Genomic DNA, 144179 nt, shown 5'->3' on the forward strand with positions numbered 1-144179 from the left:
AATTTAATGAATTAATCAGAGATTTTGTGGATGCTAAATGTAGAAAGAAAGAGTGTTTTTAGATATTTTGCAGGTGCAGTAAAATGGGATGTGTGACAGAATTCCTAATTTCACTTGCTTAGTAGGCTACATTGCACAGTAATTGCAGTAGCCTAGTTGTTTCAGATTATAAAAATTATATGCAGCAAACAATTTTATTGAGTTTCACTGATTTCAGAAAGCTGTGTTTTATTGTTGTTTGCTTTTTATAGTTGTGAAGTTTCATAATACAAATAACTTGATTGTGATTTATTTTCCCCTTTGCACAGTGTTCATTAGTAGTAAACTGTGTAAAGTGCAAGTTAAATCTGCCTTAACGTAATGCATCTTAGCCTATATCTAGTGATACTGTCTCTAGTCTACAGTAACTGAACAGTGAACACTTGACTGGTTTCATAGTTTGATTGTTTTGTTTACTTTGACCAACATCACTCACTGCTTTAAAAAGCTTATCTTTTTTGTACTGTATAATGGACACCAATTCCATCCTACATAGGCTACTAAGTTTCTGAAACTAATGTGCGCTCTCTTATCCATGGATGCATTTTTGTTGATTAGTTGGACATAGATGTAGCGTTCTCGTCAGCTGTGTGTTAACCTACGCCTACTAGTTAGATTATGTAGATATTCTTTGGTTTGTCGACTTCATTGCTTTATTCGTGTTATTGTAGGCTATACTGTTTATGATTAATATGACTTAATTTGCCTTGTATGACCTCAAATTCATAATTGTTTAGCGTAGCACACAATTTATGAACTGCAGACGTAGTAACGGTTTTTCGCGCCGTAGGCGCGAAAATTTTTTTCACGGGGCCTCCCGATCTAAAAGTGCCCCGGGCCCCCCATCAGCTAAATCCGGCCCTGCTTCTTGCTATGAGCTAAACGCATCAAGACGTGTTCCCCTAAAGACCATCAGCACTCTTGATAACGCACCATGGCCGATCTTCATAGCAACTGTCCATACAAATCTTAAATATATCAGCTAAAGCTATGTGGGCTAATAAAGCTATAGCCTAAATTTATTTGTTTTTTAACATTTTCTTTTTTTTTCTTTTCTTTTTATATCTTAAATTTTTCTGAAGGTGTTGCGACCGTGCCAAATTTTTTTTCAACTCAATAACATACTTCGGTCACAAGCACGTTTTTAACGTTCGCGTTTTGTCGCTTCTACCTTTTTCTCGATCTTTGCTATGTTGACGTGTATTGTTTTGATATGATGGTCAGAAATAAAAAAACAACTGAACTGAACTGAACTGACCCTTTACAAATTTTAGTTTTTGAGATTTTATTTCATAGTATCACCAAACGGAAATAAATATTTCATGCAGTGGAACAAAATTTATAATCTTGCCCTTTATAATCACAGTACCTAGTTGCGTTCTCATACAATTATTTATTTTACACGTTGCAATGCTGTAGCTCGACGTTGATAAGACGGTTACAAAATCATTTTGTGATGACAATATAAAGAGTGATTGAGGCCTTTCACAACAGACTTCTACAATGTCATAATAGCTTCCTCTTTGAGAAGTATGTTCTGTATTGTCACATCACAACAGGTAACTAAGCAAACATTCGGACCTATTACACAAATTTAACCACAAGCAATGTTGGATCGTGGTAATTTATCAATCATGTTGCAAATTTGAAAAGTTTTACGGAACACTTGGGGGTTCTTAAAAATGGAAAATCTTTTGAAATATTTTATAACTAGTAAAACATCCCGCACAGGAGTGGTCAGAACTTGTCGATTGCATTACCGGTTGGCAAAAGTCACATATGATGGAAAACCAAGCAAATGACTTTCTGTGATGCTGGAACAGCTCTTCGGATTTGTTTGAACATTCAACTTTATTACGACAGAATGCTCTTGGTTTCAACATAGGCCACTCATTGTAGCACGTTCAAATCATAAATATTTTAATCTGGTAAGCCAAACTACAACCCACTATATATAGTCCGGCTGGAATAACAATATGAAACATACGCAATTGTCAACAATCGTCAACGGCGTATCTGAATAAGCGCTACGAAGTGGTGAGTAAGGTTGATAGGTAGGTTATTGAATAATCGTCGCAATAAGTTTAAGCTTATATATGTCAAACAGTGCAGACTCTGTCGCGTCTTTGCAGCGTCCATACAATCGCCGTCGACGCCGCTATGCGGTGTCGACAACAGCAACGCGTCAGATTTTTATCCAATTATTTTGTTTGATTAACATTTCCTATTTTGCAGTAATATTTCACAAAATTTAAGTTATTTTGGCAGCCGATTATAGCATCGAATAGACAGCGATAGACACGTGTTTCGCCCATGAGGCTGGGCTCATCAGTATCGCACCGTATTCTTGCCACTTGAGTAATCGACCGCCGCTTTACCAGTCAGTTTAACTCTTATCCTTGTGGAAAGAAAGAGCCAACAAAACCAGCAGGTGCCAGGGGTAGGTCAATGTGAAGAAAGGCGTTCTTCCCGGCTATCAGCACAAGGCTGATTACTCACTAGCACAGCGAGCTGCAGTGACGCTTCGCTAACCAGAACGGTGTAGCTTCCACGCCAGCCATTGAGACCTCCAATTAAACGTTTAAGTTCCACAAAGATAAGAGTTAAACTGACTGGTAAAGCGGCGGTCGATTACTCAAGTGGCAAGAATACGGTGCGATACTGATGAGCCCAGCCTCATGGGCGAAACACGTGTCTATCGCTGTCTATTCGATGCTACAATCGGCTGCCAAAATAACTTAAACGTTTAATTGGAGGTCTCAATGGCTGGCGTGGAAGCTACACCGTTCTGGTTAGCGAAGCGTCACTGCAGCTCGCTGTGCTAGTGAGTAATCAGCCTTGTGCTGATAGCCGGGAAGAACGCCTTTCTTCACATTTCACAAAATGTTAACAAATTAAATTACAAACTTTGGTCATCTTCAAATGATTAATTTCAATTCTTGCGTGCAGAGGCGTATGCAAAAGTTTCTCAAGGGAGGGGGAAGCATTCGAAATAATTTTCGAAACGAAATGAACATGAATTAAAAACGTCCATTTGCTAGTAATAACCAGTAAGTTGTAATTGTATAGGATTGGCCTACCGTAGCTACATATTCAGTTTGCATTGATGATATTTTTTTAGATTGCAGCAGCGAGGTTACTCAATTGGATAGATCTTGCATCGAAAACAAACAACTTGATGTAACACTCTTGACGACGCATATAATGTTTAACGTAGACGACGTTGTTGACTTACAACACTCCTGACGTCGCATATAATGTTTAACGTAGACGACGTTGTTGGCTTACAACACTCCTGACGTCGCATATAATGTTTAACGTAGACAACGTTGTTGGCTTACAACACTCCTGACGTCGCATATAATGTTCAACGTAGACGACGTTGTTGACTTACAACACTCCTGACGTCGCATATAATGTTTAACGTAGACGACGTTGTTGACTTACAACACTCCTAACGTCGCATATAATGTTTAACGTAGACGACGTTGTTGGCTTACAACACTCCTGACGTCGCATATAATGTTTAACGTAGACGACGTTGTTGGCTTACAACACTCCTGACGTCGCATATAATGTTCAATGTAGACGACGTTGTTGGCTTACAACACTCCTGACGTCGCATATAATGTTTAACGTAGACGACGTTGTTGGCTTACAACACTCCTGACGTCGCATATAATGTTTAACGTAGACGACGTTGTTGGCTTACAACACTCCTGACGTTGCATATAATGTTTAACGTAGACGACGTTGTTGGCTTACAACACTCCTGACGTCGCATATAATGTTCAACGTAGACGACGTTGTTGACTTACAACACTCCTGACGTCGCATATAATGTTTAACGTAGACGACGTTGTTGGCTTACAACACTCCTGACGTCGCATATAATGTTTAACATAGATGACGTTGTTGGCTTACAACACTCCTGACGTCGCATATAATGTTTAACGTAGACGACGTTGTTGACTTACAACACTCTTGACGTCGCATATAATGTTTAAGGTAGACGACGTTGTTGACTTACAACACTCCTGACGTCGCATATAATGTTTAACGTAGACGACGTTGTGAAGAAAGAGGCGTTCTTCCCGGCTATCAGCACAAGGCTGAGCACGCACTAGTACAGCGAGCAACTGCGATTCGCCAACCATAACGGTGTAGCTTCCACGCAAGCCATTCAGACCATCCAATCAACAATATGTTTCTCGGCAGCTGATTTGTAGCAAGAATTGACAGCGATAGACACGTGTTTCGCCCATGAGGCTGGGCTCATTAGTATCGCACCGTATTCTGCCACAAATTTATTCGACCACCGCTTTACCAGTCAGTTTAACTCTTATCTTTGTGGAAACAAAGAAAGAGCCAACAAAACCAGCAGGCGCCAGGGCAGAGGACATTGTGAAGAAAGAGGCGTTCTTCCCGGCTATCAGCACAAGGCTGAGCACTCACTAGTACAGCGAGCAACTGCGATTCGCCAACCATAACGGTGTAGCTTCCACGCTAGCCATTCAGACCATCCAATCAACAATATGTTTCTCGGCAGCCGATTTGTAGCAAGAATTGACAGCGATAGACACGTGTTTCGCCCATAAGGCTGTTTTTTTTTTTTTTATTGAAAAGTAAAAACAGTTGTACAGTAAACAATACAAAGGAAGCAATTGGTGAATGCAATCATATTATTGATACCAATCTGTTGCACAGTATAAGTTATACCTGTATTAAGAGATCAAAGGCATGCGATAGATTTGGAAATTCATTGTAGCTATGATATCACTTTTATGTTTGAGGCTAGTGTTTTATCTCCACAATAACGGTCATCTAACAAGTACGTTCATACAATAGTAGCCCAAAAGATATTCTTATCATGCATATGCCAAAAGGCGTTGTTGTGTTCGACATTAAATCAGATGCATTGCGCAGGCAGGTAGGTAACACATTACCAGTCACTATAAAAGTGTCTATGTTACTGTGCGTCCCACAACGCACATTTGTAGTCAAAAAATAAACAAATCAATAAGTAGGAATATAATGTAATGCATGCAATTGCATAAACGAAGAAGGATCTGCATGTTGCCTCATTGCTCTCTTGTAGTGCAATGATGCTACATGCAGATGGTATGTGTGAATAAGTATCATTCACTATGGCGCATTTCATAAAATTCACAAGTCAGGTAGGCTACATACACTGCAAATAATAACAATTAATAGCAGAATTCTTTCAAGAACAGTGGGTTCTTGGTTGTCATGTTCGACTTATGCTACAGTGTGGGGAGTTTGTAAGGGGCGTCGGTATTACAGAGGTGTCATTTTGAAGATATTCTTTAATTTTTGTTTTAATAACCCAGAGGGTTGTTTTGGTAAATTTTTTGTTGTCCCACATATATTTATCTCCAATGTCTAGTGAAATTTTCTTTTTAATTATGGTACTCTTAACTGTATTTAGGATCAGCAGAATCAGTAGGTTGTCTGCCTGTCTGCTTGGAAAATGGTTGTATAGGATTATATCAGTTGTAAGTTTAATCTTTTGTTTTGTTATTGAATGATATAGCTTTTCTATTTTTTTCCAAATTGATTTCGTGAAGGTACATTCAGTTAACAGGTGTTTTATATTGTCAACAGCCATTTTGCAGAATTTGCACTGAGTAATTTTGTTCTGGCTGCAACGCCACGAGTTAGATTGTTTGTAAAAATCGCCCCATTTAAAAGCTGAATGTGCTATTCGATAGCAGATCGATATGTCAGAGTTTGAAAAGTATGGTTTGATATTTTTCTTTATAAGAAGCATTTCTGACCAGCTTATTGGTTCATTGTTTTGGCTCTTAATTTCAGTTTTAGTTTCTTTTTGTGTTTTTAGGGTTGTGTATATTGTATTATATGATATATCAGTCCAGTCAAGATTGTGTTTTCGGAGTTGGAGAAAAGTGCGGAAAATATCAGAATAAAACGAATTTGGGCAATCAGAGTGTGGTTCACTTAGGTTATATAATTTTTGGTTGATGTGCCTTATTTTATAGTTTAGATTGTACTTTGCCCATTCATGCCATAGTTCTGTAGCTTTATCGAGTGTGGACAGGTGTCTAATTCTGTCAGCTCTACTGGTTTGAAATTTTGTTTCTATGTCAATCATTTTTAATCCTCCGTTTTTAACTTCTGCTATGATTTTAGTTCTGCTTAATTGCTCAATTGGAGATGGATACCATAGAAAATTGTATAAGATTTTGTTTAAGGATTGGATATGCTTTTTTTGTGGGTAAAGAACCCTTCCCATGTGAAGAGATATAGGCACGAGGAGGGTATTTATTATGGTGATTTTTCCTAGAAGGGAGAGTGGTCGAAATTTATGAATGTTGGCAGTCGTTTCAGTTTGTTTTATCACTTTTTCCCAGTTAAGAGTGTCTAGTTTTTTGTTGTTGTTTCCTAACCAGATTCCAAGGATTTTTATTTCATTTTGAATTTGAATATGTGGGTAATGTTGCTGTACTTCACTTTGTAACTCAGGTTGTGATACAAGCATTTGTGTTTTATTTTCGTTAATTTTTTGTCCTGACATTTGTTGGTAAAGTTTTAATTCTTTAAGTATTTCAGTAATAGAATTAAGGTTATTTGTGATAAAAGTTGTGTCGTCTGCGTATTGTTTGATTTTTACTGCTTTTTTATTTATGGAGAAGCCTTTTATTGATGCATTGCTCTCTATGCGGCGTGTGAGTACATCGGCGCATATTATAAAAAAGAGCATGCTCAGAGGGCATCCTTGTCGGATGCCTCGCCTAATGTCGATTTTTTTTGTCAGTGCTCCATTCATTTCAACTCGACTAGAAATGTTTGAGTATATAAGAGTTAAGTATGAAATCATCACTGGCTTAAATCCAATTTTTTGGAGTATTTTGTACAGAAAAGATTGTTCCACTTTGTCAAAGGCTTTTTCAAAGTCTGTTACCATTATATATAATTTCCTGTTTTTTAGTTTTGCTGCTTCGATGGCTGCTTGAATATTCATTGTAGCGTGTTCAATTCGTCTGTTCGGTAGACCACATTTTTGGTTGGGTTGAATCAGTGTTTTCATTAAGGGGGTGATTCTATTGGCTAGGATTTTGCTTAAAATTTTGTAATCCGTGTTCAATAATGAGATTGGTCTCCAATTTTTCAGCGATGATTTATCTCCTTTTTTGTGAAAAAGTTTAACTATGGCTTCTCTCATCGTTACTGTCATAGTGTTTTTTAGAAAACAGTTAGTATACATTTCAAGCAAATCATATTTCAAAATGTGCCAACATTTTTGATAAAAGATTGCGCTGAGGCCATCCGAGCCGGGGGCTGAGTTTTTATTTAATGTATCAATTGCGATCTTAATTTCATCTTTTGTTATTAGTCTTTCATTTTCTTGTGCTTCATCTGCATGTATTGTGGTGTGGTTCAAAATGTTTAGATATTCATCTTGTTCAGTTGGATCAATTTTTCCATCAATTCCCCATAACTTATGGTAAAAATTGTGTGTTTCTGTTAAGATGTCATTTTTGTTGGTTACAACTTTATTGTCCTCTGTATGGAGTTCGGTGATAGTATTATTTTTACCTCTTTTCGTTTCAAGATGAAAGAATCCTTTGCTTGTTTTCTCTGAATCGTTTTGAGGTTTTTGCAGCGAATTTGTGCTCCTCTTTGCGTGTTATTGTGAAATTGTTCAATAACATCGGTAAATTTTGCTCGATCAGATACTAGGTTTGGATCAAATTCGTCTTCAATCTTAGAGTTTAAGATCTGGAGTTGTTGGTTTGCTGTGTCATATGCTTCTCGTTGCATCGTTGCAAGTTGCTGTTAGAGCTCTATCAGCTTATTTTTAAGTATTTCTTTTCCTTTATCCCACCATTCAAGAGTATTTTGAAAGTTTGGTTTTCTTATTGTCCAGTTGGTCCATGTTGTTTCTATTTCGGATATTACATGTTGATGTTGAAAGATGGAATTATTTACTTTATATGTGTGTTGATCCCATTTTATGTGTGTGTGATAGCTTAATGATAAGGTTGGTGCATTATTATGGTCTGAGTACAAATTTGTGTGATGTGTAATGTTTTCAAAGTGCTTCAAGGTATTGTTGTTTATATATATTCTATCTATTCTTGTTTTTTCTTTTGGATGTGAATATGTATAGATTGCTTTGTGTGGATGTTTGTATCGAAATATGTCTATTAGTTGAAAATTATTAACTAGTGTTTTAAATGTCTTTTTGTCGTAGGTGTTTGAGAAGGATTGAGGGTTTGCAGTATCTAGAGGGTCTGTGATGAGGTTAAAGTCACCAAGTAGTATTATTTTGTCATCATTCCATTTTTGTAAGTTTGTGGATAGTATTTTTGATAGTGATGTTTTGTCTTTATGATTTTGTGGAAAGTATGCATTGATAATATACATATTTTCACCATTAATATTGATATGTAGTTGGTGAAGGTGGTTGTTCTTTAAAATAGTATGTCTGGGTTGACCCTTTTGATATATTTCATTTTTTAGTATTATCATAGTTCCTGCACGAAAGCTTGGAGAATCAAGGAATATGTTTGAGAAAAGTTTTATGTTATAAAATTTTTCCCAATTTTCTAATTGTTTAGGTAAAAGTCGATGAGTTTCTTGAATAGCTAAGGCAGAGAGTCTATGAAGCTTAAAGAATTTTATAATGTTGGTAAATTTTTTGGAGATTCCATTTATATTTATTGAGCAAATTTTAAGCTTTTTAACTTGCATGTGACAAGTTTGACTCTCTGCCTCAGAAAGCATTTCACTAGGTGTAAAAAGTATGATACACAATCACATTAGGCTATATTATAGGCTATTTAACACTATGAGTATTAGTACTTTTTTTTTTCGGTTTTTAAGCGATAAAGGGATTCAATAAAAATTCGTTTTAAATATTATAGTTAGTAGGTATTTTCGTTGTCTCTTGGCAGCTCTTCATCTTTGTTTGGTTCAAGGATAGATTTTTCATCATTTTCTGATGGTGTAAGAGGGTTTTCATCTGTCTGATTCTGGGATGATGTGTCAATCATCAGTGGCATTAAGTTTTGTTCTGAATCGGAGGATGATTCTTTTGAGTAGTTTGGATCTATTTTTTGGGTCTTGTTTTCTAAGGGCGGACTATCTTCAAGAGGTCGCTTGTTAGGTCTGATGTAGGTGGGTGTTGGTGAATGGTGACTTTCAGGTGCATTTCTTGTTTTAGATATCGGATGTCCTTGTTGATTGTGTGTTGTTTTCTTTTTCGTTTTCTTTTTCTTCCTTCGTGTGCTTTTCTTTTCCCATGGGTTTGATGCTATGTCAGTGGACTCTATATCTGATGATAGTCCTTCAGTGTTAAGGCTTGTAGTACCACTTTCAGTTTCGGCGTTTCTTTGTTGAGTTAGGAGGGCACGTTTTGGGCATTCCGTACCTTGATGTCCTCGGTGTTGGCAATACCCACACAATATTCTCATGGGACATGTTGCATCGAGGTGGCCCAGTCCTTTGCAGAAGCGACAAAGATGACGTTGGGGTGTATTGTTCATTTTTTGTGTCGTTCGGCATTGTTGGGTTGTGTGCCCCTTCTTTTTGCATATATCGCACTGGGCGCAATCTGCTGCCCAATGACCTCGCTTTTTGCATATTCTACACAGGGGGGAGATGCTCCTCTCCTGGCTTTGTTATATATATCCATATACCGTGTACTTTGATTTTGTCTGGGATGTTTTCCAGGTTTATATCCCTCAGGTGGATATGAACATATTCGTTTTTTATGTTTGGGAACTTTTTAAATCTCCCAAAGAAGATTTTTTCTGGTTTTCCCCACTTACAGTCGTTCGCAATGTCTCTTGAAAGTTCTACCGGCCACTCTACTGGAACTGGATACAGTGTGATAATGTCACAGGGTGGTTTTGGCTTCCACGCTGTGATTGTTATTGTAGTTCCTTGGGATTGGTAAGCAGTGGGAGTTTGGTGGTCTTTTGCTAGTTGTTCCAGGTTTTCTTTTTCCTCTTTAGTGTGTGTAATCACAAATTGGTGTTCTTTTAGGTTCAACGTGCGCACTCCTTCAAGTCCTTTAGAATATTTGCTTAGAAAGCCATCTTCCATGAAGAAGCTAATAAAATTGTCTATGCTCAGCCAACCTTGGCATTCAGCTTTCACTATCAGTCTTCTTTGGAAGTTGTATGGCTCGCTTGGTATCATTGTTTCGAGCTACTATAGCCTACTGCTTTAATTCTCAGATCACAATTGTGTGTACGAGTATTTGTTAAAATTCTTAAAGCAAAAGTTAAACAGTTTGTAGTATTATAAACTAGCACTTGCAGGTTTTGCCACGTTGGCAGTGAGAACGCTGCTGGCGCTCTAATTAGTTACAAAAAAAAAACTGCCAACCTTTTCGAAAGAAACCGCTTAAGGCGTCTCTTTCCTTTTCACAACAACAAAATAAAAGTTTTTCCTTTTTGAAGAAATCAGCAGAAAGCCTCAGGGAAAAGAAGCCAGCTGATTGCCTCAAAAAGGAAATAAAAGCAAAATATAAGTAAACACTCTAGATCAGTGGAGCCTAAGGCAGAGTCCACTGATCCAGCTGAGGTAGGCTACTCTCTTCACTTCTGTATATTTACTATCCTAGGCTAAAGTATACTAGACACAAAAGATCATATATATATATCTCCTTTTACTATACCAAATTCTTTAAACACGAGTTTCGCCCATGAGGCTGGGTTCATCAGTAGCGCACCGTATTCTGCCACAAATTTATTCGACCACCGCTTTACCAGTCAGTTTAACTCTTATCTTTGTGGAAACAAAGAAAGAGCCAACAAAACCAGCAGGCGCCAGGGCAGAGGACATTGTGAAGAAAGAGGCGTTCTTCCCGGCTATCAGCACAAGGCTGAGCACTCACTAGTACAGCGAGCAACTGCGATTCGCCAACCATAACGGTGTAGCTTCCACGCTAGCCATTCAGACCATCCAATCAACAATATGTTTCTCGGCAGCCGATTTGTAGCAAGAATTGACACCGATAGACACGTGTTTCGCCCATGAGGCTGGGCTCATTAGTATCGCACCGTATTCTGCCACAAATTTATTCGACCACCGCTTTACCAGTCAGTTTAACTCTTATCTTTGTGGAAACAAAGAAAGAGCCAACAAAACCAGCAGGCGCCAGGGCAGAGGACATTGTGAAGAAAGAGGCGTTCTTCCCGGCTATCAGCACAAGGCTGAGCACTCACTAGTACAGCGAGCAACTGCGATTCGCCAACCATAACGGTGTAGCTTCCACGCTAGCCATTCAGACCATCCAATCAACAATATGTTTCTCGGCAGCCGATTTGTAGCAAGAATTGACAGCGATAGACACGTGTTTCGCCCATGAGGCTGAGCTCATTAGTATCGCACCGTATTCTACCACAAATTTATTCGACCACCGTTTACCAGTCAGTTTAACTCTTATCTTTGTGGAAACAAAGAAGGAGCCAACAAAACCAGCAGGCACCAAGGCAGAGGACATTGTGAAGAAAGAGGCGTTCTTCCCGGCTATCAGCACAAGGCTGAGCACTCACTAGTACAGCGAGCAATACGGTGCGATACTGATGAGCCCAGCCTCATGGGCGAAACACGTGTCTATCGCTGTCAATTCTTGCTACAAATCGGCTGCCGAGAAACATATTGTTGATTGGATGGTCTGAATGGCTAGCGTGGAAGCTGCACCGTTATGGTTGGCGAATCGCAGTTGCTCGCTGTACTAGTGAGTGCTCAGCCTTGTGCTGATAGCCGGGAAGAACGCCTCTTTCTTCACAATGTCCTCTGCCCTGGCGCCTGCTGGTTTTGTTGGCTCTTTCTTTGTTTCCACAAAGATAAGAGTTAAACTGACTGGTAAAGCGGTGGTCGAATAAATTTGTGGTAGAATACGCTGCGATACTGATGAGCCCAGCCTCATGGGCGAAACACGTGTCTATCGCTGTCAATTCTTGCTACAAATCGGCTGCCGAGAAACATATTGTTGATTGGATGGTCTGAATGGCTAGCGTGGAAGCTACACCGTTATGGTTGGCGAATCGCAGTTGCTCGCTGTACTAGTGAGTGCTCAGCCATGTGCTGATAGCCGGGAAGAACGCCTCTTTCTTCACAATGTCCTCTGCCCTGGCGCCTGCTGGTTTTGTTGGCTCTTTCTTTGTTTCCACAAAGATAAGAGTTAAACTGACTGGTAAAGCGGTGGTTGAATAAATTTGTGGCAGAATACGGTGTGATACTGTTGAGCCCAGCCTCATGGGCGAAACACGTGTCTATCGCTGTCAATTCTTGCTACAAATCGGCTGCCGAGAAACGTAGACGACGTTGTTGGCTTACAACATTCCTGACGTCGCATATAATGTTTAACGTAGACGACGTTGTTGGCTTACTACACTCCTGACGTCGCATATAATGTTCAACGTAGACGACGTTGTTGACTTACAACACTCTTGACGTCGCATATAATGTTTAACGTAGACGACGTTGTTGACTTACAACACTCCTGACGTCGCATATAATGTTTAACGTAGACGACGTTGTTGGCTTACAACACTCCTGACGTCGCATATAATGTTTAACGTAGACGACGTTGTTGACTTACTACACTCTTGACGTCGCATATAATGTTTAACGTAGACGACGTTGTTGACTTACAACACTCCTGACGTCGCATATAATGTTTAACGTAGACGACGTTGTTGGCTTACAACACTCCTGACGTCGCATATAATGTTTAACGTAGACGACGTTTTTGGCTTACTACACTCCTGACGTCGCATATAATGTTTAACGTAGACGACGTTGTTGGCTTACAACACTCCTGACGTCGCATATAATGTTTAACGTAGACGACGTTGTTGGCTTACAACACTCCTGACATCGCATATAATGTTTAACTTAGACGACGTTGTTGGCTTACAACACTCCTGACGTCGCATATAATGTTCAACGTAGACGACGTTGTTGGCTTACAACACTCCTGACGTCGCATATAATGTTTAACGTAGACGACGTTGTTGGCTTACAACACTCTTGACGTCGCATATAATGTTCAACGTAGACGACGTTGTTGACTTACAACACTCTTGACGTCGCATATAATGTTTAACGTAGACGACGTTGTTGACTTACAACACTCCTGACGTCGCATATAATGTTTAACGTAGACGACGTTGTTGACTTACAACACTCCTGACGTCGCATATAATGTTTAACGTAGACGACGTTGTTGGCTTACAACACTCCTGACGTCGCATATAATGTTTAACGTAGACGACGTTGTTGGCTTACAACACTCCTGACGTTGCATATACTGTTTAACGTAGACGACGTTGTTGGCTTACAACACTCCTGACGTCGCATATAATGTTCAACGTAGACGACGTTGTTGACTTACAACACTCCTGACGTCGCATATAATGTTTAACGTAGACGACGTTGTTGACTTACAACACTCCTGACGTCGCATATAATGTTTAATGTAGACGACGTTGTTGACTTACAACACTCCTGACGTCGCATATAATGTTTAACGTAGACGACGTTGTTGACTTACAACACTCCTGACGTCGCATATAATGTTCAACGTAGACGACGTTGTTGACTTACAACACTCCTGACGTCGCATATAATGTTCAACGTAGACGACGTTGTTGACTTACAACACTCCTGACGTCGCATATAATGTTTAACGTAGACGACGTTGTTGGCTAACAACACTCCTGACGTCGCATATAATGTTTAACGTAGACGACGTTGTTGGCTTACAACACTCTTGACGTCGTATATAATTGATTGAGTTTCGCTTTTAGCAGCATGATCGTTGCTTACTTCACAAGGTAGATTTATCATAGCATCATAGCACATGACTAGGGAACTGTGTTCCGAAAGCTAGCGCAACTTACTATTGCCACAGCAAACTCGCAGCATCAGGCTAAGACAGATAAATCTACCTTGTGAAGTCGTATATAATGTTTAACGTAGACGACGTTGTTGGCTTACAACACTCCTGACGTCGCATATAATGTTTAACGTAGACGACGATGTCGGCTTATTTGACCCAATGAATCACTCGTATTGAGGATAAGTTCCGTGCCGTATGGCGGATTTTATTATTGGATAAAGGGATGCCTTAATACTCTTTGCAATAAAACTCTGAAGTATTAAATGGCTACCACCAACGATTGCCGCATAATCCTCAACTAATACATCTCTAAAAAAAACTAGACTAATGCGTTTAAATAACAACAAAGTCCAAATATATGGAAGTATTTGCGACATGGTCATCATTGTTTATGTTGCAGTTCATGGTCTGTGCTGCCTTGTACTAACGTTGTGGCTTAACTAAAGTTTGTTGCTACTGCCACCTCGTGGAAGACTGTACACACGTTTGTTTAATGAAGTATTTTGTTGAATTCAATATCTGGTGCATTCACAATTGTTTGAGAGTTTTTTATCAAATATTCTTTATAAGAATAAACTTCAATTATATCAAAGGTAGCCAGAACTTCGTTATGCTCGAGCCGCATATAAGCAAGTAACAAAACGTGAACGTTAAAACGTGCTTGACCGAAATAAGTTACATGTTAAGTTGAAAGAAATTTGGCACGGTCGCAACACCGTCAAAGCAAACGCTGGATAATCTCTGCTAACGTCACTAGCTGCCTAGTTCAATCATCTTCGACATTTTATCAACATTTGATGTTGGACAAGTCTTATTGTACCAAACTTTGAATTCATGGTCCTTCCCAATATCAATGCTCCACCAGGAGCAGAACTAACTCTGAAGGAATGGGTGAAGCTCAATCGCCTGCGGACTGGAGTGGGCCGTTTCAACAGCAACATGTTTCAATGGGGCCTCGCCGATTCACCATCTTGTGCATGTGGCTCAGATTTTCAGACTGCACACCACGTTCTCTACCAATGTCCTGTATAACAACCCAAGAATAGACATGTAGATTGTTGACCTAACAACGCTCGATGAAACACAGTCCATCGGCTGCAGCGCCTGGGTAAAACAACGCAGTGCCGGTCTTGGGGGTATTTCGGGCCCTGTGCGGAATATGCTTTGCGAGCCCCAATGAAAATGATCCAATTTAGTAGCGTAGCTAGGTATTTTGAAAAGGGAGGGGGGTTGACGGCCGGCGGGCCACACCTAGCGACGAGGGGTTTGGGGGGGCTTCCCCAGAAAATTTTTGAATAATTACATCGAATTTGGTGCATTCTGAGAGCATTTGATTGGAAATGAAAAACATTACTGCATTTTCTGAGTAAATTGCGGGCCCCCTAATTTGGGGGACCTGCGGCGGCCTCAGATGCAAGAAGAAGAAAAACAAAATTTACCTGTATTTGATGTTGGACAATTCTTATTGTATAAACCGTTGAATAACGTTTTCCAAGAAAGCGAGAGAAGGGAACATTAGGCTATTTCTTCTTCCATATGTGTCAAACTCCCAGCCCTCGGGCCAAATCTGGCCCGCGATGCAACATTTTTTGGCCCAACATTTTTTGGCCCGCAACATTTTTTAGCCCTCAGGATGGTATTAAAATCCTTTTAAACCTGCCCGCCGATATGCTGCATCACATACAACTTCAAGTTATAATCAATAATAAACTTACATAAGGTAACTAAAATAAACAATAATGAAGTTATACGTGATTAAAACCTAATAAATGTTTAGTTTATAAGTACTGTACAGTGCATATTTGCACGAGCCAAAGTCCTCAATATGCTTCATCAAAGAACATTCTGGGTAGGCTATATTGACGAATTTATTGTCAAAATCAAGAAATCTGGCGATTTTTGAAGAAAATAAACAAAAAGTCACACAGGAGTCGCCTTACTGATGAACACCTGTCTTCAATCATGAGGATTTCTTCAGCTGAGAGCTTGACTCGAAACATTGATAAACTTGCATCCAAAATGAGAAACCAAGTATCAGGGTTGGGGTTAAAGTAGTAGGCTATGCGTTAAAAATCCGCAAAGTAAACTTTCGTGTAGGTTTTTCCTTGCTTTTTAGAGACATGTTTGTGTTTTTCGGTTTTAGTTTGAATATTGTTTTCTTTCCCTGCTCTGATGCTCTGAAAAGACTGTAGTGACAGCCATAAGCAAGGAATACAACTGATATTTTTCTTTATTTAATAGCCCTACCTTGACTATAGATATGACTTGACCTGAATTTACTTTTTTTAAACTTTAATCATGTTTCGGCAAATGCGCAACCATGGACTTCTGAATAGTAGGATCTGGACAGGAAACAGTGCGATAAGTGCAATTACTGCCGACCAAACAGAGGCCAGGCAAATCGTATTGCGTGAAAGCGAGTTTTCGTTTCGACAAAAGATTAAGACGGCAAACGCCACAGACAAAGCGAAATCACCTGGAACAAATTCAGTAGGACAATATTGAATGAAGATTTGGGCATATACAGGGGCGCCGGAAGCGGGGGAAGGGGGGTGGATGCTCCCTACCCTCAATTTTTCTGTGGATGGAGGGCAGAGGGGAAAGGATGCCCTTTTATGGTCATATAAGCTACTGCAAATTTTGCAATAAAATAATTTCTGCTATTCGCTTTTAGCCTATTTGTAATCTTTCATTATTGCCTCAAAAAATATTCATGACACAAAAGTCTGTATCACAGTACTTTACATCATTATAACATAGAATGATGCCCTTTCGTGCCATTGTTCTTTGTATACCGGACACTTATTAAGTCATTACTTGGTAATGAGCTGATAGATGAGCATTATCGCTATATCTTATTGTCACGATTTCTTTCTATCTCTTACCAGGAAAAAGACTTGGAAAGGTTCAATGACGTAGTTTTATGGGTTAAACCGAAAAACAGTCAATTAAATGTCGAATAATTCTACTAGTGAAATGATAATCTGACTTCTTGAAAGACTTTAACGAACGGCTTCTCAAATAACTCTAATTTCGAATACAATTTATATCAGCACCAATTCTCATCTACTTGTATTCGATTACTTCAACTTTCAATCAACAATAACTTCTGCACCAACTACCAATCCACAACTCATAACACAACTCTCATAATCAACTCATAATAATCTCATAATAATAATATTACACAAACTACACCACTATTTATAGTTGGTTGTTCAGTCCAGTAACTTCGAGAAGGTTACGTAAGGTTACATCATAAAGAACCATTGTTCTATCAAGCAGCATTTAAATGTAAACAACAGAAGTCTCTAGAAGGTCACGTAGGGAAAATGATTCCAGAAAACACGTTTTACATAAAACAGATTTCGTAATCAGAGGTTACTTCAGGTCATAACCGATAATAACACATCGCACCAGAATTCTACTACCAAAACAACACGCTCGTTAAAAATACAAAGCAAGCCATCGCGAGGCATTGCACCTTGATTGTGACACTTATCTTAAAACTTAAAAAAAATATAGCCTTTCAGCAACAAAAATGCCCTTTTTCATAATCCTGCCCCCCGCCCCCAGTCAAAAATCTCTCCAGCGCCCCTGGGCATATACGAAAGCTTAAAAATTTGACGTATGGAAATGAAAAAATCCAGCACTGCACAGCATTTTGCAGAAACTTCGAAGATTGAAAGAAAAAAAACACAAAATCATATTTTTTCCACGTAAGGGGCCCTTTAAAAGTCGGGGCCCCAGGCACCTGCACCCCCTGCCCCCCCCTAAATCCAGGCCTGGCGAGATTAGCAGCTGCGGGCCGGATGCAAATTGCGAAAAGATATACAACTTTTAAGAATTTCCATTAACTTGAATTGAGCACAATACATAACAAAGTCAGCGGTGGAATAGCAAAGTTGTGATGAAAATCGAAAGGTTGCTGGAAAAGTTATCCCCTGCTGCGATACACTATGTAGCGCCCTGCGTTTCACCTTAGGTCTTTTCAACTTTCCTTAGGTTTGTTACCGTCGTGAAATTTACAATTGTGCTTCGGGATTTTCACCTTAGATCTTTTCAACTTTTCTTAAACGCCTGTTACCGCCTTGAAATTATCGTTCTGTTGCATATATGTAATGTTACCCAGTACAAGTCAAGTAATTCATGTAGTTTGGCAAGTGTGCTTTGGGCTTCCTGAAGTATGATTAGGAAACTGCTTGCCTCTTAACCCTATCTTAATACGAGCTGTTTTCGTACGCGGAAAGTTCGACACGGGCTATTTTAGCCCCGTGCTAATTAATCGCTAATAACGGGAGCTATGAAAATCACAGAGCCAAAATATTTTGCAAGATAATAGCCATGTGTATTGTGCGTATAGAAATTAAAATTTTACCCAACAACTTTGTTGGAATAAAGTGTTTGAGATGAAAAAACGATAGAAAGTCGGTTTTTATTCTACTTTCACGAAAATAGCTTCAAAATTGACCGTTCGAACGCATATTTTTGAATTATAACATGGAGTAATGCCAAACTAAGCAAAAATGTACTTTTCCTAATAAATATAAGGCATTTTTGGACGTTTTTACACTACAAAGAAATTGCACTAATATTTATAATCTACCATATAATTCGTTTGCTCAAATATCAAGCAGCGAAAGGTCAACTCTGGTTTGCCGCTCTTGTCCTGACCTAATTCTCATCCCAGAGAAATAAGCACAGCTTGATATGTCCTATAGTGTTATTGCGAGTGCTAACAGCTTATAGATACTTTGCTTATGTCGATACAACGTTCAGCGGTGTTGCGATACAACCTAAGAAAGTCATGCGTTTGTTTCAAATTGCATTCCTCTTGAATGAATGCTTTTTTGTTACGCAAAACTTTCGCAGGAAATATCGGCCGCTTTACAGCGGTTCACCGTCGTCAGACGTTGAAACAGTATAAACCTTTGATCTGTGAAAGTAATGCCTATCAGCGAAAATGGAAACACATAATGTCATCCAGGCACTGTTTATTGAAAATGAAGACATGCAGTTCGTCATTGCATTGAGAAAAACTGACTTATCAAAATTCTTCGAAGACAAGAAATTCAAGTCACAAAAAAATATGACTTGTGCGAAATATTGTACAAAACAGACTTGTGCTTGTAATATCACCATGGTATTGTGTGCATTTCTACATTATACCAAAGACAGGCAAGACACAACAATAACACAGGGTTGAGCATTACAACAGTATATTACATATTTACAAATAGTTCAACATTCAAACGTTTTCGACTTAACTTAAGTCCTCATCAGGAATCTGTAAATAATTATAAACTACAATAAATTTCACTTCTTGACAGTGACTACCGTAACTAACTGACTAACTAAAAGCATCGAGAAACACGCACGATTAAAAGCACTGGAGTGGAAAACATACAGACAGACGAAAAATTACATTAAGAAAAGGCAACTGCATGACTGAGTTACAAACGAATTTGCACCACGGAGTACGTGATACAACTAGGCTAATAAATATTGAGGAGAATGGAGGCGCCACCGGCAAATAATTGTTTGTTTAGATTTGGATTGTAGCGTTTGATTAACAACGCTTCCTGAATTTTTGTGTCAAATTGGGATTTGCCTTTGCGTAAAATTTTAAATGATTCAGCAGAGAATTTTTGATCAGTGCAAAAAGAACAATCCATGATATGGTCCTTGATGGCACTTTTCTTTAAGTCTCTAAAGTTCAGATGCTCCCGTACTCTCGTGGTCAAATGTCTGGTGGACATACCGATGTACGTCAATGCCGAATCACACGGACATGTAAAACAATATACGACATTTGAGCAGAGAGACGAAGGCGTCTGGGACTTTAGTTGAAAATACGAACTAATTTTAAATGTTTTATAAACAGGAAAAACGTCCACATCAAATTTATTTTTCATAAACTGTCCGATTTTACGAGCAAACGTTTTGGATTCTTTTCCCACAAACGGAATGGACAAGCAATGCTTCACATTTAACTCATTTTCAGCCTTTTCTTTTTGGTTGGAATTCTCAGAGATAAAACGATTCAATATTTTCTCAAAGTACAATTTTGGATAACCATTATTATAAAACATTTGTTTCAATTTCTCTATTTCAATATTAAAAAGAGCATCATTGCAGCAAATCATTTTAGCCCGAGCTAATAGGCACAAGATCAAACCAGACTTCCATTTCAATGGGCATAATGCATCAAAGTTCAAAAACAAACCAGTATGAGTTGGTTTGCGCCAAACCCAAGTATCAAATCCAGTGGCATTAATTTTAATTTCAACGTCCAAAAAAGGAAGGGTTTCACGTGCTTTTTCGATTGTAAATTTAATGTTTTTATGTTGAGAGTTCAGCATATCTAAAAAGGTTTCACATGAGGTTTCTTTATTGAATACCGCAAAAATGTCATCAATGTAACGTAAGAACAACTTCGGGTGAAATGCTAGATGTTTTTCAAATAATTTTGTTTCCAAATGTGCCAGAAAAAAATTAGCAATAGTAGGGCCCAATGGAGATCCCATGGCCACACCGTCAATTTGTTTAAACAATTGGTTTTTATACATAAATATGCCTTCATAGACAGACAATCGATAACAACTTAATAACATTGAATTGCATAATTCAAAATTAATACAGAAATGAAATAGATACATAATTTCGAACGTTTTCGGCAAAACTTTCTGCCCTCTTCAGGAAAATATCTGATGATCTAAATATCTGATGGTCTAATGTCTATGGTTTTTAAAAAGTACCTCTCTACCAAAGCTATAAATATGCCTTCGGTAGCTAAATTCATCAACTTGACAAATACGTCACGCTTGAAAGGTAATTGAGTTGGTTTTGTTTCCGAATAAATGTAGTCAGCAATGATGTTAACAGTCTCTTTCAAAGGTACGTTCGTAAACAGAGATTTAACATCAAAACTGACCATCATCTGTCCAGAAGACGGAGAATAATCTTTTAGTTTTTCTAAAAAATGACTTGTGGAGTTAAGCATATACGAATTAGGAATGTACGGTTTAATCATGCTATCTAAGAATTTTGCCAGTTCATATTCCGGAGAGCCTATCATAGAAACAACAGGCCGAAGAGGGTTACCTTCCTTGTGCACTTTTACCAAGCCGTATAATTTACCGGGGTTACTGCCCGATGGAATCAGTTTTGTTATCAATTGTTTGTCGAAGTCTTTAAAGTACTTACGGATGTAGTACGCAATTGACTTTTCTTTTGAAATGATGGGATGTGATTTGCCGCTGTCTGAAATACGTTCAAACTTCGATTTATCATTGACTATAGAGTCCAGTTTCAGATAGTAATCCGAGGTGTTTAAAATTGCTGTCCCTTTTCCTTTATCAAATTTACAGATGTTGATGTCTTTGTTTTTTGATAGAGTGTTCAGAGTTCGGTGTATTATTTGATTTCGTTTTGACGAGCAAGCACGTTTTGCATCAGACATGAATCGTTTAACCATAAACTTAATTTCATCCTTAGATTCATCGTCAAGCGTGATTTCTTTTTCTTTCCTTGCCGAGTAAATTAATTGTTCCATGTTCGTTTTTATGCTGTCAATTTGAACTTTTTTCGGCAAAATGTGATGGTCTAATCCAAACCGCAAAGCGTCTTCTTCCAATAGACTGAGTTTCTTGCTACTCAAATTTATAATACAATTAGGAGATTTGTTTCGCTGTCGTCGCCAGAGGTTGGTGAGCTTTTTTTGGTGAACATCAAGAGTTTGTTTTGCAAAGACTTTAAATTGTTCTGACAACAAACGAACATGGAACAATTAATTTACTCGGCAAGGAAAGAAAAAGAAATCACGCTTGACGATGAATCTAAGGATGAAGTTAAGTTTATGGTTAAACGATTCATGTCTGATGCAAAACGTGCTTGCTCGTCAAAACGAAATCAAATAATACACCGAACTCTGAACACTCTATCAAAAAACAAAGACATCAAGATCTGTAAATTTGATAAAGGAAAAGGGACAGCAATTTTAAACACCTCGGATTACTATCTGAAACTGGACTCTATAGTCAATGATAAATCGAAGTTTGAACGTATTTCAGACAGCGGCAAATCACATCCCATCATTTCAAAAGAAAAGTCAATTGCGTACTACATCCGTAAGTACTTTAAAGACTTCGACAAACAATTGATAACAAAACTGATTCCATCGGGCAGTAACCCCGGTAAATTATACGGCTTGGTAAAAGTGCACAAGGAAGGTAACCCTCTTCGGCCTGTTGTTTCTATGATAGGCTCTCCGGAATATGAACTGGCAAAATTCTTAGATAGCATGATTAAACCGTACATTCCTAATTCGTATATGCTTAACTCCACAAGTCATTTTTTAGAAAAACTAAAAGATTATTCTCCGTCTTCTGGACAGATGATGGTCAGTTTTGATGTTAAATCTCTGTTTACGAACGTACCTTTGAAAGAGACTGTTAACATCATTGCTGACTACATTTATTCGGAAACAAAACCAACTCAATTACCTTTCAAGCGTGACGTATTTGTCAAGTTGATGAATTTAGCTACCGAAGGCATATTTATGTATAAAAACCAATTGTTTAAACAAATTGACGGTGTGGCCATGGGATCTCCATTGGGCCCTACTATTGCTAATTTTTTTCTGGCACATTTGGAAACAAAATTATTTGAAAAACATCTAGCATTTCACCCGAAGTTGTTCTTACGTTACATTGATGACATTTTTGCGGTATTCAATAAAGAAACCTCATGTGAAACCTTTTTAGATATGCTGAACTCTCAACATAAAAACATTAAATTTACAATCGAAAAAGCACGTGAAACCCTTCCTTTTTTGGACGTTGAAATTAAAATTAATGCCACTGGATTTGATACTTGGGTTTGGCGCAAACCAACTCATACTGGTTTGTTTTTGAACTTTGATGCATTATGCCCATTGAAATGGAAGTCTGGTTTGATCTTGTGCCTATTAGCTCGGGCTAAAATGATTTGCTGCAATGATGCTCTTTTTAATATTGAAATAGAGAAATTGAAACAAATGTTTTATAATAATGGTTATCCAAAATTGTACTTTGAGAAAATATTGAATCGTTTTATCTCTGAGAATTCCAACCAAAAAGAAAAGGCTGAAAATGAGTTAAATGTGAAGCATTGCTTGTCCATTCCGTTTGTGGGAAAAGAATCCAAAACGTTTGCTCGTAAAATCGAACAGTTTATGAAAAATAAATTTGATGTGGACGTTTTTCCTGTTTATAAAACATTTAAAATTAGTTCGTATTTTCAACTAAAGTCCCAGACGCCTTCGTCTCTCTGCTCAAATGTCGTATATTGTTTTACATGTCCGTGTGTTTCGGCATTGACGTACATCGGTATGTCCACCAGACATTTGACCACGAGAGTACGGGAGCATCTGAACTTTAGAGACTTAAAGAAAAGTGCCATCAAGGACCATATCATGGATTGTTCTTTTTGCACTGATCAAAAATTCTCTGCTGAATCATTTAAAATTTTACGCAAAGGCAAATCCCAATTTGACACAAAAATTCAGGAAGCGTTGTTAATCAAACGCTACAATCCAAATCTAAACAAACAATTATTTGCCGGTGGCGCCTCCATTCTCCTCAATATTTATTAGCCTAGTTGTATCACGTACTCCGTGGTGCAAATTCGTTTGTAACTCAGTCATGCAGTTGCCTTTTCTTAATGTAATTTTTCGTCTGTCTGTATGTTTTCCACTCCAGTGCTTTTAATCGTGCGTGTTTCTCGATGCTTTTAGTTAGTCAGTTAGTTACGGTAGTCACTGTCAAGAAGTGAAATTTATTGTAGTTTATAATTATTTACAGATTCCTGATGAGGACTTAAGTTAAGTCGAAAACGTTTGAATGTTGAACTATTTGTAAATATGTAATATACTGTTGTAATGCTCAACCCTGTGTTATTGTTGTGTCTTGCCTGTCTTTGGTATAAAAAAGCAAACTCTCTCCCGAAACTATATTATCATATCAGCAACAAGAGAGGTATTCCTGTAAACCAGCTCAGAAACATAGAGCGCTGCGGAAGAAAATTAGTCAAATTGAGATTGGACAAACGATATTTTGAAACATGCTTAAATTTAAAAATATGCCCAGAATTTTTGAAATTTAAACCGCCACGATTAAGTGTTTATAAAAAACCGGATGAACTCTATCAAATCATTGTAACCAGAAAGTTAAAAGAAATTAGCCGGGAATTGCGCATTGTGGAAAGCAAATATGAGGAAAACAAGAGACAGACGCTAGCAGCACTCAGTTTCTTTCAGAAAACATGTTTAATATCTTTGTTGTCAGAACAATTTAAAGTCTTTGCAAAACAAACTCTTGATGTTCACCAAAAAAAGCTCACCAACCTCTGGCGACGACAGCGAAACAAATCTCCTAATTGTATTATAAATTTGAGTAGCAAGAAACTCAGTCTATTGGAAGAAGACGCTTTGCGGTTTGGATTAGACCATCACATTTTGCCGAAAAAAGTTCAAATTGACAGCATAAAAACGAACATGGAACAATTAATTTACTCGGCAAGGAAAGAAAAAGAAATCACGCTTGACGATGAATCTAAGGATGAAATTAAGTTTATGGTTAAACGATTCATGTCTGATGCAAAACGTGCTTGCTCGTCAAAACGAAATCAAATAATACACCGAACTCTGAACACTCTATCAAAAAACAAAGACATCAAGATCTGTAAATTTGATAAAGGAAAAGGGACAGCAATTTTAAACACCTCGGATTACTATCTGAAACTGGACTCTATAGTCAATGATAAATCGAAGTTTGAACGTATTTCAGACAGCGGCAAATCACATCCCATCATTTCAAAAGAAAAGTCAATTGCGTACTACATCCGTAAGTACTTTAAAGACTTCGACAAACAATTGATAACAAAACTGATTCCATCGGGCAGTAACCCCGGTAAATTATACGGCTTGGTAAAAGTGCACAAGGAAGGTAACCCTCTTCGGCCTGTTGTTTCTATGATAGGCTCTCCGGAATATGAACTGGCAAAATTCTTAGATAGCATGATTAAACCGTACATTCCTAATTCGTATATGCTTAACTCCACAAGTCATTTTTTAGAAAAACTAAAAGATTATTCTCCGTCTTCTGGACAGATGATGGTCAGTTTTGATGTTAAATCTCTGTTTACGAACGTACCTTTGAAAGAGACTGTTAACATCATTGCTGACTACATTTATTCGGAAACAAAACCAACTCAATTACCTTTCAAGCGTGACGTATTTGTCAAGTTGATGAATTTAGCTACCGAAGGCATATTTATGTATAAAAACCAATTGTTTAAACAAATTGACGGTGTGGCCATGGGATCTCCATTGGGCCCTACTATTGCTAATTTTTTTCTGGCACATTTGGAAACAAAATTATTTGAAAAACATCTAGCATTTCACCCGAAGTTGTTCTTACGTTACATTGATGACATTTTTGCGGTATTCAATAAAGAAACCTCATGTGAAACCTTTTTAGATATGCTGAACTCTCAACATAAAAACATTAAATTTACAATCGAAAAAGCACGTGAAACCCTTCCTTTTTTGGACGTTGAAATTAAAATTAATGCCACTGGATTTGATACTTGGGTTTGGCGCAAACCAACTCATACTGGTTTGTTTTTGAACTTTGATGCATTATGCCCATTGAAATGGAAGTCTGGTTTGATCTTGTGCCTATTAGCTCGGGCTAAAATGATTTGCTGCAATGATGCTCTTTTTAATATTGAAATAGAGAAATTGAAACAAATGTTTTATAATAATGGTTATCCAAAATTGTACTTTGAGAAAATATTGAATCGTTTTATCTCTGAGAATTCCAACCAAAAAGAAAAGGCTGAAAATGAGTTAAATGTGAAGCATTGCTTGTCCATTCCGTTTGTGGGAAAAGAATCCAAAACGTTTGCTCGTAAAATCGGACAGTTTATGAAAAATAAATTTGATGTGGACGTTTTTCCTGTTTATAAAACATTTAAAATTAGTTCGTATTTTCAACTAAAGTCCCAGACGCCTTCGTCTCTCTGCTCAAATGTCGTATATTGTTTTACATGTCCGTGTGTTTCGGCATTGACGTACATCGGTATGTCCACCAGACATTTGACCACGAGAGTACGGGAGCATCTGAACTTTAGAGACTTAAAGAAAAGTGCCATCAAGGACCATATCATGGATTGTTCTTTTTGCACTGATCAAAAATTCTCTGCTGAATCATTTAAAATTTTACGCAAAGGCAAATCCCAATTTGACACAAAAATTCAGGAAGCGTTGTTAATCAAACGCTACAATCCAAATCTAAACAAACAATTATTTGCCGGTGGCGCCTCCATTCTCCTCAATATTTATTAGCCTAGTTGTATCACGTACTCCGTGGTGCAAATTCGTTTGTAACTCAGTCATGCAGTTGCCTTTTCTTAATGTAATTTTTCGTCTGTCTGTATGTTTTCCACTCCAGTGCTTTTAATCGTGCGTGTTTCTCGATGCTTTTAGTTAGTCAGTTAGTTACGGTAGTCACTGTCAAGAAGTGAAATTTATTGTAGTTTATAATTATTTACAGATTCCTGATGAGGACTTAAGTTAAGTCGAAAACGTTTGAATGTTGAACTATTTGTAAATATGTAATATACTGTTGTAATGCTCAACCCTGTGTTATTGTTGTGTCTTGCCTGTCTTTGGTATAAAAAAGCAAACTCTCTCCCGAAACTATATTATCATATCAGCAACAAGAGAGGTATTCCTGTAAACCAGCTCAGAAACATAGAGCGCTGCGGAAGAAAATTAGTCAAATTGAGATTGGACAAACGATATTTTGAAACATGCTTAAATTTAAAAATATGCCCAGAATTTTTGAAATTTAAACCGCCACGATTAAGTGTTTATAAAAAACCGGATGAACTCTATCAAATCATTGTAACCAGAAAGTTAAAAGAAATTAGCCGGGAATTGCGCATTGTGGAAAGCAAATATGAGGAAAACAAGAGACAGACGCTAGCAGCACTCAGTTTCTTTCAGAAAACATGTTTAATATCTTTGTTGTCAGAACAATTTAAAGTCTTTGCAAAACAAACTCTTGATGTTCACCAAAAAAAGCTCACCAACCTCTGGCGACGACAGCGAAACAAATCTCCTAATTGTATTATAAATTTGAGTAGCAAGAAACTCAGTCTATTGGAAGAAGACGCTTTGCGGTTTGGATTAGACCATCACATTTTGCCGAAAAAAGTTCAAATTGACAGCATAAAAACGAACATGGAACAATTAATTTACTCGGCAAGGAAAGAATAAGAAATCACGCTTGACGATGAATCTAAGAATGAAATTAAGTTTATGGTTAAACGATTCATGTCTGATGCAAAACGTGCTTGCTCGTCAAAACGAAATCAAATAATACACCGAACTCTGAACACTCTATCAAAAAACAAAGACATCAAGATCTGTAAATTTGATAAAGGAAAAGGGACAGCAATTTTAAACACCTCGGATTACTATCTGAAACTGGACTCTATAGTCAATGATAAATCGAAGTTTGAACGTATTTCAGACAGCGGCAAATCACATCCCATCATTTCAAAAGAAAAGTCAATTGCGTACTACATCCGTAAGTACTTTAAAGACTTCGACAAACAATTGATAACAAAACTGATTCCATCGGGCAGTAACCCCGGTAAATTATACGGCTTGGTAAAAGTGCACAAGGAAGGTAACCCTCTTCGGCCTGTTGTTTCTATGATAGGCTCTCCGGAATATGAACTGGCAAAATTCTTAGATAGCATGATTAAACCGTACATTCCTAATTCGTATATGCTTAACTCCACAAGTCATTTTTTAGAAAAACTAAAAGATTATTCTCCGTCTTCTGGACAGATGATGGTCAGTTTTGATGTTAAATCTCTGTTTACGAACGTACCTTTGAAAGAGACTGTTAACATCATTGCTGACTACATTTATTCGGAAACAAAACCAACTCAATTACCTTTCAAGCGTGACGTATTTGTCAAGTTGATGAATTTAGCTACCGAAGGCATATTTATGTATAAAAACCAATTGTTTAAACAAATTGACGGTGTGGCCATGGGATCTCCATTGGGCCCTACTATTGCTAATTTTTTTCTGGCACATTTGGAAACAAAATTATTTGAAAAACATCTAGCATTTCACCCGAAGTTGTTCTTACGTTACATTGATGACATTTTTGCGGTATTCAATAAAGAAACCTCATGTGAAACCTTTTTAGATATGCTGAACTCTCAACATAAAAACATTAAATTTACAATCGAAAAAGCACGTGAAACCCTTCCTTTTTTGGACGTTGAAATTAAAATTAATGCCACTGGATTTGATACTTGGGTTTGGCGCAAACCAACTCATACTGGTTTGTTTTTGAACTTTGATGCATTATGCCCATTGAAATGGAAGTCTGGTTTGATCTTGTGCCTATTAGCTCGGGCTAAAATGATTTGCTGCAATGATGCTCTTTTTAATATTGAAATAGAGAAATTGAAACAAATGTTTTATAATAATGGTTATCCAAAATTGTACTTTGAGAAAATATTGAATCGTTTTATCTCTGAGAATTCCAACCAAAAAGAAAAGGCTGAAAATGAGTTAAATGTGAAGCATTGCTTGTCCATTCCGTTTGTGGGAAAAGAATCCAAAACGTTTGCTCGTAAAATCGAACAGTTTATGAAAAATAAATTTGATGTGGACGTTTTTCCTGTTTATAAAACATTTAAAATTAGTTCGTATTTTCAACTAAAGTCCCAGACGCCTTCGTCTCTCTGCTCAAATGTCGTATATTGTTTTACATGTCCGTGTGTTTCGGCATTGACGTACATCGGTATGTCCACCAGACATTTGACCACGAGAGTACGGGAGCATCTGAACTTTAGAGACTTAAAGAAAAGTGCCATCAAGGACCATATCATGGATTGTTCTTTTTGCACTGATCAAAAATTCTCTGCTGAATCATTTAAAATTTTACGCAAAGGCAAATCCCAATTTGACACAAAAATTCAGGAAGCGTTGTTAATCAAACGCTACAATCCAAATCTAAACAAACAATTATTTGCCGGTGGCGCCTCCATTCTCCTCAATATTTATTAGCCTAGTTGTATCACGTACTCCGTGGTGCAAATTCGTTTGTAACTCAGTCATGCAGTTGCCTTTTCTTAATGTAATTTTTCGTCTGTCTGTATGTTTTCCACTCCAGTGCTTTTAATCGTGCGTGTTTCTCGATGCTTTTAGTTAGTCAGTTAGTTACGGTAGTCACTGTCAAGAAGTGAAATTTATTGTAGTTTATAATTATTTACAGATTCCTGATGAGGACTTAAGTTAAGTCGAAAACGTTTGAATGTTGAACTATTTGTAAATATGTAATATACTGTTGTAATGCTCAACCCTGTGTTATTGTTGTGTCTTGCCTGTCTTTGGTATAAAAAAGCAAACTCTCTCCCGAAACTATATTATCATATCAGCAACAAGAGAGGTATTCCTGTAAACCAGCTCAGAAACATAGAGCGCTGCGGAAGAAAATTAGTCAAATTGAGATTGGACAAACGATATTTTGAAACATGCTTAACACTTTGCTCCTCAAAGGGAGGCCAGATTTGGCCCCCCCCTCATATTTCCTTTGATTATTTGAAGCACAGTAACACCATGCACTTGGTTTTTCTTGACTTTTCCTAAAATTGCCAGGCGGATCTGATGATATTAAATTTGATGCTAAAAGTTGTGTAGTTTTCTTGTAAATTCAAGATTTTGGTGAATTTTTGCTATTTCTAGCTCACTTCCAGCAAAGCGTGAAATGGATTACATTGCGATAACAAGCCATAAGCTCATAATTGCTTCGTGCATCGATATGCGCGAGCAGAGAGAAACATCCTCTTGGTTTCCTTTGTTTGGTTTGACCTCAATAATACAAAGCGCGTTATTTCTTATGCCACAAAAGAAAAGCCAGTGATCACAAAGCTGTTAATTAGAAACAATAATAGCAAACGTTTTTTGCGTTATCAGCTCTACAAAGAAGAATAGCAATCCACGATCAAAATAGTAGGCTATGTAGGCCACAAACTATTCAAAACAGTTGTTTCAAGCAGATAATATTCATTGACGAATAAAAAACGTTACAATAAGAAATCTTCTCTTGGGTAAATGCACGAAAACCTGGTTTCGAAATAAACGTTCTATGGAAATGCTCTCATTGACAAAACTTGCAATTGAGGAAATGTATCACTGCAAATGCTTTTGGGAGAGGACGAAGAAATGGCGTTTTTGCAAACAGTAATTGTGAGATACATTCAAAATTATGAGATAGGCTCCATTTACACGTAGCAGCTAACTCGATGGCTACAATATGTCCCTTCCCTGCTTTATGTCGCCTACTTGTTGTTATGTCCTGCATTTTTGTTTCACAGTGCACTGTGTGTTGTTCCAAAGAGCGCAAAATGAAGATGATAATGCCTCATCTACATTACTAAATACTTTGTAATGTAGAAGAAGCATAAAGCTAGGCGTCACATCAGACAAACAACAAATCAGCTTTTTTCATCATTGATTCAACATCTGAATACGTTGCGCCAATGTATAAGAGGCCGGCTATTGTGAAGACCCGCCATTTATAAACGATCCGATTATACCAAAAGTGGGACAAATTAGTGGATCAAAGAATGAATAAACAATGCTGAGAAAACTAAATCTTAGTGACGAACAATACCGATGTCTTCATTTATCTTTGAAAAATGCTGCCTTTGAAAAATGCTGCCTCAACAAAAAATACCGTAAATAACGGCAAGGATCCCGAAAGCAGAATTTGCTCGACTTTGGCATGAATGTAGTCAGACATCTTCAGTAATAATTCCACACATACAATAACGGGCTCTCAACGGCTGTAAGATACATAATAATCAACCTGGTTCTGGGCGGTTTGTGTAACAGCTTAGGGGAAGACACTACTTGAAATGATGCACCACACAAAAGATTTTCAATGAAGACTGAGTCTAAAAACCGATGTGGATTGTGCTGCACAATGACTTCAAGTTTAGAACAGAAAAGGCACAAAAATGTCACGATAAAAATAAAGACCTTGTGGGAAATTTTCGAGAATCATAACACGATGCAAATACCATAAACGCGTAGTTTGCATGCTGCTCTAAGCTGGCCGGCAACCACAAAGGTAGACAATACAGGCAGTTTATAATTCGAACAGGGCAATAAACATTATAAATACGTAAACCGACAATTTTCTTTTACAAACGTTTTACGTCTAATGGTAAATTTTCCCCCAACAATTTTTTGTGAAGCGCTTGCAAACCACGGTTTTGTAAAATAATTCATCATTATTATTTTTTACTTCTCGGATATTGTAAAACGTCATCAGCAAAATCACAAAAAAAAATTTCATTACTTCAATGTAGTAGGCCTAAGAATTTTTTATAGAATTGTAGCCACGTTGTTTCAACAAAGAAGCCATTTTTTGGCAATATAAAGTTATAAAAAATAATTTGCAATCCTGCAAATGTTTGGAAAGAATCTAGGAAGTCTTCTCACAATCTGGCACAAAATGATTATGTTTATTGTATCTCTGCAATATTTTTTACGACAAACTTTGAAGCTTCGTTATAATCATTTTTATCTTTGAATTCAAAAGTTAATTTTTTTTTGGCCAGAAACATAATCGCTGCCTTGCTGATGTTGTCGCATTTACGCGTATTTTTTGTGCTTCAAGCAATGACGACCCAGTCAGCAATCCATTCCTTTTACATTGATTCAACATTTGTAAACGTTAAATTTATGTAGCTTTGCTGACTGTGGGTTATTTCACATTTCTTTTGTTTACGCATGTTCCTCAATTCGCTGTTGCATTGTTTCGACGCTGGCGGACTAAAAATGTTATTTCAAATTGATTGACACAATCTTCAATAAAAAGTTTAGCTTCGAACTTAGCTTTGTTGATGTAAATGCTGTATTGTTGGTGGATGTAATTTATGAGTCATGTTTATAAACACCCGTAAGCGAAATGACTTATGATGTAGCTTGCATGATATTTGTGATGCGACTTGACACAAATCCACTATTTCAAAAGCACCTAATTTGAACTTAGAAATTTCAGATAATTTCAACAACTTGTTCAATTGTCTTCTCTCTACTAAAAATATTCATACTACAAACTCAATTGTAGACCTAAAATACACAAACGAAGATGTAAACAGCTATTCAAGCAGGCTAAGGTGTTACTTATGAGAAATTTGGTTCCATAAACTAGAAGCTAGCCATGAGTTTGGGAATGCATTAGTTTAGGACGAAAATGTAAGACAACAAACGCAGTTTTGTTTTTTTTCAAATTCGTGTAACAATATTACTCTGATTGTAACTATTTTAGAATCAATGAGTAGCTTACAATAAGATTTGCTCGCAAGTCGTAAGTAAATCTTTATCAATGCAATGATTTGGCACACCGCACACACACTTCGTGCCTTCGATCGAGCTCATTGTTTTTCAGAACTTTGCATGAAATCGGATTAGCACGGTAATTAAATAGCGGCAAGATAAATCAAAATTGTCGTTTTTGGGTACCTTTGCAAAAATTGAAATATCAAGTTTAACATACAAAATTTTAAAATAATGACTTTTCAAACTTATAGACAAATGATTTTTTTTCACACCAGTGCAACTTTTGTTGAAATAGCATCAGCAGATAACACGTAACAGCTGATTGAATTTGATCCAAAAAAGGCCCCCCCTTGAGCAGTTAACTTCCAAAAAAACGGTAGTAAAAACAGAGAGAGACTGTTCACCAGGCATTTTATAATAAAAGTAATTTGCGTTCTTCTGGTGACTATTTACTAGGTTACCTCCTGATGTTAAAGATGATAACTAGCTTTTGTATTTCCGACGTTTCGTCAGTCAGCACGACTGACTTTATCAAGGTGGCTAAAACAGGTTAACACAACCTGTTCAGCAACGATGGCACAACACAAAAACGTACTGATAAAATGAATAAAGTAAGCAGCAAGAATCAGAATTAAAACACGCAACAAGACACCTAGAGGTTAAACTGAATGCAGTGAATGCCTAAAACCAGTAGGCTGCTTTCCAACAGCGTAAATTTATCTATCTATTGGGCCACCGTCAAGAAACATTGAAAAGTCATCAGACAAGACAGAAACCAAGGGAATTGGCAATAACAATGATAGAGAAGACGCACTGAGAATGGAAAAGGTGAAGTTAAAGTTAAAGTAATTTTTTGTACACAGAGGGAAAATTCTGACCATCTTTCTGGTTGAGAGCATGTTGTGCTTTCTGGTTTATGTACCACTTTTCTGTAAATAATCTTTTTGTGTAATCCTTTTCAGTTTTAAGAATGGTAGCGTTGGTCCAAGTAATTTTATGGTCTGAATTTATAGAATGTTTGCAAAGAGCGGAATGCTCCGGACGTTGAAATTTAATAGCTCTTTGGTGCTCGTTGATTCTAGATTTAAGGTCACGTTTTGTCTGTCCAATGTAGATTAAATCACAGTCATGACACGGAACTTGGTAGATCAATCCAGAAACTTCACCTTCTTTCATGGGGTCTTTAGCCGAGGGAAGGTATTTACCTATTGTCAGATAGGGTTTCATCGCAACTTTGATTCCTATGCCATAAAGGATACGCTGAATTTTGTCGGTTACCCCCCTTATGTAAGGAAGACAAGTAAAAGATTTATAAGGAGGAAGCGAAGGTTTCGGTTTGGGTCGCTGTATGCAAGCAAGTTTTCGTGGAAATCCGTTGAGCATTAAAGTATTGTGAATGTTTTTCTTGTGGTGTGAACGTTCAGAATCATCCGTTATGTGATATAAGTTATCCTCTTCACTTCTGTCCCTCTGACAGAAGCCTTGGACCTAATATCTAACCTGTTATCGGCAGACGATTCACTTGAAAGTCGTACAAAATTATGTGCAGATGACGTGATTCAAGCTTTAAAAGTGTGTTTTCAATCTACTGTTTTTTGTTATAAAGATGTGTTGTATCGCCAAATTTATGGTACGCCGATGGGCTCCTGCATCTCTCCAGTTGTTGCTAACATCTTCATGGAATTTGTTGAACGCAAAGCCATCAGCACCTTTCACACTCCTCCACAATTATGGGTTAGATATGTTGACGACACGTTTTGCATCATCAAAAAAACTGCAGTTAATGATTTTCACAAGCACCTTAACAGCATTTCATCATCCATTCAATTTACCATAGAACATGAGGTCAACGGCAAAATTTCATTTTTGGATGTTAAAGTGGTTCGCCATAGCAACAACAAAAAACTAACCACTACCATACACAAAAAACCAACACATACAGACAGATACCTGCAGTTCAACTCACATCACCCCAAGCATCAAAAACTCACAGTGGCCAAAACATTGTACAACAGACTGGACACTCACATAACGGATGATTCTGAACGTTCACACCACAAGAAAAACATTCACAATACTTTAATGCTCAACGGATTTCCACGAAAACTTGCTTGCATACAGCGACCCAAACCGAAACCTTCGCTTCCTCCTTATAAATCTTTTACTTGTCTTCCTTACATAAGGGGGGTAACCGACAAAATTCAGCGTATCCTTTATGGCATAGGAATCAAAGTTGCGATGAAACCCTATCTGACAATAGGTAAATACCTTCCCTCGGCTAAAGACCCCATGAAAGAAGGTGAAGTTTCTGGATTGATCTACCAAGTTCCGTGTCATGACTGTGATTTAATCTACATTGGACAGACAAAACGTGACCTTAAATCTAGAATCAACGAGCACCAAAGAGCTATTAAATTTCAACGTCCGGAGCATTCCGCTCTTTGCAAACATTCTATAAATTCAGACCATAAAATTACTTGGACCAACGCTACCATTCTTAAAACTGAAAAGGATTACACAAAAAGATTATTTACAGAAAAGTGGTACATAAACCAGAAAGCACAACATGCTCTCAACCAGAAAGATGGTCAGAATTTTCCCTCTGTGTACAAAAAATTACTTTAACTTTAACTTCACCTTTTCCATTCTCAGTGCGTCTTCTCTATCATTGTTATTGCCAATTCCCTTGGTTTCTGTCTTGTCTGATGACTTTTCAATGTTTCTTGACGGTGGCCCAATAGATAGATAAATTTACGCTGTTGGAAAGCAGCCTACTGGTTTTAGGCATTCACTGCATTCAGTTTAACCTCTAGGTGTCTTGTTGCGTGTTTTAATTCTGATTCTTGCTGCTTACTTTATTCATTTTATCAGTACGTTTTTGTGTTGTGCCATCGTTGCTGAACAGGTTGTGTTAACCTGTTTTAGCCACCTTGATAAAGTCAGTCGTGCTGACTGACGAAACGTCGGAAATACAAAAGCTAGTTATCATCTTTAACATCAGGAGGTAACCTAGTAAATAGTCACCAGAAGAACGCAAATTACTTTTATTCCAAAAAAACGTTGAAAAGCAAAGGGTTAAATTTAAAAATATGCCCAGAATTTTTGAAATTTAAACCGCCACGATTAAGTGTTTATAAAAAACCGGATGAACTCTATCAAATCATTGTAACCAGAAAGTTAAAAGAAATTAGCCGGGAATTGCGCATTGTGGAAAGCAAATATGAGGAAAACAAGAGACAGACGCTAGCAGCACTCAGTTTCTTTCAGAAAACATGTTTAATATCTTTGTTGTCAGAACAATTTAAAGTCTTTGCAAAACAAACTCTTGATGTTCACCAAAAAAAGCTCACCAACCTCTGGCGACGACAGCGAAACAAATCTCCTAATTGTATTATAAATTTGAGTAGCAAGAAACTCAGTCTATTGGAAGAAGACGCTTTGCGGTTTGGATTAGACCATCACATTTTGCCGAAAAAAGTTCAAATTGACAGCATAAAAACGAACATGGAACAATTAATTTACTCGGCAAGGAAAGAAAAAGAAATCACGCTTGACGATGAATCTAAGGATGAAATTAAGTTTATGGTTAAACGATTCATGTCTGATGCAAAACGTGCTTGCTCGTCAAAACGAAATCAAATAATACACCGAACTCTGAACACTCTATCAAAAAACAAAGACATCAACATCTGTAAATTTGATAAAGGAAAAGGGACAGCAATTTTAAACACCTCGGATTACTATCTGAAACTGGACTCTATAGTCAATGATAAATCGAAGTTTGAACGTATTTCAGACAGCGGCAAATCACATCCCATCATTTCAAAAGAAAAGTCAATTGCGTACTACATCCGTAAGTACTTTAAAGACTTCGACAAACAATTGATAACAAAACTGATTCCATCGGGCAGTAACCCCGGTAAATTATACGGCTTGGTAAAAGTGCACAAGGAAGGTAACCCTCTTCGGCCTGTTGTTTCTATGATAGGCTCTCCGGAATATGAACTGGCAAAATTCTTAGATAGCATGATTAAACCGTACATTCCTAATTCGTATATGCTTAACTCCACAAGTCATTTTTTAGAAAAACTAAAAGATTATTCTCCGTCTTCTGGACAGATGATGGTCAGTTTTGATGTTAAATCTCTGTTTACGAACGTACCTTTGAAAGAGACTGTTAACATCATTGCTGACTACATTTATTCGGAAACAAAACCAACTCAATTACCTTTCAAGCGTGACGTATTTGTCAAGTTGATGAATTTAGCTACCGAAGGCATATTTATGTATAAAAACCAATTGTTTAAACAAATTGACGGTGTGGCCATGGGATCTCCATTGGGCCCTACTATTGCTAATTTTTTTCTGGCACATTTGGAAACAAAATTATTTGAAAAACATCTAGCATTTCACCCGAAGTTGTTCTTACGTTACATTGATGACATTTTTGCGGTATTCAATAAAGAAACCTCATGTGAAACCTTTTTAGATATGCTGAACTCTCAACATAAAAACATTAAATTTACAATCGAAAAAGCACGTGAAACCCTTCCTTTTTTGGACGTTGAAATTAAAATTAATGCCACTGGATTTGATACTTGGGTTTGGCGCAAACCAACTCATACTGGTTTGTTTTTGAACTTTGATGCATTATGCCCATTGAAATGGAAGTCTGGTTTGATCTTGTGCCTATTAGCTCGGGCTAAAATGATTTGCTGCAATGATGCTCTTTTTAATATTGAAATAGAGAAATTGAAACAAATGTTTTATAATAATGGTTATCCAAAATTGTACTTTGAGAAAATATTGAATCGTTTTATCTCTGAGAATTCCAACCAAAAAGAAAAGGCTGAAAATGAGTTAAATGTGAAGCATTGCTTGTCCATTCCGTTTGTGGGAAAAGAATCCAAAACGTTTGCTCGTAAAATCGGACAGTTTATGAAAAATAAATTTGATGTGGACGTTTTTCCTGTTTATAAAACATTTAAAATTAGTTCGTATTTTCAACTAAAGTCCCAGACGCCTTCGTCTCTCTGCTCAAATGTCGTATATTGTTTTACATGTCCGTGTGTTTCGGCATTGACGTACATCGGTATGTCCACCAGACATTTGACCACGAGAGTACGGGAGCATCTGAACTTTAGAGACTTAAAGAAAAGTGCCATCAAGGACCATATCATGGATTGTTCTTTTTGCACTGATCAAAAATTCTCTGCTGAATCATTTAAAATTTTACGCAAAGGCAAATCCCAATTTGACACAAAAATTCAGGAAGCGTTGTTAATCAAACGCTACAATCCAAATCTAAACAAACAATTATTTGCCGGTGGCGCCTCCATTCTCCTCAATATTTATTAGCCTAGTTGTATCACGTACTCCGTGGTGCAAATTCGTTTGTAACTCAGTCATGCAGTTGCCTTTTCTTAATGTAATTTTTCGTCTGTCTGTATGTTTTCCACTCCAGTGCTTTTAATCGTGCGTGTTTCTCGATGCTTTTAGTTAGTCAGTTAGTTACGGTAGTCACTGTCAAGAAGTGAAATTTATTGTAGTTTATAATTATTTACAGATTCCTGATGAGGACTTAAGTTAAGTCGAAAACGTTTGAATGTTGAACTATTTGTAAATATGTAATATACTGTTGTAATGCTCAACCCTGTGTTATTGTTGTGTCTTGCCTGTCTTTGGTATAAAAAAGCAAACTCTCTCCCGAAACTATATTATCATATCAGCAACAAGAGAGGTATTCCTGTAAACCAGCTCAGAAACATAGAGCGCTGCGGAAGAAAATTAGTCAAATTGAGATTGGACAAACGATATTTTGAAACATGCTTAAATTTAAAAATATGCCCAGAATTTTTGAAATTTAAACCGCCACGATTAAGTGTTTATAAAAAACCGGATGAACTCTATCAAATCATTGTAACCAGAAAGTTAAAAGAAATTAGCCGGGAATTGCGCATTGTGGAAAGCAAATATGAGGAAAACAAGAGACAGACGCTAGCAGCACTCAGTTTCTTTCAGAAAACATGTTTAATATCTTTGTTGTCAGAACAATTTAAAGTCTTTGCAAAACAAACTCTTGATGTTCACCAAAAAAAGCTCACCAACCTCTGGCGACGACAGCGAAACAAATCTCCTAATTGTATTATAAATTTGAGTAGCAAGAAACTCAGTCTATTGGAAGAAGACGCTTTGCGGTTTGGATTAGACCATCACATTTTGCCGAAAAAAGTTCAAATTGACAGCATAAAAACGAACATGGAACAATTAATTTACTCGGCAAGGAAAGAAAAAGAAATCACGCTTGACGATGAATCTAAGAATGAAATTAAGTTTATGGTTAAACGATTCATGTCTGATGCAAAACGTGCTTGCTCGTCAAAACGAAATCAAATAATACACCGAACTCTGAACACTCTATCAAAAAACAAAGACATCAAGATCTGTAAATTTGATAAAGGAAAAGGGACAGCAATTTTAAACACCTCGGATTACTATCTGAAACTGGACTCTATAGTCAATGATAAATCGAAGTTTGAACGTATTTCAGACAGCGGCAAATCACATCCCATCATTTCAAAAGAAAAGTCAATTGCGTACTACATCCGTAAGTACTTTAAAGACTTCGACAAACAATTGATAACAAAACTGATTCCATCGGGCAGTAACCCCGGTAAATTATACGGCTTGGTAAAAGTGCACAAGGAAGGTAACCCTCTTCGGCCTGTTGTTTCTATGATAGGCTCTCCGGAATATGAACTGGCAAAATTCTTAGATAGCATGATTAAACCGTACATTCCTAATTCGTATATGCTTAACTCCACAAGTCATTTTTTAGAAAAACTAAAAGATTATTCTCCGTCTTCTGGACAGATGATGGTCAGTTTTGATGTTAAATCTCTGTTTACGAACGTACCTTTGAAAGAGACTGTTAACATCATTGCTGACTACATTTATTCGGAAACAAAACCAACTCAATTACCTTTCAAGCGTGACGTATTTGTCAAGTTGATGAATTTAGCTACCGAAGGCATATTTATGTATAAAAACCAATTGTTTAAACAAATTGACGGTGTGGCCATGGGATCTCCATTGGGCCCTACTATTGCTAATTTTTTTCTGGCACATTTGGAAACAAAATTATTTGAAAAACATCTAGCATTTCACCCGAAGTTGTTCTTACGTTACATTGATGACATTTTTGCGGTATTCAATAAAGAAACCTCATGTGAAACCTTTTTAGATATGCTGAACTCTCAACATAAAAACATTAAATTTACAATCGAAAAAGCACGTGAAACCCTTCCTTTTTTGGACGTTGAAATTAAAATTAATGCCACTGGATTTGATACTTGGGTTTGGCGCAAACCAACTCATACTGGTTTGTTTTTGAACTTTGATGCATTATGCCCATTGAAATGGAAGTCTGGTTTGATCTTGTGCCTATTAGCTCGGGCTAAAATGATTTGCTGCAATGATGCTCTTTTTAATATTGAAATAGAGAAATTGAAACAAATGTTTTATAATAATGGTTATCCAAAATTGTACTTTGAGAAAATATTGAATCGTTTTATCTCTGAGAATTCCAACCAAAAAGAAAAGGCTGAAAATGAGTTAAATGTGAAGCATTGCTTGTCCATTCCGTTTGTGGGAAAAGAATCCAAAACGTTTGCTCGTAAAATCGGACAGTTTATGAAAAATAAATTTGATGTGGACGTTTTTCCTGTTTATAAAACATTTAAAATTAGTTCGTATTTTCAACTAAAGTCCCAGACGCCTTCGTCTCTCTGCTCAAATGTCGTATATTGTTTTACATGTCCGTGTGATTCGGCATTGACGTACATCGGTATGTCCACCAGACATTTGACCACGAGAGTACGGGAGCATCTGAACTTTAGAGACTTAAAGAAAATTGCCATCAAGGACCATATCATGGATTGTTCTTTTTGCACTGATCAAAAATTCTCTGCTGAATCATTTAAAATTTTACGCAAAGGCAAATCCCAATTTGACACAAAAATTCAGGAAGCGTTGTTAATCAAACGCTACAATCCAAATCTAAACAAACAATTATTTGCCGGTGGCGCCTCCATTCTCCTCAATATTTATTAGCCTAGTTGTATCACGTACTCCGTGGTGCAAATTCGTTTGTAACTCAGTCATGCAGTTGCCTTTTCTTAATGTAATTTTTCGTCTGTCTGTATGTTTTCCACTCCAGTGCTTTTAATCGTGCGTGTTTCTCGATGCTTTTAGTTAGTCAGTTAGTTACGGTAGTCACTGTCAAGAAGTGAAATTTATTGTAGTTTATAATTATTTACAGATTCCTGATGAGGACTTAAGTTAAGTCGAAAACGTTTGAATGTTGAACTATTTGTAAATATGTAATATACTGTTGTAATGCTCAACCCTGTGTTATTGTTGTGTCTTGCCTGTCTTTGGTATAAAAAAGCAAACTCTCTCCCGAAACTATATTTCTACATTACTCCTGTACGCTACGTTGGTATTTAGCATACTAACATATCGTAGATGTTGTTTTATTTGGACAGTTGCTCATAGTACTCCCAGAGCTAAATATACTGCAAACGTGTTGCAGATAATAATCTATATCGCACCTTTAGAGGAATTCATCATTACGATTTTACATAATTCAAGAGTTTGCCGCAATAATCAGGAACGCTTTGTGTCTTATTCAAAGTATTCTTTATCTCATAAATAACAAAGCGCCATGAGACATCAAAATGACGTAGAATTGCTGTAAAGTTTATAAGTTTTGTGCAAAAAAATTAAAATGAACCAGGATACTTTGTTTTTTGTCCGATATAAACTCATCTATATTTGTCTAAATAGGTTGAATGACAGTAAATTGGCATAATTTGACGGTTACAACCGATTACACAAATATGTGAAACGTATAATGGATTTTTAGCAATGATGGGACCGCTTGAAGTACCTCTCATTCTTCATTATAGGGACGCTATGAACTCATAACGAAAATCAATGACCTAGAATTCATTACACCGTGGTGCTGACAAAACACGTTATGTATGTAGCATGACAGGTGTTATATTATATTGTATCGACGCTCTACGAGATAAATACAAGTGAATATAGGCTACTTACAAGAATCTAAGGTACGATAAGGCGTTGTGAAATAAATAATCGAGCAATTTTGTTATGATTATGGGGATACAACATGTATAAAAAAGAATCAAATCAAAAATAATTAAATTTGGGCTTCAGCATCTTCTAAGAAACAAGCGTATTTATGACTTCGGCAATGTCGTCGAACAAGGGTAGAGCACATAAAAAGATAAAATCGTAATGTTTGATTTGTAGTTTGTGCGATAGGCTACAATCAAAGTAAGCAACATATTGTTACAATAATAATCAAGCATTTTACGTTGATTCAACGTAGAAATGCATCGACGAAATATCAGGAACAGACTTTCTGTAACGGAATAAAACTTGTTTATTCTATCTGGAAAGCAGCGAAATGTGGAAAGCAGTCGCAATTCTAAGGGCATTGTTCGAACACACACAAGATTGTAATTAGAACCCCACAATCCTATTTTACGCTTTTGCGGCGAAGCAACGCCTCGGGGTAGGATTAGAACGAATGTCCTAAAACGATATATTGGATAATTGGATCACACAGCGGGAGAAAAACTTCCCACGACAATTAACTGCTGTAATGTAGGCAGTTTCATGAAAATGTCTAGCCACCTGGGACAAAATGCTTATTGTGAAGGACAGGAAGGTAGAAAAAAGACTAGGTTAGGTTTAAAAAATTCGCAAAGAATAAAAACTAAAAGTCAAGAAATTTCACATTTCTAGCACATTTCCTTCTGTGAAATATTTCACTACTAGAGTGGGGCGTCCTCATTTGACCCCGTGTCGTATTAAGATAGGGTTAAGAAATCGTATGCCAATCAGCTAAACGCATTCTTGCAACCGGCACCTTTCAATCACATATGCGTAATTTTTCGTCTTTTCAACGTTTTAGCTTACAGATGCTTCATTCCTCAGCGACTATGTATATCGCGTTTTGGCCGACCATTCGACAGACAGAGAATTTTAGTTTTGGTGTAAGGAGTATGTCAGAGTATGGCATAATTTTGGTGCAGCTCACTATAATATGATTTTGGTACAGTAGTGATATTACTTCTGGCTCCGTCAGTCAACGTTCAGTGTGCAGTTTCCTGGGTTGGACTTATGATTTGGATTATGTTCTGTTGTGGAAAGACGATTGCAATCTTTTAAGTTATGTGGTGATAATAAAATCATACTTGTAATAAAGAAGCACAGACCTCGTTCTCGGATCATTTTTGCCACATTGTTGTGCCCGAAATGTCGCTGTAGACTAGTATTACAGCTAGGTATGGGCGGATAAGTTAAGTTACCCGTTGTCCGCTACACACTACAGCGACTACAGTCCCGGATTTAAGGGGGGCAGAGGGTGCAGGTACCCCGGGCCCCCCGACTTTTAAAGGGCCCTCCTACGTGGAAAAAATGTGATTTTGTGTTATTTTTTTTCTTTTAGCCTTTGAACTTTCTGCAAAATGCTGTGCAGTGGTGGATTAATGCTACTGTAGACGTAGAGGTGTTTTTTCGCGCCGTAGGCGCAAAAATTTTTTTTGCTCGGCGGTGCCCAGATCTAAAAGTTCCCCTGGCCCCCCATTAGCTAAATCTGGTCCTGAGCCTCTACAGGGCATCGTGCTCTTAAACATCATTACATCTTTCTAAATTTGACCTAGGCTGTCCCCATTTGTAAAGGTGCAATGTGATGATAGCTCAACAGCAACGTCAGTCCTTTACAAAAAGTTTGGCAACTTTTTTCCTTAACAGTTGTAGTGCAGCTGTTATTTCCGCAGCACGTGATGGGCAGGATGAAGTCAATTCGCGGGCCGGTTCCGGCCAGCGGGCCGTAGTTTGGTGACCTCTGGTTTAAACTAACGAGAAATATTTAAAAAGCATGTTTTATTAACTTTTTATGAAGAAACTCTTGTGCTACCTTTGTGCAACAGTAATCATAACATTATTGAAGGAATCGCCACACGATTTTATAATTGCATGTGCAAAAATTTATGTCGAAAAATCACTGAAAAAGATGCGAATACTTTCAAAAGAAAATAAAAAAGCTTTCGGCTAAGTAAACATTGACTTTCTGTACCCAAAAGTATTATTTCGGCGGTTATAGGTGAATTGTTTGTAAACAGTTGTTCGTAAAGCAATGGTTCGTAAACAACTGTTCGTAAAATCAATTCTTCGTAAAGCAATTCTTCGTATACATCAATTCTTCGTATAGGTGAATTGTTCGTAAACAGGTGATAGGTGAATTGTTCGTGAACAATTGTCACGGAGAGAATGTGGGATTGCTGGGCCTGCATTTTCCTTCAATCGCACTTGGGTGACTGCCCTTTTCATGCTCTGCACACTTGGCAGTTTTGCTGCCGTGGCTTGACTGAGTCCAATAGTTTTTGCTGATACGAGGTAACTTGGGGCATCACGACTGTCTTTTGTTGCACAACGAATATTTTCCATAACCTTTGCTGCTTCGGCATGACCAGCATCTCCAGCATGATTGTGCTCACCTCTAGATTGTACAATGGCTGCCATAGCAGTTGTTACTCGTGCAGGACATTTCTTATTAAAATACTCACATTTCCAATAAGTAGTTTCTTGCCCTTGTGCGTTAAGTGCACTATAATCTTTGTAATAAAGCTGGCCACTATACAAAAGTTTGGCTTTCCTTTTTCGCCGCTCACAAACTGTAATGCCATTCAGAATCAGGGACTCTACAGTACACTCTGTCTGCTCGTCTACACTCTACAGGTACAGCACGTCTTTAAGCACACTTAGCACATCTCTAGCATATAGGCTAGGCTACCCTAATTGATTGTTTGTAAACAACTGTAACTGTTCTTTTTTTTTAAAGCTGTAGCCTAACTTTTATGAACATTTGTTTACGAACAATTAGTAACTTATTACCAGTGTTGTACGTTGACGGCGTCAACTTTTTGTTGACGCTGAGGCTAGCGCCGTCAATTTATTTTTCAGTTGACGGAAGTGATAGCGACGTCAACTATTTTGCCGATTTTAAGCGTCAAGCGCTAAGCGTCATTTTTTGTTTTCATGGAAGATCTCGTTTCACAATAAGAGTTTCACAATGTATTCTGGCCAGCGCGACTCATCCGAATTACCAGTTTTTGCGTTGGTTGGAATGGCTCCCTGGAATACACGCGGAAGACGTTCGCCAAATGGTGATCACCCATGTATTGAGAACGAGGGATCAGAGACAGAAAGCGAAAAATCCATAAATGGCATCGCGGACGTTGAATATACTTCATTTCAAGAGCTCTATGCCCCTGAAAAGAGCGATGTTGGTGCAGTGGACCTCGTTAAAAGATTTATACATGCTAAACTATCACAGCACGCTTGGAACAGTGATACCTTTCCGACTAAACGTTTTCAACTTGTTTTTGAAATACAACACACCAATACCAACCAGCGCTGTTGTGGAACGCATGTTTTCACTTGGAAAGGACAATATGCGCAGGGGCGCCGGAAGCGGGGGGGAGCAGGGAGAGCGGATGCCCCCCTGCCCTCAAATTTCTGTGGATGGGGAGGGAAGAGGGGGCAATGGTGCCCTTTTAAGGTCATGTAAGCTACTGCACACTTTGCAATACACAATTTATGCTATTCGCTTTTAGCCTAATTATAATGTTCTATTCTTGCCTCAAAATAATATTCACGACACAAAATTCTCCATCACAGTAAGTTATATTACATCATTATAAAATAGCATGATGCCCTTCCGTGCCATTGTTCTTTGTATAGCGGACGCTTGTATCATTACTCGATAATGAGCTGATAGATGAGCATTATCGCTATATCTTATCTTAAAACTTAAAAAAATTGGCCTTTCAGCAACAAAAGTGCCCTTTTTTCATACTCCTGTCCATCCAGTCAAAAATCGCTCCGGCGCCCCTGAATATGCGTCCCAAACGCAGCAGATTGTCAGACAAACGTTTTGAAATGCTTGTTTTTTTGCAAGGAAATAACTAATTATATAGGCTGAGCAGCTAATTATAATACAGTCTCAAAACATAAAACCTGCTCTTTATTTATAGCTATTGTTAGCCTGAACTTGGTTGAAATATTTCCGTTTTATGAGACGCTGGCAAAAAATAGCGCTAGAAATTAGCGCTGACGCTGACGCCGTCAATTTCTTTAAGAGCTTACGCAGTCCTTTACGCCGTAAAGTTTTTAGGCAATTCGCGCTGACGCTGACGCCGTCAAATTATTTCAATGACGCGTACAACACTGCTTATTACGGTCAATTGCATGCCCGAAGAATTGCTTTACGGAGAATTGCTTTACGAAGAATTGATTTTACGAACAATTGATTTTACGAACAATTGCTTTACGAAAAACTGTTTACGAAGAAAACGTCGGACACCATTTCGGCTAAGTAAAAAATGACAATCCGTACCAAAAGTGTTATTTTGCAGCAGACTTGAAAGTTATTAATCAATTTGTCGTGGAAAATGTTTTCCGCTCTTTGCATGTCCACGTTTATTTTCATGCATCTTGTCTTCGAATCGAACCCAGTGCTACTGTTAATTAATGTAAAAATTCTCTTCCTCTAAAAGTCTTAAACTCTAATGCAAACATCTGTATGCTAAATTTATTGAATTATTTAAGCTTACAGTTACCAATAACACAACATTGTACTATTTGACTTCCCAGGAAATCGAACCTAATTCACTAAATTTGAAACCAGCATTTCGATAATCCATAGAATGTCATCTTACTTTTCTTATATTACATTATTTCTATCGCATATGAATATTTGACTCTGCATTTCAACTTAAGGTGCAATAAACCTTTTGCCTCTGTTTGGTCACATCAGAAATTCAGTTTCCAGTCCAGATCCTAGTATTAAGAAGTCCATGGCGCAATACATATGCTCAAAATCGCTGGCAAAACCACCTATTGTTGTTGCAAAGTCGGAAGTTCCTTGAAAAATATTTTGATATAAATAATGAACTAGTCTGGACCGCGACTTGTACTGCTTTTGTAATTTTGGCCCGGGGTGCATTTGAGTTTGACACCCCTGGCCTAAAATCTAACAAAATAGCACAGATCTACTGGTTTCGTTTATAAATGGTTATTCCAATTGATGATCGACAATACAAAACCTGATTGATGCTGCCGAAGATATAAAATGTCGAGTTTTTGAGCAGTATTGTCATATTTCCACTACAAATAGCCGAAAAGCGCTGGACTACTTAAATATAGGCGGGCTTTAAACAGAAGTGAACCCCACGACCTGATATTTTGGAAGAAATAACTACAGCCTATCGTGATTTAAGCTATTTTTAATCGAGCTATTGTAGCAGGATTTACATAATTTTAATTTTAACTGCAGACAGTGCACACCGTTTCGACCTTCCATAGCTAAAAACATTAAACAAACTGAAATGAGTGGCTCATTATATAGCAGTGCCTTCTTCTAAACCAGAAGGCACAGGTGGGGGTGGGGTAGGGTGGGAAACAGTTAATGCGGCCCTGAAGTAGAGGCTTTGAACCCTTGACGCAGGCCACCTAACCGCGATTGAAGGCCGAGACGCTTCAGACAAACAAGCTTCATTGTAATCTCTAAATCAAGTCTTCACTTCTTTTTGAGACAGGTTTCACTTCTTTTTATTTCACTTCGTTTTCAGACAGCTGGTCATTGCGGAAAACCATAATATCTTCGTGGGAAAGTTGTAACATAAATTTCCCGAATCCTTTCCGCAAAAAATAGCCACAGGCTTTCGAAAAGAGGGCGCAACACGTGTAAGATCGTATAGCGGTGCGGGTTGTCTGATGTTGAAACACCTGATCTACACTGAAGTGATTCCACTTGAACTTGTCTGCTCGCATACCACCAACAAGCTCAACCATGCACCAATGGGGAATGGCTTCTTCTTCCTCCTGTGAATGTGGTGCCGAGGAACAGACCGCAGACCACATCATCAATGACTGTACCATCTTCAAGCCACCTAACGGAGTGGAAGGTCTGCGCGTCATGGATGATGAAACTAAAGACTGGCTGCTCTCTAGCAGCCTTCTAGTGTAGTCCGGGAACATCGTGAATCTGGGGTGGTAAAAGGATAGACCCTCGGCCCCAGAAGCTCAGACGACGACGACGACGACGACCAACAAGCTGGGATGATTGTTCTATGTTGGAAAAACGCGCAATTGTCTTCGAAGCACTCAATTTGTCCTCGTCAGGTCGCGGTTTTTCTCTGGAGAAAATAACCGTGACTTTACGAACACGAAAACATATAATAATAAACAGTTACAACAAATATAGACATCATACGTTTGGTACCGTATGTTAAATTTCATATGAGATGTACAGTTGGTTAACAACACGTACGCGCTAAAACTTGTCACCACAAAACAAATTACTAGGATAAAAGACGGAAATTTCGTCTAGTTGGTAAGCACAAACAAAGCAGTTTTAATATTCGACCAACCTTTCCAGCAACAATTCTAAAAATGGCGAACTGACTTGAGATATTTCAAACCACATAGCCTAACTTACATACTGTGACGTGACAGTGATATGCATTGTGAAGCAATTTCCAGCACCAGGCAAATCTGGCTTAAATGCAAGATCTCGTAATTCAAGATTGAAGATGATGTGATATTTCACAGGCGTTACAAAAGGTGATGAAATCTGTGCTCATTTTTAGCAATATTCCATAACGTAAGACGTCAGGTTCAGTAGACCTTAACGGTTTCATGTGACATTTGATTTTGGGAACGATTGTCTGTAACACTGACCAAACACTGCATAGGTATAAAGTACTTTCAGCAGGCCTGAATGCCCACACTGTGAATCCAGCATTCAGGACGTCAATCACCTGGTCAAGAATTGTCCAGTCACCAAAATCAGTGGTGGTGGCGAATATGGAGCAGTAGGCTACACGCATGTGACGACATTTTTAAACACAGGTTAAAGCGTCAAAGGCACTTCATCACAATTCTTTCTAGTTCTTACACCTAAAGAGGCTTTGGATAGAATGATGACATAGTTTATTGGTATATCAAACGTTATACAGTCAAATAAATGGTCGAATAGTTCTACTAATAAGATGATAGATGAAAATTCTTGAACTGACGAATGGTCCACCACTTTCAACACATAGCCTAAAGAAGTCAAATTTTGAACAGCATACGTCTTCGTCGATTTCAAAATAGATATAGGCTACGCCGCTACACTATTGCTTGCAACAGCTACTTTACAATTGGCAATAACTTCCACTTTTACAATCTATACATTATCGGCTAGAACTCTACAATCGTCTTCAGCATACTTTTCATTACAACTTCTAATCCCCACAATGCAAACTCTCAACAAAACTCTAATAATAACTGTAATCAAATCACTCGGCTATTTATGACAGGTTGCTTGGACTAGAAGCTTCCGGAGACCACGGTATTATTACCGTACATCACAAGAATTCATTCTTCTGGTCAACAAGTCAAACAAACTTCCAGAATCACACGGACACAAATTTTTCTAGAAGCAGATTTCACAACAAAAGTTTGTGTAACTAAAGTGTTAATTATTGATTCTATCTTTTGTTAAGGCTCTCACTCCTAAGGAGGTTTTCAATCGAATGAATACAGTCCAGTCTGATTCAGCATATTTTCATATGTATTTTCAATATCCAGGGTGAGACTATTTACCGTAGGCTACATCCAAATAAGTCAATTCCAGATAGTTAACTACAGACTAGTTCGTCGATAAAAACATTTCTACCTTATGAGACCTTATTCAAATAGAACAACACATTAATTAAATACACATACCGTAATAAACTCATCAATCCAAAGAGATTAAGCTAAATTATTATTATTTATTCTAAAATCCATAGCTCACTGTCAATTCTAATTTCGTTTCGACCACGATATAATGCTTGCACGCTAGTGCCTAAAATCTGGTATCCGGTCATTTATAAATAAAATAAGTACGTTGTACGAATATTTCACATAAAGGTTAGCCTACTATCAGTCAGTAGCCTAATCGTCGAAACACCACAACAGAACAATAAAATAGTTTACCTATTCAATAGGCCTAACATGAATGCACCCTGCCGCCAGAGCTAAGCATATTGATTGTGCCACATTGCATATCAGATGTGCAAACCAAACGACTCTACTCTACTAATGGTGATTGCAACTTTCTGGTTGGTTGTAAATTTCTATTGCCTAAGCACTTTTTTCACCATTAGTTGTGCTGAGAGGTCTCACAGTGAAATGTTGCAGTTGGTATTGTGCAGTGCCGAATTCTTATATTCAACAAATCTAATTCAGTTTCCAGCACGCTTTAGCACGCTAAGTCAAGTTGATTTATTTGTTCCGATAGCGCCACATTACAAACAACCAGGGCGAATGAAATGGTAAACTTGAGAACTAAAACATGCCCATAGAATTAACAAGAAAGAAATTTTAATTTCTCATTTTCAAAACCTACATTTTTTCTTACAGCTAATGCTTTTCTTTTTTCCTTGTGAATTGTGCAATGGTTTACCTTTTCAAAACCCACATTTTTGTTCTTAATTACGCTATTCTTTCTTCTCTGTCAATTCTATGGTTATGTTCGAGTTTACCTAGTAAAATTTTCAAAACAGTGCATTGTCCAAGACGCCAATGTTAGCACTTTCTTGCCTTCACCTTTTACCATGTTATGACAACAAATGTTTTTCACTGGGGTGGTCAGATTCAGAAATGAAAAAAAGAACAAAGAAACTAAAACAGCAGCAAGCGAGATCTGGATTCAACGCTGTGGTTCTTTGTTGCCCCTTGTGGCAAAAAGCCACACGCTTTTTGTGACGTATTCTATGACCCAGTGTTTTGGTGCTTGGTCTTTGTTATGTCGATAGTCAGTCGAGCGTGACGACCTACATTTTTGTTGTTGAAAGGACAAGGATATGATGGGTCGTACCGGTAGCAATTGGTGAAATATGTTTATTTTGGAGCGAAAGAAGGGTCCAATGTTGATGATAGTCCCAAAGATTATCAACATTGTCCCTTTAATGCTTATGTTAGAAGAATGTTAGGCTGCTTTGTATGTTCTACATTGATTGAGTATTAATTGTTGACTTCCTCAGGCATGCAACCATTGTGAAAAGTTGCTGCTGGTTTGTGAATGAACAAAAGTATTTTGGATTTTCTTCTTGCTTTGTTATGTTCACTTCAAAGTTAACTTATTGCTAATTGGTTGAAGATTTGAATTATATGTAGGTAAAAACAAGAAAGGCAATATTCACCAATTCACATGCCATTAATGGAGTGCATTATACTGTTCTAATAACTGTCAAGTTTTAATCGTTTTTTATTTGGATGACTGTCAACTATAAAGGGGAGGAAATCAGTCAGGCGATGGTTAAGTGAAAAGCATGTTCACATTCAGCACTCTTCTCTGTGTATTATTTCTCACTTGGCATTAATGAGAACATTGAAACACAAATCTTGCAAACTCATTGTCACAATCAAGGTGCAATGCCTCGCGATGGCTTGCTTTGTATCTTCAACTAGCGTGTTGTTTTGATTGTAAAATTCTGGTGCGATGTGTTATTATGGGTTATGACCTGAAGTAACCTCTGATTACGAAATCTGTATTATGTAACGTGTATTTTTCTGGAATCATTTTCCCTACGTGACCTTCTAGAGACTTCTGTTGTTTACATTTAAATGCTGCTTGATAAAGCAATGGTTCTTTATGATGTAACCTTTCGTAACCTTCTCGAAGTTACTGGACTGAGCAGCCAACTATAAATAGTGGTGTAGTTTGTATTATTATTATTATTAGGCAGTGGCTATTTGACCGGCTCCGGTCTTTGAATCTGAAACACTATTTGACCGGTCATGACGTCACTACATAAGCACTTTTTTCTTTCAAAGCAAAAGACAATAAGCGCCTTAAGTTTTAAATTCAACACGTTTTCTTCAACTGAACTGAGTCCGTGGCGCATACGTAACGTCTCGGGCTGTCATTCTAGAGGGAATGAGATCGATACTATCCGGAAGCGTTTTTTTTTTTTTTTTTTGGTAACTAATTTTGACCCAAAGTGCATTTTTGTTGTCAATTTTTAATTTGAGTAGCCTACAGCCCATTTTTTTAAATCTTTCCAAATGTGAGTAATAAAGTTAAGTTTTTTTTAATTTGTGAATAAAAGAATAACAGTTAACCTCTCAAGTACATGTAGCTCCACACAGAGTGAAATGTGAAATTTACATGCCTTTTGACTCCTTTTTATTTCTTTAAAAGTACCGTAATATCTAAAATGACATTATTGACCCAAAAAGAATGTCTAAAAAGACATTATGAAAAGCAACTACGGACAAAAGCCAGTGTTTCGACCTCCCGACCTCTTCAGCGTAGCGTAGTAAAGTGAAAGTGGAAAGTTGTCTTGAAGGGTTGGTTGAGATGATGATTTGAAACTTGACTGATTGTTGTGCGACAATGAGACTGGATTTAATTTTTAACTTCGGACTTCAGCGAAACGTAATCTTACAGCCTATTAGAAGGTGTGATTTTTTCAGAGAATTTGTGCTAAGAAATGAAAGGAATTTGTTAAAAATAAAGACTAGAAAAAACTTTTTTAATTCGTTTTGAAACTTTTTTATTCACTTGTTGATTCATTCATATCAGTTTGTATCCTTTTGTAGTTAAAAAAAAAAAAAAAAAAAACGCTTTCGGATAGTATCGAACTCATTCCCTCTAGAATGACAGCCCGAGACGTTACGTATGTGCCACGGACTCAGTTGAAGAAAACGTGTTGAATTTAAAACTTAAGGCGCTTATCGTCTTTTGCTTTGAAAGAAAAAAGTGCTTATGTAGTGACGTCATGACCGGTCAAATAGTGTTTCAGATTCAAAGACCGGAGCCGGTCAAATAGCCACTGCCTTATTATTATGGGAGTTGTGCTATGAGTTGTGGATTGGTAGTTGATGCAGAAATTATTGGTGATTGAGACTTGAAGTAATTGAATACAAGTAGATGAGAATTGGTGCTGATATAAATTGTGTTCGAAATTAGAGTTATTTGAGAAGCCGTTCGTTAAAGTCCTTCAAGAAGTCAGATTATCATTTCACTAGTAGAATTATTCGACATTTAATTGACTGTTTTTCGGTTTGACCCATTAAACTACGTCATTGAACCTTTCCAAGTCTTTTTCCTGGTAAGAGATAGAAAGAAATCGTGACACTCATAGATTCTTTCACCTGCAAACTATATCATATTAAGTGTATTTGTACTGTCAATTTTTTCAGCAAAGATTTGTTATGAAATTTGATTTTATGAAATATTTATTGTCTTGATATTTTTAAACAAGTTTTCTTGGAGTTCCTGTGACAGCATCAACACAATCTCAATGGCGTATCGAGAAGCTAATACAGAGTCAGTTGGCGATTATGAATATTGTCAATCAGACATGATTGGCCATGGGGCATTTGCTATTGTTTACAAAGGACGTCACAAATCGGTGAGATGTTTGCACATATGTAGTGTTGTCATTCTCTTGTCAGTTTGTGATTTAGTTTATGTCATAAATTGTTATTCCATATACTTATTGGAAAGCATGATTGAGGAAACTTGACTTTTTTGCCTCACCCATGATTTTAATGAATATTTTTAGTAGTAATGCACAGAGGCAAGTCAAATTTTTTTCAAAGGTTCACCACCCACATGCCTTTACATCCAATGCAAAACAGTTTAGTTTTAATGTTTATAGCAATGTTTGATTTATAGGCTACCAAAGTTTGTGTTTTTTGGCTTTTTTGCCCCATCTTACTATATATATATAAGAAGCTTATCATAGTCAAGATTTTATTTATAGTATTAGTAAAATAGTGTGTGTGAATGAATATGTTCGTAATACTGGCACTTTCTATTCAATTGAGATAATTTTTGGAAGGCTTGATTTGCAGACACATAGTGTCAAATTTGTCAGCACAGTCCAACACCAAACGTCTAGCCATGATTTGATATTGTAGCATGATCATTTGCTTGCAGAAAGGAGAGCCAATTGCCATTAAACGCATCAGCAAGAAAAAGATGAATCGATCTTCATCATTGCTTGAAAAAGAAATCAGTATATTAAAAGTAATTGCTCTACTTATGTATGCATCAGTATTTGGTTCTATGTATTGGTCATTAATATGAGATCCACTATGCAAAATTAATCTGATGTTTCTGTGCAGGACCAATTAACAGCTTTTTATATAAATTGGCTAACATAACAAAGTTCAACTGTAGGCTACATATTGGTGTTGATAAGTTATATAAATATATTTTATTGTTTAAAAGCAGTTTGTGTGTTCTTATGCACTTGTTACTTAAATAAAAACATCTTTTTGCCTTTCAGAGTTTGCAGCATAAGAACATAGTCCAGCTCTTTGATTGCAAGGTAGTTATGCAAAATAGTTTTTGTTTGGCAGTGGCTATTTGACCGGCGCCGGTCTTTGAATCTGAAACACTATTTGACCGTTCATGACGTCACTATATAGGCACTTCTTTCTTTTCTCTTTCAAAGCAAAAGACGAGAAGAGTGCCTATGAGGCATTCCATTATAATTCAACAAATTTTAGAAAGAAATGTAACCACTAGGTTTCAAAAGGTGTTGGTTTTGATATATTTTGTTGTGTTCAAAATTTGAACTTGGGCAAAAAAAAAATTTTGAAAATTGGACAAGTGGTTTTTGAGATATCGCGTTTTGAAATTTTGTTGCTGTCACTAGGTGGCGCTGTTGATGTTCCCAATGTTTTTTGATTTTAGGGTTATATTTGGGGTAGAAAGTTGGTTGAAGTGTCTATTCCACCATTTTTCATAATGCAGAATTCAAAAATGGTCTCAATTTTGGTCTAAAAGCATTAGCTAAGAAGTTATGGGGCATTTAAAAAAATTTGGGGAACCAAATGCCAACCCTCAAATTGTCATGTGGGTAACGAGATATCCCGAAAAAAAACTCTGTTCTTGAAAGTTTCTTGCATATACTTCATGATAGTATAATATTTTTTTATGAGACTTTTGTCCTTTTTGCACAATGCAACCTTATATCAAAGATCTATTAATGCAATATTTAAATGATGCTTGCTTATGACGTCACAATAACAAATTACAGATTTCCCCAAAAAACTTTTTTTCATTGTGAAAATTGCCCGGAAAAACAAAATTTGACTGCAATTTTGAAACAAGGGCTGGTTTTCCTGAGCAAATTTTACTATGAAAAAAGTTTTTTAGGAAAATCTGTAATTTGTTATTGTGACATCATAAGCACGCATCATTCAAATATTGCATTAATAGATCATATAACTTCTCATGCAAGTCTTTGATAAAAGGTTGCATTGTGCAAAAAGGACAAAAGTCTCATAAATAAACAGTATATTATCATGAAGTATACGCAAGAAACTTTACAGAACAAAAAAAAAATTTGGGATATCTTGTTACCCACATGACAATTTGAGGGTTGGCATTTGGTCCCCCAATTTTTTAAATGCCACACAACTCCTTAGCTAATTCTTGTAGACTAAAATTGACATCATTTTTGAATTCTGCCTCATGAAAAATGGTGGAATAGACACTTCAACCGACTTTCTACCTCAAATATAACCCTAAAATCAAAAAACATTGGGAACATCAACAGCGCCACCTAGTGACAGCCACAAAACTTCAGAACGCGATATCTCGAAAACCGCTTGTCCGATTTTCAAAATTTTTTTTTTGCCGAGATGCATTTTTTGCATACTATGACATATGCTTTAGTCATCAAAATTGAAGACTTAGTGGTTATTTGGATTTGTTGAATTATAATGGAATGCCTCCTATATAAGTTCTAAATTCGGCAGTTACATTCCACTGATTGGGGGTCGCGTAGGATACGTCTCCGGTTGGTGTTCCAGAGGGAATGAGTTCGATACTTCCCGGAAGCATTTTATTTTTTTAATTTTTAACTAAATTTTGACCCGAAGTGACTCAATCGTTAGGCTGCTGCATTTTTGTGATCAATTTTTAATTTCAGAAGCCTACAGCCCAATTTTTTATGTCTTTTCAACTATGAGTTAACAAAGTTAGAGTTTTTGATTTTCTGGAATTTGAGAATTTCTTTGGGTAATTTTTCGTTCGTCATAAGAGGATGTCAGGGTTCTGGGGGTTACAACCCCCCCCCTTGACACGTGTGTTACGTCACGATATTGAGAATGATGCTTTCAGTCTAAAATAAAATTGCCTAATTTTAAACGAAACTGCATTAAAAGAGCGAGTTTTGCCAATACCAGACATTCAAACATCTCAGCCAGGAATTAGCAGCAAGAAAACATAGAGACTTAGCTTTATTTCCGAAAAATGCCGAAGAAAACATGATCTTATCCTTTTGCTATGCCACCGGACAGCTCCATTTTACAGGAATATTCATACCCACATTTTTGTTGAAAATGCTCTCAGAATGCACCAAATTCAAAGTAATTTTTCAAAATTTTTCGGGGGAGGCCCCCCGCTGCTGGGTCGTTAAACCCCCCCCCTTTCAAAATTCCTGGCTACGCTACTGGAACGATGCATTGCATTTTTGCGTCGTTCGGCAAACACGGTCACATCCTCTTCTGACGGACAGAAAATTATCCAGAGAAATTCTCAAATTCAAGAAAATTAAAAAACTCTGACTTTATTACTCATAGTTTAAAAGACATAAAAAATTGACCACAAAAATGCAGCAGCCTAACGATTGAGTCACTCCGGGTCAAAATTTAGTTAAAAATTAAAAAAAAAACGCTTCTGCGTAGTATCGAACTCATTCCCTCTGGAACACCAACCGGAGACGTATCCTACGCGCCACCCAATCAGTGGAACGTAACTGCCAAATTTAGAACTTATATAGGCACTCTTGCTCGACTTTTGCTTTGAAAGAGAAAAAGAAAGAAGTGCCTATATAGTGACGTCATGAACGGTCAAATAGTGTTTCAGATTCAAAGACCGGCGCCGGTCAAATAGCCACTGCCTTTTTGTTTTGTATAAATCAATCATCCTTATTTTTTTCATTGACATCTCAAGGACAAAAAAGTACAATATATGAAGTACTGGCATGCCAATGGATGGGCGGTGGCATAGCTTTGCAAAGTTTGAACCGGTGTGAACACTATTCATTGGCCACTTGCATGTATGGCAATGTGCATGTTTGTAGCCTGCGCAACAATAATAAACATAAAGTTAAATGATCATTCCCTAAATAAAATCTGCCAATTTTGTAGAGTTTAAATGTGTAAGGGCAGAAGCACCGGCAGTGGTGCAGGATAAAGAAAGAATCTCCCACTTCAACAACTCAATAGATACATCACAAACATATTTTGTCATCAAGGCGGAGTGCAATATCATAGTGTTTATTGTTTTCAAACTTATTTTGGGTGTTTTCAATACTTCATAGATTGCTAATTCATGTAAGCATTAAATGTTTATGAATGCAAACTGTGAACATTAATGTTATGTATGTAAGGTGCTTTTGAGGGTAAAATATTATATACTTTTATTGTTTTGAAAAGTTTTTTGCTAAAAGAAAATAATTAAGAAATGTTACAAGCTTGTTTGGCATGGCCAGTAGTACACAGAATTTACTTACAGTTATGTACTTCTTTGTGTATCCATTTTATAGAACCTTGCGATAGAGATGTATATACTGGTTTGTGCATCCTGAAAACTAATTAGATATATAATTAATAAAAATGTTTACTGGAATGATGAAATTCATCGTCATTATTTTGATCTTCATCATAATAAAGCATAAGTCACCACTTGTACTCCTCCCAGTGATGATGTGGAGGTAGGCTTTGTAGCTTCCCAATTGCAAACTGTTTTACCTTTACCATCAATTGTTAAATCGAAACTTACATGGATGAAGAATATAATGTAAACTGATTATATATTTGTTTTGTTATACTTGGCTGCGTATTTTTAGTTAACAAAATTTTCTTTCTTAAATTGATTTTTACTACCGTTCTGGCGCAACAGATAAGGCATTGGCTTTCCAATTATAGCTAAGCTGATTGTTGAAAACACCGCTCACCTCTACCTAGGGCAGTGGTTCTCAACCTTTTTGTCTTGGCGGACCCCTTTTGGTACCTTCGAAGTGGTCGTGGACCCCTAAACAATATTTATCTGAAAATTTGTTATCCTGTATCGCGTCTCCTAATAGAATCCAATGTTTCCAAGTTTTACACCTCTAAGAAGAATTTGCTTAACTCGTGACGCACTTATGACGATTGATGACATTGAAGAAATTATGTTATGAGTTATATGTCGGCACACATGATCAAAATTCAGTAAGATATATGCTGATTTAATGTTTTTCTATAAATTTTATCAAAAAGTAGTAGAATTTTTGCGACCATTACAAAGAATTTCTCCCTTGTTTCATTTGTAATCAATACTTCGTGGTAATCACAATCATGGCAAAACTGTCAGTGGTGATAGCCTGCTGACTGACGTTTGTATTTCCAAGTTAAGCATTGATCAACAATCCGCTGTCTCAAAAGAATTAAATTGAACATAGCCTTATTAAAAATGTAATTCATTTGTACGATTTTTTTTAGTTAGGAAACTAAACCTTTGTACGATGCCATTTGAAATTTCAAACGACGCACCAATGCGTTGCGATGTACAGTTTGAGAATCACGTTTAATACACAAATAAAGCACAACCAATTTTTAAATTTCGTAAATTATTATCAATCATGTTGCAAACTCGGAAACTTTCACGGACCCCCTAAAATCGCTTCGCGGACCCCAAGGGGTCCGCGGACCCCCGGTTGAGAACCACTGACCTAGGGTGTAATAAATTGGGTGGGCATAATTGCTGCAGGAAAGGCGGCCGAGAGAATGGAACTGGCCACCCTACTCTCCTGAGTGCCGAAGGCTTAGTACAATGAGAACCTTATCTTCTCATTCCCAACACTTGAATTAAGTATGGGACCTCCTTTACCTTTACATTGATTTAACATCTGCAGTGATCTGTAATCAGTTTTGTATTCCACAGGAGTCCGAACAAAATGTGTATCTTGTGATTGAGGTAAGAATTTTTTAACCAAAACTTTCAGGTTATAGGACATAGGTGGTTAACTGGTGTTAACGAGTGAATAGATATAATATTTTGTAATAACGATTGCAAACAGTGATTTGTAGTCAGCTTATACAACATTTCAGTCAAAAAAAGTTGTATTACCATGCGTGTGTTGCTGTAAGGTTACTAGGTATAGAAATTCTACTTTTGCAACGAAGAGGAAAACTGTTGAAATGTAAACTTGACAGTTCAGAAATATTTTTGTTCAAGTGAACGACAATGCTAATTTACCCATCAAATAGTTTGGGAAGGTATCACCAGCAAGAGCATGATTAATAAGCATAAAACATAAGTTCTTAGTAGATATGTATTGATACCAATATTTTGGCCGATACCGATATCACTTTTTTAGGCCGATACCGATATTTTGGCGGATACTTTAGTGTTGCTGAAAGAAGCAGTTTTGGGATGTGGAACTTTAAAACTTTAAAAACTTTAGAAATTTGAACGTTTAATATTTTAAAGATATTGGTAGGCTATGTGGTGAATGAAAGTTTATGGATGTTGATAAGAAAACGTTGCATTGAAATGTTGCGCTACAGAGTTGTTCTTTATAATGATGTTTTGAAGGTAGATGACGAGTATAAGCTAAAGAATAAATCTTAAACTAAGTTGGGATTGAAGGGCCACTTCTCAAGTAAACGCCATGTAGTGGATGGCAAATACACTGAAGGACCCAGTTAACATGCAATGTTTGAAAATAGTGCTGGGCGATATATCGAATTTTCGATACGATACGATATCTTTTCAATATCGATATTTATTTCAATATCGTTCGATATTTTAACTATTACAGCCCTAACTCTAACTGCAAACCCCTACAAAAACGTTGCCAAGGCCTAACGGCAAAAGTTGAAATTGCCTCGGCAATTGCTGTGAACGTTTATTACGAAAAAAATTGTACCAAAACATGTAAAACGAGAAGCGAACGCACTGTTTGATTTGTTGCGATATAATAATACCAAAAGTAGCGATAAAGCGAGCAGCACGATACGCACGCTGTTACGGTAATTCACGTTGAATAACTCACGGGGAGGAAAAGTGAGTTAATGTTGGGTTGATTCAACGTTCGAGTCAGCACAAATCGATTTAATTTTCCCGGCGGGTTATATTGCATAACAACAATGCCCAATAAGAAATTTACGTTTGTTTTACATTAATTCGACATCTAGCGACGTTGAATTATCATACAATAACGTTAATTGCTCAACCAGGTACTGGTAACGAATTAATAGCCCCCTGAGAAGATTGCCTCGATTTACGTATGCACTAAATAATTTCGGCACAATTGGCATACTGCGAGCAACACAAAGTCTGTTTGATAAAGAACTTGCTGTCAGAATCGGAATCATCAGATGCTGTATCGGAGGATGAGGTTGCCGCGTCATCACTGGAATCAAGAGGCTCATCGCTTGGCTGTAAATCTACACTGTCTTCGCCGTTCGCAATGAAGTGTCCACGTTTTGCGGCTTTCGTGCTTTGATACCCATCCACACGCCTCTTTCGCAGAGCTCCATCAGGGTGTTGACTAAGGAACAAATCTATGGCTGTGGCATAACGACTGGGAGGAATGTCTAACCCTAACCTTACAAGCGCTCGTGTGGCCTCGGCATTTTTATTGCCGACACTAATTTCGAAGACTGAGAAACTCTTTTCTTAATTAGAACAGAAATATTGAAGAGTATCGAAATATCGAGTATTTTTTCAAATATCGTATCGTTTTGTTTTTTTCAATATCGCCCAACACTATTTGAAAATTACACCCAACGTCGTGAATGTTTTGTATGAACAAAATAGGCGATAAATTAATCCCTTTGAGTTAGTTCCATATCATAATTTTCATTTTGATAATCGCTACGCTTGCGCTTTTTATAACCGAGACAGTTTGTTTGTCCCAGTAGCTCATCTGTGTTGGACGTAGCTGATGTACATACTGTATTTGTTTTCTATCTCCTTGTGGTCATCATTGACGTTGATATCGTTTGTGTTGCAGTACTGCAATGGTGGTGACCTCTCCGATTACTTACAAGGTAGGTGCTCCATGTTTCAGTTTATTTTATGGCTTCCTGTAGCGATCAGCTTTTTGTTCAAGCTCATTTTGAAGCTCATGCTTTTGTATCAATGCTTCCAGTGGAGGTTCAGGACGTGACTGTGTTGATTGAATCTTGTTGGTGATGAACGTGCAATGGATGGAGTTGCACCCCACTCGTGGTAGACTTATCATTTCATCAATGTCGTTGTAGCAAAAGGAACACTGAGTGAGGACACCATCAGATACTTCCTCCGACAGATCGTTGAAGCAATGAAGGTCCTCAACATCAAGGGGATCATGCATCGAGATCTGAAACCTCAAAACTTGCTTCTCTCTCATGAGCATCCAAATCCCAAGCCTCGTGAGATCACCATCAAAATTGGTAAGCTCCGGTCTGCATGACCAGCATCATCGTTTGTTGGTTTATTGAATTAGGGTTGAGCGCGGCACAGAACCAGCACATTGCTCACCACCACCAGATATTGCTCGCACAATGACTTCATCAGCCTTTTTGTGTCATAACTTGGTATATAACTTTGTGTGATCCTTATTTCTTCTGCAGCTGACTTTGGATTCGCCCGTCACCTCCAGAACAGTGTGATGGCTGCTACAATGTGTGGCTCCCCCATGTACATGGTAAGTTGAGGGTACACTCTCTTATTTGTGACGTCAACAATGCTACATCTGTTTGGCTGAGTACAGCAGCTGCTTATTTTTGTGCTTATTGTAACTTTCGAAGTTGACCGCGCTAATCGCGTTGAAACCATAGTTGTTGAGGTTGCCATGGTGATAGTTGTGTTGTTGCCAGGCACCCGAGGTGATCACGTCCAGCCGCTACAACGCCAAAGCCGACCTCTGGAGCATCGGAACTATCGTCTACCAGTGCCTCGTCGGGAAAGCCCCCTTCCTGGTATGTCACTGTGGCGTCATGTGTTTGTCGTCACCACATTTTGCTCGATCTACTAAGCTTGCTAATATTTTTACTAGATCGTCGTGACGTCATAGACCTGTGTATTGTGAGTAACGCAAGCGTGGCTTTCCAGATGGTTAACCTGCATAGCCAAGAGGTGATTAACCAATGAAATGTTTTGACAGGCGAACAACCCTCAGGAACTGCGCAATATCTACGAACGAAACAAGCATACGACTCCCCGGTAGGTGGCTTGAGAGTGGATGTGTTCTGTGGCTGGTGACGTGACGTTCGGGAAGATTCGATCTGAGGAAGTGATTGAATCTCTGTGCTTGATTGTTTGTGTTAAAGGTGTTGCTTGTATCCGACTACTACCTGAGGCTTGTGCACGTCTGTTGTTTGGTTTGTGCTTCAATCGGGGCACCACCACGCCATGACGTCGATGAAGCGAACGTCACGTTGTTTCACGTCATTGTTCCCTACGAGAGGGTTGGTGTGGGGATCAGCGTCTTTGCCACTTTGCGTCATAAACATACATGACGTTGCGTGTTCTGTTTTCCTTAATCTGATCACATTGTGAGGTCATAAGTGACGCAGTCGACGACGTGGTCGCCATCCGTAGTGCCACATTACGTCACCAGCATCACAATTGCTCACGCGGTCTTGTCGCATCAACCACCGGTTGGTAGGTTGACCTGACGCTGTACTACCCGACGTCACAATTCATCTGAGGATCCATGCCAGTGAAGTTAATGAAGCGAAACAAAGCTTTGTCTTGGAGTGACGCATGGGAGAGTGGACCGTAAAAAGTTTATTGCGCTTGGATCCATCGAGGAATGTTTGACACAACTTCAACTTTGATCTAAACATTCCCGAGAATTCCTCAGTGGAAGTTGGTAAAACATATTTTCATTACGCAGTACACTACGTCACGCATGCTGTGTTGTCATGCTTGTCCAATGAAGTTGATTCGATGACGTCACGTTCACGTCTTCCCACCGAGTGGTGCATGGAGCTGAACAAGATGGTTGTGGAGTCGTTGGTGTTTCAAGGAAAGCAAACTGTGAAAGTAAATTGTGGGGAACAGTTGTTGTTTTGACCCCCCCTCTAGTGGTTGCGAGACTGTCCTCTACATGAAGCATCGCCCTCCACCGTTCTGCTTTTGTGTTGTCATCAAGTAATCCTTTTGAGTTGTTGACAGATTGCAACGATCACGTAACAGAGCTTACGCCGATGTATGGAGGAGGTAGGCAGTCTTTGTGTTTTGTCATGTTCCCGCCCTCGCGTTGTGAGCTTTCATGGTTTCCTCATATCGATCGTCAGTCAGCCTGCAACTGGTTATGTTGGAACGGGGTCTTTCTGTCGTGAAAGTCATTCCAGTCCATTGCGCCACTCATGCGTGTCAATGTGGACTGACGTAACAGACGAGACTCACAATCTCTACTAGGATGACGTTGTGTGATCGACATTCAAGCCAGATACGAGCAAGATCGTATGTGCCTTTCCTAGTTGTTTGCCGTGTAGGGAATATGCTGGAATGACCACTTTCAATAGTAAATCTTATTATGAAATGAAAACGACAATATAAATTCTGAGTGGTATGATTGTAATTATTGTGGTAAAAATTGTATTATAATTAATATGAAATACGGTGTATCTTCTGAGAAGGTACAGATTATAAGTGTGAGGTGCAATAAAAGTGAGTGAAAAGATGATATGAGTTTCATTGCGCAGAGTAACTTGACAAAAGATGGTTTTGAATAATTTAGAATTAGCTCACGGCAACACGTGACCAGCATGGTCTAACGAAGCAAAGTGTTGCCATTGTTGTTTTGCCAACTGTGATGGCGCATTCCTCATGCTTTTTAGGATTCCTCCTGGGACCTCCCGCGAACTCCACGAGCTCCTGATTGGGCTCCTGAAGAAGGATGTCTCGGAGCGTCTCAGCTTCCAGGAGTTCTTCAACCACAGCTTTGTTACCATGGCGATGAAGTATGCGTGTAAGTGGCCAACTTGGTAGGCACTTCAACCTAACCCTAACCCAATGCAGTAACGCAATCATGCGTGACGTATATGACATCACTAGTGTTTTCACTGTGCCTACTGACCAACCATGTGCTGCCCTTTGGTTCAATTTCCTGTCCTGTCACTTTCTCATATAAATGCAGCGATTGAGAACAAACGACAGAGGATCTCGACGCGCCCGTCGTCTGTGAAATGATTTGCTACAAAATCATTTGAACCTTCGAGTTGATAAATGACGTAATCTACTAATCTCCTTCGTCACTGTTGAGACATTACCTCATAGCATCGTCATAATGTCTACTTTGTTACGCTCACTAAACGTTGCTTCATGTTGTTGCAGCCCAACCGGTCCCCGTTCCTTCTCGCCGGCCCAGCTGCAACCCCAGTCCCCTATCCAGCAACAATTCCGACCCACGCTCCGTCATTCCTCTCTCTCCCCCGGTAAGAGAATGGTCGTCATAGTAACGGTTTAACTTGACAGCTTTAAAGGCTTTCAGATGATCGTTTATATTCGTCCCTCGATATCATGAGGCAATCTTGTTGTTCAGGCCTCGTCATCTTCCGCCGATCGGGAAGTCGTCCTTGCGATGTCGCTAGCAAGCTCCCCACTCTCCAGTAAGGACTCGGAGGAGTTTGTCATCGTCTCCCATCCCATTGCCTCATCACGTAAGTCCCCTGGGATCTCCTGGGTGTTTGTTGTGATGAATCTGAACGTAGCGATTCTCCGCTGCAACAATTTCTTTTCTTCAACTTTTTTTACATTTACAAAAAATTTGTGATTTGTTTTTTCAGCTGAAAGTGGTGAGAACAACAGCGCCACCCAGCGAAACAAGCATCACTCTTTGCGTCGAAGGGAAAGTGAGGCGCGTAATGCTTCGGGCCGTAGCAGCCCCTTTGATAGGATTCGCGCCTCCAGCTCACCCACCCCCCCTTACAACCATCGGCGCATCACTCAAACCCCTCCGCCCCTCGCAACCTCCCTCATCGCCCGCAACTCCCAACAGATATTTGGGGGAAGAAAATCGTCGCTATCCGGAGGTGTCGGGGGAGTCCGCTATTCGTCCTCCCCCAAAGATAGGAGGAACAGATCGGATTCGACCAATCCCTCCCCATCTCCTCTTCCTGTTCCGACGCAGGTAACATTGTGACGTCATGTGCGATTCTTCTCGTCTCGCTTCGGCTTATTACGTCACCAACTTTCTTTATTACACTTATTGTCTGTTGAACCGCTGGCATAAAATGCCGTCATGATAGCCAGCTACTGGATGATCTTCGCGCGAGCCATAAACCGCTATAACTGACGAATTTCAGCATGTACTAAAACTTTCAGCTGGAAAATTATGAAAAAATGGAACGGAAACACTCTTTGTCGAGTTGCAGTCCCGCGTCGCCTAGCAACGCAGAACTAATCGCTAGAAAACACGTCATCACCACCGAAGGGGGTTGCTCCTTACCCAGATCATCCCCGATTTCCTCTTCCCCCCAGCTCACTCACCGCGTGCGCAGACAATCGTCGAAGAATGTGGAATTCTCATCCATCCCAGAAAACCCTAGCAACGGTAACTACGGTGGTTTGTTGGTTGTGACGTGACATAGAAGTTGACTTCCGTTTGATCAGTGACGTAGTGAGGTCTCAGTGACGACGTTGAGTTGTTCTGCATCTTTGAAAAGTCGTCTGCATGTCCGAGCGGTGAGAGTCAACGACACTCTACAGTAGGGTGCATCATCTGCCTTTTTTGTTTAAATTTTGTTCTGCAGTTGTCAGAAGTGTTCCTTTTGTCAAAGTAAACACACCTGTGAAGTTTTATGCGAAATGATTTGGATCTAGGGGTACCACATCGCGAATGAATTTTTGACATATAGACGTCGAGCAAAAAATGCGAAAAGCTTAGTTTCAGATGGCATGTCTGTGGTACTCATATGTACCGTTAGTGCAAAAGCGTTAAATCATTCATTTTAGAGTTTTTCTCTCTAAACTGCACACCTTTTGATCATTTTATTGCAAAAAAATATTCGTTGAACTTTATCTAAACTTTAACATTGACTGTTTTGTTCACAAAACACCAATAAATGCACATTATTTTACTGAATTTTCAAAATTCTGTATTTTCCGAATTGAAATAACACAGTTAGAAAAGGCACAGTTTCCTGCTCAACAAAATATGCAGTATCCATTAAACATTGTTGTTCATTTCCTTCTTCCGTAAATTCGGACACTGCCGATAGCTGCCTTCAACAGTCTGCAGAACAGTTGGGAATCTCTGTTCAGACTTTGCCGATGAAAGATAGTCGCATCCAAGCTTGACGCCGCCCCGTTCAGCTGCATCATTCACTACTCTCAGCTGCCTTACAACTGTGTAGCAAGCTGCATATGAAGGACAGCTGTCTCACTGAAGAACATCTTCGTCCATGAAACTTGTAGGCCTACAATGGCCAAGCTTTAGTGCTGCAAAAAGGAACCAGGAATCTTCATTGATTAGATCAGCCAACTTGGTGGCTGACAACATTGGAATCAACCTTAGTTTTCCAAAACCTTCTACAAATCTTTTTAATGGCTGTCTGAAACTTTTCATTTTCTTCAGTATTGCTCTTGCCATTGCTGCTTTCTTAGCTGGCAGTGTCTTGGTGCTGAAAAGGGCTAAGGGAGAAAGTTCTCCAGACAAGTAGGCTACCATGTGTGTAGCATGAAATATTTGAGCGCTACCTCTGCTACCAGCTTGTCTTCTTCTTTGTATTGGTGTAAGACTTCAATAAAGCGCAAGTCGTTTGTTGGTGCATTGACTTGGCACGGTGCTAAAAAACCAGCACCAGCCATAGCACGACAAGATAAATTTGACAAGACGTTTAAACTTTGCAATTTGTATGTAATACACCTTTTGCACGTCATGAACCAGTATGTCTGATAGAATGCAAAGGGATAAGTGTTCAACCATGTCGGAGTCGGTGTTTTTGTGATAGCAAAATACTGGATGCACAGTTGCTTGGGCATGTGTCCAGTGAAAGCCCTGGATTTCATTTTGCACATGAAAGGAATAATTCTCTGAAAAGTCCATTGCAATCGAAACATCACCTTCTTGCAAATTTTCTTTTCTGGACTTGTAATAATTTGATTGTGCTTTGGACACATAACTATGTGGAAGAAGTTAGACCAGCTTCTCAATCAAGGTTTCTATGAAATCTGAAACACTCGTGATCATCGTAACAATTTCTGCTCTATCAACTGTTGTCCACTGTTTAAAAGTGATGTCTTCATCATGATCCTCAAACAGCGAGTTAAGGTGGCTTCTCAAAACTTCTGAAGATGGACATTGGTTGGACATTGGACTTGCAAAACATGCATTCTCTTGAGGTAATATCACATACCATTACAGAAAGCAAGTCTGTAAGATTCTGCCAAATTTCCCGCCTCTATCAGTAACTTGGAATTATCATGAATTAGACACACACAAACTGAATGGGTTCCGGAAGCTCCTGCCAAAACGCACCACTTTGGCCTTAATGTGCAAAATTTTGACAAACCAAACTTCATATCTGATTGTCTCTTTTAAACTCCTGATACAATAATTCATTTAGTGTCACCAAAACCAATCTGTTTTGTTGATAGCATTTTTTGCCCACAGACACTTTATCCCTTTGACTTGGAAGTAACCTACTAAATTCATCATCTTCATAGAACTTCAACACAGAATCAATAATCTCTTGAGGGAAAGCCCTTTGTCGACGTGGTTGAGGTTTTGGAAGATTGGTTTTGGTGACACTAAATGAGTTGTATCAGGAGTTTCAAAAGAGACAACCAGATATGAAGATTGGTTTGTCAAAATTTTGCACATTAAGGCCAAAATGGTGCGTTTTGGTAGGAGCTTCCGGAACCCATTCAGTTTGTGTTTGTCTAATTCATGAGAATCCCAATTTAACGTTGTAACTGTTGTATAAGACGTTGTAACCGGCCACGGAATTGGTTTTAACGTCTCCCCTCAGTCAGTTGTTTAAACTGTTTTACCTATCCCTTCTTCACTTTAAAAAATACATGGTACATTTACTACAGCAAACTACCTCATTTCTACTCAATTATCCCATTTCATATTTGGAAGCTAGAAAGCCAAGGATATTATCTTTCATTTAAGCTAAGTTGGAGAAAAATCGAAGTAAAGTGTTTTTTGTTATAAGCGATCAAAGTTTCGTCATGCATGAATGATCACAAATAGTCATGTGTGAAACTAGCCACTTGGTGGCCTGTAGTGATATAACAACAAACAAAAAATATATCTTTGCAGAACCTCCTTACTTTGGATAACTCATATGCATTGGAATTTTCAAGTTACCATTTGAAACACCTTCATAATAGCCTAATAGGTCAAACAAAATTTGTAGTTAATTTTTACGCATGAGCGATCACGAAAAGGGCCAATTTTCAATCGCCGATATCTCAAAAAGTACTGGGCCGATTTTGGTAAAATTGGTATCACTTTTCTCAGAATTGCACAGAGATTCTACATATGAAATTTCATAAAAATCTACCACATACGGTTCCACAACTGTACCAGTAGCCACGAAATGACCCCAAAATAACAAAAAATGACATAATTTAATCCAATTGTGGTACCCCTAGATGTTAATGAATTCTTCTGAAAAGTTGCACATCTTCAACAATCATAAAAAGGAACATTTTAATCCACTGCAGAAAATCAAAGAAAAAAATGAGGGGCAGATGATGCACCCTACTCCACAGTCTACAAGGCGCCGGTTCGACACCTTTCAGGAGCATTCAGCTGTGTCTTTCGCAAGACACTTAAAATTATGTCTGAAGGTTAGAAGATTGACTTCCTTGCCAATTAATCTAAATCCCCACCAACAGGGAGTTGGCCTGGATGCGACAAATTAATTGGAAAGTTTTCAGTTTCGAACGTTGTATGACGTCAGCAGGAGACAATGTGACAGAATGTGACGTAGTTTTGCAATGTTAACATTGTCAGTGTTTGTTCTAGAATCGATCAAAGCGTCCAATGAGAGAGCAAATGATGGTCACGGTTCGATGAGCAAGGCGCAGACCGTCCCAGACCTGGTGAGGTACGGACACAAGGACGGGGCGATTGGCAGGTACTTGGTCGCAGAAGGGCACCGGGTTCATTTTACAATGTCTTGCTTAAACATGACGTCATAGTCGCCGTGGTAGTGACGCAATCGCACGAAGCGCGCGGGAATGAATAGAGGTCACAACCGACCACGAGCTTTATTCGTTAATTGTTGAGACAATCTCTCTGGTGGCAAGTTTGTTGTGCCATCTTCCATCCAGACCTTGCAGGATTTGTTATGGGTCCGAAATCTTTCTTCAACTGCTTCAGATTGTGGATTATTCAGCAGTTGTGATGTGGTGCTGTCTACCGGTGCTTCCCCTATGTACCACTCAGTCCTGTGCTCCATCATGGCGCACTTCATCTTCCAATGTTTATCATACGCGAACAATAGCTCCATGTTGTTGCTACGTCATCGGTGTCATTACGTTACGTCATCGGTGTCTTCTTTCTCAGATGCCAAAGCTCGAACAAGTTGTCGGACCAAGTTACCCGGATGTTGTTCTCAGGGAAGCGATTGGACACAGCCACATCCGGGCCAGGGTAAGTGTGACTTGCTTTACGTGACGCAATAACGTCTTGTGATGCAAGACTGACGTTACATGACGTTTTTATTACGATTGCAGGATCATGGACGCCATTGCCCCCCTCCCACTGCACAGCGTGAGCAGGGGTAAGTTGTACCAGGATCGGTGTTTACGTTGATGCAACGTTGACACGAAACATCATTCGCTTTGTTGTCTCCAGGTACCCTCACCCCCCCGAACTCTCCCGGCGACGGAGGAGACCTGATCGCTTACAACCGCAGACATCAGCTTTTCCCGCGCACTACTGCTCCCAGTCTATCTAGACAAGCCAAACAATTTATTGCAACTTCACCACCAGGTGGAGCAATTCCTATTCAAATTACCGTTTTTAAAATTGTTTGGTATGGCGCTATAAGTCCAAGCAGTCTTCATTTGTTGACCTATGAAGAGTGATGACGTTGTTGCATCATTGGTGGACTGTGAGGTATGCTCCTTGAAGCTTGGTTACTGGGCACTCCAATATAAGATGGTCTGTGAACAGCGATGTTGAAGTGAACATAGACCGACGTGCAATGCGATCGTGCGGTGATTGACTGTGTATATTTTCAGAGAGTGCAACCCCATTTATGACCGGGATTTCTCATTTGTCATTTGACGTCGACAGGCCGATTGGGGTTCAACGGTCATCACGTGACTCTATGGTGAGACTTGCTGAAGTCACTTCTAGAATTTGCATGAACATTGAACACAGTTGATTGTTGCGTAATAATTTAAATCATTATCATCACATCGCCACTGAAACGTCCTTTGTCATCTACGCACTGCAAAGCCGAGTGGTGAGAGCACTGGCACGGCACTCGCATGTGCGCCGGTTCGACACCGCTCAAGAGCATGCGGCTGTGTCTTTGGCAGGACTATAAAAGGCATGCCTGAAGGTGAACACGAAGATTGGCTTCCTTGCCTTCCCGTCCACTTAATCTAAATCTTCAACCACCTGGGTTAAGCCTGGATACGACAAAACAAATCTTCTCATAAAGAACCTGCAAGGCTTTGAGACGATGGTTCAAGTCTCGGCTTGCGCGTTACAATCTCCATTTCTGGGCAACTAACCTGGCCGTCCAATAAGTTGTGAAAACGAAATTGTTTCCAATTCTATATATCAAGTGCGGCCTTGAATCGTAATGTGACAAAACTGGGAGTAAGTGCGGGCGATTCCATTCTACACGTTAAATATTTCTTTCCATACTTGTACAATTCCATACATGGTGTGGCAACCGCAGCCTACTTGCTATGGGAAAGAAGCTTCCCTCGTCAACCTCGGTAACCAACTCTGCGTTAGTCGTTGAACCTTTCTACAAGGATGCAAAACTTCCAGGAATAACCTTCCAAAGAGGATGATTCACTCCGAGGATGAAGATCCCATCAATCAATTAGGAATCCTGAGAACCATATTCTTGAGTCTCCTGGGTCGCTCCCTGGTGCCATAGTAACCTGCTTCTTTCTTAGGATCCGGACCTTGAGATCAACGTCGCCGTCCTCGCCTTTTACTGCCGCCTCGCTGACGTCATCAATGACGTGGCAAACGAACATGTGAGCGCGCTCGACTGCGATCTGATGTCACCTAATTTCATTGACCAATCAGCAGCGAATAAACCTGAACACGCTTTTTCATTGGATCCTTTGCACAACGTCACACAAGAACAAAGGTAACTGTTTGTGACATCACTGATACGGATAGCGATGTGCGCTGCTCGCTATGACGACATGTTTGATGACGTTGCAGGCAGGTTGAGCAAGTCGTCCTCCTCCTCCGCTCGTTGCAGATCTTGTCTGCCATCATGCGGACAATCAAAGACAAGGTGAACATAAACCAGCTCCACCTCAGCGACGACATGAAGCGATGTGAGTACAAGATTATCACGTTGATTTGTCGTTCGCGCTGTAGATGAACCCCCACATGTGGTTATATGTTGTCATCTCCACAAACTATTCTCCGTATGTTGTTTAAACACTTACCACTGCCATCTAGTGATCGTGGAAGTGAACGACCGCTACAAAGTCACGTGCCGATCCTGCGAGCTCGCCCGAACCAAGTGCAGTGAGGAAACGTTGAAACAACATCATTTCAAGTCGGCTGATCGACTGCTGTACTACTACGCTGTGCATGACGTAAGTGAATGCGAGCCTGAACTCATAATGACGTCAGCCAACGTAGCTGAGGTTGCACAGACCAGGGGTTCGCAAATACTTTTTACGCGACCCCAAAAAAAAATCTAAATCCTTGCAACCCAAACATTTCTTGAAAATATTTTGTAATTTAATATTAATTATTGACACTTGACAGTATAAACTTTCTTCTACAAAATTATATGAAACTCAGCACATCAAAGAAGGGACTAAGCAATTCCAAATTTTCTCGATGTTCTAATTACTGAAGAAGTCCCCTAAGATCGAAACAGTTAGCCTTTGTCTGTAGTTAGTATTAAGTAATGCCTCATTATTAGGCATTTTCTTTCCAATCATATAAACAAGAGTTCAACAAGTTGCGTAATTTTGATTTCGTGTCGGGTACATCTGCTTGCTGATCTTTTTGTTTCACTTAAAAATTAGTGTTAAAAATTACATTTTAGTTACATCAATGTACATTAGCCTACCAGAAGTTACTATGAGTATTCACCTGACGTTTTTAGCACTGTGCGTTTGCTGGTATGCAGCAACTTAGCTGATTGTTGTTATGTTGGTAAAATGATATAACATGCAAGCCTTGTTACTCAAAGGCTTGTACTAATGGTACGATACAGCCAACCGCTTCTAGTGGACAGTTTGTTGGGTTCTTTCACAGAAACAAACAGATTTTATTAGACAATTACTAAAATGATATTTGTAATGGTATTGTTACTCTTAATATCTATTGATTGTGACGTCACAGTATGTTTGTTGTTTTGTAAAGTTCTTCCAGTAAATTCCGATCATTCCGATAACTACATCTCCGGGGTTACAAGGATCATTTTGCACTAATGACATATCTGCTCAAAATTGCCTAACAATGCAATGATTAAACTGAAGCAAACAATTTCGCAGACGCGATGTATATTTGTGGTAAGTTTAAAATCGTGACCCAGAGTGGATGGTGTCACGCCCCACTATTTGCGAACCCTGGGACGGACCAGTTGGGTTGAGTTGAAACATATCGACCAATCAAACGCTTGTGTTGCAGTGTCGAGGGTCGGCGCTTGCGGAGATGTACGAGGGAAGCATCGAACGTTGCATCGAGCGCTACCGACGAGCGGTGGTCCTCCTGGAGGGACTTTCCCTCGGCGCCACTGATGCGCTCGATAAGCAGCGACTCAACAAATGTAAGTCTGTTACGTCATAATCTGCTGGCATTGGTTACGATCTCCTCATAAGGAGCGGATGTTGGTTACGATCTCCTCATGAGGAGAGGATGTTGGTTACGATCCTCATGAGGAGCAGATGTTGGTTACGATCCTCATGAGGAGCAGATGTTGGTTACGATCCTCATGAGGAGCAGATGTTGATTACGATCCTGATGAGGAGCAGATGTTGATTACGATCCTGATGAGGAGAGGATGTTGGTAAGGTCATTGAATGTTCAGAGAGCGGGAAGAAGCTACAAACGATTACTCATGTTGGGATTCGAACCATGCTCATGGACCCTGATGGCAGGGGGTGGTGAAGTGATCACATCATTGCGACGTTATTTACATGCAGGATGACATTACGTTTGTTTCTTCCAGACAAGGCGAGCATCCACCACCGATTAAAGCACCTCCGCGGCATCTGGTCTCCAACCTCCGATCCCGTTTAATGCGGACGTCTCATGATGACGTCGACAGGTGCTAGCCCTTACGTCATCATTCTTCCAAGAAATCGTTTTGACGTCGAAAAGATGTTATTTAACATTGCCCACTTCTTGCGTGTTGTGATAGTCCAACTGTCTTTGTTACCTGATTATGACGTACTGTGACGTGTAACTGTTCTTTCGTGTTTCTCTGATTACGTCAGAATGTTGTGTAGTGATGTGATTTCATGCTTCACTGAGCAAGCACCCCTTTCCTGGAGTGGCCCTTTGTGTCGTTAGCAGGAGATATCCATGCATCCTCCACTGGTCGTTGGTAACCCTGAGGGTTCGATCCCCTATCAGGGCAGTGCCTGGCATCGGTGTCTTCTGCAAACTCGAGCGATGTAATTGTGACGTCAGCTTGTTTTGTCTAATAAATTGGATTGCGAGCGATCGTCGCGTGGTTGAGTGTTGCCAAATGTCTCAGCATCTTAGGTGAAACTGAGTTTGACAAACACTCCCCTTTAGCATCCGGTTACCAGCGTGTTTTCGGTGACAAGGGGTGTGACGTATGCCAGCACGTCATCCTACCCGGAAAAAAATCTGACCCCAAAGAAAGAACGTGAATTATAACTTTATGGATTCTTAAAATTTTGAGCAGCAGCTCTAGGTATTTTTCAATCATTGTGTTTTAAGGGAAATAAGAAAATACTTTTTGATGTGACGTTTCTGTGTGATTTTTCATAAGTTTTAAAAATTATGCTCAAAGCTGCACTTGGATTCAAATTTGACCTCACTATAGAAAGGTGCTAAATGCTGTTGGGCTGTGAATGTTTTAGTTACTTAAGTTTGTTAGTAAGGAGGCCGGTCAGCGTTGTACTTTATAACTTCCAAATAGCCTCCTACTGTTTTGAATGACTAAAACGGGGCCAAAAGTCACCAATTTTTTAGTTTTTTTAACGTTGTTGTGTTCAATCTTGACCCCTCTGTGTTATTCACACAAATGACAAGGAAGTAGGCTGTTCTATGATTTAGTTGTCCTTGAGGACAGGTGGTTTATTGCGCAAAGCTGCTCTTGCGAAGAACCGTCTTCTCTTTGCCAACAACGAAATCATAAAGTAGCCTACCAGACCTTGTCACGTGGTACTGAAGAAGAAGAAGAACGCAAGCAACGTTTACGTATCAAAGTCTGGTCACCGTATTGGGGTGTAAAACGTTTCGGATAATTGCGGGTGGTAATCTGTCTGAAGATAAACCACAAACCGCCTCGATAGCTTAGTTGTTTAGCGCTCTGCGGATTATCACAGTTAGGGTTGGTTTTTAAAGTGCTATGCTTGCTGCCAGACAGGGTATGGGATGGAAGACGTTTTTTTCATCTTCCATCCTGAGATTTTCTTCCATTCCATCTCAGAAATCTCTTCCATCTTCACATTTTGTGATCTCCGCGTTGAATATGCCACAAATAAACCTAAAAACCATAGGCTAAATTTAAGCTAAAAATTTAACAGCAGTATCTTCCTAAAGATTACGTACCGTTTGGTGTTACAACTAGAAGTGTAGATTAATTCTATAAATACAGAAAGAAACAACACGTAGCAAAGTTAAAGAAACTGTAGTAGTAGTCTACGTTGGAGAAGATAAAAAAGTAACGAAAATACTTGAGAAGCATCGAGGACAATTGGTGCAATAAAATTATTTGAGCAAGCAACGTAATACTTTGCATGTCTTGATAAAGCGTTAGAAAGTTAACGATGGAAGATTGTCTTCTATCCCATCATCAAGATCTTCTATCCTTGACATTTTCTCTCTTCCATCCCAAAATTTGTCTTCCATTCCATCCTATTCCCTGCTTCCAGAAACGTTATTGTTTCTCTTACTGTTCGATTGATCGTTCACGTTTTCATACAAATGATTCAAGAAGTGAAACTATGTCAGTAACGAGGATGCTTGTCTGTGAATGTTGTTGACTTCTCGAACAACCATCGCGTTGGTTTAACACGAATCGAATTATTTCAGTTTAAGAAACGTAATCAAACGGCACTTTTTACTCAAGTTATTAAAAAAAAATTTATGCTTTAAAAAAAGCATGTTAGAAAGTTCTGATGATGAAATTGGGATGAAATGGTGGAGAATTGTCTTCCGTTCCATCATCTAAATCTTTCATCTCATTCCATTTTTGAAATTTTTCTTCTTTCATCGCAGAATATGCTTTCCATGCGATTCCATCTTCCATCCCATCCATTTTCCTGCAAAGAAGCTTTCTCAGTCCGAAGATAAAGATTCAATCAAATCCATCGAGTTTTGTGAACATTGGATCGATCACAAAACTCATTCGAAAACCAATTAAATCTCTAACGAAAATGAACAAATGCTTTTGTGCTCCTAGTCACGACTGCGCTCTGATTGTTGGTGGAAAGAAACCGTCGCGATTCGTTCACGAAGCACCCGGTCTTGGGAATTCCAGGCATATGCTGGAACGGTTTCCTACAAGGCAAAGTAGGCTATCTAGGCCTGACACACGCAGCAACATTATAACGGGTATGCGATTCACAATCGACTTTGTTGATACTATTAGAATATTGTTCCACATAACTTACAACGAAAAATTAAAGCAAAATAATTCCGCAAGTGGGAAAAAGCGATCTGGTACTAATAAGACAGTTCCTCAAACGGGTAACTTAGCCAATCAGAAGCAATCCCCAAAGAAACATTTCGTCCATTAATGCAGGTTATCAGTAGCGTAACAATGGTTTTACGAAAATTTATTCTCGTACAATGGATGGCTACATTTTGCTTGAAATTTTGGATAAGAGAACATTGGCAAAACCTTACAGCAGCGTTGTGAGGCTACCTGTAGCGCTTTAAGGCATCGAATGTTGGTATACCCAGCTTGACGTTCACGTGCGCTGACATCACGACTTTAACAATGTAGAAACTTGATTGGGTGAGGAAATCATTCAACCAAACTTGGGTCACGACCCACTATTGAGCAAGAGCAAGAACAGGCCCTTGGCTTAGCCAACTGAGCTATCGGAACGGACCCTACCATAACCCTCAAATCGGCCAAAAGCGGTGGTCGCATCAAGAAATATATTGAAAGCAGGATAATTGCTATTCATGTAGGCGCTTGATTAGACGCTGATTGCTTATAAAAGTGTCGCAGCGCTGTTGATCTTTCCGGGATCGTGCGTTGTGTTCGTGATAGCGACGGTCGGGCTACGAGTCATATGCTCCTCTGGTTTCGCATGTCACGCAGCTCGCTGCATCTGTGCCATTTGACTGAAGCGCGTTTCGTGTGTAGGCCTAGCCAGGGCACAAGAAAAGTTGAGGTCAGAACTTTTCCAGTGAGCTTGATATTTTAATCTTTTCGTGTTTTATTTTTTATAGTTGTCTGTCTTTGTTATCGTTTATTTTCATCATTACTGCAATATCTTTCGTTGAAGCAGGTATCCTCAACCAAGGGTGCATGTGCCACTACCTCAGGAAGTGTGTGGATGATCAGTAGCTTAATCTTTGAGGGTTAGGTAAAAAATGGCGTAAGAAACTATGCTTGTTTACCTGACTCCGAACCAACTTTCTGAATTGTAGGTTGCTATTACTTTTCAGCTAATCTAGGAGGAGATACGAGATCTTGGAGCACCAATGATCTAAAGGTAGACGTAGATTTATTATTTATGTTGATGCAGAAAATATGTTGAAGAAATCTTCGGCGATGAACCACAGATGTGAAAGCGAAACAAGTAGCCTAAGTTAGCCGGTAGGCTACAGATGTTTCTAATTTTTCCACCTGCTTCAAGCTATTCTTCTGTTATTTGTCAGCCTAGCTGTGATAATTAAAGGATATTTTAGGATATCACCGACTCAGGCGAACCACCAGGTTTGATCACACATTTTATTTTTAACTGGTGCACTTTCTAACTTTTGGTAGCCCCAGCGCTACAGTTTCCACCGTTTTTAGGACCAGCACTCACTTTAAAATTACCATGACGAAATATACATTCTCACGAGTTAATGACGTATGCGCGACGCGAGTTTGATGAAACCATTATTCAGTATAACAATCAATATATCTTGAGAGATCAAGACGTTTCATTCACTTTAATTTTATCATGACTGGGCTTTGTTAAAACGAGATCTGATTTTCTGGAGTTAGTTTTCTGTTATCAGTTCAGTTGTTTTATAAAGCTTTTAAAACAATGTTTTCTTTTTTACAGCAATTTTTTGTCTTCTTTCATTTCAAAATGGTAGTAGCTAGGCCTAATTTAGTAGGCCTATCTGATGTTTCTTGAAACAAAATGAAATATATGAAAATGTTACATTTCAACAAGCATCACGGAGCCCAAAAATGCCCGAATTTGCGTATAAACTGCTTGGTTCTACTTGAAATAATTTTGATTTTTGATGTTTGAGTTTGTTTTTTTCGCTTGGTTGCTAAATTCTTCATCTTACTTCCTTCGCCAGATTTGTTCCATGCATTAACTTACTTGTTTATAGCGGTTTGATCACTTTGCGGGCCGTTTTTGGGAAATTCATACAAACTTGGTTTTCGACAAAAAAACTTTTTTGGATCAGTGAGGTTCAAATTAGATTTCATTCAAATTGGATTTCATCCTTGAGTCATTTGACAATTTTTGCCATCCAATGACGATGCCTGACCAAATTAATGTTGCTAAAATATTATAGACATTTATAAACTGTTTAGCACTTTTGGTTATAGCCTAATGGGCTATGACTTGTAAGGTCAGGTAAGCTATGTTGACGTGTATTGTTTTTTTGATATGATGGTCAGGAATAAAAAACAACTGAACTGAACTAACAAGGGTGCAAGATATTCAAAGGGCTTTTAGTTTTTATCATCTCTGACCTACTTTTTCTACCCTAACGTAAAAGAAAGCAGAAAAGACCGGCAACATACCGCTTGCGGTATTTATCGACAATTGCCTACATTGCTTTTCAAATTAAAACAACAATGAAAATAAGACAAGGTTAATGCTTAATTGTTTAAACAATAATAGCCTAATAGTACCTTGGCCTAAGCATGTTTCAGTTTGCGTCCAGTGCGATAACACGAAATGCACTGTGATCACAGCCGCCTTTGAAATGCGAGGAGAGCTAGCTTACCCTTCAACTCGTTGCTTTTGGCTTAGTTACGGTACGGTACGTGATTTTGAGAATGCATGTCCTTTTGAGTTTTGATCGCATAATATATTCACGCATGCCCAATCCCTATCATAAAGATAAAACTGGCATGACATTTGTAGACGTGTGTATTGTGCAAAAGAAACAATTGAAGATATAATCACAAAAATTACTGAAGTCACATTTGAATAAAATAAATTCAGAGTATTAAGCATTTGAAAAATGAACATGTTGCCAAAGTATCTGTGCCAAGAAACAGTACATTTAGGCCTACTTTCGGTACCTACCTCACAGGCTTGGGGGGTGTTAATAGCCAGATGTCTTGGAAAACGATATAAATTTATACAAATTATATTATATTTTCAACTAAGGGTTCAACTTCGGCATCCAAATTTTGAAAATTGGGGGGGGGGGCATGTCATGACCCCTTTCGCCCTCCCTCCCCCTGGCTACGCCTATGGGTGGCACAGTGAGGAATACTATCGCCACTCCATTTACGTTCCCTACATGGACTCTTTAATCCAGTCTCTGAATAGCCGCTTCTCAGAGACGAACATGCCGGCATTCATGTTATACCGACTGCTTCCAGCGCAGATGGAGGAATTTGACCGTTCAGACTACAAAGCCCTGGTCAAAACCATACATCAATTCTACAACTTTGATAATTTTCAGCAGGACGCCATGTCATGGTATGACATAACCATAAAAGGAAAGTTTCCTCAGTCCGAAGACCAAGAAGAATTGGAATTTGTGGACTTGGTGAAAAATATGGAACTTTTTCCAGCTGTAGCCTACGTCAAGCGATAACAACATTACTGACCCTCCCCGCCACTACTTGTACGGTAGAAAGATCATTCAGCACAATGAGGCGGGTCAAAACACGGCTCAGATCAACCATGTCTGACGACAGGCTATCTGGGCTGTGTATGATGAGTGTCCACAGAAGCCGAATAAACTCAGACAAAAATTCGTTCATCCAAAAAGTCATCGAAAAATTCGGCAAAGACCCACGTCGACTTTACTTTTTATTCAAGAACTGATTAACTAAATTGGTGGCCGATTGCTCTTTCTTTTCTGCAGGTTTCAATGTTACAAACAGCTTCATTGAATTCATGCCTATTTTTGCATGTTCTCGCTTTTTCATTTTTCATCCAACAATTTTCCAGGGGGGGGTCAGCTGACCCCATTTGCCCTATGTGCGGACGTCCATGCTCACAGCAGCACAAAACTTGATTCGCTGCCTATATAATTGCAGTATTCCTAGAAAATATGAAATTGGTGTCTTGATTTTAAAGTGAAAAACCCGGAAAGACATAACGCAGCCCAGGGATACCTAAACTATTCGTTTAGGTATCTCTGACGCAGCCGCATCAGTGTTAAGTCCGTTCGTGAAAATTCAGAGCATCAGCTTTTGGGTACTGATACACTCTCCCACTCAGCTCGGTATGAAGTCAAATTTTTCCGATCGCGCGTTAATGCCACTGCTAACTGCACTATATCTTCGACGTACCTTAACCTTTGGAATAAAAAAAAAACGTTATAACAATCCCATAGTGCAAAGACGCACGTTTAATGAAACAAAATATTTTCAATTGCTTATAAATTGCTTCAGTTGCTCTTAAATTACCACAACTTTTTCTTGACCTATCAAAATATTTATTCTTGCTGTGGCGTTGGGACATCAGCATATTATTGCTTTTATTTTTTTGGTGTTTTTCTGAAAACTATTTTTGCTTTTTTATTTTCATTTTGCAGGGAGTTTTAATCAGTTAGGAGTTTAATTAAGTCAGTTTTAAGTCTGGCTTTTTCTATAATTTTCAACTGGCAACTCTGCTTCAGTTCATGTGCTTCGGTAGCCACTTTAACAAGTCGAAATTCTGCCACTGAAATTGACTACAATGCAACCGCCAACCAATCAGAACGTGTTATGAGAGGCTACCGTCCAATTGTGACCTTTCTAGCACTCAGCCAGAGAGTTATGCTTGTTTTGAGCATTATTTGGTAATTACAGAAGAAAAAGAGCAATAGCAGAGGTGGGAATCGAACACGCGTCAATGAAATGACTAATACTTTCTAGCCCTAACCCTAACCCCTAAGCCAACCAGCTGACAAAAAAACAATCATTTAATTTGCTTTCTATGATCTTCTTTTCGCCATTATTTACGTCACTTAAACCTTAACTTATGATTGGTTGGCGGTTTCATTCTAGTCAATTTCAGTGGCAGAATTTCGACTTGTTAAAGTGGCTACCATGTGCTTCGTACCACCATAGAAGGTACCAACCAGTGGTGGTGCCACGGCTTGTGTTTTAGCACAAGATCTTGTGTTTTTACCTTTGATATTGTGTTCTTGTGCTTTCCGATCGATTTTTGGCTAAATCTTGTGTTTTTTGATCAAAGTCAAATTAATCGTTGCTACCATAGTTTGAGTTTGGTAGAGAACTTAAAGACTGGAACTAAATGGTTTTGGTAACTAGGTTTCTGGTACCGTACTTAGGCATATTGACCAATTTTACTCAGTGAGTTATCAAGCCTGACAATATTAGCTAAAAACTTAATCTGAAAAGAGTAGCCTACGGTATGTGCTCGTCATCAGACTCAGAGGTTGTGTTGCTCGATACTAGATAACAAGAGCAGCCGAAAGAGTAGCCTACACCAGCATCAAATAATGACAATCATTCACCAAGTCCCAAAACGAAAAAGTGGTATAAACAGCCTTTTAATCGTCAATGGTTGCATGATCCTGATTTTAAAAGATCGGTACAAGAAGACAAAACTGATCGATATGTACCTTTTGTGAGATTTGGTAGCCTTTTATGAGATTTGTGATATTAAATTATGTTAAAGATTACGAATCGAAAGAGAACAGTGATTAGTAAGCATGCGTCTTCTCTAAACTGTTGATTTCAGAGTCATGTTATTCTTCAAATTGGCACAAAATAGGTCACAAAAGTTCAATTTTGCAATCTTGTGCTTTTTTTCTTAAATATTGTGCTTTTTTCAAATTTGCTGTGGCAGCATTGCTTCGTACAAGCATAGTACAAGGCAAGCATCTAGATGATAACTTAAAACTTCAATCAATCAATCATTTTATTTTTCGTCATTAACGCGTCTGGGACGCAACTTTCTAAAAGGTACCATTAAAAAATATCAGTGGCTATTTGACCGGCTCCGGTCTTTGAATCTGAAACACTATTTGACCGGTCATGACGTCACTGCATAAGCACTTTTTTCTTTTTCTCTTTCAAAGCAAAAGACGAGAAGCGCCGAGATAAGTTCTAAACTCAACACGTATTCTTCAACTCAGTCCGTGGCGCGTGCGATATGTCTCTGGCTGCCAATCTAGAGGGGATGAGTTCGATAGTATCCGGAAGCATTCTTTTTTTTCATTTTTTTTTTAAATTTTGACCCGAAGCGCATTTATGTAGTCAATTTTTAATTTGAGTAGCCTACAGTAGGGTGGATCAAAAATGGCAAAAAAAAATTTTTTTCTTAATTTTAATTAGCTAGATATGGCAAAAGTTGCCAATATATCACCATAACACAATGTAAAAAATTGAAGAGGTTTGAACAAGTTTTTGATCTCCCCCCGCGACATACAAATTTAGGCACTTAGACATACAAGAACTGCATGGCAAATTTTTTTTCGATTTTAACTCGCTTTGCAGACATGGCAAAAGGTTCTAATGTAACACCAAATACAATGAAAATGTGTGTACTTAAGAGTTTTGACTTCACCCTCTTTCAGCATATTAATTTTAAAGTGACTTGGCTGATGGACCACCCGCGGTTCCAACAGGTAAACGCCTATTAATTAACCATCACCATCAGATGGCCGAGTATAGATTTGACAGGTGGCCCATTGGCAAAGTCACTTCCTATTAATTTATGCGCTCATGCATACAAAGACTGCAAGCAATATTACAAACATTTACAAATTGAAGTGAGCATGATGAATTGCAGGAGCTCAGCATCTGTCATTGTTTTAATTACCGGAGTTTTAATTGTTTTAATAGCTTTCATCACTCCACGCAGGCCTAGTTCTCGAATATGTGGTCGATGGTAAGTTATTAATAGCCAAAATTATATTTTCCGGATGAGCAAAGTATGAGTTGCGGTGCATAACTGGGTCGATAATTTTCTTGTGTTTCTGACAAAGATATCGTGACTTGGTTATCATTTGGTGAATGTGTCTAGCTCCATCTTTGCAAGATGAATGTGATTTTATTGTGAACCACATTGGAGCATAAACACGGATAATGAACATAACCAATGCTTGCAGTTTCCCATACAGATTGTTATCACTGACATATAATCTAAGGTTTCTATGAATTAGCTGTAGTCAGCCATCGTGAGTGTCTGAGTGATTCAAGCATCCTGGGTTTCGCATCGCCAGATCAATGCTACATTTACCAGTGCAGTCAAACTGAATGGTGAAGATTGATGAAGGGAGTACCAAGTAATAATAAAACTAGGCCATCGCCCAGAAGAGTTACCCATACTAGTCTAAGTAAACTGCCTTTTAATCTGTAAGAAGCGCATATATAACTTTTATTAAACTTTGTGGAACCTGCAGTGCAAGCAAATTCCAATAATTGTACTATAAAGCTTCTTTTATATCTAGAATTCTTTTGAAGAATCAAATACTACATCAGCTAATTGTTGAGATACCCAACCAAGTATTTTAGCAATGGTGATAAAACGGTCAATTGTAGCCTATCTGTTTGAACACAAGTCGCTTATTATGACATCATAAAGCGCATAAGTGAGTCACACAGTATGTATGCTTTTGACCAATTTTGCGGGAGACTTTCTCCAACCCGATATTAGGGAAATTAAAACCTTGCGGGGGGCGATCAAAAAATTGTCAAAACCCAAAAAAAATTTGCATGTATGTTATTATGGGTATTTTGCACCTTTTTCACATACTAGCTTAGAAAAATAAAAATTTTGGATTTTTTGATCCACCCTAGCCTACAGTCCAAGTTGGTTAATAGTTCTCAAGTATCGTTCTCAAGTTAGTTATATACAATACTTCTTTTAAAAGAAATGATAATGGTAAAACCATTTTTTAAAGAAGTATTGTACATAACTAACTTGAGAGAAAAATGTAGGGTCGTTCGGCAACACACGTTCACTTATGACGATCGGAAAATTACCAAAAGAAGTTCTCAAATTCCAGCAAATTAAAAAAACTCTAACAGTATTACTCACATTTGAAAAGACATAAAAAATGGGCTGTAGGCTACTCAAATTAAAAATTGACCACAAAAATACGCTTTGGGTCAAAATTTAGATAAAAAAAAAATGAAAAAAAAGAATGCTTCCGGATGGTACCGTATCGAACTCATCCCCTCTAGATTGGCAGCCGGAGACGTATCGCACGCCCCACGGACTGAGTTGAAGAATACGTGTTGAAGTTAGAAGTTATATCGGCGCTTCTCGTCTTTTGCTTTGAAAGAGAAAAAGAAAAAAGCGCTTATGTAGTGACGTCATGACCGGTCAAATAGTGTTTCAGATTCAAAGACCGGAGCTGGTTAAATAGCCACTGCCTTAAAAAATCCCCTTTGAGCAACAAAGGAAAAAGATGAATAATAGCTAAATTAACTCATCGGTTTGCCACTGCCTGATTTGGCGCAGAGGGTTAGGGCGGTGGTAGTCATTGCATTGCATTGACGTGGGTTTGATTCCCACCACTGCTATGCTCATTTTTCTTCCGTAGTTACCAAACAAACTTCGAAGGGGATTTTTTAATGGTACCGTACCTTATCAAAACTTGCGTCCGGGACGAAAAAGATACTAACTACAAAAATCGATATGAACCTACCAGCACGTTCACGAACGGGAAAAGGTGGCAAAACCTTGAAAGGTTTAAAACGTGCCTAAATGAAAAATTATGTAGTAGGCTATATCATATATCAGTAGTTAGCACGGCCACAAAACCCAAAAAACAAATAACAAAAAATGAAACAAAAACAGAGAGAAGCACACATGTAGTCAGAGGCGTAGCAACCGCCCTCCGAACCATCCGGTCGGAGGGGGCCCTGCAAGGAATGAGGGCCCCTTCCCCGAAGTTTGAAACTAAAACAGAGAGAAGCACACATGTAGTAATGAATGACAGCCTAATGAAAAGTGAAAGACAATCTGTGATAACTGGTGTTCCATTTCAAAAAAGTTTGTTGAAATAGTGAATAATTAGTGATTATGAGATGGAATTTTTGGTCAAACGAGGTAAAGTCATTCCCCTAAACACGAATTTTTGGTAAAATAACCCGAGACACAAATTTCAAATAAAACAGGATAATGTTTGTTTAAACTGAAATGGCACAAGTAAGAAGATTGCTAGGGTGCAACCTTCAGAAATACATACCGTACCGGTATATCATATTCAATTAAATCCTTGTAACCACCAGAGTGGAAAGCTTGCAGCTTGGGATACAGCAGTATGTCTAGCAAAAGTATGGCGGCCTGCTTGCATTCCACTGATGACAAAACAAAATATCCAAAACAAAATTATTCGTTTGGTTGATGAATACAAGAAATACAAACATGCCAAAAAGGAATCTGCTGCCTTAATTAAATTTCGAGAAACACTGACATCACGATTTATGATATCTGCTAAGAATGCCGAAAATCTTATTAACAAAAACAAAACATTGCTACCAGAAGATATTCAGTTTCTTAAATTACTTGAAACAAACCAACCAGCATCTCTTGGACCCCTTGATAGAAAGAGGTTGAAACACTTCACGAATTATGCGTTGAAGAATTCATCAACCAAACGTTCATCAACCAAACGAATAATTTTGTTTTGGATATTTTTGTTTTGTCATCAGTGGAATGCAAGCAGGCTGCCATACTTTTGCTAGACATACTGCTGTATCCCAACCTGCGAGCTTCTCACTCTGGTGGTTACAAGGACTTAATTGAAGATGATATAAGTATTTTTTAAGAACATCTCCAGTAGTTGGCAGGCCTCGAAATTCGTTTTTGTTGACGGCGGACAAACGTGTCCGGTCTGAGCAGCTATCTCGGCGGACAAATTAAGCCTCACGGCGGACACACCAGTTTTAACGTCGATCGTCATACTAAATCACTTTATCTTGATAAGTCTTCGCCATTTGAGAACCATAGTTACGGTTTAGGCTTTTTTAAATTTCCGCAAAGTCACTCTAAAAGGCTTTTGTCAAACCAACGAGGTGCGCTTGAAGAGTCAAAGCGCCGTGTAGCTGCTAAATATGATGATGATGATAATATGATGATTGTTAAAATTTTGAATTTTATGGACTTTGTGTCTGATGCAAATAAATAATAAAAAAATAATACACCGCATAACTGATTAACTTCCACGTCCGAGGTAGTATGGCTTCTTGCGTCACAATGCTCTGGGCACGAGTCGGAAAACTTCTACACTAACGCTATTTTCTGCTGTGCGAAGCTTCACTAGGCTTTTTTCTTTAGGTTTATTTTTGCGTGTCTTGTGGGCGAAAGTGACAGAAAGAATAAACAAAACATTAGAAAAAGCGCAATTATTTTTTGCTCTCTCCATGATGCGGTTGCCTCTCCAAAATAGTATCAGTATTCCACGAGATCACGGCAGGCTCGGGGCTATAATCAGCGCAGTCAGGGCCGTCCAGGCATATGCGCATGGGAGCTTCAAAAGTATCGATCTTCAAAAACGTGCGCCATTCTCCACGCGATCATTGCTTGTCGTTAAGATGCGTACGGTAATACCGAGATCTACTCCGTGTCTTCTCTCCAGACTGGCTAATTGAGGGAAAAGCGTAAATGCGCGCTCTTGTTTAGCAATATAATATGCGATTTCAAACAACCTCTTAATTTTGATTATTTTCATTGTCACTCATATTGTCGAGGGCCTTGGTGATCGGAAATTGATGGCTTGGGGTATTGTCGGCCAGATATGTTGAAGCTGCAGCCATTTGAGGTAACGATGTGTTGTGATCTTTGACAGAGCTACCGTATTTTACGGACCATAAGGCGCACTTTAAATTCTTTTTTTTCCTCATAAATTGATCGTGCGCCTTATGTATGGATCAAGTGCGGTAGTGCTTTATTGCCTACACTCAAAACCAGTACCGATATACTATTATATATGGTCCGGTGCGCCTTATAGTCCGGCGCGCCTTATGTATGAACAAAAAACTAATCAAAGCAATTTATTGACAGTGCGCCTTATAGTCCGGTGCGCCTTATGGTCCGTAAAATACGGTAATCCTTACATTCGTTGTTCCTTTAATATATGCGTCTATCATCACTAAATTTCCTAGTAGTAGGTTCATCGCCCTCATTCTCACTTTCAGAATTTTTCCTGGGTCTTTTCTTTCTTAAACTGTAATACCAAAACTTAAAATTTGCTGCATCTTGCTGTAGTAACCTACTTGTATTATCTAACTTTGTAACCAACCTTGCCTTATCAATATTACTTGGAGATCAAAGCCAGACATTGTGACATAAGACTTGAACTAAGTTGGGCGTGATTAGTGTAGAAGTAGCGGTCGGTACTCCCATCGATTCTTAGCAAAGAATTCACCTTTGTTACGCTGATTCAATGTCATCAATCGTAGAAGCAACGTAAAAATCAAAAGTTTTTCTGCTTGAATGGAAGCTAAGGAATACAGTATTAACTTTTTCTAGATGCGCGCTGAGAATGCGATAATTTCACATTCCCAGCGCAAATTATATTCTTGCAACAGTTGCTCGTGCTATGAATGACGATTTGCATCGCTAGTTCTTGTGTTATTTCTCGGCGGACAAATATGACCGATCTAGAGGGTACTTCCCGCGGACATCACATGCTGTGACGGCGGACATGTCCGCCGTGAATTTCGAGGCCTGAGTTGGTCCAAAATTGTCCTTCCTTAAAATGTTTTAAAGGCTGCAAATTACCAAGCACACCACCATTGTTTATTTTACTCTTCCTCAGCTCCATAATGGATAAATGAATACACACAGAATATTAGACAGAAGTGTATACAATACGTTTATAATCATACAAGATACAAACTAGAAAATGCTAACTGATCAATAGTAAAACCTGAAATGCATTACAGAAGGTTATCGTAAAGTTCAGCTGACTTATATAATCCATTTTTTGCCACATGATGTAGATACATAGACTACATTATGCTGGGTGAGATATGCTATTGAAATTGTGGCGGACCGTGACCATCTTGCAGTTGCACTTGATCAGAGCTCTTTCCGAGCAATGAAGCGTGTATTCTAACATCAAGTGCAATGGGTACACAGATGTTAGCTACATTGAGATGATCGGTTCCACGTTATACTGTATATGACTCTTGGCATTTAACGTGTGTGGTGTCTAAGGAATATATCTCGTTGCAGGAATGAAGCGACTGCGACAAAATCATTCATGCATGACAGTTTGTATCAATTTTTTAATAACTTTTTTTCTGTTGCTCTAAGACACTTTTCAATATATTTTTTGAACTCCTTACCCCCAAAAACCCCTTGACAGCAACTTTCACCATTTTTCTAGTAGCCTATCATTTGGCAATAAATTAACAAAAATCAGTCATGCGTGACTGCATAATCTAGGTACTTAAACGGTCATAACTCTGGTACCGATTGTCCAATTTTAATAATTTTTTTTTTAAATTTGTCAGCTGAAAAAGTGCTTTCAGATAATCTAGATATCAACATACTAGGTTAAAAGTAAAGGGGTTTTACAAGAGGATTTTTGTAATTTTTATGAAAAGTTGTTGCTAGGCAACAACAAATAACTTCCAAGACGTTGATCAAAAAAAAAATTTTATGCATATTTTTAAAATCAGCATTGAAAACCCATGCAGAAAAGTCACAATATAGAAGAAAACAAAAGAAAGTCCGAGGATCGGGGAGGTCTATTCTACATTCTCTAATGCGTATATCTGAATTATATCTGCATCCTAGGCAAAGGCTAACTCTTCATTACACTTCCTTATCTTTTCCATGACCAGATCAAAACAGATATAATAAAAGCATAGCCGCTCTTGCCCAATGGTAAAATTGTTCGAAACGCGATATTTACTATCGCCATCTAGCGGTTGCTATTTTGAACTTTTATTTGCCACATGGCACTTGAATATTATTTTCCGATTTTATTGATGTTTCAATGGCAATTCTAGGTTCACCTGAAGAGATTTAACAGCAAAGTTAATGCAGACGGTCAGAAAGTTTTCAATTTTATTAGGGACAGGGTTTTGGGCCTAGGTGAAATATTTGCTGAAATCTGAAAAGCGGTTTTATCTAACTTTTAGTGCAGAAATAGGGATAGCAATCTTCTTGCCTAGCTGCCATTTCAGTTTTTGAGTTTAAACAAACATTAGCCTGTTTTAGTTGAAATTTGTGTTTCGGGTTATTTTACCAAAAGTGTGACAAACCCTATTCTTAATTCGAAAACCCTAACCCGAAAGTGAGGTTTGGTTCATCAACTTTTATTTCAACATAGTTTGCATGGTCAACTGTTTCGGCAACTCCAATCAGCGACTTCGGTGCTTCTGTATTTTTTCTCTCGATCTTAGCAAAGGAAACAATTTGAAATGTTTGCGGCAGGCGCAGATTGATGGTAGGGGGTCAGGCCCCCTCCTCCAAAAATTTTGTGAGGATTTGTTGAAATTGTATGTTTCTGCAAGCTGATATTAGTCCCACAGCGGACTTAACTTATCCCGGGGGAAAAGATAAATAATTATTTGTTATTAGTATGGTTGAAATTATTCATCGATCAGACTCTGTTATTTTTTTCCATGCAACTTCAAATACATTTTTATTGCAACATTTGTTGGAGCTGACTCAGCTGTAACCAACGCTGAACCAAATGACGTCGGTGAAACAATCTGAAACCTTGCATTCTTGAATGTCTGTTTTATTATATAGTTTTTAGTCTTCATTATGATTACGGTAATTATTATTACCGTATATGCCTGCAAACATACAAATATCCAATTGGTCATGGACGCTAAGCATACAGGGTTTTAAACCAGATTTTAAGTTTACTTTGCATGCTTAGCAATTTTTATTCAAACAAAATTTATTTTTTAAACATTCACAATTGATGAAAATGGCTGTTTTAATGTATATTTTATAGCATACCGGTATCGTATATGTCGAGCATCGTTGTTCAATTGTTCATACTGTTTTATCTTTTTCTATCTTTTTAATTGATTTTCAAATTTTCTGCCCGTCCGAAAAAAACTCCTAGATCCTCACCTGGTTTGCAGCAACTCCGATCAGTAACTATCGATTCTATTGTATTTTTTTTCTCGATCTTTTCAGGGGACAATGTGTTCAGAGGACGGAGTTTCTTTGGAGTTTTTCAAATGAATTTCTAAACAAACAGCTGGAGAGTGATACAGCTTCATTGTTGTAGTACTCTTGGCAAACAAATCTACACAACAAAGTATAAGGTTCTTTGAATGGTACCCGGACATTTTGCCAATTAAGACATTTTGCCAAAACCCATTTTGCCGAAAGGACTAAATGCCGATTGGACAAATTGCCGAAATTATAACCTAATAACACATAAATATCATTCACAAACCAGTTCACCAATAATTTCCAGTTCAAAGGCACTGCTTGCATAGTAACAAGACTTGGTGTCGCTTCAAAGTAATTTTTAGGCAAACAATAGTAGCAAAGTAATTCTATTTCAAAGGCACTGCTTGCATAGTAACGAGACTTTGTGTCACTTCAAAGTATTTTTTTTCCAAATTGTTTTCGCAATTTGTCCATTTAGCAAAATGTCCTTTCGGCAAAATAAGTTTTGGCAAAATGTCCGTGCACGCTTTGAACAAGTATAGTAATTTCCCTAGCCACGAATATTAAGGAAAATAACCTAAAACACGAATTTCAAAATAAACAGGCTAACTGTTGGTTTAAACTTGAAAACTGAAATAGCGCAGGTAAGAACATTGCTATGTCTTACTTCTGCACTAAAAATTAGACCAAAACCGCTTTTTAGATTTCAACAATCAGCAAATGCTTGATCTAGGCCCAAAAACCTTTCCCAAGTCAAATTAAAAACTTTCTGACTGTCTGCACTAACTTTGATGTAAATTCTCTTCTGGTGAGCCTAGAATGACAAGTGAAACATCAATGAAATCGAGAAATGATACTCTAGCACCATGTTCAAAAAAGTTAAATTAAAAAAAGCAGCCGCTGGATAAAGATAGTATATATATGAGTTTTGCTGTTCGTGAAATTTTAAGATTACACAAGATTCGTTAAACGAGCATGAGCATTATTTTAGCATATCGGGTTTGATCTGGTCATGGAAAAGGTAAGGAAGTGTAATGAAGAGTAGCCTTTGCCTAGGATGCAGATATAATTCAGATAAATCAAATATAGTTATTACTATCTGAAGCCTTTACAAATTGTTTCACCTAACGGATCATCAGAAGGTCTGTAAAAACATGTAAACAGTGAAGAATCGATAATTCTGAAAAGATATTAAATATTACAACTGTAATTTAATCTGCCAAAAAAAATCTCTAAACCTGTACTTCCTGAGGAGATATTAAATATTACAACTGTAATTTAATCTGCAAAAAAAACCTTAAACAAATTTAAACTCAAGTACTTCAAAATAAAATAAATTCCTTTTGATTTTCACAGGTTTTTAAAATTTCATTTGATTTTTACAGGCTATAAATCTCATTTAATTTTTACAGGTTTATAAACAGATTTTATTTCATTTGTTCAGGACACTACAGGTTACATCATCACAATTCCTTGGGATTTTTACAGGTTATAATTTTGAAAAAATTGAATTTCATTTCATTTTTACAGGTTGTAAATCTCATTTAATTTTTACAGGTTTAAAAACATTTTTTGTTCATTCTGTTCAGATTACTACAGGATGCGCCGATCATAACAAGCATTTTGCTTCTTTGTGATGTCATAGATGTTGCCATCAGTTGCTTGGTTTCCATTGGAACAAATTGATTGAAGCTTTATCGTGGCGGATGGAGGCTGTCCTTAGTAGTTCTGGAGTTTTTTCTGCAGATTGGATTACGGTTATAATATTTAATATCTTTTCAGGAATTCAGGTTTAGGGTTTTTTTTTTTTTTTGCAGATTAAATTACAGTTGTAATATTTAATATCTCCTCAGGAAGTACAGGTTTAGAGATTTTTTTTGGCAGATTAAATTACAGTTGTAATATTTAATATCTTTTCAGAATTATCGATTCTTCACTGTTTACATGTTTTTACAGACCTTCTGATGATCCGTTAGGTGAAACAATTTGTAAAGGCTTCAGATAGTAATAACTATATTTGATTTAATTTGCTCTGCTTTGCTTTTTTGCTTAGCATTGAGCACTTTTTTGTAGTATTGATAGTTTTCATTGTTATAATTCAGATATGTGCATTAGAGAATGTAGAAAGTTATTTAAACATGTATGTATATTATATAGGCTAGTGTGGGGGTGTTCAGAGCCAGAGGCAAATTTACAAATGTCTGAATATTGCAAACTGGTGTAAATTTGTTAGCAAGAGAAGTAGGTGAGTGGTTAGCTTTTTTGAATTTGGTGTGGAAGACCTGGCTTCACATGTATGGTTGTTTAAGCCTGATGGAGTTAGTTACCATAACAGTTATTTTGTATATTTCTGGGAAATAGGCAATTGAATATATGACAGAGTGATAGACTTATATATGGAATATGTATAAATGTGACTGGAGCGAATCCGACATGGAAAAAGCACTGCAGGAATTGCGGAGCAACTCCATTTCCCTCCGGAGTGCTTCTCTTCGCTACAGCATACCTGAGAGCACCCTCAGGTCTAGGAGAAAAGCAAGGGGGGAAGCAGAAGCACATGGAACATCGGGCCGGAAGCAGGTGTTAGATCCCGTGCTTGAAACCTTTATGAGTGATTGCCTCTCCGTCTTGTGCAACCGTGGATTCAACCCAACTGTGGAAGAATTGTTGGATTTGGTCCAGTCCCATCTGGACCGCAATAATATCACAACAACATTTAAGAACAATCGGCCAGGTCGACACTGGTTAGAAAATTTCATGAAGAGAAATAATCTATCACGGAAAAAAGCAAACATCATCAGCAAAGAAAGGAAGTGGGGCACATCTAATCCATTTCTAATCTTTGATTTCTTTGATCTTCTGGAAGATGTAGTCACTTCTAAGAAACTTGCTGCATCACAAATTTGGAATTGCAATGAAATCGGCTTTTCCAGTGATCCGTCCAGTTGTCGAGTTATACGAGCTCGTGCTAAGGTCTCCTCCGGTCCAGGTCATGCTAACACAACAGTGTTAGCTTCTTGCAGTGCTGCCGGTGAAGCTCTTCCACCCTTGATTGTCTTAAAAGGCAAGCACCTCCAAAATACGTGGAAAGGTAAATGTTTTTATGTTGTTTATATATATTGCATTTAACAAGTTAATTTAGCAGTTGTAAATGTTAGTAACAGGACTAACAGGTAAGCTATGTATGTTTTATTAGTTTCAGGTTCTGTATCCCATCCAGGATTTCTGTACGCAGCCAGCGAGACGGGATGGGTGACATCTGATATTTTCCATACCTGGTTTGTATCATTCTGTAAACGAGTGACCCAACGACCTCTGTTACTTCTTCTGGATGGACATCTCACTCATGTTTCCATCGAAGTTATCCAGTTAGCCATGACTGAGGACATTACCATCCTCAAATTCCCCCCGCACGTATCAGATGTCCTTCAACCATTGGACGTTTCCTGTTTTGATCCGTTGAAGAAGAAGTGGGCATCGCTCTTGAGTGCGCGGTCAGACAGCCACATGTCATCAACAAAGGCCAACTTTGTTGATGAGCTTGCCTGTATCTGGTATGAGTGCCTGATGCTCTGCAATATTAAAAGCGGTTTTGTTTCAACTGGGATTTTCCCAGTCGATAGAAATAAATTCCCAGAACATCGACTGGATACTTGCATGCTGTCCAAATACAAGAGGTGGGTTTCTGAAGGGAAGAAAGAAGACATGCTAGAGATGGCAAGCTGCGAGACAACTCCACAAAAACCAGAGCTGCAAGCGCCTCAAGAACAAATAACACCAGATGCCTGCCCTCATTGTATGAATGCCGGTCCAATGCCAGAAGCTTGCCCAGGTTTAGGCAAGAAATGGGTGCTTGGTTGGACAATTGTTCCTGACAACTCTCCGTGTTCCTCCACCCCAACTGATGAGCCAACAGCATCAAGCCAGTCCATAGATATGTCTTCTAGCTTTGAGAAGACAATCATGGACAAAGTCAGGCCCGTTAGGTCCAAGACTAAAGTCATGCGACGAAAAATTGGCTTTGCTGCTTCAATAATTTCCGATGAGGAATACCTCGGCAAAACTCAATCTCTGTCGCAGCCAAGGCCTAAACGGGCTAAGGGCTCAAATTAAGTGAAGGGTGCGGTCCAACAGCAGAATGACGAATTTGATGCTGTAGCTCCATCTGCACCAATATCAGTTTCTGATGAGTTAGAGCTTGCTGGAAAGCACTGAGCCCTCCTAACCCGGAAGATGATCTCATTCGCTCTTGGTGCGCCTGTGTGTTCCTGCATTGAGGAAAAAATTCCTTTACATTGGCAGGATACGCTTCCTTGAAGATCAAGGATCCATTATGTCTTTTACAGAGACGTACTGAATCCAAGTAAATTCTTTCTGCCATTTTTCTTGAAACCTTTGCCCGCTGGTAGATTTCTTGGTAACATCAGTCGCTAGCGGTGCTTACAAATGTTTGACGGAGGTCGAGGTACCTGACTGCTCAGAATCGCTAGGACTAGTCACAACAGCTACCGCTTCAGTGGCTTCCACAGACTTGCTGATTTTCCTTAAAAACATATCCATGCTAGCTTGTACTTTACCTGCCCTCTTCATTGATTTCGTGTGATAGATGCGTAATCACAGAGAATCCTGGTCTAAACTTTTCGAGACATTTTTTAACAAGGCAAATTAATAACTTTATTACTTTAAGCAAGTCTATAGCTGCACCTGCAGTCCTGCACATAAACTGTAAAGTTGCCTACTTCATTTTTATTATTATGATTGTTGTTTTTCGGCGCTTTATAACTGCTTACAACGCAATAACAACGTTCGAGCACGTGGTTAACCACAAGACTGCTACACCAGGTTACATTTACATTAAACATGCGTCTGCATTTGTTACGTCATAGCGAATCATTCAATAAGCGTGAGCTTCAAACGGAGGGGAAATGAACAAGTCAGCAATTCTTGATGTAATAGCTATTGTTGCGTTCTTCCAATGACAACACTGCACAGCTATTAATGGACCCTAAACCTCAGGCGTTGTTGTAGCATGCTGCGTAGTGCTTAGGAAACGAACTAAATTAGTGTGAATTTGAAACAGATATTATTTTGAATACCGTAATTGATTAAAATAAAAAAAAAGAATTAAAATACCGATGAGAGCAGGGGTTGCACCGCACCCCCGTACTCTACGCCTATGCCCTTGTGTCTTTTGATGTCGTGAAAACCTGGAGGCCTTCAGTCTTAGGAATTTGGAGCGCTAACTAATAATTTGGGTGCATTCTTGCAATCGATAGTTTGATAATATATGCTATACGTAGTTTTACGTCTTTTTAGCATTGAGCATCTGCTGCATGCCACAGTGTGTTTGTGTGTTCTGATTAAGTGCATCGCTTGGAACATTTCAACCACACTAGGTTTTTCTCTTAAACCAACACGTCTAGCGTTGAATTCATTATTATGATTATTTCAGTCAGGCAATTCGCTTTGTTTGCAGTTATAGTACCATTTCAGATATCATGTCAGTTTAATTTATGTTACGAGTCATGATTTGATTCAGTTCACCGCGTTCTGTTAGGCATTTTTTCGATTGCATTGTTTTAAGAGTTAATGCGCCCTGATGACTAAAATATTTGTTTTTTTGCAATAAACTCATACTCGTTGAAATCAAGATATCATTCTCGGATCATGTCCGCCATCGATGTGCTCGGCAGTGGCGGCTGATGCTGTTTGTGAGTAGTGGGGCTGCAATAATCAATCCAGGGGGGGAGGGGCGAAGCCCGTCTGTAAGTTCGCCTATGGTTAGCGATTTTGCCGGGGTTCACCCCAGAAAAATTTGAAAAATCACATGAAATTTGGTGCGTTCTGAGCCTGTTTGCACCCCAAATTTTGAAAAAAATGCATTCAAACTTTGTTGAAAAATTTACGTATTTCAGCTTAGTCTTGACTAGGCTGGCCGTTGCATACAAGGCTCAAGTGATTTAGAGAAGCCCAAAGCTGGACTAGCACTTTCTATAACCTCTTGAATACCCTAACTCTACAGATAAAACTTCTACATTTATGGCTCATCGCTACTCTGCGAAATTAAAACTAACTTTAAAAAGTCTGTAATGTTATTCGGTTAGGAGGGGCTGTTTTCCATGCAGCCCCAACAGATTCAAAAATTACCGTTCTGTGTGCTGTAAAATACCAAAAGAGGTGGAGCTTCAAGGATAATTTTTAGACAATCAGAGCGCTTGAAATCCAGAATCTTGGGCTGCAGAGAAGTTTGCCCAAAATCCATGTTGCCAAATGAAACTTTTAGTATTTCAATTTTCCGCAATCCTTAAGTGAAAAAAGTAACCGGGTCGGGCAAACACAGTGGAAAACATATTTTCCCTCTTCTCTTTCTTTCAGGTGGGGCTGCAGCCCCATGGCACAAGCCGCCACTGGTGCTCGGGATGTTGCTGCAATAATTTACAGCTAGGTATCAGCGGATACTTTGGACTATTCGACGTGCGCTACACTTCCAAGCACTAATGCAATAACTTAGATTGCTTATAGCGAGAGAATGGTAGAGAGAAATCAATTTTGCAGCGTTTAATCTTGCAGATTTTTCTGAAATTTTGTCGCAGTTTTTATAGCAAGTAAGTCATGAGATTTCCATGGCAAAGTTTCATTCAGTAAAATGCCTAGAAAACTAACAGTGTTAAGACGTTCAATTGGTTCATTATGCACAGATAATGTATGGGTGAAGTTAAAACACTTTGTATTATTATTATTGCTAAATAAAATGTGGTTAGTTTTATTTACATTTAACGACAGCCTATTTGCTGCCAGCCAGTTGGTTACCTTTAACATTTCCATATTGGCAAGTCTATAAAGCTTGCTAATATTGTTACCACATAAAAACAAATTGGAGTCATCAGCAAACAAACAGACTCAGAGTGCTGTAAGCTGTTACAGAAATCATTTGTCAATATCATAACAGTAAAGTTCCTAGTATTGAACCCTGGGGACCTCGAAACATAGCTTGTTTTTATTTCTGACCATCACAACAAAAACAATATATGCCAAACATAGCATAGGTTTAGGAAAAGGTAAAAACGACTAAACGTGGATGTTATAACGTGCACGATACCAAAGCAGGACAATCATTTTAAGATATGGCACAGCTGCAACACAACTGATAGCAGCAAAGTGACATGTGGACTATTCATTGATTCAGACATTCCCATTATTTTCTCATGATATTGACTGTCTTGTGAGTGTACCTTGACTTAGATAACTCCATGTTTTACGGTGCCTCCATGATGTAGCTTCCATATGAATAAAAATAAATATGTTATATTTGCTGCTATTGTAAATTGAAATGAATATGGAGCTTGGAGCTCTGCCATATAAACTTGACTGATAGTCGAGACACAGCAGCATGATGCTGGAGCAGTGTCAAACCAATGTTGTGCAGTTGTTCTCACTTTGCAGCTAGTGCTAAGCAGCCTCAGTGCAAGAATGTTGAAATAAAAAAAGGTGATTTTTCCTTTGAGGATTATAACATTGTGTGGCATATGTGTATTGTACAATCTCCTGGTTTGATGCCAATCTAATACTTTTTTTGTTAAGTCTGCAAACCTAAATAATGTTTGCTATTTTTTCACTGTCATATACCTTTTTCACTAGCTAAAGACCTGAACCTACCAGAGATGATTGGAGTCTGGATTTTCAGGCTTTGCATCCGCTCTGCCTTTAAGCTAAATTCAATGCGCATCCTGTTGTTTGGGGCAAAATGTATCTCTGCATTCAGTGCTAATCAATGTATTGGAGAATCACGTAGTTAATAGTGTCTAATTTATACTGTCTAATGGACAACATTTAACAGTATTATCCACTATAAAACAAATCAGATAAAACATGAAGACAATATTGTGGTTACTCTTAAACTCACAAATTTTGGGCAAAGTTTTCCACCCGGGCAAAGTTGTGCTGTTTTATGGTAACATGACTTCATTTATATTAATACCAATAAAAAAGTATTAATCACTTTGATAAGTGCTAAGCTGGAATTTGATCAGCAAAGGCTCAAAATGAAACCAAGAAATAATATGAGCCACACCATTAAAACATTCAGTCTAAACTACCACAACAAATTTCATTCATTTCCTTTATCCAACCTACCACCTTGAGCTTGTAAATCATTATCTCTGCTGCCATTCCATGGGTTTGTCATGTTTGAGCAGTTCAGGCTGCAACAAGTAGTATGCACGAGATCACAGAGCTATAACACTAACTCGACACCTTTATCTCTGATTTATCTCGCTATAACACTAACTGACATACACTTGGTGGATTGTGAGGTAGTTGTCTCCTTCCAAAGCAGTAATTGCGATTGAAAAAGGCATTGAAATCCCCACCAACAATTCAATGATTAAAAAATCTAATTCATGTTTCTTGTTTTCTTTGCCAGTTCTCTCCAAAACATTAATCACACTGTCTTTGCTATCCACCATGGATTTCAACCTAGTCAATGTTGAGTTCCTCCTTGTATCTTTGCTTTAAAGCTATTTTATCTTATTATTTAGCCTTGTTTTCTTAACTTATGATGTCACTGACTTCACATTTTGCATTGTTTAAATTGAAATACATGATACAGTAACTTTTAATTCTTTATTGTAATATTAGTATTGATCTCATGAAAGAGCTGCAAGTTGAAATACTCACGTACAAGAGAAACAAATTTACAACACAGTCTACGAATTGAACCAAGCAAGGGACTGAATAAAATTTCAACAAAATAGAAACTAACCTTTACCTACAGCAGCTAGCAACCTAAGTGAAGTTGTTGAGTCATATTGACTCGGTAAAGAAAACAACTTGACCAATGACCACTTGACCAGGCACTGTAGGCAACAGCAGACATTATTTTTAAGGTGTGGTCTTACGGTGCTTCCATATCGAAAAATCGGGAAATATTATTAATGCAGTGCAACAAATGCTTATTTGTTAGCAGGAAAATTTGTAAATTACGAAGATTACAAATTTATTGTCTGTTTTAAAAAAAAATATTTTTATTTAACACTAAATTCTCCACATCGGCTCCTGCTCATCTCTGATACCTACTACATAAACTACTATTCAGGCATGTCTAAAACCCTTTAAGGTTTTTCCACCATTTTCCGTTCTTTGAATTGCTGATATTTCGATTATTGTAGCTAGTAGTATTTTTTTGTTTTATTCCAAGTGCATTAATGACGAAAACTAAATTAATTATTCTCATGCGTTTGTATACACAGGATATTGACATTTTATAGAATGTTTCTTACCACAATATGTAACATTATGTATCGGGTTCGACCAAAGAAAGATCGTTGGTGGAAAGTTCAGCGACTGAAGGAAGCAAGCAGGCATTTTTGGTATCAGACCACACGAGGTCGTGTAGGAGTCTGCAAGAGTCTTGTTCGAAGGTCTTACGTATTTCAAACCCAAGCGAGGTTGGCCATGCCACATTTTCGTCACAAAGTGCGAACTTCTCGCTTGCAAGCAGCATGCAATGAATTTGATGTTACCAACTACCAGTTCAAGGCTGGGTTGATAGCTGGTGGTGTCAGACTAAATACTCACATGCTAAATGTCCTGTCCATGTATGAGCCACGAACATTTGAAAGACTTGTCGAGCTGTCACAACGGAGCTCTATTGAGAAAGCTTACAAAGATCATATGGAACTCCCTGAACGATGTTTCACAAAAGTACAATAGAGTTAGTTTCACATTTTGTTGCTTTGTGGTTTTGTATCCACTTTGTTCAGTTGGAAGCCTGAACCGTAACAAGGACAATGTTACTTCTTTTTTCCCTGAACCGTAACAAGGACAATGCTACTTCATCTTTTCCTGAACCATAACAAGGACAATGTTACTTCATCTTTTCAATAATTGCAAGTGCAGGCGTTTTTTAGATGCTTGGAAATTATAATTTTATGGCATTTATCCTTTTCTATTGTTGAAATAAGACGAATTGTTCTGGATATTTACAGCTTGGCAAATTTTGAATTTTTGATGTCAGGTTCAACTTGACTTGTAGTTGCATGTTTTTTTACATCTGATATTTAGTTTTTGTATCTGCTTCATCAAGATGTGTCATCGAAGTAATAAGTTTTTATAAAGATTTTCACTTTATCAAATGAAGAATCCTTCTGACTTGATAACCTTTTTCTGTCATTTTTTATCCTAACTTAGCATTAAGAAATGACTGTCACTGCTTACTTGTTCTGTTACAGTTTTGACTCTCCCTGGTGTGTGTCAATACTGTGAAAAAACTCGCCAAGATACAATTTCAAAGCCATCTTGTATTTTCCGAATGTCTGTCGTGGTGATTTTTTTGTTTGTTTGATTTTCAATCTAAGGTTTTGCAATGTGACTTCATTGTTGAATGTATTGTTATTGTTGGGTAGGTTTTCTACACAACTTAACGTCAAAACTAACTGATCATTGTTGCTGTGACGTGATATAAGGAGGAACATGTTAGTAATGTGGTGGATAGTTGTTGGTAGTCTTTGGGTGATGCCACCAAGCATCGATCCATCCCCTGTCCTTGAGAGATTGGAAGAATCCAAATGGGATTATTTGATAGATCGAGTTGATGACAAAAATGTACAGTTTTCACTAAGAAATGAAGAAGATATGTGTGAGAGCCACATCGATTATAACCAGGATGGGACAATGAACATTAATATTTATGCTGATAAGTTCCATGTTGACCAAACAGATCAAGTACGTATGCGATTTTCTTTTTGACAACATTTCTCTTCAAACTTATATATTTGTCATCTGCTATTTTGCATTTATCAAATGCTGGCATTTGCACAACAATCTAACCTCTTAGTGTAATTGATTAAGAATCGACTTCGTTATAGTAATAGCATCTTCAGCTAACACATGTAAAAAAGAAAATACTTAAAACGAACACATGTTCCTGCAGGGCGAGGCGTATATGTGCACTACCCATAAGGTTCCTAACAACGATTCTGAAAGTTTTATCAGTGAGTTAATTTTTCAATATTCCTATTAATATTATTGGTTGAGTTAAGTTTCAAAATTGTTTCACTTTGTATACGAAATTTGGTTCGTTATTTTTATAACAAATTACTGTTGCTATGGTAATAGAAGTTGTGTACTTTGGTGCACTTTATGGCATTTCTGGAAATTATATTTTCAGCAAAGTTTATCCCTCTTGCTTCAATGGCTTCAGTCGATCACGTGATCGTGTATGGATGCAATGCACCGAAAGTGTCGGAAAAGAAGATGTGGTAAGACCACTTGCCACTTGTAACGCAAGCAAGAGCTCTTTGAGTTCATGGAAATTGACAAGCAGAAGCTTTCTCACTTAAATGTCAGATGCTGGTACAATACTAATCAGAAATTAAATTTGTAACTGACTTTCTCTGTATGTTTTTAAGTTTCTTCAATCTCAGTCCTACACTCTCTATCGTATTTTCTTATTTGGCCTGCCATTGCAACTTCTGGTTGAACATTGTCACTTGCGCAACCTACGCGGTCAAAGTGAGGTGATCACTAACAAGTGGTCACTGGTCAGTGGGTCTAGTTAGTTTCAGTTAGTGGTTCCCACAATGTACCGAAACTACTTTTCTTGCCGGTTACTGTGAAAAACTCTTTTAAACCACTCATCTAAGTTGCTATTGCCATGTTTTTAGGAATTGTCTGTCACATCTTGACTTGTGCAGTGTTGGCCCTGTGGAGATCCTTTATGCATGGGCCACTGGTGCTCCCTCTTTGACCCTCCCTCCTCAGGTGGGGTTAAGGTGGGTGACGTAGAGGTTTTGGTAGATGGTTGTTTCCTGACGTCATCGTGCATTCTCAGGTAGCATCAGCTGTCCTTAATCGTTTATCAATCTTCTGCACTGAAAGAGAAAGCTTGAACGTTAGTTGCTATTAGTGCTTGGTTTGAATTTGTTTTGTCAACTCCAATGATATCAAGTGAATAGTGTACAATTATCAGGGTTGGAGGGGCTTCGGGAATACAGCATTTGGTCGTTCAGGTTCATTACACTAGCAAGCGGCTTCACGGAAGCATCAGTTGTCCTGGAGTCACCATGGTTGCCACGCAACAAAAGTAAGTGTTTGGTAGGGGTGTTCAATTCGATTTTCGATTCGATTAAGGTGATATTCGAAATTCGTTTTTTCGTATCGGACATATTCGAAATTATAACAGCCCTTTCGGCTGAACGCGGTTGAAAGTAACGCGAGTGGCGCGAAATCTGTCTAGTCGCATTTTGCAAGCGAAAAAAGACTTCGACGCATGCGCATCGTCGATCACGTGACTATCACACGTTTTCGCGGGTCCAACGGCCAGGGATGCCAGGTCGGCATTTTTAATGCCAAATTTCTCTCAAGAATGAAGATAGCTAGGTTGTGCAATAGCAGAAAGTGTAGGCTGAGCTTTCTCGCAGTTTTATCCATTTTTTACCGAATCCATAGGCGTCTAAGCCGTGGGGGCAGGGCCGTAGCCAAACCGCAGAGCAAGGAGGGGCAACTTTTAGGGGGGGGGGCGAAAAAATTTAAATGGGCAAAATCATAATAATTGTAGCTGTTGCTTGAGAATGTTGAGATTTTGCCAAGGAGGGGCGAATTTTTTTTTAGGGGGGCGAGGCCCCCCTGGCCCCCGGCTGACTACGGGCCTGCGTGGATGTCAGTCCCCCACGCATATTTCTGTGTGGGGGTAACTTTTTATGCTGTATTGAATATTGATACATAAAACAATAGATGAACTAGCGATCGGCAGCAGTAAAACACTTTTTGAATGCAAACCGCAATAGCTTCGCGATAAATAATAATCACTATGAACGAGTTGCAATGCTACAATCCAACACCAGACCACAAAATCTGTCATTTTTACATTGATTAAATGTCTGCAGACGTTGAATCAATGTAAAAATGACTAATTTTGTTGCCTGGGACATAGCAAAAATCTACCATTTTGTGTCGATTCAATGTCATCAGATGTTAAATGCACCCAAAATCAACATAATTTGCTACGTAGACGGAGCGTGCGTTTAGCTTTATGCGCTTGCAAACATACTCGATGTCGCTTTCGAGTCGAAACTTCTGCACTCTGCAGTGAAATGTCGCGGCAGTGAATCGCTCGCTGTGAAAATGAACTTGAAGTGTTTTGGATCCCAGCGACCTCGGCTCCAGCGGAGCAATCGTTTTCAAAAACTGGCCTGACCTTCACGAAGCTGAGATCCCGACTGACGGGTGACGATGTCGATCAGCTTGTGTTCATAAACACCAACATGGGCCTGGAGCTGTAGACGTTATTTTGTGTTTTTTTTTCGCAAATTTTCATGGCTTTTTTTCGCGTTTTCTAGCGAATTTTCATGTCGTTTCTTTCAATAAAATCTCATTTTGCAGTTTGGTGAATAGTTGTGATATTCGAAATCGAAATTCGGAAATCGAAAACAAATTGAATTTCGAATAATCGAAATTGAACACCCCTAGTGTTTGGTTTATTGTATCGGCATACAAGTATGGTTCATCTTTAAATACAAAGTGGCTGAGTTTTCAAGCAGAAATATCATATTGCTACCACCTTTTGTGTTTATTCGTCAGTTGTTGCTTGCACGCAGGTCAGTGCAGTTTTATTGAATTTCAGTCATTATTAACATTTCACGAATATATAATTGTTTTGTTTAGATGAATTAAGATATTTTCCTGAAGAGGGCAGAAAGTTTTGCCGAAAACGTTTGAAATTATGTAGCCTATCTATTTCATTTCTGTATTAATTTTGAATTATGCAATTCAATGTTATTAAGTTGTTATCGATTGTCTGTCTATGGTTTTTAAAAAGTACCTCTCTACCAAAGCTATACTAAATATCTTTTGGTGGCCAACCTCATCATGATACTGATATCCGTTTCCAGACAGACATACTTTGCTGGGGTAATGATCACAAGACCTGGCTCCATCAACATCCCCCCGTATAGCCGGTACAGCAAATCAGACGTCAGTTGTCGAATTTCAGCATCTTCTGCATTGAATGTGTTTGCTTTCCGCACGCACACTCACCACATAGGTATGTGACAGGAGCATGATCAGTGATCCGTGACTAAACGCTGTCGTCGTGTTTATTGTAACCTGCTGGCAACTCTGACCTGATACGTGATTGTCAAGGCTGGTTTGACTTTGTTTCTGATCAAAGTGTCAGATCACATTTAAGAGAAGCCTGAAGATTTGTTTCAAGTTGAGAGCTGATATGTCACAGACACTGTACTCAAAAGTTTTGTTCCTGGTCCCCAGGCACTGTCGTTACCGGGTACCGCGTGCGAAATGGAAGTGCCGTGATAATTGGGAAGGGAAATCCCCAGTGGCCCCAAGCTTTTTACTCTAGAATCGGTGGCCCCATTACAGTGTTTCCAGATGATGGTTTGTTGGTGAGATGCGTTTACAAGAGCAACCGGCCAACAATTACCCAACTGGGGTGAGTGCTTAACGTTAATTTACGCGAGTTTAACGTAAATCGAACGTTGCCACTGCTTCAAGTGCGACTTTGTTGATGTTGTAATGCTGGCTGATGTAAATATTTACAAATTGCAGTTTAGTTTTATCATCTACGTCTTCTTCAATGATGCGTCTTCAACTTCAGTTTATGTTAGAATGCAATCCTCAAGTCCACTAAGCTTATGATCACACTTAGGGTATTCCCCCAACACTGTTGTAAGCTTTAGAGCAGTGGTTCTTAACCTTTTTTTCCCCAGCGCCCCTTTTCAGAGATTTCCATAGTCTGGCGCCCACCATAATATAAGGGCTGTAGTCTACTAATGACATTTTCTTCCAAGACTATAAGGCTAGCCTACAGCCAGTAGTAATTAGTTATTAGTTAGTAAGAAAAAACTAGTTTAAGCCGATGTTAGTTTTAACACTAAAAAATCAGCACAGATGTGCCTTAAGGCTCTTAACTTAAAAGTCTTAAGGCACATCTCTGCTGATTTTTTAGTAGTTAGTAAGAGTTACACTAATAACCATTATTGACTGACTATTATTATGACCAGTCCTTATGGTTTGCTTGCACTGCCTGCCCGCTGTCCCTGCCAAAAGCTGACCACAAAATGCCATTTACTTACTACAAGGAAAGGGAAACAATGCCCATTATCAACAACAAAGGCCATGCACAACACCATCCGACGTCCACGCTTGTCGGATGGTGTTGTGCATTGTGCTGTATAGGCCAACATAGAATGCTCTGAGAGAGAATCACTACTTCCCTTGTTAAACACAATCTCTATACTGTATATAGCTCCTCATCCTCGGTGGATTCTCGTACCCCCAGCAGAACTACTAAAGCAAATTTGCAGTGAGGAAAATATCGTTACACCTTCTGAATGTAGCGCCCCCTATAACGCCCCCTGAATATTTCCGCCCCTCTAAAAGTTAACAGCGCCCACTAGGGGGCGGTAGCGCCCAGGTTAAGAACCACTGCTTTAGAGTGTAGTAGTTGCTCAATCGTTTTTGTTGTTTAATCTTCCAGCTTCAGAGGAAGTGACGATATGTGCAATTTCTTCATGATGTATTTCTCCTCCAGTCCTCCAGCATCACAATTGATATGCTTCGGTGATAATCTACCATCCTCTGCACAGCTCTTCCCTTCCACTGCAGATGATCTTTCCCCATATCCTGGATACGCTGGTCGAGGTACCTCGCAATAACCTTCCACAGTCCACACGTCACTTCATTCTGATTGTCCTCGTTTTGAGTTCTATTCGTTTCAACGTCGAGTAAAGTGACTCGTTGTCAAGTAAAGTGACTCGTAGTCAAGTAAAGTGACTCGTTGTCAAGTAAAGTGACTTGTTGTCAAGTAACGTGACACGTTGTCAAGTAAAGTGACTCGTTGTCAAGTAAAGTGACTCATTGTCAAGTAAAGTGACTCGTAGTCAAGTACAGTGGCTCGTTGTCAAGTACAGTGGCTCGTTGTCAAGTAAAGTGACTCGTTGTCAAGTACAGTGACACGTTGTCAAGTAAAGTGACTCGTTGTCAAGTAAAGTGACTCGTTGTCAAGTAAAGTGACTTGTTGTCAAGTAAAGTGACTCGTTGTCAAGTAAAGTGACTAGTTGTCAAGTAAAGTGACTCGTAGTCAAGTACAGTGACACGTTGTCAAGTAAAGTGACTCGTTGTCAAGTAAAGTGACTCGTAGTCAAGTACAGTGACACGTTGTCAAGTAAAGTGACTCGTTGTCAAGTAAAGTGACTCGTTGTCAAGTAAAGTGACTCGTTGTCAAGTAAAGTGACTCGTTGTCAAGTAAAGTGACTCGTTGTCAAGTAAAGTGACTCGTTGTTAAGTAACGTGACACGTTGTCAAGTAAAGTGACTCGTTGTCAAGTAAAGTGACTCGTTGTCAAGTAAAGTGACTCGTAGTCAAGTACAGTGACTCGTTGTCAAGTAAAGTGACTCGTAGTCAAGTAAAGTGACTCGTTGTCAAGTAAAGTGACTCGTTGTCAAGTAACGTGACTCGTTGTCAAGTACAGTGACTCGTTGTCGAGTAAAGTGACTCGTTGTCAAGTAAAGTGACTCGTTGTCAAGTAAAGTGACACGTTGTCAAGTAAAGTGACTCGTAGTCAAGTAAAGTGACTCGTAGTCAAGTAAAGTGACTCGTTGTCAAGTAAAGTGACTCGTAGTCAAGTACAGTGACTCGTTGTCAAGTAAAGTGATCCGTAGTCAAGTAAAGTGACTCGTTGTCAAGTACAGTGACACGTTGTCAAGTAAAGTGACTCGTTGTCAAGTAAAGTGACTCGTAGTCAAGTAAAGTGACTCGTTGTCAAGTAAAGTGACTCGTTGTCAAGTAAAGTGACTCGTTGTCAAGTAAAGTGACTCGTAGTCAAGTAAAGTGACACGTTGTCAAGTAAAGTGACTCGTTGTCAAGTAAAGTGACTCGTTGTCAAGTAAAGTGACTCGTTGTCAAGTAACGTGACTCGTTGTCAAGTACAGTGACTCGTTGTCGAGTAAAGTGACTCGTTGTCAAGTAAAGTGACTCGTTGTCAAGTAAAGTGACTCGTTGTCAAGTAACGTGACTCGTTGTCAAGTAAAGTGACTCGTTGTCAAGTAACGTGACTTGTTGTCAAGTAAAAGCGACTCTTTGTCAAGTAAAGTGAGTCGTTGTCAAGTAAAGTGACCAGTGAACTTGTCTAATTTTGTTTCAAAATAACCCACGTGTCTTTTGCAGTATCAACAGTTGCCATAGAAACTGGTGCTGCTGTCCAACCCGAAGTACCGGAGACCAATCCGAGCAACCAACTGAGTAGATCACAAAGGTCCAGTCTACCATCGCGTGCTGTGGATGAGATTGTTGCTCCTGACTCGCACTATAAATACCAAGGTAATAATTGATTGGAACTATGAACTTGGTAACTTTATGATTTGTTGTTGAGCGATTTGCTTGGAGATGCGACCTGCGATCATTGGAAATGCCGCTTTCTTACCTAAGTCGAGATTCGTTTGTCGACGGTTCTTTTTTTCACACTTTCGTGTTACTCACAGGAGGGGCCCACAAGAATGTGACTGTCCCCCTCCCTTGATGTTGTTTGCAATGTTCAAGATATTTTTACCAGTTTGTTGAAAAACAATCAAAAGCATCATCTTTATGCTGAGGTCGTCACCCATGCAGTTCCGCAGCCGCCTCACCTGATATGACGTTGTTAAGCAAAATATCGCAGCGATTCACCGAATCCTTTGTGTGTGTCATTGTGGCTGCTTGAAGGGAGCTCTAATTAACTTCTTGCATCCGCAGAACTTGTGGCTGACCTCCAGTGGCCGGTATTCCCCGATATTGGTCAAGTTGGGGGGGTCACGGTAGATGATTTTGGTCGCCTTCATGTCTTCCATCGCTCCTATCGTAGGTGAGTGGAGCAGCCAGCATTTGACCCTGTGGTCCTCATATTTGCACAACCGACCATCAAATTACGTGAGATGACATTGAAACAACGAATGTCAGTGGAAGATCATGCTGATGCAACTTTTGCATTGGAAACGCTACTTTTCGCTCCGATGTGTCCACACAGAGTATCTGTGTGCGGATCGTAATAAATGGTACGCTGGACAATGATTGGTTATGTCATTTATAAAGTTCCCAACAAAAGTGCCACCATATGCGTATCGTGGATGATACTGTTAGTGACTCCATCAAACATTCATCTGAAGCTGATCGACGAAGCTGGTGACGTCACAATGCCCGTGGTTGGTCACTACGTCAGGTCTTACACTTTATCGTCCTCTTGTGTTGTCTAGGTGGGGCCATCATTCCTTCCTCCCCTTTACCGACATCTTTGCTGCTCCACAGCGCCCCATAACAAACGATACTGTTACCGTGCTGGATCTGCAAGATGGCGCTGTTGTTCACTCCTGGGGGGCTGGCATGTTCTACATGCCGCATGGTGCCACTGTTGTCGGCAACGACTCCTTGTGGTTGGCAGACGCTGCAATGCATCAGGTGAACCACCGTGACGTAAATGTAACACCATCGTGACGTAGATGTAACAACACCGTGACGTAGATCTAACAGCTGTTACGTAGATGACGTAGATGTAACAACCTCATGAGTGACGTTGATGTAACAACACCGTGATGTAAATGTAACAACACTGTAACGTAAATATAACAGCACCGTGACGTAAATGTAACAACACCGTGACGTAATTGTAACAACACCGTGACGTAGATCTAACAGCTGTTACGTAGATGCAACAACCCCGTGAGTGACGTTGATGTAACAACACCGTGACGTAGATGTAACAGCTGTCAGGGGCAAGCTGACCCACAAATGACTGAAAGCGACCGATTCCATCTACAACGCATCAACATCTTGTTATAATTTCTGGTTTGCTTGCAATAAATGAGATGGACAACATCAAGCGACCTGTGTTCTAACCCCACCCCAAGCAGTTGAGCTTCGAAATATTGCTTCAGTCTTGGATGTTATTTGACTGGTTTCAATTAAATTATTTTATTTCCAGGTGTTTAAGTTCCCCCTGTATGGAAGGGAAACCCCCCTTTTAACCCTGGGTGTGAAGTTGGAGCCGGGTGATGATGAGAGGCACTTTTGTAAACCGACCGATGTCGCTGTGGACTGGGAAGGTATCTACTGCGATGAGGGTGCAGTGGTAGTCGATATTTCTTGGGTGCTTGTGAGCAACCCACCGCAGCACAGGTTCATTATGACGTCATTTTCGCAGGTATGGTGTACGTAGCGGATGGATATTGCAACGGGCGCATCGTGAAGTTCACCCCTGATGGAATGTTTGTGAAGTCTTGGGGGGAAAGGAATATGGGTGAGTGGGGTATCAGCAGAGAAAGGGTGAGGATGACATGTGTTGGAAGTGAAATGGGGTATCAGCAATTCTTGTGGCAAGAAGTTCAATTGAGTATCATCAATATCACTTGTGATCATTATTATTACTGTGCATTCTCACCACAGGTGCATCCCCGCCCCCACCGTTGCAATTCAACATCGTCCACAGCATCACGATTATAGGGGATGACGAGGTGTGCGCTGCCGACCGGGAGAATGGAAGGATCCAGTGTTTCACCCTGGATGGGGAGCTTACGAGGGTGATCGAGCATCGGGAGGTGATGGGAGGGAACGTGTACGCCATCGCGTATAGCGCTTCATATGGTCAGTAGAAACTGCATATTGTAGAATGACCATGAACGAACAATGACGGTTACCACCTTTTATCTTGCTCCCAATGTAGCAACATCCATCCACGGCGATCACAGATGCAACACAATAGACAACTGGAAGTAGCGAAGGGACACGCAGTCCATCAAGTCGACTGCTGCCAAAGTGTTCTCGTCCACACAACCGACATGCTCACCAACAAAATGTTCTGGTTACGTCTCGTAGTGCAAAGATCTATTATGTCGCTTTGCTACGAAAATTGGAAAGATTGCCAATATAGCCAAAGATAGTGTTTAGGCGAGTTCTAGTTTACATCCGGAGCAATTGAATAGCGGCCATTGTTTAAAGCGACCGCTTTCTTGTTTGGGGTGTTAGCTCCCAGTGATCCCGATCATACTTTGCATGGATGTAGACGTAGTTACAATTACGTCATCTCACCCCACGATTGTTTCTTAACTTTTCATCGCAATCAACGTCACCCAGGTGGGGTCATCTATGCCGTCAACGGGCCCTCCATTTCTGGGGGCAAGACTTCCGGGTTCACTATTGACAGCCAGACGGGGACGATCCTCCAACAATGGAATCCTTCGTCCATTGTCGACCTCACCCATCCACATGATGTCGCTGTGTCTCCCAATGACAAGCAGGCAAGTCACACTCAGCGTCATTTACAATTTTGTTCCGTCGGTTGGGGAAATTACTTTTCTGCATTTCGATATTAAAGTTTGTTGCTCGTAGATGTCGCATCTCACGTCGCGTCCTCATTATCTTGGGATCCCACCGCTATCACTGTCCCCCGAATACTAATCATTGCTGCGTCACAATTGCAGGTGTACGTCGGTCAGCTCAGCGACAGAAAGGTCTATAAGTTTGACGTCATCGCGACCCAGCGGAAACCCCATGTTAATACTCCGTCATGACACGTGACCTTCCCGCGATTGCATTGAACTTCAGCGTCGTTCCAGAATATTTGTTTCCAGAAGATGACGTCATGTTTGATTCTCCTTGTCGTAGCACACCTGACCTGCAATGATGTCGACATGACGTCACATTCACTTGTGAGCCAATGATGACGTACATTGGACATTCCCACAATGCATTGCTGCATTTGCACAACTTTTGTCTTCACTTGTTTTGTTTGTTTTTGATCCGCACGTAGTGTTGCTCTTTATATCATCTATGCAACGTAGTCTATAGTGACGTGTCGTGGTGCAATATTGCCGCTTTGTGGACTCCCGGCGCAGTCTGTGGACGGTTGCGTCACAATGGGGGGAGTCACACGTTTTTTTTTAGTTTGATTTTTTTTTAATTAATTTTATCGCTTATTAGAAAAACTAAAGTTTGTTTTGCTCTTAAGTTATTTTATTGCCTCTCTTGCCAATTGCTTTTCATAATTACATGGATTTGAATAGAGTTTGACTTTGTTGAAGGTTTTCAGTTAAAACTTAGATAAGTAATATAGCCAAGTTGTTGATTCGATTCCTGTGGGTTAATCTTCCTTGATTCCTTGCAATAAACAATAAAATTAAGTAGCAACAGCAAATCAATATGAATTTAGGTTTGTAACTGTAAGGACATAAGGTGTTTGGCAGTTATAGGATGGAGCAAAGCAATTGATAGCCCAGTGCAGCCACAAATCTTAGATTGCACTCCTCCACATCTCTGTCAGCAGCATCTTCCTCTTTCACTTCCACTATTTCCAATCTTCTGTCACACAATCTCTCAATCTTCTATTCTCCCTTCCTCGCTTTCTTTTATCAACTTCTAATTGTCTTATTTTTCTTCCGACATAATCTTTCCTTACGACGTGACCATTTGTCTCTGCGCTTTGTAGCGTCTTGTTTCTCCTGCCTCTTGGACGAGTAGGAACCAGACCACATTGTTTCAACCTCGTGGGATGTGAAGCTGTTCGAGCTCGTTGAAAAGGTGAAAACTTGCGATGAGTTAAGTCAAAGAACGGCGAGCACTGAAACAGGCTTGAAACACTTCAAGCTCTGCTTTTAGTCGCGCTCAACAGATTCAGGATTGTCTACAAAAGTTGCGTCCTAGCAAGCGACTGATGTAGAATGTTTTCAGGAGTTGTCCAAGTGGAGGAACCATGTCAAGTGTGAATCAACTTTTGCAGGCGCTCATACCACTGGACATATGTACCCGACAACAAGTGCTGGTTTCTTTTAAATACTCGAAGAATGGACATTTGCAATGTCAAAGAGCCCGAGCGTTGTTGTAACGCTATGCCAATTTATGAGGTGGCCAACCGACAGATAAGTGCTCTCTGGAACAGCAAGCGCTGAAGTTCCTGCATTGATTGACATTGGAAGCTCATGCAGATCCGTCAATGAGGAAACCGTGAAACGTTTACAGCTCCCTATCCTGCCATGTCGGGACAATGTATCGACTTTATTGAGTCGTAGGGGAAGTGATCGGATGCTGTGATCTGAGCATCAATGGCTGCAATTATCTTGTCGTTGGGTTGAAGGTACTCGGCAGCTTGTGCGGTAATATATGAATGTTCAAGCAAGGCTGCTACTTTCAAACGAGCCAGAATGCGAGACCCGTATTTTTAAAGAAATCGAGTGTACCACAGTAAATGATGAATTCAAAGTACGGAGCTTTCGCCACAAAATACATGGCTTCGTCATATATATCAAAGCATAGAATTCTACAGCTTCCCTTGACCACGACGTATCACCAAGTTGTCAATCTATCGCGGATAAGTTCAAGAAGCTTCAACCAAAACTAGGAGTTTACAAGCAGAGAGCAGGCAATTGTTTGAAGGTGTAATTGTTTCATCTGACATTATATGAAGTGCTTGTCGTTAACTATTTTGTTCAGCACAGTCTGCACTGCAACTTGTGATGATAGTTCACTTGGGTGTGATTTATTCAGCTGCATGCAACAGTTGACATATTCCTGTATTGCAGGCGAATGAGTTGTGGAAATTAAATCCATCATTTTATGACAAAGCCACAAGTAGGCTACGCTACTCAATCTTTCAGAAACAGACATTTAAAAAAAGAATATGAAAACCGCAAATTGAATATTTGAACACTTCACACTGCGTTAACTAAAGATAGAATTTTTTTCAGTGTATGCAGTAGCCTCGGTTGTATATCACATTCTTTGCACAGTGGACACATCTTTGCTGGTTGAGGCTGCACCTTGAGCCGTAGTTTGGTGACCTCTGATGGAGGCAATAGAAAGAGAAAATCAAACATCGGAAAAGTTACTTTTCTTCATACAATTTACAAATATCGCACAGCTCTTGGCTGCATTGTTACATTTGGCAACACTTTGTCAGAATTTAAACAAAATCTCAATTTACGTTGTGAAGGTTTCCACTGAATATCACCGCGATGCACTGTCACTACGTCACAAACATATACATGAGCTTCTTACAGCGTGCACTTCCATTGATCGCTGTTGTGTTCCAATCAAGGAAGTTATTCATAAGTCATCTGGAATATCTTGCTCGTGGCAACTGAAGATCCATTACGATCAAACTCGTTCTCGTCAGTTATTTGGAGCGACAAATAATGCAAACCGGGCGTGTTGTCACAGCAATTTTTTTGTACTTGCACTGACTGCTTCGAGTCTATATTTGTAGCACGTGCTTCGTTAAGAGTCGTCTTCATTTTGAGTTTAGCAACGTCAAGAAAAGACAGCAGGTTTAGCTTAAATTAAATTATTATCAAAAATGTGGTCGTCGATGTAAATTTCACTAACTTTTCAAAATTGTGTGACGCTTTCGTAAGAGCAGTCTGACCGCAAGTATGAAATCAGTTTTATAGCTTATTATGTTAGGAGTTTAGCTGACACTTTAGAAGTTAATAGCGTGCCCTTTCTAGCCGCCATTAAAACTTTTGTCTGACTGCATACGTCGGGGCGAGTTGTCACAGCATTGACAACACGCCCCGACGTACAAGTTTAATACAAGAATATTAATAAATTTCATTGAAACATTCCAAACAATTTCAAAAACTGGGGACTTCACCCCCATCAACACAAGCCTTGTTTAATTTACGGATTTTTCTATTAACTTTTCTGAAAACGTAACGCCAAAATGCTAAAAAGTACATTTTAGGATTTCAAACCATAACTTTATTAACACAATTTTAAGAGGGCCCTTTTTACTAGAATTTGGGCGGGGGCCCCACATGGACTTGATGCGGCACTGGTTAGCAGGTTGTAAGTTACTGCAAACGTGCAAAAGAACAGTTGCAATCTTGTGACAACACGCCCCATGCTTTGTGACAAAAATTTGATTTTCCTGAAATCCTTTTGCGGTTAAAAAGTTTAACTAGTGGCAAAAGGAAGTGTAAGTGGACAGCGTACGAATGATATAACCAAATCACTTGCATTGTATATAGTAAAAGCACAAATCAAAAACCCCAAACCTGTGACAACACGCCCCGGTTTGCCTTGTAATGAAAGGTTCTGGTTGTTCTGTTCTAAATTGACTCGACAATGTTCTAAATGGTTGCAAATATTTCCTCTTCGACCTGAGTGGCTGCATCCAGTACCTTTGACAGGTGGTAATTTTGTACCCGGGATGATGTTAGGGGCCCGTTTCTTTTCCAATTGGACCAGGAACTTGAAGAAACCAGCGCGTATTCTTTGAGTATAGTGCAATTTTCTTAGAAATGTCTTGATTTGGAGGCCGTGAATCTCATTGGTAGCCTAGCTGGCCCAAATTATGTCAATCTCGGTAACAGGCTACAGGCCCTGCGTCAAGATCCTGTACAAGTATACGAAACTACCAGGAATAACCAATCAAGGCTTTGTCACTTCGAGGATAAAGATTCAAAACCAACCATGTTGTACAGGCTTTGCTTTACAGAATCTCTTTCGGTACCGTATCCGAGCAGTTTTGTAGTGATTCAAAACCATCTTATAGCCTACTTTTGGTGTTTATTGCAAGCTTTTTTTATTTGACTATTTGGTTAAGTAGGTTTTCTACACAACTTAACATTAAAACTAACTGATCATTGTTGCTGTGACGTGATATTAGGTGGAACATGTTAGTAATGTGGTGGATAGTTGTTGGCAGTCTTTGTGTGATGCCGCCAAGCATCGATCCATCTCCCGTCTTTGTCTTTGAGCGATTGGGACAAACATCTCACCAAGGTAAGTCATACGTCACAATCATGCTTTCCACAAAGTTACCACAACAATTAGTGGAAATTTATGACTCTCTCATTGTTTAGGTCGCTGAGGTTGAAAATAATAAAAACAAGTTGAAGTTTGTGCTTCGGTGGTTTTAGCAACGGTTGCGTGTTCTTAGCAACGGTTGAACTTTCATTAGTTGTGAAAATCTTTATCATCGGATTAAGAAAGATCCTTTGAAAGGTTGAATCCTGGCAGTTTTGCAGAGCCTACTTGTAGAGGCATTGAACTACTGACGCAGGTCCGGTCACCGAGATTGACAGAGTAAAGTTTCCGACAGTTGTTGAAATGTTTCTGTAAATTATACCATCCACTAGGTGCCGCTGAATGGAGAACTGTTCTTAAAATGTATTGCTCAAGCGCACACACCGAGAATCGAACCAGCTACGCTTGATCTTGGTTGACTAACTAACCAGCATGAGGGATAATGTAAATACGTCAATGCTCAATTGTTGGAATAAAAGCAGATTATCACCTAATACAGGGGTCGGCAAACTTTTTGTACTACTGGGCCAAATCTACAAACTTCCGGTAACGTGCGGGCCGCATAAATTTCAACCTATAAACAATCGCCACATTATCTTTAAAATCATGGCGCACCTCCAACTCCTATTCCTGTGTCTATTGTTATTATTATGTTCTGTTCTCCATTGCACAATGAGACGTGTTTGTTGCCGTTTCATATTTAGTATCAAACCCGTATTAAAGCGCAATGCATTGTTTTTATTTACTTATCATTTATCAATGTGAAGGATGATGTTGTTTCTGTGTCATGGCCAAGGTGTTTAAATCAACTGGCAACTTTGTTGATGATATTTGCAATACGTCATTCAAATGACGATCTGACAGGCGAGTGCGAAGTTTATTTTTTGCATAATTCATTTTTGAAAAGAGCTGCTCACAGCAATATGTGCTTCCAAACATGCACATTACACGTTTTGCATTGTCATACAGATGAGGATAGGTGGATTTCTGGACATATTCTTTATAAAAGTTGGCAATTGGAACTGAATCGTAGGCTATTTGGCCTTTAATATGTTGGATGATTGAAGTTCAAATTATTTCCATTTTAATTTTAAGTAACGTCAGACCATAATTTTGAGAGATTTTGTAGCGTACATGGGAGTTACCGAGTAATGTCGAGACACATGTTAAAAAGCTTTTTGTTATGATATAAAATAAATTCATGCGTAGATAATGATGAAACTTTAGTTAATGCACTAAAAGTAAGATCGTTCGAGGGCCGCAAAAAGTTTGTCCGCGGGCCGCATTTGACTCGCAGTTTGCCGACCCCTGACCTAATACATGATAGTTTAGCTCAATTTGCACCAGAACATACCATACCATATTAAATAAGGTCCTTATTCAAATAGAATTTTAATAAGAACCTTCTGATGATATCTCCAGTGAGGGTGAAACAGGCTGTAGGCTATAGGTTTTTAGAGCGGAGTAGCTGAATTTGATATAAAAACACGCATATTATTGAAGAATTTGTAGCCTACTACCTGACGGGATTACTACCTCCCTTGTAGAGCCGCCGCTGTTATACCCTCACTCAGGCTCTGCCGCGATCTTAATGTGACGTAATCTACCGCAATAGAGCAATCACCCTATTTGAAGTGGAATTTCGCTGATGAGAGTTTGGTATTATGACGTATGACATAATCATGACTTGGATAATTGTGATGTCACATACTTCAACATTGCAGGAAAATTTTACATCTCTTAATGTTTTTACCATGCCTTTGAGAGCAGCGAGTAGTCTCCGGATCGGACTTCCAGCTGGTGCAAAGGAGAAGGCGAGGAGGTTGGAGGTGGGCAAAGATGGAACTTTGACGCACACAATACAAGAAATCTTTTCCAGATATGTAGATTTGCCGGAAAAAGTAACTCGCAAATGTACAAAGGACGAGGTTCTATTAGAAAAGAGTAGAAATATTCCGTTAGCCGAGACTGTGGCGAAAGGTCGCAGAAGAAACAACGTGTCAACTTTGCTCTACGAATACAACAGACTGTGCAAAACCGTCAACTATTTGCCAAATCCGATGTCACGACTGCTTTATGACGACATGAAAACGCGACAGGTGGGCCCATAACAACGATCTGGAATACTTTTAGAGGTCATCATAATTTTGCTGAAGCAAAATCTATGAATAGGCTACCTCATGCGAAAGTTGAGATGTGCAGTCTCCATTGAATATTGAAGCGGTCCTATCAATTGCTTCGAGATAGTTATTTTATAGACCTGCACCACATCAAGGCAATGTTTTTTGGCACTTGAGTTCAAAAGGTTTTTGGTTGGCTTGGTCCACCTCAAGGATACAGCGACATCAAAAGAAGTAAAAGCTTTTCGTGGATTAGCTACATGACTAAACGAGACTTTCATCCGAAACATTAATAACATTTACACTTCGAATATAGACGAAAACAATTATAGTTTAAAAAAGTTTTTGTAACTTTTAATAGTTGTCAATTTGCTTTATTGTTTGCGGTTAATTTGTCAACAGCGACTCCGGGTTTGGTTCTTAGCAAGAATATGGCGGGCAACCCTGGTTTCAGGAGTGTGCATTTCGGTAGGCACTTTAACATAGGACAGTTTTCAGTGCGAACCAGCTACCACCATTGCGCCGCGGCGCATTGGTTAAGAAAGGTAGGACAATTTTCCTCATAAACTCAATTGGTTACAGTCATTAAGATCCTTCTTGCACTCAGTTCAGTTGCAGATAAAAAAAAAAAACATTAGCAGAGGGTGGCAATCGAATCCACGCAATCGAAATGACTATTCCCTTGCCCTAACCTTTAGGCCACGCTGCTTGTGGCGATACATTCACGTAATTTTCTTTGTATCAAAAATCTTTCGAGTGGATCGGTCAGAATATCACGTGCTGAGTCGCATGACTGAAGCGCAAGGAAAACTGTCCTAGCCTATGTCAAAGTGCCTACCGTGCAATTCGTTTGGATTCGTGTCGTGGTTCAAGATGCGACATCTCAAGAACTAAAAATAAAACCACCAACCTAATAAAGATTTGTAAACAAAAAATAATTCTTACAGAGCGCAGCGATGCAGAGCATAGAAAAGAGCATGTCATGCTTCAGTGAGCACGAAAAGAATCTTGAGCCACCATGTGTGGCGTACTTCAGTCCAAAACCAAGCCAAGTATTTGTTGGGAGAAGTACGTTGTTTGATAATCCATATATTCTATGATGGTCATCTCACCTAAGCTACCACACAAGTGGTTTAACAATTTGCACATTTACTTCAACAAACAATAAAACATAAAAAAGTACCGGTAGATAGGCTTGATCGTTTTCGACACAACAACGCTGTCTCCTCTGAAGCAAAAAGAAAGTTTTATCACTGACAACATGAGGACAGAGCGATATCTGGAAAGCGTTTGATTTACTGCACAATTCACATGTTATGATGCTTGTTTTGATGTTTATGCTACAAAAAAAAGTGAATTTAAAACATGTCATTTTGGGGAAGACCGAGAATCTTAGAAACTTTTCGTAGCCTACAACAGACAGTCAATGCTTAAAATCAAGTGCGATGATGAAAGAATAAGACTCTTGAGGGATGTTCCTTGTGTGAGTGCAAGAACAATATGCGCAAGTCAACAATTTCAAAGCATGGTTCAGTCTCCTTCTTGCTTATGAATTGCATAGAGCTCATAGAGGACGCGTTAGACAGATAGATGTGCATGTGGAGGCGATTGCGGCGCTTGAAGATGAATCCGGCCACCCTCGGTAAAGGGGAAATTACCGGATTAAAGGCTTTTGACGCAGGATTAAAGGCTTGTAGAGGGTTTTGACGCAGGGCCGGTTACTGAGATTGATAAAGTGAAGTTTACGATTGTTATTGGCGGGAAGAATTATTTCATCCACTATTTGCTGCTGCTGAATGCAGAGCAGTTCTTGAAATGCATTGCTCAAGCGCACACCCCGAGAGTTGAACTAGCGCCGCTTGATCTTGAATCGGGCGTTTAATAACTGAGCTAACGGAGCGGACTAAGCTAAGCTTGGCACCAACTAGCACATAATCATGTAAATTGGCATGAAAAGGGGAAGGCTTACGCTCTGTAGTGGGCTCTCACAAGCTAAAAATGATGATGACTACAGAGCTCTGCGAGCTACAATTGCTGTATCGATTTGTTGTCATTCGCTTGATTGCAAGAACCAAATACCAGTGCTGACCACCAGGAGGTCGACAACCCCAAGCATGGTTCATTGACGTACGGAATGTCCAACTAACTGAGGTGCACAGATCCTGATCCGGTTTTTGCTTTTTGAGATCCGGATCGGCAAGTTGTAGATATCTCAGATCGGGATTCGATTTCTGAGATCCGGATCGGCAAGTTCTAGATATATCAGATCCGGATCCAATTTTTGAGATCCGGATCGGCAAGTTTTAAATATCTCAGATCCGGATTAATTTGGTTTCTAATTCACATAAAGATGTTTCACCACATGACAGTTTATCCTAAGCTGTTCATGTTTTTGCAAAACGATGTTTGCAGCATGACACTTTCCGCAGTGACACATCAACAAAGGCTTCAAAACCTTCTCTGGGTTTGAAATTGTTGCCAGAAGCTTATCCAAAAGTTACCTTTTTGGGTTCAAAGTTTAGAAAAACATGCAAATTGAAGATCCTGATAGCTTTCTATGAATAGACCGGGTCTGTTGAAAAACAGTAAGATCCGGGTTCAGTCAAGATTCTAGCCGATCAAGAAACAAGCGAATCGTTTTGGCGGAATTGTCATTTCACACAATGGCTCACACTTTTCAGTAAAAATCTATTCCAAAATTAATCCAAAGCGATTTTTCCATCCACTGTATTTAAACCATCCCGGTGCTTGCTAATTTACCCACACGTAGAACTTATAGCCTAACCTGAAAAAAAATAATTACAGGCTTCATCTCAAACATAAAGCGATATATTATTGAAGTGTAGCCTACTTTGAGTTTTCTTGTTTTTAAATGCTTAATGTTATATTTTCTAAACATGGAGCCTAACTTATTTTAGTTGAAGTTCTGTTTAACTTCCAAGCTCAATGCAAGATGACGTCATTCCAAAGCGCTTTACATCATTTTTGTTTTTTTGGTTTATCTTTGCATTCGATCAGTTCATCAGCGACTGTCCCAGGCCGGGAGGAACAAGCGAAAGAAGAATGACATCTCTCTTCCATTAGCCACAGTTGGTATCCATGTGAACAGAGCAATGTCCGAAGAAGAAGCTTTCTATCATCTGGAGAGGTTCGGGGAGCTGGAGTCGGTGACGAAAGTTGGAGACAGATCTTATCGAATCATTTTCAGGTGAGAAGGATTTTCATCAACTTTCTGGACATGATGGTGCTGCTTGCGCGATTCATGTCATTTCAACGATCAAAATAAAATGGTTGGTTTTGAATCTTTATCATCGGACTGACAAAGCCTTGATTGGGTAATCCTGGTAGTTTCGCATACTTGTAGAGCAGTGGTTCTCAAACTAGGGTCCGCGAGACAATTTTCTAGGACCGCGAAGCACCTTCCAAAAAAATTAACACAGAAAATCGCTCAGCCTCGAAAAAAATTAAGATCTCATGATTCCTATGTTCAATTTGGTTTCATTGTGGATACATTTTGGAGAAGAAAAGCCGCAGTGCATGCTATGCTGTAAAGTTTTAGCAAGTTCTGCTCTAAAACCTATAGCAAGCTGAAAAGACATTTGGTACGGTAGGCTAACACATCATCCAGATTTTCAAAACAAAGATGCTGATTTTTTTAAACGGCAAGCTGATAGTTTAGTTATGTCAAGATTTGATAGCACTGGTGATCAATGGAAGGAAAATAGCCTACTGCAGGGTTAAGGGCCTCCTACAAAGTTGCAAGAAAAATAGCTATCGCGAAGAAGCCTCACACCATCGCAGAACAACTGATCTTCCCTTGTTGCCAAGTTATTGTATCAAACGTTTTCAGAGAATCTGAAGCTCAAAAGCTGAAGCAAGTGCCTCTGTCAAACGACACTGTGAGTAGGAGAATATCTGAGCTATCGGAAAACATTTTGTCGCAAGTGGTGTCAAAGATACAGAAGTCAATGTCACATTGATACCTAGCTCAAAACATGTTGGATGTAGCCTAATGCATAATATCAAGATCCTATTGAACCAAATGGAACCTGACATAGAACTGATAACACCCAAGCAGGTGCACCCATTTTATTGACGTGTGCATTTTTAATTGCATGTAACAAATAAATTATTATTTACCGTTTTTGCGCTAATTTGCCTTAGCCTATAAAGTTTTAGAGGACCGTGAGTCGTTGCGAAAATCGCAAGGGGACCGTTTAGCAAATTTTTGAAAAAGTTTGAGAATCACTATTGTAGAGGCTTTTGACGCAGGCCAGTCACTGAGATTGACTGAGTGAAGCTTTCGATTGTTATTGCGGGAAAGAGTTATTTCATCCACTAGGTGCCGCTGAAGGGAGAGCAGTTCTTGAAGCACACCCCAAGAGTTGAACTAGCGCCGCTTGATCTTGAATCGGGCGTTTAATCACTGAGCTAACGGGGCGGACTGAGCTGAGTTAGCGCTTGCACGTCGTTGACTGAGGATTCTAAATTCTTTAAAAAAAACAGATTTTAATGACTGCTCGAGTTCATCCAAAACCAAAACTGATCGGCAGTTCTTGTGTCGCCATTTACAAACCCTGCTCTGTCCATTGTTTCAGCGACTTGTCGGGCGCTTGCAACGCGGTGAGAGCCTCCGATCCACGGTTTATTTACGCGTTCTGGCACCATCGGGAAATGACTCGGAGAAGCTTTGGCAAGACCAAAGATGAACCGCTGCACGTGGTCACGGACAACTTCATATGATTGGCTTGTAGCGTAATGGACTTATCAGGAGAAATGTGTGTGCTGCGTAGTCAATGAAATCTTCGCTTATTTTATGACAAGAAACTTCTTTGTTGAAACTGTGTTTCATGGCGGTGGTTGTGAGGTATCCTGATGGCTGGTTTTCCTGTCTTGGGCCAAGCAAAAACTTTTGGTTCACGTACATCTGAACCCTGTTAAGTCCCCCACAAAACCAACAGACCTTAGCGCAGGGAAACTGCAACAGACTGCTCCTTGCTTGTGCATCTGTCCGTGTGGCTCCTGTGTGTTCATCCACATCGTCGACTTCCTGACTGCGAAGGCTGTGACTATAGGCCTATTGACGCGAGCGCGCATAGACGAGATTGTATTGCATAATATTCATTTCAAATGGCAATACATTGCGGGAGCACCACATGATGATATGAAACAATCATAGCACGAGAATCGACAACAAATGTAGAAGGTTCAAGTGATCGCGAGCATTGGAACTTGGAGCCAAGTTTCGATGCAAAGTCGATGATGATTCAACCGACTTCAAAGTTTTTCTTGCAATCGAACAATGGACGAAAATATGACAATTTGAAACTGATTTTTGAAAATGTATCCCAGTTATTTTAAATCTTAGTGAATTATTTCTGAATGTATTGACTTGAAATTTGTGCCTTTATAACAATGACCTTTGGTTTAAAATTACCCCATTTAGTTTGCTCATTCATGCGAAACGACACTTATCTGAAGTGAGATAACAATGCCTACTTCTGTGAAGTTGCTTAAATTCAAATCTTACACTGTTTTGAAAAAAAATCACTTTTATGAAAACGTAAAATAACATTTAAATTTGTCACAATTTCGATAATTCTAAAAAAACTTTGCGGGATTCTTGGCAGGAACTGACCTTGGGTGAAAACTTAACAAACGTTGTACAAGTGCATTCAGATCTGTACAGTGTGTGCATCGAGGCGGAACAATAACTTGGTCGTTTGCCTTGCATATGACGTCACAAGGATAGTCGTGGTCGCCACCCAGCGGCTAATGGAAACCGGGAATACGAGTTTCATGAAGACACTGGGACATGGTGATAAAGGCCTTTGCGTACAGGGAAGATAGTTGGGGGAATAAAGATGAATCGTGAACAACACAATGAATGAAAATACAATGTTCCTAATCACTAGACTTGGTAAATGTCGAAGTTCCAGTGGACATCTACAAAATTTGATTGATTTCAATGCAAATTATAACAATAATGCTTGTTTTTATATAGCGCTGTATGCATCGCAGAATGCGTTGCTCCTCAGCGCTTTACAAAGCAGACAGTGTCAATGCAGCCGCATAGAGGCGCAACTGAATACAAATTAGGCAACAAATGGTCGAGACAAGTAACTGACGTCACAACACGGCCAAAAAAGATGCAAATTAAACTTATTTTCGTAATTGAACAACAACGACCATGCGTAATTGAAGACAAGCAGCGCTTTATCGCATTTTGAATATTTCGCCAACTGTTTTTAACAGTCGAAGAAAAATTTTCTAAACGCCAAATTTCCCTTCTCACCATTTGGTGACATTGCAATTGGATGGGATATCTGGACAATGGAAAGCACCGTTTGAAAAGTCGACAAAACATCAGGCCTATGGAATGGATGGCCTTGTGTGGCCTCACTGCTGATGGGGAACGTGCTTTGCGAGAGATCGGATTGAAAATACAAAATTTGACCTTGACAACAGTAAAACACAAACGGCTGAAACAATAATCCACAACGAGACAATGATCATCTTGTTTGAAACTGACTTGTCACAATGCGTTGAGTGACGCTTATCTTGGGATAGCACCATCTGCCGGTACATGTTAAAGGAATGAATTGTAGCTAGGTGGATGGAAAGTTGCAGAGAAGTGAGTGCTAAGGTTCGTCATCCTTCGGGTCCGTGTCTTCAACGAACTTGTTGTGGATCTCCATCATACATTTGAAATACTTGACTGTCTTCACCTTCAGCTCCAACGTCGCATCCTCATCACAGATGAAAATGGTCTTCGGATGTTGCTGGAAGGCTGACACGGTCCACATGTGACTGACACCCCCCTCGATAGCCTTGTGGAGCGCGTATGCTTTGTGCTGGCCGGTGATCAGAATCATGACCTAAACATAAAAGGAATTGCACAAAAATTAATGATTAAAATTGACAATGACGCTCTTTTATTTGAAAACTGGTTTTACTTTTATTTAAGGAAGTATTTATGCCATGACTGGAAAACCATCTCAACGAGAGCTTAGCATTTGTCATCCCACACAAAACAATCAATCACCTCTTCTGCGTCCATCACAGTCCCGACTCCAACAGTGAGGGCCTGACGTGGGACCAGGGAAAGATCATTGTTAAAGAACCGAGCATTGGCCAGAATTGTGTCTTGGGCTAGTGTCTTTACCCGAGTCCTTGAAACAAGACTAGAGCCTGGTTCGTTGAAGGCAATATGGCCATCCGGTCCGATTCCACCAACAAACAGATTGATTCCTCCTGCATCTTTGATCTTCTGTTCAAACTTGTCACATTCCTCTACAACATTAGCGGCGTTCCCATCAAGAATATGAGCATTTTTAGGGTCAATGTCAATATGTTTAAACAAGTTTTCCCACATAAACGAGTGGTAACTTTCCGGGTGATCCCGAGGGAGATTCACGTACTCATCCATGTTGAAGGTTTTGACAAACTTGAACGATAGAACTCCACATTTGTAGAATTCTATCAACTTCTTGTAGGTTCCAACAGGAGTGCCACCGGTTGGCAAACCAAGCACAAAGTATCGCTCAGGGCCGGGATTGAACGCGAGTATCTTATTCCGGATGTACTTTGCGGCCCAATCACTGACTTTGTCATAATTATCAAAAATTACTAATCTCATCGTTACGTTAGCTCTGAAAGACAATCAGTAAAAGTAACGACTGAAATGACGTGGACAATGAGAATACTGATTACTGAAGTCATCATATCGTTTGTGACGTAAGATACACGATCAACATGGAATAGTTATGTGAACATCGGACAAACAAGTGCGACAAGTGACACTGTGCTTCTAGATGCTGACACTGCTCAATGAAATCGTGAGGTTCAATATTACACAGCAACTTGAAATGGAGAAAGTCGGGTGGAAAGTCAACGAACTTATATTATGACCTTCAATGTTACTTTTCAATTATGACGTCAAAAACAACAATCACCAAGCAGCGAAGCAACGCAACCTAGGTTGTGTGTAACCATGGGGACACAGTGGGATGTGTTGACAACAAACTCAAAAACAACAAAACATTAAAAATACTATTTTGACTAAATAATTGCACCATTATGACGAATATAAAAGCGGAGTGAAGACAAGATACAATCCTTCAACAGAATGAAGCAAGCGATGTTGCTGGCAGATTCCATAACTGGCAGCAAACACCTCTGTCGCTAATTAGGCAATTAAAAAATAGAATGGAGGCTAAACACACGCCATCGATCCTTACACATTGATGAACCCCCATCGGTCTGCCCTTGCCAAAGCATGCCATAAATCAACATCAACAACTCGCAAAACCATCGGGTTTTCCGCTCAATTACGAACTAACGGGAAGTTACTGCTCTTCCTGCAGATGTGTAAGAGACTATAAATTATATTATCAACAATTAAACAACGATTTTTTCACCAAATGAGAGGAAATGTGTGAATAATACCCAAAGAATACCCGTGTGCTGATGTGGGATGAAACTAATACTGCCTGATCTCCAGTAGCATCTGGGCGTGCTCTGAGAAACATCTCCAACCTGGATTGGTGAAAGAACAGGCCTGTGGCAGCCCTGGTAACTTCTAGACCATTGCATCGATCTTGAAACTAAAACACTCCTAAAGCCACAACAATTACAAGGAAAACAAAGTTGCAGTCAAGAAAACACGTGATCACATTTACTCGCTACTAATGCAGCGCAATGTAATGTTGTTGCATCATGATCAGGTAAGTTGAAGTAGTAGGATAATAAACGTAACAAATAAATATGACACAGAACATACGAACGAGTACATGGCAGCACCAGAAGATGAGCAGGAAATTTAAATCCGATCAACTTTGTTGCATCTGGGTCCTTAAAGGCCCTTCATTAAAGGGGTACAAGTTAACGAGCATCGACAAGTTTTTTATGTCGCCCAGAGAGAATTTACCTCTTCAAAATTGAATTTCATAAACGTACACCATAATTATATTGTGGGAATGTGCATATCAAGATTTTGCGCCCGGAAACGTCAATAAACATAACATTACATGGCTACCTAAAGATACGACCTGACTTGTTACATCTTGCAGTCTGTCGCATCTCAAGGCGGCCGATCTGAGTCCGATCTCTATTCGGTGATTTCTTTAATTTTTTTTTTTAATTATCGGGTACCGTAGCCTAATTATCATTGCCGTTTAGGGTTAGGAACTCACCAAATAGTAGCAGATCCTATATGCTATGGAGCTATTTGTGCAAAGATATAATCACTATATTTACCTATTTCTATTACAGCACGTTACCATACATTGATATGAATGTAGCTATGAGTTCATTGAAACAATTTCTTTAATGTAAATCTTGTTGGTTGGGCCAGATCACATCTTCCTTCATATGAACACCCATCAATGCATTGAGGTGTTTTGGCGCATCTGATGACCGGCATCTGATGAATCTCTCCGGTTTCAGACGGCAAGTAAAACAAATCATAAAGTGTACATGGAACATTGTTCGACATTCTAACAGCATGAAGCAATCCCCGAGCCTTCTTAAGCACCAGCATACCATTCATTTGTAGAGCCAAGTGAGAGAAGTGGAGCAACATCTCATCAGATGCCAGTTTATTCTCAGCAACATCCATACCATATATGGCAATGATGGCGACACAGACAAAAAGGTGAAAGTAATTGGTTTGATAATGTGCCCAACATGCTTCCCAAATCATCAGTGCTTCTGACTCAGAAAACTCACGCTTAAAACAAAGCAAGATCCACCGATGAGCAAAGAGAAGCTCATAAGCGCCCATCCCGCAAGTTGTCAGCTGAGCATGAAAGTCAGGAAGTAAAATCCTAAGAAGTTCTCGTAAATACAGCAACTGCTTCTCCATTTCATGGTCAGATGGCGAACTGATGAAGATGGTTCGCTGCATCAAGCCCACAAAGCACCAAAACACATTGCTCTCCTCCTGTATTTCCATGAGCAAAGGAGCCAGTAGATCTGACATACCTTGGGTGTATCTAGTTTTGGTGTGAACTGAATAGTTGAGCAAAATTCGTTGGAGCGTGATAAGGTTTGGATTTCCTTCACCACGATAAAATGGATTTGTCCGGTCAGTTCGCAAAACATCCTTCTCAACAGAACATGCAACATTTTGTATAAATTCATTCATTTCTTCTTCACTCATCAACTTTTCTCGTTCCTTATTGATCCTTTCATATTTTCCAAGCTTTCTTAATTGCATTTCATTCCGTTCAATCCCTGTTGAGTTATATTTGTAAAATTTTAAAAGAAATGGCCAAATAGCTGGCCGTAATTCCTTTTCAACACCTCCAAAGAAAACAGCTTTTTGAATGTTTTGTTGATTTTGAACTCGACCAAATTCATCAATGGACAATGACCAAGCATCTCCAGTGAGGCCTCGATAGAGTCCTTCTTCTGGATGGCAAGAGTCCTGTGGAAGATCAGAGAGTACAATTGAGAAGTGATTGATACTCAAGTTTTCCAAAGAAGTTTTATTTGCTTGCAGATTACTTTTCCATTCTTTCAATACCATGGCAACGCAATCTAAGCCACCATTGTGGAAATGCAGCACTTTGTATTGTGATTCCCGACTTGCAATTATGAACTCACCGCTTGTGGAATTTTTATCCCGGAAATATAACCTCAGTGATCTCATGTGAGCTAAGTTCACCTTAAAAGAACCAAACGCTTGGTTTCTCGGAGGCTGCATCACATAACCCTGGTAGGCTACATTCTCTTTTTGAAACCGAATGGAATTTTCTGGAAATTCAAAATTATGAACAGCATATGGGGACTTTGACTTGTCGACTGGTGCATAAACCTCAAGATTATCTTCAAAAATAATTTTGTTATCATCTCCAGCCAACAAGTCACCACCTTCTATCTCAATGATGTCTGAGTTTTCTATGGAATGACAGGAAAGTGTTTCAGTGGGCAGCAAGTCTTCCGATTGACAGATAGTCTCGTCTTTGTTTGTTGTAAGGTTTGGTGAGCAAACTTCAGATATGTTAGTTTGAACAGTTGATACCTCAATTTGGGTGTTACTCACATCAGAAGGTAGATTTTTATCTTCTCGCATCTGTTTTGACAAACTAGGAACCCACAAAAGCTCCAGGGAAAGCAGATTTTTCTTTAATTTTGCTGTGATTGTGAGAAAGCCAGCATGATGCAACTGTGAGTTTGACAATAAACTTGATGGATGGATGCACACGTTGTTTGTGCTATATAGGATCTCCCCATCCAGAGGGGGAATTAGTTTACTTTCATCTTGTGTTTTGAGCAACTTTTTTAAAAAACGACGAGGCATGACAACAGTTTTCAGAAGAAACACAATTAACTGCAAGAACTCCAGGCTTACCACATGATTCCTATAACACCAAGCACATGTTTATGAAAAAAATTGGCCTACCAGGCTACCACCTTAATGTTAGCTGCATGTCTTACTATTTAAAGTAAGGGCTAGCAATCAACAAACTATAGCAAGACCACCACCAACAAGAACAGCAACAACAAAAATCAACTGTACTTTCACAAATATTTGGGACGAATCTGTGACATTTTTAAACGTATACAGTAATATGTGTTGTAAACTAAATTACATCATTTTGTAAAGAAACAAGCCCAAGCTGCTTTTGTGTCATGGACTATTGTAATTCATTTTTTGCTTTGGTATCATCATCATAATCCATCGTCGGTTTGTTCCCCACTAGTGGGGGTGGCCGATTGTTTCCGCGCAGCAATTGTTTTAATCCCTTTTCTCCATTTCACCCTGTCCCTTGCATCTTCCTCCTTCAGTCCGACTTTTTTAAACTCATCCTTCACTTGTTGTTTCCACGTTCTTCTTGGACGACCGGCGACCGCGTTTCCTCTTCCCATCCACCTTTAAATCTAGTGCCTTTCTAAGAAAACTTCCTTCCTCCCTCCTTATCACATGTCCATACCATCTTACTCCATTTGCCCTTGCCAGTTGGTCTATGGTCTCTCTCATCTCTAGCATATCCAACAATTCTTCAGTCCTTTTTTCCCTTCTCGTTTTCACCCCACACATTGCTCTCACCATTGACCTTTCCGTTCTTCTCAGGATTGCCAGTTCACTCTCTCTCAATACCCATGTCTCGCTACCATATAGCATTGCAGGCCGCACACAGCTCCGATATACTTTTCCTTTCATCCTTAGTGAAAATTTTCTGCCATACAACATTTCCCCACATTCCCTGAACTTTGCCCAGCCCAATCTTGCCCTTGTTGTCACCGCTGCTTCACATCCACCACTTCCATTTATCCGATCACCCAGATAACAGAAGTCTGTCACTGTTTCGATGCCATGGCAGAACTCATCATCATGGCCTTCCACTTCATTCCTTCCTTTACTGCATTTCCCACAAACAAAACACTTCGCCAATCTTGTTGCGGCTCTCTTGACATTAGCACATCTTGCATGTACCCACTTTCCACATTCCTTGCATTGCATTGAATTTCTCATCACTCTCTTGCCACATATTCCACACTGATCGTGAGCTACATGTCCACAACAACGGAAAACCTCTGTCCTTCTGCCCCGAGCCAAGGTATCTTGGGGTGACACTAGACAGATCGCTCACATACCGCCACCATTTGGTGTCACTGCGCAAGAAACTGACATCCCGCGCTGCATTACTGAAGCGCCTGGCAGGCTCTAGCTGGGGGGCGAGGGCTGACACTTTGCGAATAGCAGCCTTAGCCCTTGTCTACTCTTCAGCAGAGTACTGTGCACCTGTCTGGTGCAGCAGTGCTCACTGCCACAACATTGACACTGCCATAAACAGCGCCCTGCGCACAGTGACCGGATGCCTGCGTCCCACACCATTGGACAATCTCCCCATTCTCGCTGGCATCCAACCTGCTGAGCTTCGTCGCGAAGAAGCCACTCTGTCCCTCGGTCGACGGGCACTGGAGCCTAATCATCTTCTCCACCACAAGATATCTGCCTTCCCAAACGGGCACCCCCGCCGACTGAAATCAAGACACCCATTCATGCCAGCCGCTCGGCTTCTGATCAACGAAGCTGATGAACAAGACATCTCTGCGGCTACTTGGGCGGACCATAAATGGAATTCTGAATGGAGGTCAAGCACCACCAGACTCCATTCATTCATCCCCGACGCCGACACACGCCCCATCGGCCTGACACTACAGAGACAGGCATGGGTGCGCCTCAACCGTCTCCGTATGGGCGTCGGGCTTTTCCGCTCAACCATGCACCAATGGGGAATGGCTTCTTCCTCCTCCTGTGAATGTGGTGCCGAGGAACAGACCGCAGACCACATCATCAATGACTGTACCATCTTCAAGCCACCTAACGGAGTGGAAGGTCTGCGCGTCATGGATGATGAAACTAAAGACTGGCTGCTCTCTAGCAGCCTTCCAGTGTAGTCCGGGAACATCGTGAATCTGGGGTGGTAAAAGGATAGACCCTCGGCCCCAGAAGCTCAGACGACGACGAACAACTGTTCCTTCTGCTCCACTCACCATCACTTTTGTTTTTTCAAGATTCACCTTCATACCCTTGGTTTCAAATGCTTCTTTCCATTTCTCAAACTTTCTCTCCATTCCCTCCATGCTATTACTTGTCAAGACCAGGTCGTCTGCATACAAAATTTCACTCAATAAGCCCTCCCTCACTCCTTCAGTTACAACGTCAACCACAATAGCAAATATCAGAGGTGACAAAACTAATCCCTGGTGTACACCAACCTTCACAGAAAACTCGTTTGAATAATTTGATCCAACTCTCACTTTTGTTCTTGCATCCTCATACATAGACATCACAGCTCTCACTAATACCTCCGGTATACCTCTTTTCCTCATTGCCCATTCCATCACTTTCCTTGGTACTCTGTCAAATGCCTTTTCTAAGTCGACGAAACACATATATATATAGTTTTCTCTGCTTCTCTCGGTATTCCTCCTGCATTCTTCTCAATATAAACAGAGCATCCACTGTACCTTTTCCTGGCATAAATCCAAACTGCATATCATTTAATTTCACCAATGTTCTCAACCTCTTTTCTAGTATTCGCTCCACAATTTTCATTCCATGCTCTAGTAGTTTTACACCTCTATATGCACTGCAACTTCTCACATCCCCTTTTCTCTTGAACAGTGGAACAACAATACTATGCTTTCACTCCTCCGGCATTCCCTCTCCATCTAATACCCTTTGGCTAAGTTGTAGCATTACTTCAATTCCCAACTCTCCACTTGCTTTTATCATCTCTACGCTCACTTCTGATGGTATATGTTTGCCAAAGTTTGTTAATCAACCTATAAAAAACACGGCGGTGAAGTTGGGGGCAAATATATATGACATTAAGGTTCATAACCGGCCGATTCTGAACACGCCAAAATCCCTCCGACTCCACAACCTTGGTGAAAAGTACCTATATTGAACTTGTCAGTAGCATAATGCAAATTAAAAATTCCAACATTTAGATGTTACACCACCTCTACAGCAGTAGTGTAGCATGACCATTTTCGAGTGTTCACTTTTTGTAGCTAACTTTAGGCATACAGTCTACTTGTATTTAAAAAGCTCTTAGTCAACTGAATCATTGTCATAGTTTTTTATATACATTCAACTTCAAGTAGGCTATATGCTTATCGTGTTCTGAAAAAAAAGTAGCCATGCTACCACAGGCTGTAGAGTGATACAAACCCAGATGTCACTCCAAAACAGCAACAAACATCAAAATTCCTCAGCCTACAAAAAATCGAATTGCACAATACAGACGAAATCGGTTTTAATCGTATTAGCCATTTGCCAGATCTTTTGATACGATTATCCGCTTGATACATTTAACCAATTTGTTCAAGAAAAAAAGTTTATTGTGATCAGGCGTTATTGCTGGGTATGTGCTTGGGCATGTACTAGATTTTGATATTTGTCTTTGTGCTGAAACTCGCGATATTTTTTTAAATTTCATGAAAGGTAAAACTGACAAGGTACTTATGGACAAAGTATGAACACATAGCTTATTTAAATTAAGAAGTCTTTTGAAAAAAATATATCTGCAACATCTTTAAACTTCTCCGCATAGCCAATGACTTTATCAGCCATAGTTTTGCAGTTTACTCTGAAGCCTAGACTTTATAGAATATGTAAAAATACATTTATTGAGTTCCATTAAAACTAGGGGATCTCCTGAATCCTAATTAAGAAGCAGTAGGACCATCGTCAAAGTCAACCACAGACAAAGTCAATGTGCACAAAATGCTGCCCCGAGCCTTTGCTGGCTGCTTTATTTTTGTAAACAAAATTCATTATCATAAAACCCGTCAGAACCAAAAGAATGATTTATATTTGCCTACTGCAACCAGTGCTTCCACTTCTGACAATTGATAAATCCTTTTTAATTTCCTTTTTTGTCCTGAAAAATCCCTTTTTTCTCAGTCGGAAATCTTTCAAAATTTCCTTCATAGGCGAGGTTATTTTTGACGTTATTAAGGTTAAAAAAGTTGCTAATACAACTTTAAAGTTATTATAATCTCAGTTAAAGCTATTTTAATCTCAATTTTATTGAGTAGGTAGCACCGGTATGTCGAAGCAACGTTGTTTTATTAGAACAGTAGGCTGCACAAAAACAGCCCATATTTTACAATAACATGGTTTACTTCCTTTGTTCACTGTCCAGTCAAAAAACTGCTTGTCAGTTAGTCGGTTTTGGGACATTTACCACCTGGAGTCCTGAACAGTATTTACCACTCTCATCTTTCCTACCCGGACTTCTAACGTATCCCTAACAGCGAAAATGTACAGGTGGTAAATGTCCAGTTTCAACAAATTATCCATCCATTAACAATTAATTTATTTTTGTGTTTAGTTTTCCTTGATGCGCTAAGCCGCTAACTTAACACTATTGGCTAGGCTATCTCTTTTTTCTCCTTGTCAGTAACGTCTTCACAATGATCTGAGACTGATGAAAAACTCCAGTATACTAGGCCTATTCATCATACTGACTTCAGTCTGACTGTGTAGGCAGGGTTGCCAACCTTTGAAAATATTTCCCGCCCAAACTGATCACTGAACCCGCCCAAAACCAGCCCAAACGCTTTTTTGACGTCATAGTACAGTTAAACTTCCAAAATAATTTTGACAGACTCAATTCAATCATATATACTTATGTCTAACATATCTAGATCTTATAATTTACGTTGAAATTAGCATGTAGGCTACCTGCAAAAAAAGAACAATCAATGTGTAAAAATTGAGAGATAATTACAGTGCAAACAAAATAACAAATATGTAACTTTACTAAACACAGGTCAGCACAGCAGGCACAGTATGTCCAATTTTGACCAATTACACATTACCTACACGTTTATGATCATACATATTCACGCCAAACTTATCTAACAATTTCAGAGATTATTTTGCCCACTTTCTCATGGTAAACAATGCCTTGCTATGAACACAACAGCGTTAAGTAAAGTTTTGAAGGCCTAATGAACTTTTATGTAAACTTTCTTAATGAAAATAGAAAAATAATAAAACATTTAATTTATGCATCTCAATAGCACAAAATAAACTTGCCTTCTTTATGAGACCAATCTAATGGCTGACATGACAGCACTAGGGCAGCAACTTACAGCATTCTATACAACCTACCTCAACCTAACCACAGTACATTTGAATCTCGACTACATTCTCTCCTTTTGATAAGTTTTAGCAATCTCACGTTGTTTTGAGACACATTTTCAAACCAACCCAAAAAACCGCAACCTTCAAAAAAATCCCGCAACTCAGGACGAAAACCAGCCCAATTGGGCGTGAAAACCGCAATGTTGGCAACACTGTAGTGTAGGCTACACTATACATGTTGTATACATACTACATAGTATGACACCATAATCCAGTGGTTCTCAACCTTTTTGACCTTGCGGCACCCTATCAAAGAGATAAATAGTTTGCGGCACCCTGGTAAAACTGGATCAATTTTATGAGGTTTCTGCATTTCAAATAACTGTATGAAATAACAGAATGAGTTGTACAGTAGCCTATAGCGCGGGTAAATAAAGGTATTTATTCAAAAGTTAGTGTGAAATTTGGGCATGACTTCTTGCACAAAGGCCCTTAATATTTGGAGGCACATTCGATAAAGCCACTCGCATTTCTTCCTCGACTATAAGCAGTCGTTCTCGTTTTTTAGTTTTTATGTTCGTTAATACAGAAAATCCACTTTCACATAGGTATGACGTGGAAAACTGCAGCAAAAGCACAATAGCTTTCTTCCAAACGCAAGGTTATATATTCATTTTGAATTTTTATCCAGAACTCGTCGAGAGGCATCTGCTTGTGCATAAGCTTAAAATTTCCATTGTTACGAATGTCAATTAATTCTTCTTCTTCTTCTTTAAGATTCAAAACAATATGAGAGTCCAGTAAAAATGGATTTCTCGGTATCTTCGCAAAATAAAATCATGAAACCTTGCAATAATGATGCGTTTTAAACGTTTTTATGGAAAGAACAACAACGAGTTAAAATCTCTTTCACACTGTTTTTCCTGGTTGAGAAAACAAAGGCTTACCGCGGATTATCAACCTACCGCCAGCGACTTCCCCACTAAGCGACTCTCCAGAAAGGAGCAGGGAATAACTGGGAGACGCCAAACTTAATACGCACTGAAACCCGGTTAGAAATAAATAAATTTCGCTCTTAACGGGTTAAAGTTAAAATAAAGAATGAGCCGCAGTATTGCAATATCTCAATATCTCGCGGCCTCGCGGCACCCTTGAGCATTGCAATTGGCACCCCAGGGTGCCGCGGCACCCCGGTTGAGAACCACTGCCATAATCAGTCAGCATAGGCAAAAACTAACTTTTCTAAACCGGAAGGATATCTCTAGCCTAAGCTTATCATACCTAATTGTACGTCGAACCTCAGTGAACTTTGTCATTGCTACTCAACTTCAACTGTAAATCAATAAATTACCTAATTTTTACTCAAAGAATTGAGAACTAACTCTCTCACTGCAGACTGCAATCACGTCCAATTCCTAAAATGGCGAGAAAAGAAATCAAGCGATAGAAAGGCGAAGATGGGAAAAAGAGTAAGAGGGGTTCCAGATGTCCAGTGACGATGGAAACCAGCTGATCATCGTTATTCCAATCGTTGTTAGAATTTTTGAAGGGGAATATTAATAAAATTTTCTTTAAAATTGCTAAAAACAACAATTCCCTTTTTAAGACAAAATTCCTTGTAAAATTGTTAAAAATCCTTAAAAAATCCTTTCTATCTTCATTTCCTTTTTTTATCCTTCGAAGAGTTAAAAAATCCCGATTTCGGGATAAAATCCTTCAAAGTAGAAGCACTGTCTGCAACGTCAAATCTCTGGTAAGAAGATGCTATGTTTTAATGGAGTGAAACTATGGAATCAAATATCAAAAAAAAATCCAGGAAAAGTCTTATTATGCTTTTAAATTTAAATATAACTGTTCCGGCGGGTCGATTGCCCTCTTGATTAGAATTGAAATTGTGATGAAATTTGTAACTTGGTTGGTTGAATTAAGCAACGTTGAATTTGCGTTCTTTCACTGTTATACGTTACGTGGCGCGCCTTCTGACCAAGACGTTTAATTTCTGATTGTCGCATTTGCCGCGTGCCGGGAGCCGTGGTTTCTGGAGAGTATTTGCCATTGTGTGTTGAGTTTCATTTCATTATCAAAAAAAGCAAGCTAGAGAAATGAATGTGTACCACGGATTTAAGTTGTCGTGTTAAAGCCATTGTAAGTTTATACAAAATCAGGTTTTTATCCCAACTCGCGCTCAATAAATCAAAAAACAACAAGAAACAATTGCAAGTATGATTCAGGCAGACCGAGGAGGGATTGTAGGTAGGCAGTGAGCACCTACTCATGTAACCAATAACTGTTTATTAAAGAATTTGTACAATGATCACTCCTGAAACCAGTGACGTTCGTTAGCTTAAACCGTTGAGAAAGCAACTTGGAAATATGCTGCAGCAAGGTAGTAGGCACGATGGGCGTAACCGTCGGGCGAAGCCCGAAGACGTGTTGCCGAAGGCAACACTTCCAGCGGGGGGTCTGGGGGGCCTCCCCAGAAATTTTTGAAAAACACTTCCAATTTGGTGCGCTCTGAGAGCATTTCCAAAACAAATCAAAAATAAAAATCTGTCAAATTGTGCTTCGCCTATGTCGTGATCATACATCCATTTAATGTTTAGAAGTAATGAACAATCTTAATTTTAACGTTGCAGGACCAAAATCCAGTGTTAGACATGGAATAATAGTTGTCTAAATATTTAATTCGTCATGAATGTTCATTCTCAGATATTCAATTAGGCCTATACTACAAAAACTAACACTTAGGCCTAACATGGCCACCTCCATGGGCCTAAATATTACAACCGCAAGCAATTTGTACAAAATAAATTTGCCTCCTGCGTATAGAAGCTTAACGAACTAAATATTGCATCCGCACCTGAACGCTCATTGGCGAAGTAACGTTATATCAACGCTGTAAAAAGGGCAAAGGCATGACTATGAAAGCTAGTAGGCTAAAGTACATGGCGAGGAGACATCAAAAAACAGCAAGAAATATAAACTAAACAAACAAAAGTACATAATATAACATCAGTGAAGCTACCTTTCTCACCACATGAGTAGGCACGGGTTAGATATAAAAAGCAGTAATGCGGCGATTTAAACACAGTTTCAATACATCATTCACTTAAAACAGATTTTCTGCAATATTTCAGACTAAAGAAGTTTACTGGCTCATAAAAGTTACCCTTGCTTAAGATCTGCTGCTCATCAACTTGCTTTTTGAAACGCACATCTTGAAGGGCACCAAATTGAAAATTTTTACCTGAAAGTAAAATTCATACGTCTTTCTGCTCTGCCGAAATGTGCGATGACTGAATCCTGGAATGATTTTTTTTCTATTACTGAGGTGAGAAGCTCTGATTCTATAGATATAAGAGCCAGATCGGACAGCCTACTCTGACCCATCTTATTGCGAGCGTAGGACTTAATTCGTTTAACCCATTAACCGCTGACGTTGCGTTGCTGCAACGCTCACTTTGAGCCTTTATAAACGCATTTCAAAAGCAACTTTCTAACTAAAAAATTGAATATTCTTGTCATTTGAACTCTAAATAAAGTGTTTAAAACCTTATTTAAAAAAAACAAATTTCTTTGTATACTTAAAATCATCGTTTTTTTTACGACACTTTTCACACATTTCGAGCGCATTTTGTTTGTCGTATTTCAATATGCATTAATTCAATAAAATAATTCCAAAAATTGGCTTAAAGTATAGTGTAGTGATTAGGGACAGTGGAATAACGGGACGACTCGCTTTATTGATTTTTTTTAGCGATATGGACAGCTGGAGGGTCACTGCAAAATTTAAAAATTGGCAGAACTGCAAAAAGTTTTGTTTGCTTTTACGCAAATCCATTTTTAACAAATGAAATGCTATATTTTGCGCAAGGTTTAGGATGCTAGAACATCGACAAAACCTTGCTACAGCAGTGTGAGGTTAACTACTGCTACCACTGTAGCGTGAAATCTATTGCTGCATTATTATGACTAGTATAGCATTACATAAGCATGATATCACATATTTTCAAATATTTATTTTGGCAATACACACTTTGTACACTCGTAGACAGGTCACATGCGCTGCACCTGGGTATGCGACAAATGGCGGTAGACTTCAAGCTGTAGTTGCACTAAATTTTGTCACAACACTATGACCCTCCAGTTGTCCACCTACTTTTTAAGTGAGCAATCCCCTACTTCTACCATCCCTAGTAGTGATGCTAGAACATACCAGTGTAAGCACATCTTCTAAATGTGTGAAGAGCCGGAGATATTTTAGTGCAAACTTTGCTGTACCATTTCTGCAACGTCAGCGTAAAACCGATACTTTATTATGCATTATGCAGTGTAGTAGACACGCACCGTTGTTTCGTAAAGAGATGCCGATTACGGGCGAAAACTTCTGTTTGTTTGCTAAGAAAGCATTTACGAAAAAATAAGTGACAATTGACCTGATTTGCAAATGATTTTTGAGAATTACTAGCCAGTAACCAGTAATTTTGTCCAACTCTAAACGATACTTAGTTCATTAGTTGTCTTACTAATGGCTTGACTGAAATAGAGCTGGATATTGTTTTCTGTCTCAAAAAGTCACACGGTAACTGATTGTTACAGGAGGCAGGCCGAGCTACTGCTATTTTTTCCGAACGCATTACGTTACACTAAATAATGTCTCGCCAGAAGTTTCTTACTGTAGAGGAGGTATTAGCCGCTTTCGAAGATATGGAATATTTTGAAGAAGATGAAATTGACATGGTCATAGCACCACCAGATCCTGCTGTAGTTAGCGACGAAGAGGGTATGGACGAAAACGACTTGACAGAAAGTGGAGCAGTGCTACCATAAGCAGACACTGCAGGAGAGATTGAAATTCATTGCAATCCAGTACAAAGTGATGATGTGCCAACGACCCCAGTTCCGAAGAAAAAACGCAGCTTATCGGAAGTAAAATGGAGTAGGAAAAAGGCTTCTTTCTTATTTTTTCTTGTAAGCAAAGAAGCTGACAAGCTGGAAGATTTGGAAAGGAAATTGCTGGGATTAGAGTTTCGACGACAAGTGACTGTGAAACTTTTGAACTCCAAACGCTTTGCAATCTCTGCCACTGGCCGCCCAAGCGTTTTTGCTCTTGAATATAGCCGACCAAATAATTCTACATCGCACCACTGTCTAAATACTATTCCCTGCAATAAAAGACGTCGTTGCAGACGGTGTCACAGCCAAACGCGTTTTCTTTGTGGGATGTGTGATGTTCCTCTTCATCAGCATTGCAATGAATTGTACCACAAAAACAGGCCATAATCCAAAGCAGATGTGTTCAAGGACATTGTGTTATTTATTGAGTGCATTTTTTGTGTACTTTTATTACTCGTATGTTTTTTATGCCACATGATTTCGTTGTTTGCAATTGTGAATGGAAAACTATGTTTTCGCAGTTGACTAAAATATGGTCTTAGATTTTTATATGTTCAAAGGAAAAAAGAAAACGGTCAAAAGAGGGACGCAGAAGATGCAAAGGGAAAGAAGTCTTAACACTCTATTAGTCAAACAATTACAAAAATTTTATCGCTTAACCGCTGACGTTGCGTTTCTGCAACGCCTCAAATTTTGTATAAACAAACAAAAAAAATTCAATTTTTTTTACTAATTGTCGAAACTGGAAGGGTGCTACTAACATATCAAAAAATGAAAAAAAATTAACTTCTAGAAATAGGTGCGGCGTTTAATGGGTTAAGAGAAGAAAACGATCTTTCTACACTTGATGTTGAAGCAGATATAACGTTTACCAAGCAGCAAAGCAAATACAATTGAGACAAAGCAGATTTTGCTGCGAAACTATCATTCAATTCAAAAACTTTAACATTTCTGCTGGTGATTTTCTTCGAAACTCCTGTGTCGAATAAAGTATTTTTAGTTGATTTTTTAACGAAAATTTGTCAAAAGCAAAACCGTAGTTGTCCCAAAGAACTTCAAAAGATTCAGCCGGAAAGTCTCGGCAGTAATCATTAAACTTCGAACTGTCCAACAAATCAAGAAACCGAATTTTTGAATAGTCAGCAAAACGGGTGCGCATATTTTGGGTAATATTATCTATGATTTCATAGAATGCAGCACGAAAATTTGATTGAGCATCATTGGTGGGACTTGAGCTTCTCAGTCGTTTCCTTGGAGGGCCCACATCATTGACAGTTGCAGCGTAGGCCTAAATCTCGTCAAAGAAATTGCGAGTTGATTGAATTGTTTGAAGGGTAGCATCGATTTTTTGCCTGCAATTCAGTATGTCGAACGAAGACTTTTGTAGAACTGTGTTGTATTTCCAGACGTTTAATATAAAATAAACAATAATAATTGTAGCGATAGCCAACCAAGTGAGAAAACCATTTACCTCTTGTTACTTACTGATTCAGTGTATAAAATCAACGCAATATATAGTAAGAAAGAAACGCAAAACAATCAACTAAGGAACGTGGTACAGAACGCTCAATTGATTACACGTGCAGTGCGGTAGTAATCAATTCCAACGTCTGTACCAGAAAACGCTGAACTGTGATTATGTAGTGACGCTGGTCACGAGTTACATATATTCAACGTAAATAAAATGACGACTATAACAAACTGAAAATAAAACGTCCGTGTGAGAAAAAATTCTGTTGAAAACAGACAAATAGAAACAAAACGAAAAGTCTTCCAAGTTAGCCAGATGACCAGAAACTGACTCCAACACAACAGAAGGCACATCGTCAGCATTATCCAGCAAGGTAGTAAAAACAAGACGTAACTCCGACAGATTTTCGTACACAGTGTTTACGAGACGAGATGCATAATTCCAACGTGTTACGCACACATGTGGAAGACGACGGCGTAAAATATCGACAAGAAGCTTGGTACGCTTTGCAAAATGCGAAAAGAAGGCAGCCAAACCATTCAGAGAAGCAAAAAACACTTTGCAAGAGGGAATTGCTTGAACACTTTGAGACAATACTAAATTTAATACATGTGCGTATAGCAGTGAATAATCAAAGCAGTAGGATAAACACATTTAACTTTAGCCTGTAGGGGAGACCGGGGCTAGTTGTAACATTTTTTGAATTATTTATTATATGTCTGTAAAAACAAGTCTGAGCGAATTTTTTGGAGATTAGTTGTATAGGTAGACTATTTACGCATATTATTCCACCTAAAGCCCTGTGATATATATGAAGGATTTTGAGAAAATTGGCCTAGAAAAACTTTAATCGGGCGTTACAACTTGCCCCGGATCTGGGGCAAGTTGTAATACAGGCAGAGGCAAGTTGTAACAGAATATTTTTCCTGCGAATAAATAGCAAACACTTTACTAAACATTCACTTTTCTTCAAGAAAGGTTTATTCACTCCTCAAGGTCAGAAAATTTTCACCAGAAGGTACACACTGAAGCAAAACTGCACACAATATAACAGGCATTTCAAAAATTCACATTTTTCCTTTACTCCTCACAAAGGTGACAATAATACTTTGGCAATCCCTCGGTACATTGAGAATGCGACCAACCATGGCACTTTTCACACCTGACCCAATTTTCTCCCGGTCTACTGTTCGAATACGCTCGAAAGACATAGGCCTACAGGTGTTCAATGTTTTTTCTTACAATCAGTAAGCTATCTTAGGTAGGCTAGTTAAGTTTACCTTTAACTTTCTTAACCAGTCTGTACAAAGTCACATGGCATATGTTGTAATCTTTGGCAATTTTTCGAATAGACTCATTTCCAGTGATGGCTTCCTCAGCAGCACGTTTTAATACAGCAGGTGGAATCTTCCCACGTTCACTTTTTCTTTTATAATTACGCATAATTGTAACAGTTACCAAGTAATCTAGCTCATTTACTGCCAAAGAACATAACACAGCTCTTGTTACATCTTGCCCCAATAGCAGTTAGCCATGAACTGTTCGATATTTCACCAATAAAATGCCACATATTTTTGGTCACCTTTAATTTTTTAAATACCTAAGTAAATGGTTATATCAAAAAAAAAGACCAGCCCTTTAGCTTACTTTTTCTTGTCGTAGTAACTACAAGTTTATTTTTCTAAAATTTTACTTTCATTAGGCAAAAAATGCTTTTCGTTATAACTCAACTGTACGGAGAGATATTGAAACGAGGGTTTATCTGTAACTTAGCTACAATACACTTGATAGAGGGCGCAATAGAAAAATACATTTTTCTGTTTAGTTGGGGAGAAAATGATAGTGTTACAACTTACCCCTGTTACTTTTAGCCCCGGTCTCCCCTACTCCGTTAAGAGAGGATGACATCACAGCTGCGCCATCATAAGTTTGTGAAACAAGTTTATTACCACAATCCGCAAAATCTTTGATGTTACTTAATATCAAAGAAGACACTGCACTGGCTGACTTATCTTCACTCACGTCGTTCATACAAATGAATCTTTCCACGGGACTTCCGTCACACACTTAGCGATAAACCAAAGAAAACCGACTTTTACAAGAAATATCTGGTGTTTCGTCAGCTAAAATTGAAACAAATGGTGATTCTGCAATTTCTTTTTTGATTACTTGCCTTAAGGCGTGGGCAACTGCAAGTATCATGTCATTTTGAACATGATTAGATATCCCTTTAAAAACACTAGAAGAATTCAAGTGTTCTTGTAAATCTGGATCTAGTTGGGCAGTGTAAATTAGTAATTCCCGATAATTACCAGCATTTCGAGACCCGTCACTTTCGTCATTGCCGCGAAATGCGAGTTCCTGCTTTCCAAGCCAACAGACAATTTTGATTAACTTCCAGAGAATGGCTCTGTTTTTCTCCACCATGCGGTTGTGTGCAGAGATATTCACCCGGCACTGCTCTCCTAGTTGCATGTCAACACGCTGGCTTCCGAAGATTGATCCACTCAGCGTAGCCTTGATATGTAACGTAGATTTTTTATGCTTGTGAGCTTTAACGGCAAGATTGCGCAGACTCCGGATACCTTTTTTTACCCAAAGTCCGTTCCGATCTTCAGAGAATAAAAGACAGGTCCAGCAGAATAAACAATTTTTTTGGTCACTTCCTGTAAGCCATTCAATTTTTTGGTAAGTCGAGACGTGAAAACGACGAACGCATTTTCTGTCTTGTTCACTTAGCTCAGTAAGTTCAGGCAGAGGTCTACCAGCTTCTACTATGTTACGCTTTTCTTCAAACGTTCTTGAGGAAAATGACCTATCAAAAAGTTGATTCACAGTATTCATTTTACTTTTAATTTATGCAGTTCTTGAAACAATTAATTCTTGCACTCATCAGTTATTAACAAATCCCCTAAAATATTTTCTTACTTCAGAAATATACAAGCGCACTTGGAATTTCCGTAGGCCTACAAGCAAGTGAAATTTATATTTACGCTGAAGTTTAGATAGTTGTGTATTTGCAATAGCACTCAGTAGCAATAACAACCAAAGGCATAGCATAACCCATTACAACCAAATCATTCAAGTTTCAGCGTACAATCTATGCTGTTTTCCACCAACTCAAATAAGCTACAATGTGACTAAATTTGGAGCTACCCAGTACTCGCCTTTGACAGTCAAGTTTCTTGCCCAAGGAACAACAGGCGGTGGCTGGAGTCGAACCCTCAAGCTCTCAACTGCGAACCCCACGCACTGACAATTACGCCACGACTGTTAGTTCAATGGTATAAGGTACAATCATCCAACAGTTGATGAAGTTCAGAAAGCCATCGACCTCTTACCCTTGGGAAAAGCCCCTGGACCTGACTCTATACCAGCAGAGATCTACAAATCAGGTGGCAAGGGCCTTACTGACAGTCTTACTGAATTATTCCAGTCAATGTGGGTTACAGGTGTACTTCCCCAGGACTTCAAAGATGCATCTATAGTGCACATTTACAAACGCAAGGGAAATCCCCAATTGTGCGACAACCATCGAGGAATCTCCCTCCTGTCAATTGCTGGAAAAATTCTCGCTCGTGTCTTACTGAACCGCCTCTTGAACCATCTCGAGCAAGGCCTCCTCCCTGAAAGCCAGTGTGGATTTCGCCAGGGCCGAGAAACTGTAGATATGATCTTTGCGGCCAGACAGCTTCAAGAAAAGTGCACGGAGCAACACCAAGACCTTTACACTGTCTTTGTCGATTTGACAAAAGCTTTTGATACAGTGAGCAGGGAAGGGTTGTGGAAGATCATGCACAAATACGGATGCCCAAGCACATACATCTCCATTGTAAGACAATTTCATGATGGAATGATGGCCTACGTTGCTGATGACAATGAATTCTCTGAAGCCTTCCCAGTTACAAACGGCGTTAAACAGGGCTGTGTCCTGGCACCTACCTTATTTAGCATGATGTTTTCAGCAATGCTAACAGATGCTTTCAGAGATAAAGACTGCAATGGTATTCCAATTCGCTATCGTTGTGACGGAAAACTTTTTAACCTGAGACGCTTCAAAGCACTCACCAAAGTTACCGAAACTGTCATCAAAGAACTTCTGTACGCGGATGACTGTGCCCTGAACGCCTGCTCCAAAAGCGAAATCCAACAACAAATGAATAAGTTCTCCTCTGCTTGCGATAATTTTGGACTAACAATCAGCACTAAGAAAACAGAGGCAATGTATCAACCAGCCCCTGGAAAATCCTATAGCAAACCACTTATCACTGTAAACGACCAGCTAATACATGCATGTCAAAGTTTCAAGTATCTCGGTAGTACCCTTTCTAACACAGCCACCATTGACCTGGAAATCAACAACAGAATCGCCAAAGCATCTATCGCCTTCGGTAGATTGAGGTCTAACGTATGGGAGAGGCGGGGAATCAAGCTGCCCACAAAGCTAAAAGTTTACAAAGCAGTTATTCTGACGACCCTTCTGTATGCATGTGAGGCCTCGACTCTTTATAGGAGACACGAAAGGCAGGTGAACCACTTCCACCTCTCCTGCCTCCGAAAGCTCCTCAAGATTCGATGGCAGGACAAAGTCCCAGACACCGAAGTTCTCAGTAAAGCAAACATGCCCAGCACTCTTACCCTCGTAAAAAAGGCACAAATAAGATGGGCTGGCCATGTCCACCGGATGCCGAACCACCGCATTCCTAAACAACTGCTCTACGGAGAACTGACTAACGGCAAACGTCATGTAGGTGGTCAAAGAAAACGCTTTAAGGACACTTTAAAAGCTTCCATGAAAGAATTCGCCATCGACGTAGATTCGTGGGAAGACTTAGCCGCAGAACGACCAACATGGCGCAGTCTTATTTATAAAGGCGCAGAATCAGCTGAGAAACACCGTACGCTATCTGCTGTCAGAAAACGAGAACATCGCAAGGCCCGAGCCTCAAACAACCCTGGCCCTAGCCAACCATCCTTCCAA

At 39.1% G+C, this 144179-nt stretch overlaps 7 protein-coding genes across 9 annotated transcripts; 5 read left to right on the forward strand and 2 right to left on the reverse strand.

Moving 5' to 3' along the window:
- The first annotated feature begins 33876 nt into the window (after window positions 1–33876).
- Window positions 33877–35214, forward strand: LOC145775935 (uncharacterized). The gene has a single exon (XM_082587345.1). The coding sequence runs from the start codon at window positions 34008–34010 to the stop codon at window positions 34992–34994; it is 987 nt and encodes a 328-aa protein (XP_082443471.1). The 5' UTR covers window positions 33877–34007; the 3' UTR covers window positions 34995–35214.
- A 17495-nt stretch (window positions 35215–52709) lies between these two features.
- On the forward strand, window positions 52710–73348 carry LOC145775387 (serine/threonine-protein kinase ULK2-like). 2 transcript variants are annotated; one of them, XM_082586680.1, is made up of 24 exons: window positions 52710–52915; window positions 53446–53535; window positions 53798–53839; window positions 58450–58482; window positions 60527–60563; window positions 60777–60947; window positions 61128–61201; window positions 61374–61475; window positions 61661–61719; window positions 63345–63475; window positions 63841–63941; window positions 64049–64166; window positions 64293–64636; window positions 64831–65059; window positions 68486–68597; window positions 69029–69115; window positions 69199–69245; window positions 69320–69457; window positions 69709–69800; window positions 70606–70805; window positions 70883–71001; window positions 71129–71268; window positions 72317–72455; window positions 72858–73348. In XM_082586680.1, the coding sequence occupies exons 1-24, from the start codon at window positions 52805–52807 to the stop codon at window positions 72926–72928; spliced, it is 2787 nt and encodes a 928-aa protein (XP_082442806.1). In that variant the 5' UTR covers window positions 52710–52804; the 3' UTR covers window positions 72929–73348. The 2 variants fall into 2 exon arrangements, with proteins under 2 accessions (XP_082442806.1, XP_082442807.1); XM_082586681.1 differs by lacking the exon at window positions 69320–69457.
- An 18331-nt stretch (window positions 73349–91679) lies between these two features.
- Window positions 91680–93426, forward strand: LOC145775411 (uncharacterized). The gene is made up of 2 exons (XM_082586704.1): window positions 91680–92404; window positions 92510–93426. Exons 1-2 carry the CDS (start codon window positions 91717–91719, stop codon window positions 93424–93426), a joined length of 1605 nt encoding a protein of 534 aa, XP_082442830.1. The 5' UTR covers window positions 91680–91716.
- Window positions 93427–99027: 5601 nt separating this feature from the next.
- On the forward strand, window positions 99028–110359 carry LOC145775815 (peptidyl-glycine alpha-amidating monooxygenase A-like). 2 transcript variants are annotated; one of them, XM_082587189.1, is made up of 16 exons: window positions 99028–100035; window positions 100244–100304; window positions 100481–100571; window positions 100977–101084; window positions 101282–101395; window positions 103203–103354; window positions 103579–103759; window positions 104807–104970; window positions 106495–106647; window positions 107059–107167; window positions 107556–107757; window positions 108281–108401; window positions 108500–108595; window positions 108742–108939; window positions 109429–109592; window positions 109776–110359. In XM_082587189.1, exons 1-16 carry the CDS (start codon window positions 99784–99786, stop codon window positions 109863–109865), a joined length of 2256 nt encoding a protein of 751 aa, XP_082443315.1. In that variant the 5' UTR covers window positions 99028–99783; the 3' UTR covers window positions 109866–110359. The 2 variants fall into 2 exon arrangements, with proteins under 2 accessions (XP_082443315.1, XP_082443316.1); XM_082587190.1 differs by lacking the exons at window positions 99028–100035; window positions 100244–100304 and having other exon boundaries at window positions 100977–101143.
- A 5491-nt stretch (window positions 110360–115850) lies between these two features.
- On the forward strand, window positions 115851–121060 carry LOC145775412 (uncharacterized). The gene is made up of 4 exons (XM_082586705.1): window positions 115851–116195; window positions 117164–117284; window positions 119235–119424; window positions 120815–121060. The coding sequence occupies exons 1-4, from the start codon at window positions 115851–115853 to the stop codon at window positions 120957–120959; spliced, it is 801 nt and encodes a 266-aa protein (XP_082442831.1). The 3' UTR covers window positions 120960–121060.
- Window positions 121061–121308: 248 nt separating this feature from the next.
- LOC145775119 (glucosamine-6-phosphate deaminase 1-like) lies at window positions 121309–123877 on the reverse strand. Its single transcript, XM_082586326.1, has 2 exons — window positions 123262–123877; window positions 121309–123094 (listed from the first exon to the last, which is right to left on the reverse strand). The coding sequence occupies exons 1-2, from the start codon at window positions 123853–123855 to the stop codon at window positions 122858–122860; spliced, it is 831 nt and encodes a 276-aa protein (XP_082442452.1). The 5' UTR covers window positions 123856–123877; the 3' UTR covers window positions 121309–122857.
- On the reverse strand, window positions 123874–128231 carry LOC145775118 (TBC1 domain family member 16-like). Its single transcript, XM_082586325.1, has one exon. The coding sequence runs from the start codon at window positions 127519–127521 to the stop codon at window positions 125527–125529; it is 1995 nt and encodes a 664-aa protein (XP_082442451.1). The 5' UTR covers window positions 127522–128231; the 3' UTR covers window positions 123874–125526.
- Between the last annotated feature and the right edge of the window lie 15948 nt (window positions 128232–144179).

This window comes from Aplidium turbinatum, chromosome 8, assembly GCF_918807975.1.
Source record: "Aplidium turbinatum chromosome 8, kaAplTurb1.1, whole genome shotgun sequence".
In the NCBI taxonomy this organism is placed as follows: Eukaryota; Metazoa; Chordata; class Ascidiacea; order Aplousobranchia; family Polyclinidae; genus Aplidium; species Aplidium turbinatum.

What these genes read in the sequence shown, in the direction of transcription:
- LOC145775387 (XM_082586680.1), top strand. Translation starts at nt 52,805, where the DNA reads ATGGCGTATCGAGAAGCTAATACAGAGTCAGTTGGCGATTATGAATAT. An exon ending in AAGAAATCAGTATATTAAAA is followed by an intron (nt 53,536 to 53,797) that starts GTAATTGCTCTA and finishes TTTGCCTTTCAG; the next exon opens with AGTTTGCAGCATAAGAACAT. An exon ending in TGAGATCACCATCAAAATTG is followed by an intron (nt 60,948 to 61,127) that starts GTAAGCTCCGGT and finishes TTTCTTCTGCAG; the next exon opens with CTGACTTTGGATTCGCCCGT.
- LOC145775412 (XM_082586705.1), top strand. Translation starts at nt 115,851, where the DNA reads ATGCCTTTGAGAGCAGCGAGTAGTCTCCGGATCGGACTTCCAGCTGGT. An exon ending in ACGACATGAAAACGCGACAG is followed by an intron (nt 116,196 to 117,163) that starts GTGGGCCCATAA and finishes TAATTCTTACAG; the next exon opens with AGCGCAGCGATGCAGAGCAT. An exon ending in TCTTATCGAATCATTTTCAG is followed by an intron (nt 119,425 to 120,814) that starts GTGAGAAGGATT and finishes CCATTGTTTCAG; the next exon opens with CGACTTGTCGGGCGCTTGCA.
- LOC145775935 (XM_082587345.1), top strand. Translation starts at nt 34,008, where the DNA reads ATGGGCTCCTGCATCTCTCCAGTTGTTGCTAACATCTTCATGGAATTT.
- LOC145775815 (XM_082587189.1), top strand. Translation starts at nt 99,784, where the DNA reads ATGTTAGTAATGTGGTGGATAGTTGTTGGTAGTCTTTGGGTGATGCCA. An exon ending in CACGCACACTCACCACATAG is followed by an intron (nt 103,355 to 103,578) that starts GTATGTGACAGG and finishes CCTGGTCCCCAG; the next exon opens with GCACTGTCGTTACCGGGTAC. An exon ending in CTCGCACTATAAATACCAAG is followed by an intron (nt 106,648 to 107,058) that starts GTAATAATTGAT and finishes TTGCATCCGCAG; the next exon opens with AACTTGTGGCTGACCTCCAG.
- LOC145775411 (XM_082586704.1), top strand. Translation starts at nt 91,717, where the DNA reads ATGTATAAATGTGACTGGAGCGAATCCGACATGGAAAAAGCACTGCAG. An exon ending in CCTCCAAAATACGTGGAAAG is followed by an intron (nt 92,405 to 92,509) that starts GTAAATGTTTTT and finishes ATGTTTTATTAG; the next exon opens with TTTCAGGTTCTGTATCCCAT.
- LOC145775119 (XM_082586326.1), bottom strand. Translation starts at nt 123,855, where the DNA reads ATGAGATTAGTAATTTTTGATAATTATGACAAAGTCAGTGATTGGGCC. An exon ending in CTGTGATGGACGCAGAAGAG is followed by an intron (nt 123,095 to 123,261) that starts GTGATTGATTGT and finishes TTTTATGTTTAG; the next exon opens with GTCATGATTCTGATCACCGG.
- LOC145775118 (XM_082586325.1), bottom strand. Translation starts at nt 127,521, where the DNA reads ATGCCTCGTCGTTTTTTAAAAAAGTTGCTCAAAACACAAGATGAAAGT.